The sequence below is a fragment of the Oncorhynchus keta genome, chromosome 4 (genome assembly GCF_023373465.1).
Source record: "Oncorhynchus keta strain PuntledgeMale-10-30-2019 chromosome 4, Oket_V2, whole genome shotgun sequence".
NCBI lineage: Eukaryota > Metazoa > Chordata > Actinopteri > Salmoniformes > Salmonidae > Oncorhynchus > Oncorhynchus keta.
Genome location: NC_068424.1, coordinates 45981587 through 46125765, shown reverse-complemented (window position 1 = coordinate 46125765; position 144179 = coordinate 45981587). Strand labels below are relative to the sequence as shown.

The following is a 144179-nucleotide window of genomic DNA, read 5'->3' as shown; positions in this document are numbered from 1 at the left end:
AGTGTTTCCTGGGACCACTATGACCCGCCCAGGGAGAGCTGCACAGGCTTATTCCCCTCTTCCTGCTCCTCCTCCCCGGCCACGCTGAGTTCCTGTCGGCCCCTGCAGCAGCGCCGCTTCTCTCTGTCCCCTGTGCACATCCTTCCCCCCCAGCCCTCTCCAGCTCTAGCCAGTCGCTACATTGGGATGGAGGTCCCGGCCCCCTCCCCCACACCCTCCTCGGCCTGTAGTACCCCATCGTCCTCAAGGCGTGTCCTGCCCCTCCGTCTCCCACGCTGCCACTCTCAGCCCTGTGATCTACGTAAGCCCGGCCTGAAGCGACGCCATGACCCAGACACGCTCCCCAACTACACCAGGCCCGGCCTTGACTTCAGCAAGATGACTCAGGTGCGCTGGATGGGATGTACATCAGTTTTTAGGCCTATTAAATAAGATAAATGCAATATATTGAGCCAAAAATGCATAGCATGCACCATTTTAGTAGAAACTGCTCATAGTTCTCCTTTAGTCAGAGCAAACTTCATTTGCCTGTGAGTGGCTGGAGGCCTAAAGCGGCCCCCCCAGCTCTCCTCACCTCTCCCCATAGACCAGAGTGTTTATGTTGGGATCATTAGCGAGGAGAAATGGGCCTCTGGCTCTCTGGTTCTCTGAATCGCTCTCCCCTCATGAGACAGAACTACCGCTCTCACATTCCTGTCCCAGCCAGACCAGTCTGGATTTGGGTTCAGGGAGTGGTGTTGGGACTGTGCTGCCTGGCTATGTAGCCTCACTGCCCTGACCCGGCGTGTATGTGTGTTTTTGGGCTGACCCTTGCATTCCTGTGTCCGTTCGTTGATGCATGCCCAGGACCAATTGCTTGCCCCTATGGACATTCACCACCACCCAGCCATCTATATTTAACCACTGGATTTGAGCAACACTACTGACTTCCTGTTCTGAGGAGTGATGTCATCACTTCTCCTTTCTCTTTTGCGATTTTCTCTCACCCCCAGTTCATTTTTATGGCCTTCTGGGCATTGGACCTGGGGGTGTGACTGAAGCTGCTGCTGGGTTTTGCAGCTGGCTCTGTGTGTCCTTGTCATGTTTTAAGATGGTGGGTGGTGGTTTATGAAATGGCTGCCTTTCTGGTGTAAAAACATAAAGGGACTGCACAAAGTTACCTCTGGCTGGGGTCTCTGTGCAGGATGAGGAAATAGCCAGAACATTTGTCCAGACAGTCTGATACATTTGCATATGATTTTCATAGACCGTCCTTAGGTGGACATTGAGGTTCTCACACATGGTATTTTGAATAACCATGGAAAATACTAAAAGCTGTTGCAGTTGTATGCCTATTAGTTTCATATAAAGCTGATTTAAAATAAATATATATATTAAAAAATAAATAAAATTGCACTATGAAGATGCTGTATTTATTGTTTTCTTCCATGTCTTGTGTTTTAGATTCGTAGTGGGGAGCCCCTGGTGTGTGGAGCGGCCGTCTGCATTGGTCTGGAACCTGTTTTAGGGGACTTCAGAGGAACCTTTTCACCTGCAGACCTCCTGGGAAGAACCAGCATTGGACCGCTGAGTGAAAGTGAGGAGGAGGAAGAGAAAATGCATATGGGTGTGCTAGAGGCTGGACAGCAGAGTGTGTTTGAAAGAGACTGCACAGAACTGGACTTGAACCTCATTGAGGAGAACTGAAAGAGGTCCCTGGTGCTCTCTGTGTGATTGATATTCATAATCATATCCACAACACACACACAAACACACACACACACTTTATGTAAATGTTTTCAATGAAGGTAAAATAAACAAATGCACACCCCTGGCTGAGCCCTCAGGAACCTGCTGCCTTCCTAGGGTCCACACCAGGGACCCTTCATATCACTGGCTGACTGTAGACTAATAAGAATCAATATTACCATTATTGTGATGCTAGAGTAACATTGACAACCTTGTGTTATTCAGCATTTTGGGACAATGTAATTCTGCGTGACCATACTCTATGGGTAAAAGTGTATACCCAGAAACCCAATTGAGATAAAGGCTAAGAAATTATGAATTCTGAAGGTACAAAATAGGCACTTTTTAATAATCTGGATAGTTGGTGTACGACTGATAAATACCATTATAAAAATGATGCAGTTAGGTTTCTGTGGACACTCCTGTCGCCGTTGTACATTTCTGAAAGTATGGTCAGTTGCGTTGCTGATCGAAGGCCTCAAACTGTTACACAAGCCTGTACACACATCTTTTTTCATGGGTTTATTACTACTACTTTCTGATGCTTTTGATTTGGCCCTGTGGAATACCCACACCAGTAAAGGGAAACAAAGAGGGCTTTCCTCAGCTGGCGAATGGATCTTTACTGCTTCCTTTCCCCATACGTCTTGGACAATAATGCATTCATTCGTTCTCCAAACCACTTATCCATCATTGGATGAAATCAACATTGTACATCATGCCTTAAGCTCACTATAAAAATAAGCTGTTGCTGTTTTTTTGTTCATAACATCCAGATGTTTTCGCCTTGGTCGCCCATAGAAATGGAACCTAGATTCTACATTCTATTTCTTTGGTCTCCATTCTCTATTTCCCACTAATGAACAGATCACACTTGCACTGTAATAGGATTTGAATAATTGACTCGATGCTGCAGTTGGATCCTATAGGGCACAATGTAATAATGTACTGTACAGTGGTCAGGTGGAAACCATTTTGTGTGAGAAGAAACCAGTAGCGATGCAAAGGATTGGTGGCCTTTTGGAGAAAATTTGTATTGTATGTTTTCAGATGGAAGTTGTCCTCTTACACAATTTGTGTACAAATAAAGTTTATTAGAGAATAATTTTGCAAGAAACCCCCCCTTGTCCTGTGTTTCTTTCAATGGGAGATTTTTTTTAAAATGAATAGTTCACCCAAATTATAAAATTACATATTGGTTTCATTACCCTCTAAGCAGTCTATGGACAAGGTATGATGGGAATCCATGCTTTGGTTTAGCAAATGATAACGGGCTATTGTGATGCTCCATTAGCCATTACTGGATAGGTACTGTTTGGCGTAGCAGCATAAAGAATTTTCGACCAGCCTTGATTTGGTGATACTATCTTCATTCTCGATTTGGCCATACATGTACCTTCTAAAATGTCTGTGTCCAGTTGCAGGGGGTTTGTTTGAATTTATTAAAATGATTTGTTGTTTCCCCATGAAGTAATCAAACAGTGTCTGCCTACAGATTGTCTGTTTCAAATCTTATCTCATTGATCGAGACAGGGGAGTGTCTTCATGACATGCGGCACTTGGGAGTGAACCCACCTGTCTTAATCAACGATTGAAGATTTGAAATAGAAATGGTCTACTTATTGCCCCCACCCCCACATAAACTACAATATCTTATTTATCCACCATATTTGGTTTAGCTTCCAAATGATATTATTTGAGCATTTCTGGCCATTCTAGTCATAGGACCGATATTAGCTTATTTCACGCATTATGTCCAAATCATCTGAAAGTATCTAAAAATGCATTTTGAAGCTCAAAAAAAGTAACCTATAGATGATTTGAACATAAGCCGTGCTTGACTTGGAATAAGTGCAGGAGCTGTCTTTCCAAGTCGGTCCATTAGACTACGTTCAACAAAATTCACAAATGACATTATGCTATAGCTATAGAGACCTCTGATTATTCACTGCTAATGGTTTAGACACATTTTCCATGACTTTTAACCAACTTTTCATGACTTATAGCCTACATGAATGAACAAGTAAGCATTATCGGCACTGGAAAGCTGCTGTGTCTGATCCCATGCCATTGTGCCCTTGATCAAGGCACTTAGCCCCCCACATAGAACTGCACTGTTTGTCACATGTTGTCAACATGTGGTCAACCTTCCATCTGGAGAGCTTCTGGGTGTGCATGCTTGGCTTTTGATCCAGCCCGGAAACACCCAAGTCTGCTTATCAAGGTCCAGTTGAGGAGCTGATTTTTAGGCTACTATGTGGTTAATACTATGGTCTTAATAAAGTTATTCCATCATTCAATAAATCATGGGTGAAATGGATAAGGTAGGCTACTTCAATGCACTGTATCTAACTAGACGTGTTAATATATAAGGCTCAAGTATGGATTTTTCAGGGGAGATCTATGCACATGCTTAGTTAGCTATAGTTAACGAGCGAGATAACTGCTACAAGTTATGTTTTGAATTGACGATCTAGTTAGTCTGTCATCATTGTATACCTGCTGCTCGGGCAACGGGCCACTCGCACTGGTGCACAAAAGGCAGCTTCACAGACATACACTGAAGGGTCAAAATGATAATGGCTGATATGTAGTTGTTTTTATTGGTTGATCATATTTAAAAGTGTGATTTCATGAATTACATTAAAAACAGGTTTGAAACAAATTCCTATGACTTTCCATGACCATACAAACCCAAATGTGACATTTTGGAACAGTGCATATTCAATCTGCGCAATCTCGAACAGCCTACTGTCACGCACAGATTCACAGACCTGTGGCAAATAAACTTGAACAGAGCGGAATCAAGAGAAGAATGCACACTCCCCATTGATAACCAAAATGTGGATTGCTGTCACACCTTGTCCGTAATGCTTACAGGGTAAGGAAACCAATTTGTACAATGGACAAAAATATAAACGCAACATATAAAGTGTTGATCCCATGTTTCACCTAACATTGCCACAGATGTCTCAAGTTTTGAGGGAGCGTGCAATTGGCATTCTGACTGCAGGAATGTCCACCAAAGCTGTTGCCAGATCATTTAATGTTCATTTGTCTACCATAATACGCCTCCAATGTCGTAGTTTTAAAGAATTTGGCAGTGTGTCCAACCCAGACCATGTGTAACCACGCTGGTCCCCAGGACATCCGCATGTGGCTTCATCACCTGCGGGGTCGTCTGAGACCAGCCACCTAGACAGCTGATGAAAATGAGGAGTATTTATGTCTGTAATAAAGCCCTTTTGTGGGGAAAAACTTGTTCTTACTGGATGGGCCTGGCTCCCCAGTGGGTGGGCCTGGCTCCCCAGTGGGTGAGCCTATGCCCTCCCAGGCCCACCCATGGCTGCGCCCCTGCCCAGTCATGTGAAATGAAATTATTTCAATTGAATGATTTCCTTATATGAACTGTAACTCAGTAAAATCGTTAAAATTGTTGCATGTTGCGTTTATATTTTTGTACAGTATAATTTGGGTGAACTATCCCTTTAAGATGTGTTGGGTTTGCATATTGATAGGAGTCAAATGGGATGACCAAAAAAAGATTGGTGTATATGTTAGAAGATTTCTTTAGGCAACATGTTTGATTGCAAGATTATGTCAACATGAAAACATCCACTCGAGAAAATGTTGCCTTAGTCCTGAGAGGATTGGGGACATTATTGACTATATACTGTCACCTGGCGGTCAACACTGAGCTATCTAAACTTTCTAAAGGTTGGACAAATCATTGAGATATAAAGTTATTTAATTCCTGTAAGATATGTAGGAAGGTAAAACACAGACAATATACCAATGCATTGCTCTATATTCTATAACTTTACAGAGATCAGTGACCCAGTAAAAAATATAGAATTAGCTGCAAAGAACATTGCATGATAAATCGTAATAGTTTCTTCAATATATCATCAACTTGAACACATGATATAGAGAACGTCATTGTGTGCAGTGTTGCTATGTCCGCAGTTTTCCAACAATTAGGCTACTTTGAAAACGATGTCACGGATTGGTCGCGGGTGTCTGTTTTTTGGGCTACTTCTAATATATATTCACTGTGAACTGCTACGGCTGACTATAAGGCAGTGTGCAGACTGTTACTGAGTGAGTGAAAGGTAGAGAGGGTTGAGGGGTGAAGGGGTGTGTGTGCCATTCCGCCGCCATACGAAAGACCAAAAAATGCTGCCCCTCACAAAACTAGAATAGTCCCAGTAAGCAAAATGACATTGAAAAGACGTATAAAATACGTATTTTCCAGAAGTTGACGTTAGGTTCTGAATGGAAGGTGTAAAGGTATTTTCCGTATGTTTAAAATACATATTTTCGAGAACATTGAAAAGGCATATTTTCCGGACCTTGAAAAATAAGTATTTTGCAGATGTTAAAATCAGGTTAATTTTTTTAGCTCCCGAATGGCGCAGTGGTCAAAGCCACTGCATCTCAGTGCTAGAGGCATCACTATAGACCCTGGTTCAATTCCAGGCTGTATCACAACTGGCTGTGATTTGGAGTCCCATAGGGTGGTGTACAAGTTGTCCAGGTTAGGGTTTGGCTGGAGTAGGCCGTCATTGTAAATAAGAATCTGTTCTTAACTGACTTGCCTAGTTAAAAGAAGATTAAATCAAAAATAAATTAGCTGGTGTAACTGAGTCAGGTTTGTAGGCCTCCTTGCTCATGTAACAGGGTTATATTGGTGATTCCCCTTGCCACTTTATTGTTAAGCCAATGGGTTTTTGGTTTGAGTTTGTCTTGCCTTCACCTACTCAACATGGCATCTTATTGGCTGGTTTGCGTAGCTTGCTTACGAGGGGGGATGTTCCAGTTAGAATCGTCCCAGTGAACAAGCACCAAACCAGCGGTAAGTTGTTGGTTGCAAAGCACCGTACGTCAAAAGTGATTTTATGCTCTCAAGTGATTATTTAAATGTACAATTTATATCAAATAGTTTGTAAATGTTATTCAAACGTCACACATAAGATGCAGGGGTTTTTGGAGAATATTTGTTGTGCATTTTGTTGTAGAGAATTCACGCCAGTATTAGCTAGCAACTTACTGTGTCTGGTGGGGGGGGGTTCATATATTTTGTACAGTGCGTGAGTGCAGAGTTGGATGGTGAGACGGGCATTGCATGACGTGCAATCTTGTGTCGTTCTTATCAGGTACATTGTTAAAGATATTATATTGTAATTGTATTATTTTGGTAACTGCCCAGTGAACAAGCACCAAACCAGCGTGCGTGAGTGCAGAGTTGGATGTTGAGACGGGCATTGCATGACGTGCAATCTTGTGTCGTTCTTATCAGAATAAAGCTACATGATTGGTGCTACATATTGGAGTTCCGTGTCGATGACTGATGTACACAACGCCAGAAGAGTACTGTTACAGTGGTGCCGTGACTGTTCTTCTGGATCGGATCATCCTTCGTTGGATTTCCATCCCAGAACTTGACCGTGGTTGCTGTTGAAGAATCAGATAAGACGTTGCTGGTGCAGTTTGGCGATATCGCATTTCGCCACAAGATGGCGCCACTAGAACGTTTTATTATTGCAATTGATAATTTCTCTGTCTGAGGCTCTTCACAGACAAAGGATAACTGGTCTTTTGTGTTACTTGTTTATTTGCAATTCTGATGTATATCTGATATAAGTAGGGTGAGTTTTACCAGTGTACTAGATATAGGTGAGATTTAGGTGATATATTTATACATGTTTTGCTGTTTACATTTTCATTAGGGTGTTGATTTCCCATTGTTAAAATGGAAGGTGTTGGGAGAGGTAGGGGTTTCCTGTCATTTAATCTGTCACCATCTGTGGGTAGGGGTTCAGCCAAAATTCCAGTTGCTTCTACACCTATGCCCAAACTGGAGGGTTTTGATGATAGTTTATCCATGGACACGCCCATGGATGTGTATGAAAGAGGTTTGCCAAATACAGGGAGTGGGGAGGTCTCCATGGATTTCATAGCAGACATAGTACAGCAGATTGGTCATTCCATTGGGGAGAACATTGCCTCCTGTTTGGAGTCAAAGGCAATTGCTGGACATGTTGGGGACAATGTTATGGGGAGTGTATGCAGCTCGAGGGGTATGGATGTGTCAGGCCTGAACCTGGTATTGAAGTCTGATATCAGGGAACCGGTGTATTTTCGGGGGGATGGCTCTGAAAAGTGCACAGTGCATGAGTGGGAGGATATGGTCATGGTTTACATGCGTAAGAGGAGCGTGTCTGTGATGGACCAAGCAGTTGAGGTTATGGGCAGGCTTATGGGAAGGGCCCGCGATGTTGTTAAAGTTGGCATACGCAGCAATCCCTCCATTGATTTATCTAAAGGCCCGAGTCCCATCTTTGACATACTGAAACAACATTTTAGTGACGCTGTTTTTTCAAGCATGCCCCTTGCTGACTTTTATGCCACATTACCTCTGACTGATGAACAACCATTTGAATATTGGCTCAGACTGAACAGGGCTATGGAGGTTGCAGAAGATTGTCTAAAGAGACAGAAAAAAAGTGTTGAAGACCCATCTCGTGAGCTCACAGTCATGTTCATCAGACATTGCCCTAACGCTGAACTGTCCCTTATCTTTAAGTGCAAGCCATTACAGCAATGGACCGCTGCAGATGTTCATGAGAGGCTGGATGAATACAGGAGGGAGCGGAGGTACTCTCACTTATCTAAGGTGACCCCAGGAAGTTGGTGCTGTCATGCCGATCACCATGCCTGCTGTGAGGTCCCACATGGAAGTACCCAATACGTTGCCTTACCCAGCCCAGCCTATTCAGGGCTCAGCTGAGCCCATGGAACGTATCCTTGCCATGCTGGAGCGTGTGCTGGAGCAGAGGCCACAACAGTCTGACCATAAATTCCAAAAAGGGAATAGGAGCAAAGTGAAGTCTAATGGGCCATGTAACGTGTGCGGGGATGCTGGACATGATACTTACTTTCACTGCAGGACCAATCACCTCTGCTTTCTTTGTCATGTAGCTGGCCACGCACGCTCTCAGTGCCCCAAGGCTGCAGCTCTGAGCACAGCTAGTGGAGTCCCTACAGTAATCACTGCTCAGCTTCCGGAAAACTAGTAGGCCTGCATGTAGAAGGGGAGAGTGTTGGGCCTTTTGTAGAGTCCCCATCAGTGAGAGCTGTTGATTTGGAGTCTGTATATAAAAGTGTTTGTGACGAAATGGAGACTGAGAAGACTATCATAATGCAGAACACACAGAGACTTTCCCCATATGATGATTTATTCTATGCCAAGGTGTTAATAGGAGGAGAAGTGGAAGTGAGAGCTATGCTTGACAGTGGGTCCATGGCTTGTACCTTGAGCTCTAGGGTCTTACCTGAACTGTTGCATGCAGGAGTGTTGAAAAGTCCATCATTGAGTCCTACAGAGGTAGTCTTGGTTGGTTGTGGTGGGTTGAAGACGAGGCCTTTGGGAGTATGTGAGCTGGAGATGGAGGTGTACGGATGTAGAGTCGCTGTGCCTACACTGGTGGTTGAAGGCCAGAGTGATGACCTCATCTTGGGCAGCAATCTCCTAAAGCACTTGATTCGCCACCTGAAGACGGATGGAGATCTCTGGAAGAGGGTTTACACTCCTGTGTGTGACGGGGGTGAGGAGAGCAAGCTAATCGAGATGATGGCTAATGTGGAGAGATGGAGACACAGTGAAGTACCTGACAAAGTTGGAACTGTGAGACTAAAAGGGGCTGTGACTCTAGAGCCTATGCAGGAGCACTTAGTCTGGGGCAGACTACGAAACACTCAGAATCTATCAGCTGGCAGTGCTGTTGTCATTGAGCCCAGCAGTTCAAGGTCAACACCAAGGTCAATACTGGTAGGGAGGACAGTAGCTCTATTGCGGGGGGGATGGGTGGCTCCCTGTTAGAGTGATAAACCCTTCTCAGAAGACAGTGACATTGAGACGAAACGCCACTCTAGCCGATGTCTTTCCTTGCATGGCTCTAGAGGACTTTGACTGTTCGGGTGTGAATGATGGTTCATCAGCAGCTTTACAGCAGCAAGTGCAGAGAACGGCTGATATACTCACTGACTGCCAAGATGACTTGACACTGACTGACGGTTCCAGCCAACTTCACGATACTGACGGACCTGACAGTTCAAGCGAGCCTGAGGTCTTACGTGACTTAGGTTTGACTGATATTGATGTCTCCTCCTGTCAAGCGTCTCCTGCTGGTAAGAAGAAACTCACCCAGCTCATAGCTGAGTACCAGTCTATTTTTTCCAGGCACAAGTTGGATTGTGGAAAAGCTTCCGGATGTCTTCACCGCATTCAACTGAGTGATGAGAAACCCTTTCGGATGCCCTACCGACGCCTTTCACCAAATAATTATGAGAAGCTCAAACAAGCATTGAATGAGATGGAAGAACGTGATATCATAAGGAAGTCTAGTAGTGAGTTTGCCTCTCCCCTTGTCCTTGTATGGAAGAAGTCTGGAGACCTGAGACTCTGTACTGATTTTCGTTTGCTCAATGCTCGCACCATCAAAGACGCCCACCCACTCCCTCACCAGGCTGACGCGCTGGCTGCGTTAGGTGGAAATGCCTTTTTCTCGACAATGGACCTTACCTCTGGCTACTACAATGTGGAAGTGCATGAGGATGACCGGAGATTCACAGCTTTTACGTCCCCATTTGGATTGTACGAATACAATCGATTGCCACAGGGGTTATGTAATAGTCCGGCAACCTTTATGAGGATGATGCTAAACATCTTTGGGGATCAGGACTTTCTTAGCCTGCTGTGTTACCGTGACGATGTCTTGGTCTATGCGCCCACTGAAGATCTGGCTATACAGCGCCTGGAAATGGTTTTTGAGCGTCTCAAGGCTCACAACCTGAAGTTGGCGCCAAAAAAGTGTAACTTTCTGCAGAGGTCTGTGAAGTGTCTGGGGCATATCATTAGTGCGGATGGTGTAGCTACAGACCCTGAGAAGGTGAGGGCCATTACAGGAGTAACAGAAGATGATCTGATGAAAGATGGCACTGACATTCCATCTCAGAAGAAATTGAGGTCATTCCTTGGGATGGTGGTGTATTATCAACAGTTCATTGAAGGTTGCTCGACCATTGCAAAGCCTCTCTTTGGATTGACTACTGGACACAAGGTTCCACGCTGGAAAAAGAAGCGAAGCTCACCTGTCAGGAAGTTGACGGCTGCCGACTGGACAACAGAATGCAGACAGGCCTTATTCCAGCTAAAGCAAGCCTTGCTGGACCAGGTTTTGTTGGCCCACCCCAACTTCGAAAACCCTTTCTACTCTCGGTGGATGCATCCAGCAATGGCTTAGGTGCTGTGCTATCTCAGGTGCAAGAACCGGGAGCTACAGCGAGACCTATAGCCTTCGCGAGCAAGTCCCTCAGTTATGCACAGTCAAGGTATCCTGCGCACAGGCTCGAGTTCTTTGCCATGAAATGGGCTATCTGTGACAAGTTCCACCACTGGCTACGGGGACAGCAGTTCACGGTATGGACGGATAATAATCCCTTGACATACATTCTGACCAAAGCAAAGCTTGATGCTTGTGAACAGAGATGGGTCGCCAAGCTGGCACGGTACGAGTTTGACATTAAATACATCCCTGGAAAAATGAATGTTGTTGCAGATGCTTTGAGCAGAGAGCCCTTCGTACGACCCAGTGCACTCCATCGCCTGACAAGGGTCCCGTACGAGACCTTACTAGCTGAAGCCGACGCTGTGCGCACAGACAGAGTGCAAGATGTGTTTCGCTGGTCTAGCCACCCCTTTGACAAAGCCTCTGACTCCAACGAAGTGGTCATTAGCTGTCAGGCTACTGTTGACCCCCCATCTGGTGCTTTATCAAGACATGAAGTTGCAGCTGTTCTTCATTCACATAGGTGCTGGGTGGGTGAAGTGGGCTCACATGCACTGCTGTTGCCACAGCTCCCACAGGCTGTTATGCCATCAGAGCAGACCAATGTCGATGTTCTGCCACACGACCTACTGATGAGTAAGCAGCGTGATGACAACGTGATCAGCAAAGTCATCTTCTTTGTTGAGAGGGGGAGAAGACCATCCCGGAGAGAGCGTGCCCATGAGAGTGTTGAGGTTTTGGGTCTTCTCAGAAGTTGGGACAAGTTGACCATGAAGATGGGTGTACTGTATCGTGTTTCAAAGAATGTGGTTACAAAGAGGAAAATGTATCTGTATGTGGTTCCAGCCTCCATGAAAGCAATGGTGTTGAAGGGTGTCCATGATGAAGCTGGCCACCAGGGCCAACAGAGAACAGTCTACCTGACAAGACAGAGATTCTTCTGGCATGGCCTGGAGAGGGAGGTAAAAGCCTATGTGAAGTGCTGCAGGAGATGCGTTGTGAGCAAGACTCCTGATCCAGAAGCAAGAGCTCCTCTTGAGAGCATAATAACAACTGAGCCTCTTGAACTAGTGTGCATAGACTTCTGGTCTGCAGAAGATTCTTCAAACAAATCCTTGGATGTGCTCGTTGTTACTGACCACTTTACCAAATTAGCTCATGCCTTCTTGTGTCCGAACCAGTCTGCTAAGTCAGTAGCTCATCAGTTGTGGAACAACTATTTATGTGTCTACGGGATGCCTCGCCGTATACACTCAGACCAGGGAGCCAACTTTGAGAGCGCTTTAATAGCCGAACTGTTGAGTGTTGCAGGCGTTCAGAAGTCTCACACCACGCCGTACCATCCGATGGGGAACGGGTCCTGCGAAAGGATGAATAGGACTTTGGGAAACATGATCCGGGCCCTGCCAACGAGAGCTAAGCACAGATGGCCTCAGGCGCTGAAGTCCCTTACGTTTGCATACAATTGTACAATCCACGAGACCACAGGCTTTGCCCCTTTCCTGCTAATGTTTGGGAGGACGCCAAGACTGCCTGTTGACATAGTCTTTGGCTCGGTCATAGAGAACCCAGAAGTTGTCGACTATGACCAGTTTGTTCAGTCTTTGAGGAGAGATCTGAAAGAAGCCATGAATGCAGCACAGGCATCTGCAGCGAAGCAGTTGAAGAGGCATGCTGACCTTTATGACAGATGAGTCAGAGGAGCACCAGTGGAGATTGGGGATTGTGTATTGCTGGCTAACAAGGGGGAGCGGGGAAAGCGGAAGCTCGCTGACCGTTGGGAGGATACTGTCTACCTTGTCACTGGATTGAATGCTGACAGTCACACTTTTAAGATTCAGAACAGCTCCACTGGACGGGAGAAGAGGGTCCATCGCAATCTGATAATGCCAGTCAACTTTCTTCCTCTTCCCCATGCTGCTGTTGAGGAGGGAACAGACATGTCTGGATTAACAGAGTCTGAGGACATGAATGACAGCCTAGTGGTCTCAGCTGCCATGGACACTGCAGTGGATGATGGTGCTGAGTACAGAACCAGAGTGTGGGTGTCAGAGTTGTCTTCTGAAGGAACAGGTGACACAAGCCTGGAGGGTGATGTGCGATCCTTGGATGCTCAGGATATTCCACCTTTGGTTTCCGTGGATGATATACTGCAGCTGGAAGGTCTGCCTCGATCAGAGAGTCTTCAAGAATCTGACCGAGACTGTAACAGTGTAGTGAGTGAGCTAATTGACCAGTCTGCTTACGATATCCGTACTGACCTACCAAACGCGGACCATTCCTTACCTGATCAGTTAAGTACTGACTGTGTTGATGGACACACTATTGCAACAGTGCACAACACTGTTACCCCTTATGCAGTTGAAGGTAGTCAGGGTCATATTAGGTCAAGGGCAGGAAGGCTATTTAAACCAGTGTCAAGACTGATTGAGATTATGAATCAGCAGAAAGTTAGCTCTTGAAGGTAAAATATGTGAATAGAGGGTCAATGGTATTGACATCTTTTATTTGTTTTGCTTTTACATCATTGTGACCATAATTAGAGGTTGCAGGATGGTAATGTGACATATGATAAAGTCTCTTATGGTGGTTTATTTTATTACTTGGATGTTTGAAAGTCACCAAGTGTACTTAACATGTGACAGGGCATGTTTACCTATGAGGGCTAAGGGGTTTGATCAACCGCTTTTCACTCTAATTCTCAAGGAGAATAGTCTAAGGACTGGAATATTTAGTGACTGATTTAAAGCAGGGTCTGCATCCTTGATATACACAGCGTTACCTTTTAGTTCTCTATTAGGTAGTACATTTTTTTTCTCTGGATTATTCTGTACATATGTTGAGTGTCTCTGTATCTGGTATGTTTGCACAGTGCCGTTTTGTATTTTGTTATTTTTCTTTGCAAGTGGAATTCAGTAGGGGGGAGTGTAACAGGGTTATATTGGTGATTCCCCTTGCCACTTTATTGTTAAGCCAATGGGTTTTTGGTTTGAGTTTGTCTTGCCTTCACCTACTCAACATGGCATCTTATTGGCTGGTTTGCGTAGCTTGCTTACGAGGGGGGATGTTCCAGTTAGAATCGTCCCAGTGAACAAGTACCAAACCAGCGGTAAGTTGTTGGCTGCAAAGCACCGTACGTCAAAAGTGATTTTATGCTCTCAAGTGATTATTTAAATGTACAATTTATATCAAATAGTTTGTAAATGTTATTCAAACATCACACATAAGATGCAGGGGTTTTTGGAGAATATTTGTTGTGCATTTTGTTGTAGAGAATTCACACCAGTATTAGCTAGCAACTTACTGTGTCTGGTGGGGGGGGTTCATATATTTTGTACAGTGCGTGAGTGCAGAGTTGGATGGTGAGACGGGCATTGCATGACGTGCAATCTTGTGTCGTTCTTATCAGGTACATTGTTAAAGATATTATATTGTAATTGTATTATTTTGGTAACTGCCCAGTGAACAAGCACCAAACCAGCGTGCGTGAGTGCAGAGTTGGATGGTGAGACGGGCATTGCATGACGTGCAATCTTGTGTCGTTCTTATCAGAATAAAGCTACATGATTGGTGCTACATATTGGAGTTCCGTGTCGATGACTGATGTACACAACGCCAGAAGAGTACTGTTACACTCACACACGCTTTTTCAGTTCTGCCCACATATTTTCTATAGGATTGAGGTCAGGGCTTTGGGATGGCCACTCCAATACTTTGAATTTGTTGTCCTTAAGCCATTTTGCAAGTATGCTTGGGGTCATTGTCTATTTGGAAGACCCATTTGTGACCAAGCTTTATCTTCTTGACTGATGTCTTGAGATGTTGCTTCAATATATCCACATCATTTTCCTACCTCATGATGCCATCTATTTTGTGAAGTGCACCAGTCCTTCCTGCAGCAAAGCACCTCCACAACATGATGCTGCCACCCCCGTGCTTCACAGTTGGGATGGTATTCTTCGGCTTGCTAACCTCCCCCTTTTCCCTCCAAACATAACAATGGTCATTATGGCCAAACAGTTCTATTATTGTTTCATCAGACCAGAGGACATTTCTCCAAAAAGTACGATCTTTCTCCACATGTGCAGTTGCAAACCGTAGTCTGGCATTTTTATGGGAGTTTTGGAGCAGTGGCTTCTTCCTTGCTGAGCGGCCTTTCAGGTTATGTCAATATAGGACTTGTTTTACTGTGGATATAGGTACTTTTGCACCTGTTTCCTCCAGCATCTTCACAAGGTCCTTTGCTGTTGTTCTGTGATTGATTTGCACATTTCAACACAAAGTACGTTCATCTCTAGGAGACAGAACGTGTCTCCTTCCTGAGCGATATGACGGCTGCGTGGTCCCATGGTGTTTATACTTGCGTATTATTGTTTGTACAGATGAACGTGGTACCTACAATTTTCTTTTCATAGGTCTTGGCTGGTTTCTTTTGATTTTCCCATGATGTCAAGCAAAAAGACACTGAGTTTGAAGGTAGGCCTTGAAATACATCCACAGGTACACCTCCAATTGACTCAGATAATGTCAATTAGCCTAACAGAAGCTTTTAAAGTCATTACATAATTTTCTGGAATTTTCCAAGATGTTTAAAGGAACAGTCAACTTAGTGTATGTAAACTTCTGACCCACTGGAATTGGGATACAGTGAGTTATAAGTTAAATAATCTGTCTGTAAACAATTGTTGGAAAAATTACTTGTGTCATGCGCAAAGTAGATGTTTGACTTGCCAAACTTCAGTTTGTTAACAAGAAATTTGTGGAGTGGTTGAAAAACAAGTTTTAATGACTCCAACCCAAGTGTATGTAAACTTCCGACTTCAACTGTATTTTACAGAGGTTGGAAATATGTATTTTCCGGACGTTGAAATCAGGCAGATTTTTGGTTCTGAATGAAAGTTGAAAATAAGTCATTTATAGACATCCATGTTCAAGGTTGGTCCAGACCGGACAAAATCTGAACCAAACATAGACATCTATGATTGGTTCAGATTTGGTCCGTATCGGACCAAAACCAATGTCTGTGCATGTGGAAATGAAGGCCGGTCCGGAACTGCACCAAAAAAATAAGTCCAAAAGGCGTCAGAGTTGGTCCGTGCTTACTGAGGTGTAGCCTACAGTGTTGACAGAAATATGATTTTATGAATGCCAATCTATGTGGTAAACCTACCACTTTAAAAACAGGCCATTGCATTGACTTTAGTAGTCCTGATTCCTGTGACTAATCAATTTGGCTATTTAAGCTATGAATATCAGCTACCCAGTTTTATCAGGAGTTATCGTGATCAGCTTATGATCAGCTTGTTAAAACATTGACGATACAAACTTGAAATCACTGATCAGGACAACCGGATGAAACTCATGGACAACAGTTGTGATTTCCCATTGCATATTGTCCATTTTACTTTGATTTCTTCTTTGCCAATATAATCATTCTACCTGACAGGTGTGGCATATCAATAAGCTAATTAAACAGCATAATCATTACACAGGTGCACCTTGTGCCGGGTACAATAAAATGCCACTCTAAAATCTACAGTTTTGTCACACAACACAATGCCACAGATGTCTCAAGTTTTGAAGGAGCGTGCAATTGGCATGCTGACTGCAGGAATGTTCACCAGAGCTGTTACCAGATAATTTAATATGAATTTATCTACCATATACCGCCTCCTATGTCTTTTTAGAAAATTTGGCAGTATGTCCAACCGGCCTCACAACCGCAGACCACGTGTATGGTGTAGTGTGGGCGAGCGGTATATTGATGTTGGTGGTGGGGTTCTTGTATGGGCAAGCATAAGCTACAGACGACGAACACAATTACATTTTATCGATTGCAATTTGAATGCACAGAGATACCGTGACGAGATTCTGAGGCCCATTGTGATTTATTTCAATTGACGGATTTCCTTATATGACCTGTAACTCAGTAAAATCTTTGAAATTGTTGCATGTTCCGTTCATATTTTCATTCCTTATGGAGACACCCTTTTTCCATAAAACATATTAATGCACTAGAACTGATATAATGGCAACATAGCACTGGAAAATGACTAGGTGCACTGGAGCTCTATAGATGAATTCGCTCAGAGGTGGTTTAATGTAAACTGCATTCTAATGTCGACTTTTCTTATGGATAACAGTATCAAGCGAAGGGTTTTACTCATGCTCAGTTTTAGGATCTGGAGCGCTGCACAAGTGGAAATTTAAAACGTAAGTTAAGGAACTCCCTCGCATGCTTGTGTTGTGGGAAAAAGTCCACAATTAAAATGACATTAAATGTGGAGAATGATAGGCTACATTTGCATCTGTTGGCCATCAAGTAGGCTATTAATTTCTATGCCATTGCAGACTACTGTAGCCTAACATTTGATACAATAAATATATATCGAAAGTGTTTCTTGCACAGATCCTCTGTCCAACTTTCATCACTCAAACTCTCCTGTCGGATTTATCTATAGTTATGCACATGCGCAATTAGGATTTATTTACAATTATAAATTGGGTGATTTGAGCCCTGAATGCTGATTGGTTGAAAGCCATCGTATATCAGACGTGTACCACGGAATGACAAAAACATACTTTTTACTGTCCTAATTACGTTGGTAACCAGTTTATGATTATTCATAGCAGTCAAAACGAGCTAAATTGACATCCATTGATGGAAAATGATCTGGAGAGTTTAATACTGGTGATTTATCTTTTCTCTTGCGACATATTCATAAACTTGCAAGAATTATCATTTTGATGGAAACAGAATTTTGATTCTTAGCCTAGATTGTTAAAAATTACATCAATATTCCTTCTTAATTTGCTCGCTAACATTATGGAAAAAGGATTTATTGGATAATTATAAACAGGGTGGTTCGAGCCCTGAATGCTGATTGGCTGACCATGGGTATGGCAAAACATTTATTTTTACTGCTCTAATTACATTAGTAACCAGTTTATAATATCAATAAGACACCCCGGGGGTTTGTGATATATGGCTAATATACCACAGCTAAGGGCTGTGTCCTAGCACTCTGTGTTGTGTCGTAAGAACAGAAATTACCCGTGGTATATTGGCCATATACCACACCCCCTCAGACCTTATTGCCTGACTATACAATCGGTGGGTCCAATCCTGAATGCTGGTTTGTTAAGACCAAATCCCAGTCGATGTCTATTCCACAAGTTACCACCTGCTAAATATGTGACTTTAAAATGCCCATTTACCCTGTTCCTATCTGACGGTGCAATCCACTGTCTCGTCAGCCCAGCCAGGCACTTTATAAACTTGATCTCCACAATAAAAACAACAGTGGAGATTTGTATAAACCTTGCTGTTTGTCCGACATTTTGCAACATTGTTTCAATATTCAACTTTGATCTCTATCTGTCTCATAGAAATTAATGTGTAGGGAGTCGGGATGAGACAGACAGGCAGGCAGCGTTTTTCAGCTAGTCAACATCATGAATCATCTAGCATAATTTTTATGGATATATACAAATAAATGTCAATTGAAAAACTTCTGTTTGAAGTGGTTGTGTTAGCTGTGTTGGTGGCTAGCTCCTCTGACCAGGCGAAATTGCGCATCATTAGCTCATAATTATGGATATCCAAATGTCTCTAGAAAACAGCTTAAACAAATACAAATATGGCTACTTTGCTGTTATTCTTGCTGCACTCTTTGACCTGACTGTAAATTAGCCGTAGTTGGCTAACTAGCAAGCAAGGGATAAGAACGTTGCCAGCCAGTATGGCAATAGATCATTAAGAACAAGCGACTGAGTCGCGACCACAGAACAACTGATCGACTGGGTCGTGTCTCTGGCAACCGAACGACCAACCAGAGGGCTTGGGTAGCAACCTTAGATTTGTGTCGGGTCAAGATCTTGTGGAAGGATGAAATAGAATGAACAAAAAAATATATATATATAAATCATTTATTTGAATATGTTGGTAATCCATTGTATAAAAGTGATTGATGTCCTCGAAGCAGGGCCAAATGTGTCAACTCCCCTTGCTGCAAAAAAAAAAATTCGTCCACAGTTTTCAGACCTTGTGTCAGGTTTTCAAAGAGGTTTTCAAAGGTCATTGGATATACATTTTAGCTGGACCTGGCAACCCTGCTTTGGGTGCACTGTTTGACCACCGCCGTGGAAGTTGAGGGCGCTCTGCCGTCCCCTCCTACCAATGCCTCGCACTCTGCCTGTCCGTCACACGTTGTGTACACTGGTACGGCGGGAGGCCTGACCCCCCACGAACCGGCGACTTCCTCTTTTTCAGATTTCATGGCGATCGGGAGAGAGGGAAGACCACCGAAGCACGCACACTGTCTCAATCCAACCGAAATACAATTATTTAGGTAAATAATTCGCCGCTCGTGCATTACTCAATTACCGGGGTAGCGAATGATGCACGACTAACGTGCACGTTGGGGATATCCACGTTTCCTCCGTGATCTTTCGTTTCTGAATTTCAGATATTCACATTGTAGCGCAATTCGCTAATAACGAATCGGATGAAATGGGCTCCAACAGTACGCGTCTCCCACACATCGTAACGTTAGGCTAGCAAGCAAGCTAACTTGCGATGCTAACTATCCAACGGTAGTTAGATATGTTTGTTAAAATATAACGTTAAACTAGCCACCGTCAGGTCTAACTTTTCGTGTATTTTTGGGATGCTTAACATGCGTTTTGTTTAATCCAAACATGGTTCCGATAATAAGTAACGATGTGTTTAATCTGGCACGGTTAACTGACCAACTAACCTTAGCTAATGTTAGCTTACTGGCTATCTAGCTAGCCAGAAGCGATAAACGGTCGTTATTAGTAGCCATACAGTTAATTTAATTGCTAATGTTAACTAGCTAGCTATCATGGCCGCTTCTGCAGAGTTTTGAAACTTGTAGCTAGCTGTTCGATAGTGAAATGTACTTTATCAGCCATATGTTGTAATGGGTTGAGCTCGCAAACAACTATTGGATACTTTGTATCAACCTTGCTCTTGTTAAATGATTAACTGCCATTGTTTCCATAACCCAGTCAGTCACTGTTGATTTACATTGTGATGGGTTTCAAGTTTGGAATGCATAACGTTAATCATCGCTACTTTTAGCATTTATACGTTTTGGAACGTTATCCCAACCTCTCAAATTATGTGATTCTTATCTAAGTGTCATAGTTAGAGGTTTGAATGGATATTTTTAATTAGGGAAAGTTAGGCTGGCTAATTCTTCCTCACATTATGCCAGTGGACGTCATCAAATGGTAGCCAACTAGTGTTAACTGTTCTCTCTTTAAGTTGGAGTCCAGTTTGTAAGCATAACTTGTGCACATTATAATATGGCAGACACCCCTGTCCAAAATGTTAGACACTAGTCTTCATCTAACAGTGATCAAGGCCTAACTACTGTTCCACAAGCACTTTTTGTTATAAGGCCTTTTGTCATTCTGCCAAAGTACTCCATGTTTAGCACTCACCTTTTTATATGGGTTTGGCCTAGAAGTGACTGACGTTATTGTTATGAGTGGGCCCTGGGCATGTGAGAGGTGGGTCGGTAGTTATGAGAATACATCGTATATAATCACACACCATTTCTTCTTTATATTGTGTCGTTTGGAGGATGATTTGGGTCACAGTCAACTTCTAATTTGCGTCTTGAGATGAAAAAGTTGAAGAACCCCTGTCAGTTATCTAATCAATGTGCATGTGTTCGTGTGAGAGCGAGTGAAAAAGACCCTCGGATAATAAGACTATATTTTTTTTGCTTGACAGTGAGATCTAAGCAGACAGACACTGAACGGATTCTCCTGCTGGTAAGTCACCCACTCCTCCATATGGTTACTAGTCTTTCCATTTAAAAAAATGGAAAGTGCACCATCTCTGTCCCTCTGGTTTAGGTAATTTATCTCACCCCATTGGATAGGTGAAAGCAAGGGTTATCAACTACATGGCTTTCACCAATCCAGTCAAGTCAGAGTACGTATAATCTTTAGGGAGAGAAGAATGGATGCATTGTCAAAGCACTGAAACAGGCCCTAGGTTTAAATTTACCACAGAGAAAGCAGAAGTCAGAATACACACTCACCAATACCACACTACATGGATAAGTGTTTATTTGGGTGTAAGTTCCGATTTAGTTTGATGCAATATTGTACAATGCAAGTGTAACAACTTGGGTTGCTTATTTTGTACCAGTAAAGTTTGAAAGAATTTGGGAGGGAGAGAGAAGACGCACTTTTGTTTGTGTAAGAACATAGGATTATGATTAGTTTAGTAGACACCTAAACCTTAGTGCCCTTTGTTATTGTAACATCTTAAGGCTGCTAAACTTGAAACCACATTTGCATCAACTAACCTCTGAGGATCCTGCAGCAGTAACGGCACCCTACACTAACTGTGATAGTGTGGTTTTTCCCTCTCTCAAATGGTCAAACTTTATTTGTACGAAATAAGCAATCCATATTGCAGAAGCAGTACAACAGAAATGACTAATAAAACCTTTCACGTTCTACCCGGTCACAACTCTGTCTCTCTTGCGCTCTCTCTCCCTGTCAATTGCTATATCTCTCTCTGTGCAGGTGTTGCTCAGTGGGCAGTAGTGGTTTCTAGTGCTGGTGTTCTTTTGGAAGGGGCTCCTTAGCGCTCTGTGCTGTTGTCTTGCTGTGTCCTGGGTTAGGACTGCCAGCCTATGGCTCTAATGGACAAACACAAAGTAAAGCGACAAAGACTTGACCGCATTTGTGAGGGTAAGGAGCCATGTTTTGCGACACACTCAAACACGCGCACACAGACACTGACCTACAGATAACACGCACACTCACACACTGACCATACACAGACTGCGCATCTTACATCTTGTATTTTTCTATAATAGGCATTTGAATATTAAGATTTCACAATTCATTTTTATCAGGTTAATAGTCATATGGTAATGAGTATTCTCACATGATATTCTCACACCTCCATCACAAATTCATAATACAAAATGGTTTCTACAGGTCTGATTTCCTCTCCTCCAGAGAGGATGTGCAGTTTCCTTCAAATTGATTGAATGTGTGATTATCACATGCCTATGTCTATAATATTTTGCACTTCCAGTGCATTCGGAATGTACCACTTGTCTTTTCACATTTGTTACATTACACCCTTATTCTAAAATTGATGGGGGAAAAATTTCCCCTCATCAATCTACACACAATACCCCATAATGACAACGTGAAAACGGGTTTTTTGAAAATTGTGCAAATGTATTAAAAATGAAAAACAGAAACCTTATTTACTTAAGTATTCAGACCCTTTGCTATGAGCTCAGGTGCACCCTGTTTCAATTGATTATCCTTGAGATGTTTCTATAACTTGATTGGAGTCCACCTGTGGTTAATTAAATTGATTGAACATTATTTGGAAAGACCTGTCTATAAGGTCCCACAGTTGACAATGCACGTCAGAGCAAAAACCACGCCATGAGATTGAACGATTGTGTCGAGGCTCAGATCTGTGGAAGGGTACCAAACAAATTCTGCAGAATTGAACGTCCCCAGGAACAGTTGCCTCCATCATCCTTAAATGGAACAAGTTTGGAACCACCAAGACGCTTCCTGTAGCTGGCCGCCCGGCCAAACTGCGCAGTCGGAGGAGAAGGGCCCTATGGTCACTCTAACAGAGCTCCAGAGTTCCTCTGTGGAGATGTGAGAACCTTCCAGAAGGACAATCATCTCTGCAGCACTCCACCAATCAGGCATTTTTTAAGGGGGTAAAAAGGCACATGGCAGCCCGCTTGGAGTTTGCCAAAAGGCACCTAAAGGACTCTCACACCATGAGAAAAAAGATTCTATGGTCTGAAATCAAGATTGAACTATTTGGCCTGAATGCCAAACGTCACAAAGATGAACGGAGCAAAGTACAGAGAGATCCTTGATGAAAACCTTCTCCAGAGCGCTCAGGACCTCAGACTTGGGCGAAGGTTCACCTTCCAACAGGACAACGACCCTAAGCACACAGTCAAGACAACGCAGGAATGGCTTCGGGACAAGTCTCTGAATAAATGTCCTTGAGTGGCCCAGCCAGAGCCTTACTTGAACCCGGTCGAACATATCTGGAGAGACCTGAAAATAGCTGTGCAGCGATGCTCCCCATCCAACCTGACAGCTTGAGAGGATCTGCAGAGTAGAATGGGAGTAACTCCCCAAATACATGTGCCAGTAGCGTCATACTCAAGAAGACTCAAGGCTGTAATCGCTGCCAAAGGTGCTTCAACAAACTACAAAGTAAAGGGTCTGAATACTTTTGTAAGTATATATATATTTTTTTTGCTTTGCTTTGTCATTATGTGGTACTGTGTGTAGATTGATGGGGGGGGGGAAACGATTCAATCCATTTTAGAATAAGGCTCTTAACGTAACAAAATGTGGAAAAAGTTAAGGGGTCTGAATACTTTCTGAATGCACTGTACATCAGCTGCTGATATGGAATATATTTTATTAATGATCAGCCTATTGGTTTGTGGAGTGGCAGATGGGATATAGGTCTGGGAATTATTACATTGCTTTGGTGGCGATATGATATGTATTGCGACACTCACTGTTATATGTTTTGTGATTCAGTGTTCCAAACATATTGCTCACCATATGTCTGCTGCAGAGAGTGGAGAGAGCATGATTATTAGTTTTCATCAGTCATGGAAATAAAAGTGCTGAAAATAAATTTGTCTCCCTATTTCAAAAGAAGATGCAGAACAAGCTATTAAGGAAAAAATACTGGAGTTTTGGTGCCGGTACAGTCAACTAGCTCAAAAATAATATTGCAATATTGTGAAAATATAGTCCAAAAATAATATCCTGATATGTAACTGTATTGATCCTCCCCCCACCACTAGTAGAATAGTGTAGTGATGGCTTGGGGATAGTCAGAGAGAGCGCAAAATGCCCTTATCTCACTTCCTGTTTCTGTCTGTGGGGATTTCAAGAGGGGTTAGTGGGTGGCCAAGCTGGTGTGCCTGAGCTATGAGCCGTGAGAAAGAATGTCAAGGCAAGGTACAAATGATGAGGATGACTGAGTACATGACAGGCTAGGATAATAGACCAGTTAGATTACAACATGATCAGTGTTCTTATTTTATTTTTTACAATGAAATTAACTGAAAAGGTAGAATGGTATCGCTTTGGCCTAGATTGTAAAACAAATAAATTGGTATTGCCAGTCATGCCAAGCCTCAATTTGTAGTGTATACAAATGTCATAAAAAGGTAATGAAGTCATATAAAATATCTTATTAAATTCTGGACATATAAGACAAAATTCTGGTCTGTGCTACCCCAGTCCAAACTAAATAAATTGGTGTGAAATGCAGCCCTTGGGTGATGTTGAGATAAAATGGAGGGAGTTGTCTGGGAGAGTCAGGTCCCCTGAGATGAGTGAGAGGAGCAGGGTGAGGGGTCGCGGCCGTGGCTACAGGGAAACGGGCCAGCTGTCTCTTTAAAAAACAACAACAGCCAAACCAGACCTAGCCACTGCCTGGCTATGCTAATGAGGTTAGTGCTGGTTGGCTGGCCCTCAATGGAGCCGTCCGTGATTGGAGCCGGACCGTGGGGGAGGGGCTGGGTGTGGATGACAGCAGGGACCTAGCCAGCCGAGAACAGTCTGACAGAACTAGAGAGAGAAAAGAAAGAACGATAGAGGGAGAGAGCGAGGCGAGAGAGAGGAAGACAGGCTGGCAAACTTCATAATGCAAGGTTAGGCGCTCTGTGTGTGTGTGTGTCGTTAAATGTGTTTGTGAATGAGAGCTTGAAGATGGAAGGGGGTGATATGGGCTTGGGTGTGGTGTTGCCGACGAGTGTGTGTGTCGTTTCCTTTTTGCTCAGCGTGTCCTTGTAGCGAATTGAGCAACTGTGTGTGTGTGTGTACGGCGCCTGCGTGTATGTGTGTTATTGTGTGTCTGGCTGGATGTTGGGTGGAGTAGTGCTGCATTATCATCCTACCCTGCCCCTCCCCCTCTCCCTGCTCTCTCTCTCTCACTCCTTAAACCAAGGGAAAGAGAAAGGAGGAGGAGGAAGGGAAAGGAAAGGAGGGAGGGAGAATGAATGAAGCGCTGAATGAATTGCATTGTGTGCGCGGCCATGCTTGTGCTCCATAAGCCTTGTACGCAAGCGTCCTTTACGCTAAATATTTGTGTGTTTGCTCTTCTGAGGCTGCCTTTTGTTAACCAGTAATTGTGAATCCATTGTGATCTCTGGCATGTGGAGATTAAGATAAAGGAAAATGCTTTGTTATTTTTTTTAATGAGATGCAGATTCACTTTCTTAAGCCTTCTCGCCTAGGCCCATTTGGGAAATGCTTTGACGTCACAGGAAGCGTCCACAAATATTTGTCTTCCACCGCCTGCCTGCCACCAGTTCCTATCCTACTCCCACCTCTCTTTCTCCCTCCCCCACACTCCCACTATGACACAGGACATAGTGTTTGTGCATATGGATGTCGGTCTGTGTGTCTGTCCCTGCATGCGTCCTGCCCTCTGTCCATGTGAATGTTCCAGCGAGACACATGCACCCCCCCCCCTTCTTGTCCCTCTCCCCCACCCCAGACCATACACCTGTCACGCAGAGACTGTGTGTGTGTTTCTGGTCTAGGGGCCAGTGGTGTGGTCTGGTGTGTGTTACGTGTGTGTGTGTGTGTGTGTGTGTGTGAGAAGGGCAGTGCGTTCCGATTCAGAAGGCCAGTTCATAATTAGTTCAGTGTGAAGGAGAGGCAGAGCGCTAAGACACACACACGAATATGTCTTATGATGATGGTATCAGTGGTGATGTTAGCTTTTGTTCCAGTTGGCCACATTTCTCTTAGTGACCTTTGGCACAGATGTTAGCCTTGTGCTTTGTCTCGCATTCTGCCACTTGGTGCTCAGTGATGATTGAGGATTTCGATGCAGACGCAGGACCACGGTGGACAAATGTAGCCATGTATCAGTGGGCGTGTGTTTACGGATGTGTGTGTACAGAACGTGTGTGTTTGGGGGGGGCTCCAGAGGAGGGAATTTAGGTCATGACTCAGTCTCTCTCTACCCCCTCCCCCCTTCTTCCCTGCACCCCGCATCTCAACCCCTCTACTGCCCCTCCCCCAACCGTCACACTCGACCTCCCCTGGCACTGCAGCCAGCTACAGTGTAGCTCCACAAGCGTTTTCATCCTCCGCTCTGGCCGGAGTCAGCAATGTGGGTGGTGTGTCATTCAGTGTGTCTTACATGTGTCGTCATAGCATGTGCGTCTGATTTCCGTGGGGTTGCATGTATTGACGTTGTAGGTTCGTGATGGTGTTGGACCCCCCCCCGTCTCTTTGTCATCTCAGATGTGCTCTCTGCAGCAGCAGATCCAGTTACATATTACCATTGCGTAATCATCACACGCAGCCACTGATCCCTCAGGGTGCCAGTGTTGACAAGGCCCTGGCTGTTTTTGGGGACGGAGAAGAGAGCATCGTGGGACTCGCTTTGGTAGTAGTAATCATGTTAGTGGTCACTGGTCAGACTCACTATTCGGGTTGAGCCTGCTCTGGCCCCAGCACTGATGATGCCAGTGGCTATTGTCATGCCTGGTCAAGTTCAGAGGGACTTTAATGGTGTGCACTTGTGTGTTGTAATGGTCAAGGCAATGGTGCGTGTAGAAGGTTTAGGGCAGTGATTCATTTTGCCCTGGTCCAGAGACTCCAGAAACATTGTTGATTCACTAACCTCAGTGAACAGTCCCATCTGGGAAAACATGGTGCGCTGTATGCGGTGTTTTTGACTTTATCACACATCCCCCAAAGGAAGCCATTTTGTCTGGGCGAACGATCAACTCAAAGTGGACTGTAAACGTCAGATGAACACTTATAGTTTGATGGTTATGATGTGGACATTAAATAAATAAAAAATAATCCACAACCATTAGTGTGTCAAGCACCATGCTCCAACCTAGCCAGCCATTGGAACCAAAGCAGCACATACGATTTTAGAATGCAACTAATTTAGTGACCTTTCATAATGCCAAGTCATGTCTTAACTGTCCCCCTCTCCCCTGTGTGCAGGCATCCGCCCCCCCATCCTGAACGGGCCCATGCACCCTCGGCCCCTGGTGGCCCTGCTGGACGGGCGTGACTGCACCATAGAGATGCCCATCCTCAAGGATGTGGCCACTGTGGCCTTCTGTGATGCCCAGTCCACCCAGGAGATACACGAGAAGGTAGAGTGAGACACACACACTTTAGGAACACCTGCTCCTTCCATGACATAGACTGACCAGGTGAATCCAGGTGAAAGCTATGATCCCTTATTGATGTCACCTGTTAAAGACTCTTCAGTCAGTGTAGATGAAGGGGAGGGGACATGTTAAAGAAGGATTTCTAAGCCTTGAGACATGGATTGTGTGTGCCATTCAGAGAGTGTATGGGCAAGACAAAATATCTTTTAAAAAGACTGCCTTTGAACGGGATATGGTAGTAGGTGTCAGGTGCACTGGTTTTAGTCTGTCAAGAACTGTAACGGTGCTGGGTTTTTCACACTCAACAGTTTCCTGTGTATATCGAGAATGGTCCACCGCCCAAAAGACATCCAGCTAACTTGACACAACTGTGGGAAGCATTGGAGTTAACATGGGCCAACATCCCTGTGGAACACCTTCGACAGCTTCTAGAGTCCATGCCCCAATTAATCGAGGCTTTTCTGAGGGCAAAAGAGGGTGCAACTCAATATTAGGGAGATGCTTCTAATGTTTTCGACACTCAGTGTTTATAAGGCCACATACACTGTCTGGTTGTAAGCTTCCTGTTAATTTGGCTATAAGCGGCACTTCCTGATTTCTAAAATATTTAAATGGTTATTCAGGACTACCTCCTGACTGCCAGCCATGTGTTTATTTGAGTATTTATGATACTGTCTAACCAGCAGTATGTGTGTTAACCCTGTAGGTGCTGAACGAGGCTGTATTAATTTGTGTGATGGCCTTGTCTGACGGTGTGTGTTAACCCTGTATTGCCAACTGTATAACGGTGTCTGTGTATTAACCCCGTAGGTGCTGAACGAGGCAGTGGGGGCTCTGCTCTACCACACCATCACCCTCTCCAGAGACGACCTGGATAAGTTCAAAGGCCTCCGAGTCATTGTCAGGATCGGCAGTGGCTTCGACAACGTCGACATCAAAGCTGCAGCTGAGCTGGGTGAGTCATGCCCGAATACACACACGCAGTATGCCGATGAACAGGTACACACACACACACACACACACACACACACTCCTCTCTTTCCTTCATCTCACCATCTCCCTCTCTCCCCACCTCCCCATCTCTCCCCCCCAGGCATCGCAGTGTGTAACGTGCCAGCGTGCTCGGTGGAGGAGACGGCCGACACGTCCATGTGTCTGATCCTGAACCTTTACCGCCGCGTCACCTGGATGCATCAGGCCCTGAGGGAGGGCACCAGGGCCTCCAGCGTGGAGCAGATCAGGGAGGTGGCCGGGGGAGCTGCCCGCATCCGGGGGGAGACTCTGGGCATCATCGGCCTGGGTGAGTGGGGGTCATCTGGGCTAGGGTAGGGAGGTTGATGGAGTTACTGGGTAGTGGAGAAGGGGGCTGATTTAGAGCAGCTGATTTTAAAAATCTTTTATTTACCTTTATTCAACTAGGCAAGTCAGTTAAGAACAAGTTCTTATTTTCAATGACGGCCTAGGAACAGTGAATTCACTGCCTGTTCAGGGGCAGAACGACAGCTTGTCAGCTCGTGGATTTGAACTTGCAACCTTTCGGTTACTAGTCCAACTCTCTAACCACTAGGCTACCCTGACTAGTGACTAGTGGTCACTAGGCTACCCTGACTAGTGGCCCCTAGTCTGGCCTGTTTTCAATTGACAATTGGGGCTGCGAGAGGCCCTGGAATTGCTTTGGGTGCCTATGTGCCCCACCATGGATATACAAACACTAGTTACCCCTGTGCGTTCCTCTCTCTGCAGGTCGTGTGGGCCAGGCGGTGGCCCTGCGGGCCAAGGCGTTTGGTTTCGGGGTGATCTTCTACGACCCCTACCTGCCTGACGGAGTGGAGCGCTCCCTGGGCCTGCAGAGGATGACTACGCTCCAAGACCTGCTCATCCACTCTGACTGTGTCTCTCTACACTGCAGCCTCAACGAACACAACCACCACCTCATCAACGACTTCACCATCAAACAGGTACACGGTGTCATAAACACACATCGTACACACACATTTTATGTATGTTTTAGGGCTGTCAAACGATTTAAATAATCACAATTCATCTAAATGTTTTAATTTGCTGAAGTTTGTCCCTTAAGAAAAAAATAACCCGATTAAAAAGCAGTTTGTTGAGTTACAGGCGTACTATGCTTTTATTGTAAGGGACGGAAACACAATCTGTATAAGAAATAAAATACTCACAATGTTTAAATTAGCTACATGTAATATTTTTGCATTGTAATTTGAGAAAATGTCATTAATGTATCTGAAGTAATAGTGGAATGATAGTGTTTCCCAATATTTTTTTCCTCCATAAAAGTGATTGGGCCCACACAAAACTGCATTCTATTGGTGCAGCCTTCTTATTGGTCAACAGAAGACGGACTGGCTCTTGTTAAATTTCCTGAGCCGCATGCTAACCGAATCTATTAGTGAGCGATACTTTATACAAATCGTTCAGCCCCAGTCAATTTGACAAGAGATTTGCCGGGCCCAAAAATACTACATGTAGCTCTTTTAAATATACTTACTCCCTCTTATTAATGTTCTTGACGTTCTAACGCTTGCGAACACACACACACACACACACACACACACACACACACACACACACACACACACACACACACACACACACACACACACACACACACACACACACACACACACACACACACACACACACACACACACACACACACACAAACAGTTAAAGCTTCAGGCATTCTCAATTAGTGTTCTCCCAATTTCTGATTTGGAGGGTTTAAGTACAGGAAAACAGAACTGACTCTATGGACACAAGGAGCATTTTACACCTGTTGAACAATGATATGAATTCCACAGAAGACAATAGCTCAGCCAGGTCTGAGTTAATGTAATAACAGCTATTAGATGTAGCCTAGGCTACTTCAACATGAGCTAGTCACAAGCTGGTTCTACAAAAATGGAGATTATTTGCTTAAATCTTTTGACCTGAGAAATGCAAGAAAAACAGCACCTAAATGGAATGGATGTTCTGTTCTGGTTTAAAACCATTGTGGGTAGTTAGTTAGGTCAAGAGGCATTCAACCATGACATTGTAAACATTATTTTGGTTAGCTAGCGAACTTTAGTATAAGTTGCTAGCTATTTTTTTGTCCAAAATATGTTTTTGCTGTTATCTAAAGAAACACCTGAGAATGTGTGTTGAGCTTTTTTTCCTTCAAAGTTGTGGCTCAAAGCTGCGCGCAAAAGTGGATGTTTTTACGGGTGTTTTCACATATTAGTCCTCTTTTTAAAAAAAGTGGTGTCAGTCCTGTTTTAAAGTGAACAAAAGAAATCTAAAGAAGTCTGTTCTCTTTGTATTCACACTTGCCTTTGAATGAGGACTCAACTCTTTTGCCAGTTCACTTCGCCTTTTTTGACGTCCGAGTCCTCTTTGCATTCGCATTTCAATTTTTTGTTAGAAAGGAACCAAAGATATTTGTCCAACATTCACTCAATGCACTCTAGTAAAAGTACAGGACAAGCCATTCCATCAGAATGTGCAATCGGGACAGCTAGATATACCTAATTACATTTTGGAAGTTAACAGATTGCATTTTGGTAAAAGGATGAGACATAATAATTGTCATCAGAAGATAATATTAACATGTAAATATTATTGGTAACAGATTAACTACCAGTAAATTAATTGCCGATTTAAATAATGCTGTAGGCTACTGACCCTTCAACAGCTAGAATGGATTTTGTACCCATGTTGTGATTCTCACCAAATATGTTGCCTTTTCACACTATTCAAACCCCACATTCGAATAAACAGTTTATGAACCTCTCTTAGCCTGTAGGTCAACATATTGCAAACAGAGAATCTGAACATCGCGCCAGTACAAAACTCCACACACACATTTTAGAATTTCTCTGCGTCCTTGACAATCGCTAATCAGCACACATTTATTTATGTGAACCGGCACATCCTCTTCTCTCTCCAATGTCAAGGTGTTACTGCAGAGGAAACTGTGTTCCAGTGTGTGGTGCGGTAAAAATTACAAGCAAACCCGGGGAGCTTGTTCCTTTTGGAGTCTTCGCACTCCACTGTGTTCCTTTTGGAGTCTTCGCACTCCACTGTGTTCCTTTTGGAGTCTTCGCACTCCACTCTGTTCCTTTAAGGTCTTCGCACTCCACTCTGTTCCTTTTGGAGTCTTCGCACTCCACTCTGTTCCTTTTGGAGTCTTCGCACTCCACTCTGTTCCTTTTGGAGTCTTTGCACTCCACTCTGTTCCTTTTGGAGTCTTTGCACTCCACTCTGTTCCTTTTGGAGTCTTCGCACTCCACTCTGTTCCTTTTGGAGTCTTCGCACTCCACTCTGTTCCTTTTGGAGTCTTCGTACGCCACAAAAAAATGAGGGGAACCGCACTGAATTCACAACAATTGTCTGAAGGGGACCAAGTGTGAAAACACCCTAAGAGACAGACGGCACCACATAACAGCAGCTGCAACATAGTGCAGGGTCCATGCGGAATAGGGTCTGTGTGGAAACACGTGCGCTTGAAAGGGGTCCGTGCGGTGAAAAATCAATGCCTTTTTAAAAATCTAACACCTTATTAACTCGTTAACAGCCCTAGTGTTTGAATTCACCTTCTTACATGCATGTACAGGTAACTTCCAAAATAATGGAAACAATTGACTAAATGAGGGATACAAAGTATATTAAAAGCAGGTGCTTCCACATAGGTGTGGTTCCTGAGTTAATTATGGGAGTGTGTGTGTGTATAAAGTTAACCCTGTGTTTTGTGTGTAGATGCGCCAGGGAGCGTTCCTGGTGAACTCTGCGCGGGGAGGGCTGGTGGATGAGAAGGCTCTGGCTCAGGCCCTGAAGGAAGGACGGATACGAGGAGCTGCACTAGACGTCCACGAGACAGAGCCATTCAGGTACACACACACACACACACACTGGACGTTCAGTCGTTCACGAGACAGAGCCATTCAGGTACACACACACACACACACACACACACACACACACACACTGGACGTTCAGTCATCCACGAGACAGAGCCATTCAGGTACACACACACACACTGGGACATTCAGTCATTCACGAGAAAGAGCCCTTCAGGTACACACACACACACACACACACACTGGACGTTCAGTCATTCACGAGACAGAGCCATTCAGGTACACACACACACACACACTGGACGTTCAGTCGTTCACGAGACAGAGCCCTTCAGGTACACACACTGGACGTTTTGTCGTTCACGACACAGAGCCCTTCAGGTACACACACACACTGGACATTCAGTCATTCACGAGACAGAGCCCTTCAGGTACACACACACACTGGACGTTCAGTCGTTCACGAGACAGAGCCCTTCAGGTACACACACACACACTGGACGTTTTGTCGTTCACGACACAGAGCCCTTCAGGTACACACACACACACACACACTGGACGTTTTGTCGTTCACGACACAGAGCCCTTCAGGTACACACACACACACTGGACGTTCAGTCATTCACAAGACAGAGCCATTCAAATACACACACACACACACACACACTGGACGTTCAGTCATTCACGAGACAGAGCCCTTCAGGTACACACACACACACTGGACGTTCAGTCATTCACGAGACAGAGCCATTCAGGTACACACACACACACACACACACACACTGGACGTTCAGTCATTCACGAGACAGAGCCCTTCAGGTACACACACACACTGGACATTCAGTCGTTCACGAGACAGAGCCCTTCAGGTACACACACACACATACACTGGACGTTCAGTCGTTCACGAGACAGAGCCCTTCAGGTACACACACACACACACACACACACACTGGACGTTCAGTCATTCACGAGACAGAGCCCTTCAGGTACACACACACACACACACACACACACACTGGACGTTCAGTCGTTCACGAGACAGAGCCCTTCAGGTACACACACACACACACACACTGGACGTTCAGTCATTCACGAGACAGAGCCATTCAGGTACACACACACACACACACACACACACTGGACGTTCAGTCATTCACGAGACAGAGCCCTTCAGGTACACACACACACTGGACATTCAGTCGTTCACGAGACAGAGCCCTTCAGGTACACACACACACATACACTGGACGTTCAGTCGTTCACGAGACAGAGCCCTTCAGGTACACACACACACTGGACGTTCAGTCATTCACGAGACAGAGCCCTTCAGGTACACACACACACACACACACACACTGGACGTTCAGTCGTTCACGAGACAGAGCCCTTCAGGTACACACACACACACACACACTGGACGTTCAGTCATTCACGAGACAGAGCCCTTCAGGTACACACACACACACACACTGGACGTTCAGTCATTCACGAGACAGAGCCCTTCAGGTACACACACACACACACTGGACGTTCAGTCGTTCACGAGACAGAGCCCTTCAGGTACACACACACACTGGACGTTCAGACGTTCACGGGACAGGGCCCTTCAGGTACACACACACACACTGGACATTCAGTCGTTCACGAGACAGAGCCCTTCAGGTACACACACACACTGGACATTCAGTCGTTCACGAGACAGAGCCCTTCAGGTACACACACACACACTGGACGTTCAGACGTTCACGGGACAGGGCCCTTCAGGTACACACACACACTGGACGTTCAGTCGTTCACGAGACAGAGCCATTCAGGTACACACACACACTGGACGTTCAGTCGTTCACGAGACAGAGCCCTTCAGGTACACACACACACTGGACATTCAGTCGTTCACGAGACAGAGCCCTTCAGGTACACACACACACACTGGACGTTCAGACGTTCACGGGACAGGGCCCTTCAGGTACACACACACACTGGACGTTCAGTCGTTCACGAGACAGAGCCATTCAGGTACACACACACACACACACACTGGACGTTCAGTCGTTCACGAGACAGAGCCCTTCAGGGACACACACACTGGACGTTCAGTCGTTCACGAGACAGAGCCCTTCAGGTACACACACACACACACTGGACGTTCAGTCGTTCACGAGACAGAGCCCTTCAGGTACACACACACACACACACTGAACGTTTAGTCGTTCACGAGACAGAGCCCTTCAGGTACACACACACACACACACACTGGACATTCAGTCGTTCACGAGACAGAGCCCTTCAGGTACACACACACACATTGGACGTTTAGTCGTCCACGAGACAGAGCCCTTCTGACACACACAGCCCACTGAAGGATCCTAGCCCGATTTCGAACCCCCACAAGTCTGTTTGACCGTGCAACCCCCCTTTCCCGCTCTAACCCTCTCTCTGTTGTTGCAGTTTCTCCCAGGGCCCTCTGAAGGATGCTCCCAACCTCATCTGTACCCCCCACACGTCCTGGTACAGTGAGCAGGCCTCCATCGAGGCCAGAGAGGAGGCTGCCAGGGAGGTGCGCCGTGCCATCACTGGTAAGACCCCTAACACTCAGCTTCAGCTAGTTAACACCGCCTGGGCTTCCATCGCCATCCTAACTTTGTATTATTACTTATTACCTAGTGATGAATTGATTATTTCAGTGGCTTTATGTAGCTTGAGTATGGCTGTGTCTTTTGAGGTTCTAGAGTGGGCTGGTGTTATATCTTACCGACACTCTTGTTTTTTTTGCACACAAGAAAAATGCTAATCAATATTGTGAGTTTAAAATGGTAAAAAAAATAATAATAAAAAATAGCTGCATGTGCAGGAGACACCCTGAGTGGCTTGTATCCCACCTGTCCCGAAAATGGTATCCTGGTTATTAAAACGGAGATTGGGGGATTTACACGCTAAGCCCTTGTCCCCTGTCTGTCCTCTGTTAGGGCGTATCCCAGACAGTCTGAAGAACTGTGTGAATAAGGAATATCTGATGGCAGCGTCCCAGTGGCCCAGTATGGAGGCTGCAACAGTCCACCCTGAACTCAACGGAGGCGGTGCATACAGGTGAGACCCTCAGCGGTTAAGGTGAGCACAGGAGGACAACCAAGTCAGGAAGTGTATCGTGATTATTGTAATTATATTTCATTTTATGCAAAATACGATATCTGTTCTTCACAGTAGATTTGGTTGTTGATGAATGTGCTGCAATGTTGTTCCCTCCTGAACAAGGTCCTGATACGTTCTCTCGCTCTCTCTACACGTCAGGTTTCCTGTGGGTCTGATCAGCGTAGCAGCAGGGGGTCTGACGGGGGCGGGAGCAGGGGTAGAGGCCCTGGCTCACGCCATCGCCCCTGTGTCCCACCCCCCCCACACCTCATCGCCAGGGCAACCCAGCAAGGCAGAGGCAGACAGAGACATCCCCTCTGACCAATAGCACCCCAACATTCCTCCGTCACCCCTGGAAACCAACAACCCCACCCTCTCCTCCCACCATCGTCATCACCACCAACCCTCCTCTCCGACCTCAGGCAGATTGACACTGGGGTTCCGGTTTGATCCGGTTCGATCTGGATCTGTTCAAGCGCCGGTCCTTCAGAACACAGTACCAGCCCAGGAGTGACCTGCCATCCACAATATCACCCTCCTCCGTAACCCTTCCTCGGACCCACTGAACCCCCCCCCATGGACCCCTATCTCCCGTCTTTCCATATTCCCCCCCACAACAACAAACCTTCAGCAATAACTCTCTTCTCAAGTATTCAATTGGATTGGTATTTTCATTTTAACTTTTTTTTAAATTCTTTTGAGGAAAAACAAAACATTTAGTTATTGTTTTGAGTAGCATTTCTCCAGCAAAGCTGGACCGTGAGTCTGGCTGTTATGATCCGTGAGAGAGGCGTGAAGGGTTGGCCCGGCGTACATTAGTGGCTTTCTGATGTTACTGCAATCCTTTCTCTTACGCCTCTCTCTCTCTCTCTCTCGCTCTCTCTCTCATATTTTAGAAAATGTGTACAAAAGTAAGACCCACAACACATCGGGCTTCTATTGTCCCGATAATTCCTAGCCTGATCCTAGATCTCTATCTAGCTAGCTTTAGCCAAGTCAGCTAAAGCACATACAGATCTGGGTCCAGGCTACCTGATTCCCTGTCTGTTGGCTAGTGTAGGGATGAATAATGTCAGTGAAGAGCTGAAACCTTAGCAAAGCGTGTTACGTCTCCTCTGCCGCTACAGGGCTGTGCTAAACCCTGTGAGTCCTGTCTCTTCTCCTCAAGATGGTGAACCCTCTCCTTTGGCAGGCGACAATTCTCTTTCCTGCTTTTATATCCCCTTTTGGTGGTCTTAACAGCCGAGCTCCTTTTGTTCCAGTGCCAGTCACTTCCTGTTGAAAGGTCAGATGGATGGCGTCCTATGTTGTGCTCTGTGTCGTCACTCAACAGGCCCTTGCCCACGACGTTGTCTTATACTCAGCAACAGTTATGTGAAATGTTTATTCTGTAAAGGCTGTCCCCTGAACCGGTGTGTAGCTTCAAGATCACCTGAGAACAGTTTCATATCAGTAGGATTGTGCCCCCCAAAAAAAAATGTCAAACTATTGTTCAAGGGCCTTTTTGTTTCTCAGAGGCACTTAGCACCAAGTACACCCGGACACACACAGCGAGCTTGCAACATTGTTAGCAGTGGGCAGCACAGGTCAGCTGTGTAGGACTGAGGTTTGGCCAGCAGGGGGTACCACTGCCATCTGAATGCTCAGTCTGCAGGCTGTGCTCAAGAGAGCGGGGCAGTGATTTGGCTGCAGCGCTGAGCTGCGTATAACCAGCCTGACAGCTACCCCTGGGTTTTCTTAACACGTCCACACGAAGCAGTCAGCCGCAGGGAAAGTGAAGTACAACTCTTTTGCCGTGACGTCATTAATTACCTGCTGACTTCCAAAGACAACCAGGACGGGTGACAAGGCAAGGACTCGCTGTCTTTTTCTCTCTCTCTCTTTCTCCCAGACCTCTCCGATATTTTATTGCAGTCCATCCACCCAACCTCTCTCTCACCCCATCCAGCCCTTGAAGAACTCTGCTCTCCACTAGTGCTTTATCAGCAAGTGTGGATCCACCCATCCCTTTAAGAATGGGCAGTGTAGCCAGCGAGTTGATTCAACCATCCCTTTAAGAAGACGGCGATTCACCGTTCCCGTTAAGGCCAAAGGGAGAGTGTGTGTGGAGTCTTTATTCTTACATGATCATAGTGGCTTTTCAAAGGCGACCGTGTTGTCTGCATGTGGACCCCCCCCCCATTGGTTGTATTGACAAGTCGTTGTCTTTCTGAAAGAGTAGTTCTTAACGCCGTCGTCTCTCGTTGTTTCAAGGGAATACCTTTTTATAGTACCTCAGTAACAGATATTGAATGTACGTTCAAACCCTTTTCTTTTTTGTACAGCTTTTGTAGAGACCACTTTGCTATTCCTGACCAGAAGGGTTGTGAAAATTGGTGAAAATTGTAACAATGACGATGATAAATAAGAACCCCACTCAATAACCGAATTGACCAAACAACTTTTTAGGATTTGTCTGCAGTCCCCCCCCCCACTGTCAAAAATCTCAGGCACCGAGACCAGTTACTTATCTCTCATCTTCACCTTAAATGTTATACTTCATTTGTTTCTCTGTGGAAAAAAAATGAGCACAATGCTTTCCCGTGATTCTCCATTTCGACATCAGATTGCAGTTGATCTGACAAGCTTCTTCAACCTCCCGTTCTACAGCACAATGAAACTCGGATTCAAATTCAAAGTGTCAGCATGATCCGTTTTTATTTTCTAGAATGTAGAACTGTATGCCTTTCTACTCTCCCTAATGTCATGCTGCTCTAGCTATTGTGCATGTGAGGTATTTTTGGAGGGCAAACGCTATTGGCCTAAAGATTGTCATCTTGTTGTCCGCCCTTTGCTCCCCAGTGCTTAACCCTTAACCCAAGTTGCCATTTTGTGGTGGTCAGTAACCAGTGATGTACAGTTTTCCCCCCCTTCCTACCAGAGTCTATGAGGACATGGACATGAGGACATTATAGGCTCCTGTGTCATGTGATGAGTATATATTTTTTTAAATATCCCCCATAGTTTGAATTAGGAGCTTAAATAGTGACCTTAAATTGCCATTGATGATATTGATGACATTTTTTTTGGTTGTTTTCAGTTCATCAATGTGTTCAAATCCATATTTTTTTTCTCTTTTGACTCTTCAGTTGTAATCGCGCTCACTTTGTGTTCTACATGTTGTACTGACACATTTCAGGAACAAACGTTTGAGTTGTTGTGTTGTTGTTGTCTTAGCCGCCCTGCTGTATTTAGCCTCTCCCTGTATAGTAGCTGTAGAGTTGCCATGGAAACACTCACTGCCTTAAACACAGTTGACCACAGTAGGTGGGGTAGGGGAGAGACACACAGTCAGACGAAACCCCGCTAACAACTCACACCGTAAGGACGTTATTCAATCAAAAACCGGTGACACGGTTTCCCAGGTATAAGTCAACAATAACATGCTCTCCACAGAGCTAAAAAGGGTATTTGATTTGACATGCAGTTGAGTGTCTGAGTACATCAATCAAAATATGCATTCTCTCAGTCCAGAAAGAACATTTCTGGGTTAACCGGGTGAGCCATTTTGATTGAATTTCCCCATACATGTGGCCGAGTAGGTCACTGTCAGTGCTACAGACTGAAGGAAAGTCCATCTGATATTTCACTCTGGGGTGTGAGAATGTTTCCCCTGCTCCGGCGCTCTGAAAGTCTTTCATGGCCAGCCCCGAGCCCCCCAGCCCCGGGGGCAACAGCGGACACTGATGTGGTCTGTCAGACCAGCTGAAAAGGATAGATACAATTGGTCACTTTTCTCTCTCAGGGTTGAAATGCACACACATCCTCCCGCAGCCTCTTCCTCTCCCTGTCTGTTCTGTGTTCCGTGCTCCTCAGAATGTTGAGCAGTCTCCTGACTTCCAGAAGGCCCTCACCATTCTCTCCCTTCCATATTTACACCGTGAGTTCTTGTTTGGTTTTACCTTCTGTTCTTTGGCACTGACATCTAACCTTCATCTAGCAATGAATGAATAAATGTTTTAAATGAGCTGTGTGTAATGTTGAAATTTGGGAAATGTATTTTTACAACATGTGAACATGAGGTTTTTTTTGGGGGGGGGGGGTGGTGTCTTTCACTCATCCTTTGTCGTGAATTCATTGATTTACTTTCACCAGACTCCTGTAACGTCTCCTGTAACGTCTCCTGTAACTAGGCTCTTAAGCTTTGTTTTTGTTTTGTTTACTTTTTGTATTAGAAACAATCATGTTTGTGATGGTAATTTCCGATGGTAAACTCCACACCGTATTTTAATAAAATCCAAAAAATATACCCTTTGCTTTCTCGCTCTGTGTGAAACGCTCTGTGTGAAACATATGTTCTCGCTCTGTGTGAAACATATGTCTATGTCAAACCTTTAACTCATTTGACTGACCGTTGCTCTTGTGAGTGTGTGTGTGTGCCCAATTTTCATGTGTGCATAGTGCAAGGTTTGCTATATAGCAGTGTTGATCCAGGTGTGCTGCCTGCCGCCTTCTCCTGTTTATAAAGTCCAGCCCTTGGGATATAGGAGCAAGTTTTACAAACTTCTGGCTCCCTAACCAACTCTGTTTACAATCCCTGCTTGTCTGTCTATACGGGCACCGGGGTGATGCAGTGCCAAGTAATCCAGCAGCTTTATAGGCAGGCAGGTGAGATGGGTACAGTCATAGCACCACAGGGATCGGGAGGGGGGAATGCCAACCCCCAAATTGCCACCACATGTACCATCCCTAGCCCCTGATGAGACTATTCTTCGTTAAAAAGCAGTCTAAACCTTTTGGTCCCTCCTCATGGAGGTACTCTGCCCATCTAAGCTGAGCTAAGGCACCCTTAAGACTACGCTATCGTGGGTGCACACTTGCATGGAGGCTACTTTATAGGATGTAATGCCACCTTAGATTAACATGATGCACTTTATGCTGTTTTTAATTGAATTTGCACTCCCTACTCCCTTTTGAAGAAATTTCCCTCCGAGTCCTTTGACCTTGGACCAGCACTTAAGAGTAGAGAGTTTGTTTTCCTACGGTGGTATTGTTTTCCTTCCTCACGAGGAACTGCGTTTTCCATAGACCGGGAGACAAAAACTATTTAGTCAACTCAAGTCAGTTACCGTTAGGCACATGTACAGCCTATTTAAATATACAGCATATTGCAGATTCTAGAAGGGAAAATACTTTCCTCAGCAGAAACCAGCTTTTTACCAGGCTGATTCACTGGTCTCTGTGTTTCACTGTTTCCTACTCTGGGCTGGTTGTTGTGCAACAGGCTGGGCTGCTGTGCTGCATTCCCCTGTCAGACCCCGCACTGGCCCTGGACGGAGATATTTATCGGCCCCTCGTTTGTGTTAGATGGGGAATGGGCATCAATACAACCTGGGAATGCACAGGTGGACCTGAAAAAATTGAGTTTCGAGGGAAGCTTGTTGGTTACTGCCATGGTGGGTTGAGGTCATACGATGGGAAATGATGGGGTATTTTGTTTTGGGGTCATCGCTGAAGACCGGACTAGATCCTGCTGGCTACAAACGTCTGTTTTGTTGACTAAGTTTAACTTGTAAGAAGCTTGCAAGCTTAGTTACTTGCAAAACCCTTAGATAGGTCAGCGTAATAGACTTTTCGGGATTCGCGGGTGTAGTTTGGTGACGGGAGTTTTTCCTGCTCAGGAAAACTCCAGGCCCCGTGGATGAGGTAACTAGGGAAGGTTATATGGTCTAAAGCGGTGTTTCCCCCCAACGGTACACATTTCTGTTGAAGCCCCGGACAAACATACCTGGTTCAACTCATTGAGAGCAAGTTGAATCAGGTGTGCCTGTCCAGGGCGACAATAAAACATTCGCACAATGAAGTTATACTCGAGGACTGGAGTTGGGGAAAAGCTGGTCTTGGCTCGGACACACCAATGGCACTTGCCAGCCGAGAGTACTTAGCACCTCTGAACAGAGTTCTGGCTGTAATTTTCCAACCAAGTGCAAACCGATTTTACATTTAGAATCACTTGAGAATGTTGGCAGTCAGACATCAACCAGGGAGGGCGGTCCCTGAAACCCAGTGCGCCAATCGGCAGACAAGCGGCAGATCAACATTCAGTGTGGTGTGGTCCTTAAGTGGGATTAAAAGTGTTTCTTGTTGACACGACAGAAAACGAGCTCACGTAATCTCTGTGCATGTATATGTGGAATTAATTAACCACGACAAGAGACTCCACAGGCCCTCATGCTCAATCAAAGGATTTTGTTAGCAACCCCAAGACAAGCGAACAAATATTTACCCATGCTCTCATTCCCATCTAAATATTAGTCTTGACAATGAATGGACGGCTTGGAGATTGCATCATAAGGGGTGACTTTGGTAGAGTTCCCTGTTTATTCCCGATAGTCCTGAGTACGGTACGTACTGTCTGTTCACTCTGTGCCGTGTGTGTGTAGCCTATTAGATCAATGGATCAACTTGACACATTACAAGTGGATGGTCAATAAATGTTGTTTACAGTGTCTGAATAGAAATAGAACAGTATTTATTGGGCCGACTTTTTCCATCCCTGGTATCCCTTATGAGGGTGTCTCAATAATGGAGTCCTAAACCCTAAACTCCAGCTGTGGCTAGTATGGCACAAACCCAGCTATCGTGGTTATGGTACCAGCCATTGTTTGTCAATATTATTCTCGCTATTGGCTTTTGCCACTGTTTACTTGGCAAGTGTGAGCGGGTGTTTGACGAAGGGACTGTGTATGCTTATGTATGTGTGGGTTCTACATTGATCATGTGTGGTTGACTCCTATCGACTAGCGCTCTAGTTATCTGCTCTGCAGATGTGTGTACTCTGCAGTGACTCAAATTCAGGGCAGGCCAGTGTGACGTTCCACTCTGCTCGTGGTCTGTATGTCTCAGTATTATGTGTATGTGTCTCAATGTGTAAATCTAAGTGTGTGTGTGTGAGGCGTTTTCCTCTTGGCCAATGTGAGCCAGCCAGTGTTGACGCCCAGCTCTCTGTCATTAATCAGCAGGCAGGGGAAGTCTAGGTTTTCCCTGTAACCTCCCAGCAAACAACAAAAGCTCCCACAACTATAGGGAACACCCCTCCCCCCTAGAGTTGATGTTCACGGCCAAATCTAATTAGCATAATAACACATGCCCATCAACATCTGTCAGTTTAATCTAGAGATATCTGTTTTTTTGCAGGGGTTGCGTCTTGATAAACCGCTACAGCTGTGTTTGTCAGACCAGCAGGCATTCCGAAAATCGGTCGCATTACAAAAACATCTGTAGCGTCTGAATGGTTTGGGCGACAGTAATAATATCAAATCAAATCCAATCAAATCAAATGTTATTTGTCACATACACATGGTTAGCAGATGTTAATGCGAGTGTAGCGAAATGCTTGTGCTTCGAGTTCCGACAATGCAGTAATAACCAACAAGTAATCTAACTAACAATTCCAAAACGACTGTCTTATACACAGTGTAAGGGGATAAAGAATATGTACATAAAGATATATGAATGAGTGATGGTACAGAGCAGCATAGGCAAGATACAGTAGATGGTATCGAGTACAGTATATACATATGAGACAAAGTATAGTTAAACAAAGTGGTATAGTTAAAGTGGCTAGTGATACATGTACATTACCTCTTTAAGGAATAAGGATGCAGATTTAGATGATATAGTTCCACTGGTACAGTATATACGTATGCATATGAGATGAATAATGTAGGGTATGTAAACATTATATTAGGTAGCATTGTTTAAAGTGGCTAGTGATATATTTTACATCATTTCCCATCAATTCCCATTATTAATGTGGCTGGAGTTGAGTCAGTGTCAGTGTGTTGGCAGCAGCCACTCAATGTTAGTGGTGGCTGTTTAACAGTCTGATGGCCTTGAGATAGAAGCTGTTTTTCAGTCTCTCGGTCCCAGCTTTGATGCACCTGTACTGACCTCGCCTTCTGGATGATAGCGGGGTGAACAGGCAGTGGCTCGGGTGGTTGTTGTCCTTGATGATCTTTATGGCCTTCCTGTACCATCGGGTGGTGTAGGTGTCCTGGAGGGCAGGTAGTTTGCCCCCGGTGATGCGTTGTGCAGACCTCACTACCCTCTGGAGAGCCTTACGGTTGTGGGCGGAGCAGTTGCCGTACCAAGCGATGATACAGCCCGCCAGGATGCTCTCGATTGTGCATCTGTAGAAGTTTGTGAGTGCTTTTGGTGACAAGCCGAATTTATTCAGCCTCCTGAGGTTGAAGAGGTGCTGCTGCGCCTTCTTCACGATGCTGTCTGTGTGAGTGGACCAATTCAGTTTGTCTGTGATGTGTATGCCGAGGAACTTAAAACTTACTACCCTCTCCACTACTGTTCCATCGATGTGGATAGGGGGGTGTTCCCTCTGCTGTTTCCTGAAGTCCACAATCATCTCCTTAGTTTTGTTGACGTTGAGTGTGAGGTTATTTTCCTGACACCACACTCCGAGGGCCCTCACCTCCTCCCTGTAGGCCGTCTCGTCGTTGTTGGTAATCAAGCCTACCACTGTTGTGTCATCCGCAAACTTGATGATTGAGTTGGAGGCGTGCGTGGCCATGCAGTCGTGGGTGAACAGGGAGTACAGGAGAGGGCTCAGAATGCACCCTTGTGGGGCCCCAGTGTTGAGGATCAGCGGGGTGGAGATGTTGTTGCCTACCCTCACCACCTGGGGGCGGCCCGTCAGGAAGTCCAGTACCCAGTTGCACAGGGCGGGGTCGAGACCCAGGGTCTCGAGCTTGATGACGAGCTTGGAGGGTACTATGGTGTTGAATGCCGAGCTGTAGTCGATGAACAGCATTATCACATAGATATTCCTCTTGTCCCCTCTATGACCCCTATATGGAAAGATGAGATTCTCACAAACACATTGTATTTTCCGATGGTGTTCTCTGTTTTGCTCTACAACCTCCACAAGTGTCACAGAACTCGTCTGAAGGTAATCCGGTACAGGGCCGAAAAATGAATGGAAGTGAATGGGGCATGTCCATGTCAAAGGTATACGGGTCATTCCACTGTAATTAAAACTTTTTTTTTTTTTTAAATCTGAACTTTCTTAAATCTCTCAGATATAGAACAGACACTTCAAAACATACTTCCTTTTTATGTATTTCCATGTATGAATCTTTTATTCAATGTGTTTCTTTGGGCTAATAGCAGTAAGGCTATATATTGTGGAAGGACCACCAGAGGGCAGGCTGGGCTCATGGATAGTAGCCCAACAAGGCATGGGAGACAAGGTAACCAGAGGCAATTAAGCACAGCTGACGGTACCAATGACATACTCTCCTTCCCCTATAAGAGAGAGAATGGAACCAGAAGAGATGGGGGAAACTATCTCTGGAAGATGGCCACCGAGAGAGAGGAGCTATCCAGGAAGAACCACTAAGACGGTGACAATCCTGTGACTTTTTGTTGTAGCTTAAAGATAATCCTATTGTGTTCTTGTTTCATCTGGAGAAGAAGATGTATGTTTTTTTTCATTGATTATGTTGAAATGTTTTTGTGGACCAAATGCCCTCAATAGAGAACTGTGTTAAATCAAGAAAACCTACTCCTGACTCGTTTATTCCACCTTCCCGCTTTAGAGTGACGCCCAATTACTTGGTCCGCTCACATTGGTGGAGGATGCGGGCATTAGGTGGACGAGTGACACAAGGATAAGTGAGTAAATCAAGATTCTTCCAGTCGACCCGGAGGAACCATTCAAGAACGATGGATAACGCCCTACTACAACAATTGAACACGGCACAGCAGACAACCATAGAACTCCTGCAACAACAGCTGAGCCGACGAGAAGAACCTAGAGTTAAGCCAAGAGCGGCTGCTCACGCCATCTTACCTCATCTCTCCAAGGAGGATGATATTGAGGCCTTCCTCATGACCTTCGAAAGGACGGCCACCTTGGAAGAGTGGCCGCCCACAGAATGGGCGAGCGCATTAGCTCCTCTTTTGACCGGGGTGGCTCAGGAAGCCTATTTTGACCTGGATTCCCGCGAAGCCGCAGACTATGGGCGACTAAAAACCGAGATCCTGTCCCGGTACCAGCTGACTGCCAGAGATAGGGCTGTAAAGTTCCATCAATGGACCTATACAGCTGATCAACCCGTCCGTGCCCAGATCTTCGCATTAATACGACTGACGAAACAGTGGCTAGAACCTGGAAAGGGAGTAGGACATGTGATAGAGACTCTCGTAGTGGACAAGATATTGAGAGAATTACCCAGTGACTTAAAAAGGGTTGTGGGGCAAGACAACCCGTTGTCAGCCGACGAAATAGCCCAGGCGGTGGAAACATATCGGTCTACAGGGGAGTTGTTAAAAAGTGACAAGGAGGAACGGAAGGAGTCTTCCAATCCCGTTCCACGACTCACCCCGGCGCGCCCGCCACCGAAACGTCCAAGCCCCCCCCCGGAGGTGGGAGAAGTCAGCCACCACACAGCAGGGTCGGTGTTATAAATGTCAGTCTCCCAACCATTATGCCCCACAATGTCCTAGCAAGGATGAGCCCATGGTCACGGAGTCACTGCCTACCTCCACACATCCCGTTTTGAGGGGGCAGGATCAACACTGTTGGTTAGCAGAGATAGCCCCAGCCTCAGAGATTCCGGTGCGAGTCGAAGGACAAGATGTGGTAGCTATTCTCGACTCGGGAAGTATGGTTACGTTAGTAGAGGAGCGGATGGTGACCTCCGCAACACTGCTACCAGACAAAGTAGCCATATCCTGTATCCATGGAGACACCCACTATTACCCCACTGTGAATCTGCCTATTCTCACTCCAAAAGGGAGGTGTACAGTCAGGGCAGGGAAAGTGCCGCAGCTGAAGGTGCCATTATTGATCGGGAGAGACTGTCCCCTATATAAGGAGCTTCGGCAGATGACGTTATGCACGGGAAGAAGAGGGACAGCAAAGAAGAGAAAATCCAAGCCCGAGGTAGTAGTCCTACAAGGAGACGTAGCCACGTCCTCGTCCTCTGCAGCAGAGGAAGAAATAGCGACCCAACGTTTACGACAGATATTCCAGGTAACCACCGATGAAGACACATGTGAAGGGCTATACACAACGCAGGAAGGAAGGAGCAACCAGGCGCTAAGGGATATATTTGAAGCTCCATCCGAGGAGGGAACCTGGAAGGGATTCTCCTCGGTCACCCCTGATGGGGATGTGGAACAACCTCCACATCCCTCTACCGAGGTCGACCTGCCCCAGGAATTAAAGGGACAGTTTGGCACCTCGCAGCATAGAGACCCAGACCTAAGGGAGGCCATGAGGAAGGTGAAGGTGATCGACGGGAGGAATGTTGACGGATCAGGTGAGCCCCCTCTTCCTTACTATGCAATCAGGCGGGGTCTCTTATACTGGGTCGTACGACGAAGGGGGGAAAACCAGGAATTACTAATGGTGCCTAGGCCATACAGGGATACAGTTCTACAGTTAGCCCATTCCCACGTCCTAGGAGGACACCTGGCACGAGACAAGACTGTTGACAGAATCATGCAGAGATTCTATTGGCCCCGGGTCACCCGGGATGTGGCCAGGTATTGTAGGACGTGTGATCAATGTCAACGTACAGCCCCACGGCCACACCTACGTAACCCTTTGATTCCTCTCCCCATCATAGAGACTCCCTTTGAACGCATAGCTATGGACCTCGTAGGACCCCTCCCAAAATCCGCCAGAGGACACGAGTACATCCTAGTGGTTATAGATTACGCTACCAAGTTCCCGGAGGCCATACCCATGCGTAACATGCCGTCAAAGGGAATTGCCAAGGAGTTATTCCTGATGTTCTCTCGTGTGGGCCTCCCCAAGACTATCTTAACTGATCAAGGAGCCCCGTTCATGTCCCGGTTGATGAAGGACTTGTGTCGGTTATATCAGGTTCAACAGATACGTACAAGCATATTCCACCCTCAAACAGACGGGTTGTGTGAACGCTTGAACAAAACGATTAAAAGCATGTTGAGAAGAGTGGTGTCCCGAGACGGGAAAAACTGGGACATGCTTCTCCCACACTTAATGTTTGCCCTGCGAGAAGTACCCCAGGCATCCACTGGATTCTCTCCGTTTGAATTGCTCTATGGCAGACCCTGTCGAGGAATCCTCGACTTAGCCAAGGAGACCTGGGAGACCCAACCATGCCGCTTTCGATCCACAATAGAGCACGTTACCCTGATGAGAGACCGCCTGTCAGCAGTGTGGCCCATAGTCAAGGAGCATATGGAGAAGGCCCTAGGACCCAAGGCCAGGCCTATGATAAGTCTGCGACCCCCCGTGAGTTCACCGTGGGAGAGAAAGTGATGGTGCTTGTGCCCACGGCCGAACATCGCTTGCTGGCGCAGTGGAGGGGGCTCTACGAGGTAATGAAAAGGGTCTCACCGGTCAATTACCTCATCAAGCAACCTGACAGGAGGAAGAAGGTCCAACTCTATCACATAAACCTGCTGAAGACGTACCATGGACGAGAGGAGGAGGTGGCTTTGATGGCCCTGGAGGGCAAAAGAAAAGAGGAGGCTCTACCACAGGTGTGCCGTGGCCAAACTCTCCTACCGGAGCAGTCAAGACAGCTAGACAAGCTGATTATGAACTTTGGTCGAATATTCTCTCCATTCCCAGGACAAACAGATGTCCTGTTCCACCATATCCACACTGAATCCGGCAAGAAGGTGCATATCCGCCCTTACAGGATTCCTGAGGCTCGCAGAGTCATCGCTAAGAAAGAGGTGAGGGAGATGTTGAAGATGGGCGTGATCGAGCCCTCGACGAGTGAGTGGTCCAGTCCCATAGTCCTGGTCCCCAAATCCAATGGTAGTATGAGACTCTGCAACGACTTTAGGGCCGTGAATGCCATCTCTACATTCGAGGCATATCCCATGCCCCGCGTGGATGAACTCTTAGGAAGCGCTTAGGAAAGGCCAAGTTCATCACTACCCTGGATTTGACGAAGGGATATTGGCAAGTGCCGGTGGCTCCAGAGGATCGCCCAAAGACTGCCTTCGCCACCCCAGAGGGGCTTTTCCAGTATGCGAGGATGCCCTTCGGACTGCACGGTGCCACTGCAACCTTCCAACGCCTCATGGATGCCATTCTACGGCCCCATCAAGAGTATACAGCGGCGTACATAGACGATGTGGTCATCCACAGCGAGGACTGGGATAGTCACCTCCTGCGATTACGGGCGGTGCTCGTGAGTTTGGAAGCCACAGGGTTGACAGCCAATCCAAATAAATGCTGCCTGGGCTTGTCCGAAGCGGAATACCTGGGGTACACTGTGGGGAATGGGAAAATACGCCCACAGGCAGAGAAGACCAGGGCAATTCGTGACTGGCCTCGACCCCGGACCAAGCGAGACGTTCGGGCCTTCTTAGGGATAACAGGATATTATCGCCGTTTTATCCCGGGATATGCAACCATTGCCAACCCCCTCACAAACCTCATCAGGAAAAACCTGCCAAACCAGGTAGAGTGGAAAGACGAGACGGAAGAGGCCTTTCAATTGCTAAAAGATGGCCTGTGTTCTGATCCCGTTCTACAGGCTCTGGACTTCTCACAAGAGTTCATTGTGCAGGTCGACGCCTCGGATACAGGGCTTGGGGCCGTACTAGCTCAGGGTAAAGGTGAAGCAGAGAAGCCGATTCTCTTCATTATAGTAGGAAGCTCAGCGATCGGGAACAGAGGTATGCGACCGTAGAGAAAGAGGCCTTAGCCATCAAGTGGGCCCTCGATTATCTCCAGTACTACCTACTGGGTCGGAGGTTTGCATTAGTTACTGACCATGCGCCCCTCACGTGGATGGCTGGTAAGAGAAACAATAACAACAGAATAGCCAGATGGTTTTTGTCTTTACAACCGTTCTCTTTCCATGTCATCCACAGGGCCGGATCGAGGAACGGGAATGCAGACGCGCTGTCCCGATGCGACCAAGACGGTGCGTCTGGCGCCCGACCCTCCGGTTCGGTCCTGGGGGGGAAGGTATGTGGAAGGACCACCAGAGGGCAGGCTGGGCTCATGGATAGTAGCCCAACAAGGCATGGGAGACAAGGTAACCAGAGGCAATTAAGCACAGCTGACGGTACTAATGACATACTCTCCTTCCCCTATAAGAGAGAGAATGGAACCAGCAGAGATGGGGGAAACTATCTCTGGAAGATGGCCACCGAGAGAGAGGAGCTATCCAGGAAGAACCACTAAGACGGTGACAATCCCGTGACTTTTTGTTGTAGCTTAAAGATAATCCTATTGTGTTCTTGTTTCATCTGGAGAAGAAGATGTATGTTTTTTTTCCTTGGAAGATTTTCATTGATTATGTTGAAATGTTTTTGTGGACCAAATGCCCTCAATAGAGAACTGTGTTAAATCAAGAAAACCTACTCCTGACTCGTTTATTCCACCTTCCCGCTTTAGAGTGACGCCCAATTACTTGGTCCGCTCACAATATATAGATACATTTTTTTTATACCTACAGGAGTCATACAATTCCAAATCAAATAGCCAAATGATCCTTGCTGTGACCATCTTCAAACAATGCCATATGTTAGCTTAGTAGAAACCCAGCCCCTGCCCCAGACCCCCGTATTCAAACTTTTTCGGCGGGAACCCCAGTTTTCCGCCACAATTTCTGGGGATCCCATTTTTTCATGACAACTTCTCGCTACCCCATCCCACACAAAATCTAATAACACAAAGTTAAAATCGGTACATAAAATATTTTACAACATCATATAACCTTCAATTCACTACATTTTCATCACTTATCAAAATGAAAGGTACCAATAAATACATTTACATCCCCAAGGTTTTTACAAAAAAATATATATATATATGTTTTTTAAACGTTTGTATATTGTACTATACAAAAATCTGCACTCTTAATTTTTTGTTCCTAAAAAATATACTGAACAAAAATATAAACGCAACATGTAAAGTGTTGGTGCCATGTTTCATGAGAAATAAAAGATCCCAGAAATGTTCCATACGCACAAAAAATAGTTTTGCACACATTTGTTTAGATCGCTGGTAGTGGGCATTTCTCCTTTGCCAAGATAATCCATCCATTTGACAGGTGTGGAAATTCAAGAAGCTGATTAAACAGCATGGTCATTACACAGGTGCACTTTGTCCTGGGGATCACTCTAAAATGTGCCGTTTTGTCACACAACACAATGCCACAGATGTCTTAAGTTTTGAGGGAGCGTGCAATTGGCATGCTGACTGCAGGAATGTCCACCAGAGCTGTTGCCAGATAACTGAATGTGCATTTCTCTACCATAAGCCTCCAACGTCATTTTTAGAGAATTTGGCAGTAACTCCAACCGGTCTCACATCCGCAGTCCATGTGTAACCACGCCAGCCCAGGACATCCACTTGCGGCTTCTTCATCTGAGGGATCATCTGAGACCAGCCACCTGGACAGTTGATGGAACTGAGGAGTATTTCTGTCTGTAATAAAGGCCTTTTGTGCGGAAAAACTTATTCTGATTGGCTTGGCCTGGCTCCCCAGGCCCATCCGTGGCTGCGCCCCTGCCCAGTCATGTGAAATCCATAGATTACGACTTAATGAATTTCGTTCAATTGACTGATTTCCTTACATGAACTGTTACTCAGTAAAATTGTTGTGCTGCATTTATATTTTTGTTCATCATATATTTAAAAATATATATACATATATATATTTTTTTGCGACCGCACTGCAGTGCAACCCCGACTTTGAATACCACTGCTCTAGGGGTTAAGAGTCTCATTAGGTCATTACCTTTTTGTTTCCATGTGAATGTTCCAGTGATGTGCAAGAACAGATTCCAAGAGAACATGTCTTGTCAAACCGAACACAGCAAACAATTCTAGGGAGAGAGAGCATTTTTGTAATGTTACCCGTAATGTTTCCGGGATGCTTAAGTGTCCAGTTTCTTATTAGTTAGAATAATATTCCTTGTATGTTAGCAAAAACCTCTTTGTTACTATTTAGCATGTTCTGGCGTTCATTTAGGAGAACATTCTATACATTCTAATATTAATGTGATAGACACGTTTCATGGGAACATTGCAAGAACATTCCTGTGTACGGTTTACGATAATATTCCATCAACATCACACCAAACATACACAGAACATGGTTGCCATGTTCTCAGAATATAAGATATTAATGTTCTAGACACATTTCATGGAAACGCTACTAGAGCGAGACCGGGTGAGAGAGGGCTAGATAAGTGAATGGTGGAAAGAGGGGATAAAGCGAGACAGAGGAAAGGAGGAAGGGAAGGGGAGCGGAAATTGAAATAGAGAGGCAGAGAAACAAGGAGGTAAGGAAGATGAGGAGCAAGAAGCAGTTGGAACGAAGTCACTCATATTTCTTCTTCTTTCTTCAACCTTTCTTCCCTTCCAGTTAGTTATTCATTTATGTTATTTATTTATGCTAACCTTTATTTAGGCAGGGAGTCCCATTGAGACCAGGGTCACTTTTCCAAGGGAGCTCTGCATGACAAGACCAGCAGCAAATGACACAATAAAATGCTACAACAGATACTACAGTCAAGGCAGGAGCACACCCCAAAAAATACATCTGAAAAAACAAGTGCATTCCTCCGTGAAAGAGGTCCTCCACCAACAATCTGAATTGCCTGAAAGGTTTGTAGAGGGTTCACGGTGAGGCCATAGTGGCCAGGTAACCCAGGCTGCTTCTGCATGCTACCTCATTCTTCTTGTCGTCCCTTCACAGAACAGCTTAAGGGAAGGAACGTCCTTAGCTTTGGGATAAGCCTGGTCTGAGACCCTGACCTGTGTGGTAGCCCACACCTATGGTCTGGAGGATGGAGGATCTTATAAATGGACTCCACGGTCTGCTTTGAGAGGAGGATAGCTCAAGGCTTAAATATTTAGAGATTACATGATAGTTCAGAGATGCTTTTGAGTGTGTGTGCTTGTTTGTTTGTGTGTGTGTGTGTGTGTGTGTGTGTGTGTGTGTGTGTGTGTGTGTGTGTGTGTGTGTGTGTGTGTGTGTGTGTGTGTGTGTGTGTGTGTGTGTGTGTGTGTGCGTGTGCGTACCCTAATTTTAACTCGTAAACCTAACCCCTGAGCCTAAAATAGACTAGTTCCTTGCGGGGACCAACGAAATGTCCCCACTTCGTTGTTTTACTATCCTTGTGAGGACCAGAAGTCCTAGTAAAACCAAACACACATACACTCATTCACACTGCTGCCCAACACCTTGATCAATAGCCAGCTCGGTAATGGAGCCCCTCCTAAGTTGCCCATGTGTTTACCAGCTGTGGCTGTGGGGGAATAGTTATGTCAAGACAGACAGACAGACAGACAGACAGACAGACAGACAGACAGAGCTTTAATACACCCTCCTTCCTCCACTTCACTGACCAGAGGAAGTTTCTCCAGTGGAATCATTAGCTGGATTGACCACTAAGGCTTAACCCTGTTCTATTCATTATTGGATGGAAGCACATCCCTTTTCCAGAGCCAGACTGCTGATCTGTCATCATTCAACAACCAGACTTTTGGGATTTCTCCACCCCAAATGTAATAATTAAAATAGTTCGGGGAAAACGTTAACACTGTACAATCGGAATGCACCGACTGCCAAGTAAGATCTATTAAGTTGTGGGCAACATGGTGTTTGATGACCTTGTCAGCAATATGAGGTTAGGGGTTACTGAGTTTTCACAGCAACACGGAGACGGCGGGACAAGTTGTGTGTGTACACACAGAGAGAGAATGAGAAAAAGGGCGGAAGAAAGAGGGAGAGATACTATAGAGGAGAAGGGGGGTGCTGTGCACTGCCTTCCCATACAAGGAGAGGTAAGGGGAGAAAAGAAGGGGAGGGAGAGAGAAAGCTAGAGAGGGGGGGGTAGAAGGGGATACAATGAGGGAGGAGGGTGGAAGAAAGAGAGATTTGGAGAGAGATAGAGTAGAGTGAGGAAGGAAGACTGTGATAAGGCTCCCAGCCTCCCGCAACCAGACGGACTGTGCCAGTGGAGAGAGAGAGAGAGAGAGGCAGAGAAAGAGAAAGAGAGCGAGTGACTGGAGCTGAGTATTCCTTGCTGTCGTGCTGTCTTTCTGTCCTGCTGATATATCCTCTGTCATTTACTGAGTCGTCCTTCCCAGGTAAGAAACTCAATCTTACAACCCTAAAGATTCGATTCAGACACTCTGAGTATGTGCATGAGTGTTAGTGTGCATGAGTGTGTGGTTCTGTCCGACCCGGGTTCAAATAAATGTGTATTTGGTATTTCAAATACTTTTTCTTTGACAGTATATTCAAATACGTATTTCAAATACTATTTTCAAGTACCTGGGTTAAATGCCTGGGAGTGTATTTGAATCAGTGTATTAGAATTGTTCAAATACTTTCTAAGTGTATTTCCAAATACATGAAAATATTCAACTACTTGTCTTTTCAAAAGAATATTATCTAAATAGTTACTTTGAATGTATGTCAAAGTAATTGAGATACTTAAAATAGTATTTCAACCCAGGTCTGGGTTTGGCATGTGTGTATGTGTATGTTTATGTGCTGGTCCCTACTGTACATCTCTATTTGTGCATCCCTTAGTGTGTAAATTTGTTTTTCCATGATGTGTGAGTTGGTATGTATTCGTGTGTATGCTACTGTTACCAAAAAGGCAAATGTGATAGTGCTGTCTGCCTCTCTCTCTTCTCTTCTCTCCCTTCTCTCTACTCTTTCTCTTTCTGCTGAGGGTTTAGAATAAAATATCAAAGCCGGGTATCTGGTGAATTGCTTCAGCATATGTCCCTCTCTCAAACCCTGCATTCATCTGCACGTTTCTCTCCTTCTCTTAACTCCTGCCTACACTGGCATCGCTGTGGTTTGTCTTCAGCTTGCATTTGGAAGAGAGGAATCATCTGACCTCCTTTCATGGCGCGTGTGTGTGTGCGCGTGTGTGTGTGTGTGCGCGTGTGTGTGTGTGTGTGTGTGTGTGTGCAAGTTCTGCACTGCATGAGGTTGGTGTAATTACACAGCGTAGGTCCACATGCAACATGTTTGGCATCACTCCACATCCCCTTGTTTTATTGTGTCTCGTGCACCAGAGAAATCCAGAAAAACTGCTTTGTCTAAGTCTGCTAGTGGGTCGACGGATGAATCGTAACGTGTGCATTTAGCTGTGTGTCTATGTATGAGGCTGCGTCTGGGCTATGTCTGTGTCGACTGATGATACTTAACGTGCTGTGTGTTTCCAGCCTGTGCTGTCTCTACGCTGATGAGAATGAACGTGCCTACAATATGCTGTGCCTGTGTTTCTCTGTGTCTATGTGACTGATGGAGATTGACAGTGAGTAGTCAGTGCCGTGTTAATCTCGGCGTGTCAGTCAGTGGTATTGTTCATCCTCTCCGCTGAGTACTGACTGTACCGACGCACTTCCAGCCCTTACATGTCTAACCTTAGATTAAAAGAGATTCATTATGTTTTTTTATTTAACCAAGCAAGTTAGTTAAGAATACATTCTTATTTACAATTACGGCCTACCATGGAACAGTGGGTTAACTGCCTTGTTTAGGGGCAGAACGGCAGATTTTTTACCTTGTCAGCTCGGTTACTGGCCCAACGCTCTAACCACTAGGCTATCTGCCGCCCCATTCCTTGACATAACGGCTATGTTTACACAGGCAGCCCAATTGTAATGTTTTGTATACTAATTGGTGTTTTGACCAATCACGTCAGGTCTTTCCACGTCAACTCTTTTTCAGAGCTGATCTGATTGGTCAAAAGACCAATTAGTGAAATAAATACCAGAATTGGGCAGCCAAAGATTGTCCAGAGATTAGCACCAAACAGCTTTCCATTGACACTGTTTGTCTAGATTCTAGAGGGAAAGGGGCGAGTGATGTTGAGAGGTTGTTGCATATGATGTTTCTATAGGTTAAGATCCAGTATCTGTGCCCCTATGCAGCCAGCAGGCACATGATGCAGACAGGGCCAGTCGAACACACACACACACACGCATGCACGCACGCACGAACAAAGACACACACACACACACACACACATCACACAACACATTGTCCCTGAAGCCTATTTTCAGTTGTGGATACTGTTACCTCTCCAATATAGGCTGCTCCAAAACTCTACTCAAAGTCTTTTCTCATGGCGTACTGTGTTGTAGTGGAGGGTAAACGCAAGTAAACCCCGATCGGCAATCATACCAATTCTTCTTCTTTTTTTACCACTACATCACTGATGGCATATCACGAGTAGGCTGCAGCGATAGTTTACTGTCTGCAGCTGTATATGTCAGTGTGCATGTTACCCATTTACTTTCTCCTCTACACTTATATTTACAACCGCAAAGTTTAACAGGCATGGTAAAAATACCATGAGTATGGAGGCAGAGAGGAGCCAGCTCTGTCATCTGATCATCTCAGCGGCTGCAGGTCTGCTGTACCCATATTGTAGGAAGAAGGGACGGGTCACACTGGCGACACACACACCTACACACACACCCGCACATTCTGAGGGCAGTCTGAGAATAAGCTGCAAAACCACTGTACCCTCTTCGTCCCTTTTTGGCCCAGGACGTTCAGTGTTCAGACTATAACCGAGAAAAAGAAACGCCAATGCAGTCATAGTCTATTCCCTCTCTGTTCAGAGCGGAAACCATGTTGTCTGCACACACACACCTTAGTGGGGACAGAAGGAATATGCACACACACACACGCATGAACGCATGCAGGCACGCACGTACACGCACACACGCACACACACACACACACACACACACACACACACACACGCACGCACGCACGCACGCACGCACGCACGCACGCACGCACGCACGCACGCACGCACGCACACACACACACACACGCACACGCACACTGAAAATAGCCTTGCCAGGCTGTTGTTCTGTTATTTTAATTCTACCAGCCTCCTAAACAGGGCGGTAAATCAGGATAGGGGGCAGGGGACTGAGGGGCGTGGGACACAGAACAGGCAGCGTGGCTCTGGCAGTACGGCTGATTTACACTCATCTCCGGGAGCATTGTAAATCCCCCTTAAGCCCTGATGTACAGTGGCAGAGTACAGGGAACCGGGGCTCACGCACACACGCTCACACACACGCACGCATGCACACACACACACACACACGCACACACACACGCACACACGCTCACACGCTCACACACACATACGCATGCACACACACACACACGTGTGCGCACACACACACACGCGCACACGCACACACACACACATGTGCGCACACACACGCGCACACGCACACGCATGTGCACCTGCAGATACACAGATGTCTTTATAGACAACCAACATGTGCATATACGGTATGGATGGTCCACTCTCCCATTAGCACATCCAGTGTGACTCAGCAGTGGTCAGGTCAGGGTCATGGATGTTTTGAGGATGGTCAGTCAGTGAGGTCAGTCAGCAGGCTTTATGTCTATCCTTAGAATGTTGGCCATGTTTATTTTGGACCAGAGTCTTATCCAGACAATACAGTGACATTGATGAATGCTAACAGTTCGATGGCCTCTACCCTCTACCCTGCCCTCTGACTGCCCCTGCCCTGACCCAACATACTGGGATGATATAGAGTAGAGTACAAGGTAACTAGTTTAACTAACTGTCACACATCCTGACCTGGACTCTTAGTGTCAGCATCTTGATGAAACTCCATCCTACTCTGTTGCGAACACTTGTAATTGACATTTCTTCTCTTCCCTCTGTGTCCAGTTTAGATGATGTCATCGAAGCTCCTATCCTGCGGTTGGCTGCAGCAGCTGCTGGTGGTGCTTCTGAAGCTCACCCTATCCTTTGCTGGACCGACCAATGGGACAGAGTGTACGGCCAGAGGTCCTGCCTCCTACATCCTGGTATTTACGGGTCACTGGAGCCCCCAGACTTTCCCTAAACAGTACCCACTGTTCCGACCCCCTGCACAGTGGTCCAAACTCATAGGTGAGATGAACCACTAGGTCAGTCCAAAATCAGGCCCTAACCACTACCTCTAGACACTTCATGATACCCCCTTGATGATCAGAATACAGACACAGCGTATACTCCTTATAGTCGTCTCAGTGACCTATAATGGCCTCCTCTCTTTGCCTTTTCCCCTCATGACAACTGGTTGGTGGAATGGAAAGGACACATCACTTTTCACCCATAAAACCCTTTCACATCAGGGCTCACAAGGGAAAAAGGGTGAAGGAGCGAGGCTATTTTAAACAACAGAGACAGAGATATTAATCGATTAAAAAGCGTGCGAGAGAGAGAGAGAGAGTAGACCACCCACAGCTCCATACTCTCTAGAGAAAACCATGTTACAGAGAGAGATGGGGAGAGAGAGATGCTCAAGGAACTCTTGTGGTGAGTTGACAGACCAGGTAAAATACAAAGGCTGCCTTGTACTCAGCAGTCTTAAGAGTGGCATGTCTCTATTTGTGGTCACCTCCCTTCTCTTGCTGACTTCCTCCCTCTTCCTCTCCCCCCTGCGGTCAGGGAGCAGATCAGGGATAGTAGGCCTGACATGGATACTGGCTCCGCCTGCTCCTTTCTTCACCTGATCATGTGCTGGAGGGCTCACAGCTGGCCAGTTAACCTGTTCCGGGCCTCCCCTTCCCCCCATGGCCCGGCCCTGCGCTCCCAGTCCACCTCCACACACACAAGGGGGAGAGAGAGAGAGGGGCTAAATGCTACCAGATGATACAGGGCGGGTACCCCACAGGTTCTCTCTCTTACTTACTCTCTCTCCTTCACTCTAGCTCACTCTCCCTCGCCTTCACCCTCCTCCTCTCAATTTTGGGGCTGCTGGGGTCCTGGAGGCAACTAGAGGCTATGGTGGTTTTTAGAGTGTGGTGGGTTCAGATGTCTTCCCTCACTAAAGGAGGGAGGAAAGTGGCATCAGGTTCTACTTGGCTCTGCCCTGCCTTGCCAGCGTGGATGGATGGCAGAGGTGTGCGTGTGCCAGACTTGATCTCTGCATCACTGTATGCGGCCGCTGTGGGTTTGTCTGGCTTCCAGAACTTCCAGCCATGCCCTGTCAGCCTGCCAGTGGGTGATGGCCTGTTGCTGCATATAGAGACAGTAACGTTGCACATAGGCCCTGGGGACATGGACACGCCTCTGATGACTTAGACTGGAGGGGGCCAGGGACAATGAGCCCAGGGAAGACAGTTGTATAAAAGAGTTATTAGTCACTGAAGAAGAAAAACATGACTCATTTTGGGTCTGGGAGTTGAGGAGGGCGGTCGTTAATTTGCGGCAAGAAATTGAAACGTTACGTGAATCTGAATCTTAATCTGTATTATTGGGTTTCAGGAACTTGACGCTTGTGGGAAACCTGCTAGTATGGAAATTCAATTAAGTGCATAAGTGACGGGGGTTGAGGAGAAACAGGATAGTGTGTGAAGTGTGTTTTTGTGGGTGCGTCGGGAGTGTGCGTGTGTATGCACGTACCTGTGTGTGTGTGTTTGTGTGTGTGCGTGCGTGTGTGTGTGTGTGCGTGCGTGTGTGTGTGTGTGCGTGGATCCTGAGGTTGGCTAAGGCAGTGATGTTATAAAAGAGACTGAGACTGTGTGGTTGTTAGTTTGTCTGACTGACCCTCTGCTAGCCTTATCCTGATCCCGGGCCAAGTGTGGCTTATAATGAGAGTGACAGGACAAAGAACAGACATCTGACTCAGAATCAGTTCTTAATAAGGACAAAGCGAGAACAAAGGCAACAATCCCTAGTAGAGAAAGCAGCGGAAATGTGAGACATCAGAAAGGGGGGAAGGAGGTAAACGGTATGGGGAGTGAAGAAACAGAGACAACAAGAGAAAGAAAATGAATTTGTAGTTTTATATAAATTATTTTTTATTATTTAACCTTTATTTAACTAGGCAAGTCATGTGTGTGTAAAGAGATCATGAATGCAGTGAGATTAACTCAATCTAGATGAGAGTAATGGCATCAAGGCAAGGAGAATGGAAGAAAAGATGCATTTTCAGTGCCTTTCACTGCCTCCCTGTCTTCTCCCAACAGCTATCACTCACAATGGGCAGCATCGGCTGTTTCAGGAGGGGGCGCTGGCGAGTATAGGGGTGCAGAACTTTGCTGAGGTGGGGGTAACTGTGGAGCTGGTGAAGGGGGCGAAGGATGCCAGGAAGAGACGGGAGGTCGGTGCCATGTACAGAACAGCGGGCATCCCCACTGGCATCGGACACAGCTCCACAGAACTGCTGCTGCAACCTCGGAGTCCACTGGTAGGCATCACACACACCCACGCAGGCACGCAATGCATGCACACACAAACACACACACACACTTTGTTGCTTTACATAAACCTCTTCACAACCTTTCCACCATCCGTTCTGCTCTCCACTCCAACCACAAATCCTTACCAACAAACACACTCCTTAACTCAATCCATTGTCAACTCATGACCCGATCCCACCACAGGCAAACCCCTTGACTCACTCCACCCTCCCTGGCCAAACACTTAATCACTCTTCTACAGTGCTCCAATCAGACTAAGTTTAGCATCCAGCCCTACGGCCACAAACGCCCACATCCGTCCTGCCTGGTCTGGACTATGTCTGCTGTCTCCCCCCAGGAGGGGGCTTCATGGGGTTGATGCTGGAGCTGGGAGGGAGGCTGTAACAATAGGCAAGGGCTGGGGCTTTGGCTGGGGGTTGGGGTTGGGGTTGAGCAGGGGCTGGGGTTGGGGTTGGGGTTGGGGTTGGGGTTGGGGGTGGGGGTGGGGCTGGGGCTGGATATGGGAGTGAGGCTGGAACGATAGGCAAGGGCTGGTGCTTAGACTGGGGCTTTGGCAGGGGATTGGGGTTGGGGTTGAGCAGGGGCTGGGACTGGGGTTGGGGTTGAGCAGAGGCTGGGGCTGGGGTTGGGTTTGGGGTTGGGGCTGGATATGGGAGTGAGGCTGGAACGATAGGCTGGGGAAGGAGCTTGTGGCTTAGGCTGGGGCTGGGTTTGGGGCTGAGGCTGGGCAGGAGGCTAGCCATTCTAGGTGGATTCTAGGCTGTCTGGGGCCTGTGTCTGTTTGTTTATCTTTGCCCTCGCACTTAGTTGATGACTGAAGTGGAGAGAGGGGGAGAAAGGGGCAGAGAGAGAGAGAGGGAGGACGGGTAGCTCCTGTGGGTTTGGAAATAGAAGGGCCACAGAGTGGAGCTGGTGATCTACATTTTGTTTATTAGTAATTCCACTGCCTGCCCGCACTTGGAGCCCGTTGTGCAAACAACCCCCACGAAAAGCATCTCTCTCCACTGCTGCCTGCCCCATACTGAAGGCTGGAGTTTGTCTGGCATTCTCTGATCTAAATGTGAGGTATGTGGTGTGTGTGTTTGTGCTGGCCTGGCCAATCTGTTTTTAGATCAGGGGGTAGCAAGTGGGAGAATGGGGGCATGGAGATGTGTGTGTCTTTGTGTGGAACGTGACAATGATGGCTCAAATTGTCCTTCTCTGGAAATACACAAAGAGATACACATGTAGGCTTATACTTATTATGCACGCACACACACACGCACGCACGCACGCACGCACGCACGCACGCACGCACGCACACACACACACACACACACACACACACACACACACACACACACACACACACACACACACACACACACACACACACACACACACACACACACACTCTCTTTTCCACAAAGCAAACACATTTGCAATGCTCCAGACATCCTCACATGATTCTCATCTCCATATTCATAAAACCCCATTCTATTTCTGTCAGGCACATAATTGGAACCAGACAGATAACAAACAATTCACCAACTACCAGAACCAATCGAGTCTACTCTACACTAGGAAACCACCGCACTTCGACAGATTAGTGTGACCAGTTCTGCATATTTCTTTAAGCTTCTGGTACTGCCAGGTTTGGACGGGTTGCGGTTGGGGATTTTTCATTCTCTGGGCCTGGGACTCCTCTGTGGGCCCTGGGGAGAGCATGCCTAAATGGAGTGTGAGTGTGATTATGGGACTATAAGTGGGTATCAGTGTGTGTCAGCGAGTGTCTCTGGCCTTCATGTAAAAACCGCTGCCCCCGCGGTGGACAGATCAAGCCAGAACGTGTTACGATAGATACGCCGCCTTCCCACTCGCTGCACAGGCCAATGAAATGGATATAGCAGGAGGGATTCCTGGAAAAACCACCGTTTGAGAGGTTTAGAAAGATGAGAGGAAGGATGGAGGGAGGGAGCGAGGGAGTGAGGGCGGGAGGGAAGGAAGGAGGGATGTGAGCGAAGGAAGGAGGAGGTCAGTGAAGGATAATTGTCAAAGCGGATGGAATAGTAGAGATGCCCCTGGGCTAGTCGGTAGTCTCTCTAGTCTCTGTTAACTCCTCATCCCTCACTGTGTGTCACAGGATAGAAACACACCACTGATGTCATCCTCATTTACTTGCTGCTTCCCAGAGTCCAAACTCTCCACACCACTCCACCCTAATGCACCTAGTGCACTTTGATGTCTGCCCCATCCCACCCCATACAAGCCTGTCCACTCTACCCCATCCTGTCCCACCTCAGCCCAGATCCACAAATAGCATGCGTCCTGTCCCGAGGGAGGCTGTGCTCCCTTCCTGGTCTTTAATGTGCTGTTTTCTGGGCGCCTGCCACCCCGGAGCCGGTTCCCAGGACGCTTCCTGCATGAGGTCACTGTCTTTCAGGAAACATCCATCACAGAGGAGAGAGGGGAGTAGAGGAGCATGGAGTTGAACCCCACACAGGAAACAGCGGGTGTGCTGGAACGGGTGGACACACACGTCAGGCTATTACACAACCAGGATGTGTAAAGCCAATGACCGATTTTGTCCATGCATGTGTTAGCTTCAGCTATAATCCTGTCTTATTACCACAGCCAATATTACACACACATGATCTGAATACTGTACTGTAACTAAACTCTTCTCGTTTCATTTCTCTACCTCATTTAATTCCTCCCCCCCCCCCCTCTATGGACACAGCTCTCTCTGATGGTGAAGGTGATCCCTAGCCCTGATTGGTTTGTGGGAGTGGACAGTCTTAACCTCTGTGAGGGCGGCCAGTGGAAACAGGAAATGACCCTTGACCTCCAACCCTTGGACTCTGGGACGGACAGCGGCTTCACTTTCTCTTCACCCAACTATCCCACCGTCCCTCAGGAAAACATCACACGGGTGAGACAGACGACTTCTCCCCTCGTTTCACTTTCACCTAAGGGGGAAAGAGGGCCACGGAGGTTGCCCCTTGCTCTATAATGACTATGGTGTAGGCATGCTACTAACATTCCCCTAACAAGGAAGACTTGAAAGTGTAATTGAACTTTTTCCACTAACACAAAGTCACAGTTAAAGCACGCAACTTTGAATTATTAAGAAGTACCGGTAATAATCTGAGATTAGTGTATGTTTTAGTGTGTGTTTTAGTGTATGTTTTAGTGTGTGTTTTAGTGTGTGTCTTAGGGTTTGTTGTTGACCGTTTTCTATATGTTGTTGTCCCCCTCCAGATAACTTCCCAGATGCCCAACCACCCAGCCAACTCCTTCTTCTACCCCCGTCTCACAGAGCTCCCGCCCATAGCCTCCATACGGCTGACCAGACAGAGCCGTTCATCTGCCCGTCAAACTCCCATGTCCAATCACATTCTGCCTCACCCTATCCACCCTCAACGCTTCTCAGGTAGGTTTACATGCACACACCCCCGTCTCTTTCCCTCACTTTCTCTTTCTTTCTCCCTCTCTCTCTGTGATTATATCGATTCACTTCATTTCTGTGTTAATTCATTCACCACATCTCTTTCCCTCTCCCTCCCTATCTCAGAGACACCATTAGACTGTGAGGTGTCTATGTGGTCGTCCTGGGGTCTGTGTTTGGGGCCCTGCTCCAGGGGAGGGGTCCGCCATCGTACCCGCTACATCCTCCTGCGGCCGGCTAACGCCGGAACACCCTGCCCCGAGCTGGAGGAACAGACCGAGTGCACACCACACAACTGTCTGAAGCGCCAGTGACCCCCGACAGAATAGGGTGAAGTTGCCCCAAGACACTGATTTAAAGTCCGTTTTAAGTTTAGGCCAGTAAGGTTAGGATTCGGGACTGTAAGTTGATCATAGATCTGTGCTTAGGGGGAACTTCTAATTGGAGCCACACCCCTGGCAGTCTCCATGGTAACACTGGGACTCAAACATACACAGACCACAATAATGTAAGCAATGGACTCTTTCACTGCAGAACGCACAATCTCTAGACCCAAATAAGTCTTAAGTGGCCGTGACTTGTTGGTGTGGTCTTTATGGAGTACTCTGGCAATCTAAAGACCAACTAGTCCTGACTTGTATTGAGAAACTTTGTTGTTGACTGATTGACAAGTACCCACATGACAAAAGAGCACAATGCCATTACCGGTGGACATGAGAGACAGACAACTATGTAGAGGATCTTCACTGGCACACACACACACACACACACACATGCCCTTGTACACGAATAATACACTTTTACTTTGTGTAAACCGGGACATTGATTTACATGGGAATCCTATACGATGCTCAGCCATCATTCAACATAACCACACAGACAGATTTATAAATACCCATTTCACAAGACACAACCGATGATGGCTCACTGTAGCCCAGTACCCCATGTCAGAAAACCCTAGCCAATATGGAGCGAGGCGGTTTCATAAAAGAAAAAGGGATACAGGTTTAAAAAAACAAAACACTAAACAAGAGCAGTTATATCTGTTGTCTCTCTTAATATGTAGGACATATTTTGTATATACTGTATGTTCTGTTGTATCGTTGTATCTTGTGTAACTCATGAAATAAATATGGAGGTGTTTTCTGTAAATAGAAACTCCTGTGTTATTTGGAGAGCCAAAAGGAGCCAAACAGTCTTAACATGCTAGTCATGTAAAAGCCTTGTCCAAATGTGAAACTGCTGTCACACTGAAGAACACCCTTGAATTATGTCTAATAGGAGTTCCAGTAATCCACAACGACATGAACTTATTTGTGTCTTGTATGCCAGAGTGTAATTTTAACAATATTGAAACCTCTTTATTGGTCTGGCCAAGGCCTTTGGCTACTAAATAAAGACATGGAGTCACTCATAAATATCATTAAACGACATGGACATTGATACCGTGAAGGCTATGTCATATCAACAGAAATACAAGAGGGCAAATCACTACACTCTTAATGTTGAATGAAGAAATAAATGCATTTGTAGCATTATTCAAGTAAGTAGGCCTAAGCCTTGTTCAAGCCAGAATGATGTACAAATACAACCACTGGATATGATGCTAGTCTGTAGCGCTATTCAAAGCTCAATAATTGATCCAAATAGTGCTGGCTGTAAACGTTTGAAAAAGTTTGAAAAACCTTGTACATAATAAACACTCTCCATAGTCCAATAATTAATTCTCAAGCATATATTCCTGAATTATGCAATAATATCTTGTTTTTATTATTTCCATCTTGCTATGCTGTTGTGTGGTGTTTGGACATACAGTGCGTTTTGAAATGCTGTGGCACCACCTTGTGGTTAACATAGGGACACGTGAATTTGCGAGTAGACGACATATCTCATTCTTTTTCAATCAATGTCGTCAAGCTCAATCAATGTAATGCAGGAGCCAAAGTGTGCAAAGTAATCACTGTCAAACAGGAGATGGGAATAAAATATCAAAGGTGAAGGAAGAAAATGTATGCTTTACCAGAGTGCACACAAGAGGTGCTTCACGGCAGAACTAGTTCTATGGTTTGTTCTGGTCTCACAGATTTATGGGGCCCCTAAATTATGACGTCAGCAGACTTGGAGGTCCATTTCAGCTCAGTGAATTAATACAGAGTTTCAAAGTAATATCATCTCCAACCCGGTATGATTCAAATCCAAGACTAAAATGCATGCAGTAGATAGACTGTGAACAATGTGGTTAGATACCGTTTGTGTGAAGGAGAGCATATGGGGAAGAATTGGCTACTGCTAGTAAATGATGTGTGTATCTGCATTGTGCTGAGTATACAGCATATCTGTGGTGTCCGAGCAAATGTCGTTTTTGGCCCAAATGGATTTCCATTTAGGCCAACTGTATTTTTCCCTATCCAGACACTGTTATTTGGCATTCCAGATTGAACGGGTTCTGTGTAGTACACCGATGAGCCAGCATAAGTCGCTGTTGCAATTCACACGCCCGCTAGCTATCTCCGCAGTGGAGCTTTGTAGCTCGTACGAGGAGGAGTGTGTTTGATTTTTGCAATTGCAAGCCTCAATGGCGGATAGAGCGGGATAGCGGTTTTGCGGACAATAACATCTCGGTACTTCTCTATTTGTGGCGTGACTTGGTCCGCCGTATTTTCCCGTGCATCCTACGGAAGAGGGGACTCCGGTGCATGCTGCAAAGTTGCGGTAGTTGAGGTTTAAATCTGTCACTTATTTTAGGCCGATTTAACCTGGCTAACTGGCTGGCTAGCTAACGTTAGCTAAGTGCATCGGAGTTCCCAACAGAAATATATGCGAAGGAAGTTGTTCCTGCAATTCACAGTGGCTAACTAAATATGGGAGACTCTCTTGAACTGATTGGGAAGCGACTTCTGCTGCTCCTCAACGATGGCAGGTCCGCAGCCGGATCCGAAGTGGAACAGGCCGCCTGGACTCGTGACTGGCTCCGGGGGACCGTCCGGGCGGTCAGCGTCATAGGGTTGGCCAGCCCAGGGGTAGAGGTGAGCGGAGGAGAGGCGACAACAACAACAGCAGCAGCTGCGGGGCTGACGGTCAGTGTTTTCATGTGAATAAAAACTACCGTTAGCTAGCTAACAAGCTAAACGCATGATTTAACTAGCTAGCTACGTATTTAACGAAACTGAAAAGAGAAAGCATACAAATAATTAATGGTCCGTTGTTTATGTTTAAGTTATGTGATCCAACTAACACATTGTGAATAGCGAAAGCTAGCCAATCGTGCCGCTGTGTTGCGCTTGCCAGATAGCCACTGTCCCCGTAATTTAGCCCGGGGATTTTGGGCCTTCGAAATATTTTTAACTTAGTTAGCTTGCTAGCCAACTTTAGCGTAGTCTCCAGAATGAAATTCATGTGCAATAGGCATAGCCTCATTAAAATGTGAACTTCGGTGTATTAGATTTGTTAGCCTCAAATGACTGAATGTAGATATGGATGGTGATACAGCTAACGTTAGGCCTACATAGTTAGGTGTAATTTGTTGCGTGCATTATCTTCAACGTCATGATACCAAGTGCATATTTTTCACAAGTCATTTTTCGTAATTGCGTGACCCCTTCCTTGTGAGTCCCTATCATTTCACTGATCAATGTGGATGATGTAGCTAGAAGATTCTGCGGTTGAGAGTATAAATACATCTGAAAAAAGCTGTCTGACTTGATGATGCATCCTATGATTGATTACAAGGCATGCCATCCATAACTAGAATTACAGAGGATAAATGATGTCAGGTGTCTTTTTTGGTTGTTGTACCAGAGCAATGGTCAAATCCAGATTTTTAGAAAGGGACAGGTGTTGATTGTAGTAGTTTATTCAGCCTATCAAGGAAGTCTCCAGGACCATTTTTGGGAAATAGGCTTTTAAACTAGTGCCGACAGTAACTACAGACACCGCTCGGTGCTCTCCACTCCTGTTCTTGTTTCTCTTGGGAGGAGATATGTTACTGTATGTAAATATGTCTGTATGATTTTGCTTTTGCATGGACTATGTGTTGATCATCATAATGTCTATATGCAATGTCTTATGTGCAGATTATCTGGTCTTGGTAGGAGGGCATTCTTCAAATCACAGCACTTGTTTCTCCTCTCACAGAACCATACAGTTCAAATTCACAAGGCTGTCCAAGTTGGGCTTGTATGCTGAGTGAGTCAGCAAGTTTCACATTTAAAATGGACTTCTGCTGACAAATATATCTTGCCCCTGCCTTGAGACCTAGAGCAGAGCATTATAGCCCATATAAATGCAATCCATTGTCACACTGAGTATGTTAACATGCACACTAATACTTTGATATTAAACTGATTATGGCATTAGTCATGTTAACACCTTACTCTGCTTATCATAATTGGTGTACTAAGGTCATAATCGAAGTAAGCATACTCCGATTAAACCACCTGGTGTTCTGCGCAATCTTTAGAATAATTAGGGCATTTAAATGCCTTGATCCAAGTTACCATGGAGTATTTGCTCAGCACGTGCTAGCACAAACAGCGCAAGCTTCCTTCTTTTGCACGAGTGATGTGAGTTCAGATAAACTCAAAGTATTTATCTTAGAAATAGTTTTGACATACAAACTGTTTTTGAACTCAATCAAATAGTCTTCACAAAAATAACATGGTCTGTGGTAGAATGTTTATTTGAGTGGTGATTTTCTGCATTTATCAAAGTCAGATCAAGTAGCCTGATAACCTCTCCCTCAATATCAACAAATTGAAAGAGCTTATTGTGGACTACAGGAGACCGAAGAGGAAGCGTGGCCCCATCCTCATCGACCATGGCTGCAGTGGATCGGTTAAAAAAGCTTCAAGTTCCACATCCCTCAGGACCTGAAATGGTCTTGCCACACCAACATTGTGGTGAAGAAGGTGCAACAGAGTTTCTACAACTTTAAATGGCTGAAATTCAGCATGCTTAGTGAGGGAAATATGAGTCTCCAGCTTCAGAGATTTTTGAAATTCGTTCCTGTCATTGGCAGCAGAGAACTGGAAGGAAAGGCGGCCAAGGTAGGAATTGGCTTTTGGGGTGACCAGTAAAATATACTTGCTTGGAGGGTGCGTGCTGAGATAAGGTGGCGATAAGGTGGCGCTTTACCTAGCGAAGACTTATAGATGACCTGGTGCCAGTGGGTTTGGTGACTAATATGAAGCGAGGGCCAGGCAACTAGAGCATACAGGTCGCAGTGGTGGGTAGTATATGGTGCTACGCCCCTTTCGTCTGGGATTGGTTGACAGTAGGGATTCTTCAATGAGGTGATTGTTCTCATTCAAGAGAGATGACTTGTTTTCATGCATATTTTTTTATTTGAGAAATACTGCACCAAACATCTTAGTTAGGTGTAAAATTGCACGACTACGGTCTCCTCTGGAAAAACATCAAAATTAATGGCAGATTTCTTGCGTTGTCTTAGATTAATTATGACTTTTGAAGAAGTGTATTCTGGCTATATCATCTCAAGTTGGACAAAGTACTATTGCTTCTTTTTTCTAGTTTCTCAATTGAAGGTCTTGCGAGCACACTCGTTCGTTCGGGTTCGCCTAGCCAAGTTCAGCTAGGCACCAGCTGAACCAAAGTATGCTGACGCCTTAAAACCCTCGCAAAGTTCAACAGATGCACCATTGAGAGCATTCTGTTGGGCTGCATCACCGCCAGGTATGGCAACTGCTCTGCCCTCAACCACATGGCTCTGCAGAGGGTGTTGTCGACAAAACATCACCGGGGCCACGCTGCCTGCCCTCCAGGACATTGACTACACCCGGTGTCTAAGGCCAAGAAGATCATCAAGGACCTCAGTCACCCGAGCCCTCGACTGTTCACTCAGCTGCCATCCAACAGACAGAGACAGTACGGGTGCATCAAAGCCAAGACCAAGAGACTAAACACCTTCTATTACCAGGCCATCGGACAGCTGAACAGCCATCACTAGCTGTCCACCAGGCAAAACACACACACACACAACGCACACACCTCATGAACACACACATGCAGCCAACGCTGCTGTCCCATGTTATAGAGACATTGAACCACTGGTCGCTTAACGTTTCACACTGTATTTTAAATGTGTCCCTGACAGTCTATTCTAATATTTCTGTTACTGTACATTTGTATTTTAGTTTCTGTTTATACACACCGGTTATTTAATTATACTGGATTTGTGATATAGCTCACTAATATACAGTGGGGCAAAAAAGTATTTAGTCAGCCACCAATTGTACAAGTTCTCCCACTTGGTGGAAAATAAGTATTTGGTCACCTACAAACAAGCAAGATTTCTGGCTCTCACAGGCCTGTAACTTCTTTTTAAGAGGCTCCTCTGTCCTACACTCGTTACCTGTATTAATGGCACCTGTTTGAACTTGTTATCAGTATAAAAGACACCTGTCCACAACCTCAAACAGTCACACTCCAAACTCCACTATGGCCAAGACCAAAGAGCTGTCAAAGGACACCAGAAACAAAATTGTAGACCTGCACCAGGCTGGGAAGACTGCATCTGCAATAGGTAAGCAGCTTGGTTTGGAGAAATCAACGGTGGGAGCAATTATTAGGAAATGGAAGACGTACAAGACCACTGATAATCTCCCTCGATCTGGGGCTCCACGCAAGATCTCACCCCGTGGGGTCAAAATGATCACAAGAACGGTGAGCAAAAATCCCAGAACCACACGGGGGGACCTAGCGAATGACCTGCAGAGAACTGGGACCAAAGTACCAAAGCCTACCATCAGTAACACACTACGCCTCCAGGGACTGAAAACCTGCAGTGCCAGACGTGTCCCCCTGCTTAAGCCAGTACATGTCCAGGCCTGTCTGAAGTTTGCTAGAGAGCTTTTGGATGATCCAGAAGAAGATTGGGAGAATGTCATATGGTCAGAAGAAACCAAAATATAACTTCTTGGTAAAAACTCAACTCGTCGTGTTTGGAGGACAAAGAATGCTGAGTTGCATCCAAAGAACACCATACCTACTGTGAAGCATGGGGGTGGAAACATCCTACTTTGGGGCTGTTTTTCTGCAAAGGGACCAGGACGACTGATCCGTGTAAAGGAAAGAATGAATGGGGCCATGTATTGTGAGAATTTGAGTGAAAACCTCCTTCCATCAGCAAGGGCATTGAAGATTAAATGTGGCTGGGTCTTTCAGCATAACATTGATCCCAAACACACCGCCTGGGCAAGAGGAGTGGCTTCGTAAGAAGCATTTCAAGGTCCTGGAGTGGCCTAAGCCAGTCTCCAGATCTCAACCCCATAGAAAATCTTTGGAGGGAGTTGAAAGTCCGTCTTGCCCAGCTTCAGCCCCAAAACATCACTACTCTAGAGGAGATCTGCTTTGAGGAATGCGCCAAAATACCAGCAACAGTGTGTGAAAACCTTGTGAAGACTTACAGAAAACGTTTGACCTCTGTCATTTCCAACAAAGGGTATATAACAAAGTATTGAGAAACGTTTGTTATTGACCAAATACTTATTTTCCACCATAATTTACAAATACATTAACTAAAAATCCTAGAATGTGATTTTTTGGATTTTTCCCCCCTCATTTTGTCTGGCATAGTTGAAGTGTACCTATGATGAAAATTACAGGCCTCTGATCTTCAGGGGGAGAACTTGCACAATTGGTGGCTGACTAAATACTTTTTTTGCCCCACTGTATCTACTGGTGTACATATCTTTTTTTAGTTTGTCTTGTGTAAATTCGCCTTGTGTACATACACAGTTCAGTCGGAAAGTATTCAGATCCCTCGACTTTTTTTCACGTTTTGTTAATAAAATGATTTGCTCATCAATCTACACACAATACCCCATAATGACTAAGTGAAAACAGGTTTTTAGAAATAAAATATAAACAGAAATGCCTTATTTGCCTAACTATTCAGACCCTTTGCTATGAGACTTGAATTTGAGCTCAGGTGCATCCTGTTGATCATCCTTGAGATATTTCTACAACTTCATTGGAGTCCTTCTGTGGTAAATTCAATTGATTGGACATGGTTTGGCAAGGCACACACCTGCCTTGCCAAACATGGTTTGGTTTGGCAAGGCACATACCTGCCTATATAACATCACACAGTTGACAGTGCATGTCAGAGCAAAAATCAAGCAATGAGGTTGAAGGAATTGTCCGTAGAGCTCCGAGATAGGATTGTGTCGAGGCACAGTTTTGGAGTCTTAGTGGTTTGGAACCACTAAGACTCTTCCTAGATAGAGCTGGCTGCCCTGCCAAACTGAGCAATCGGGGGAGAAGGGCCTTCCAGAACCTTCCAGATGGACAACCATCTCTGCCGCACTAAGGTGAATGGAGCAAAGTGCAGAGATCCTTGATGAAAACATGCTCCAGAGCGCTCAGGACCTCCGACTGGGGGGCGAAGCGTCACCTTCCAACAGGACAACGACCCTAAGCACATAGCCACTCCTGCGTTGTCTTGGCTTCAGGACAAGTCTCTGAATGTCCTTGAGTGGCCCAGCCAAAGCCCGGACGGGAACCCGATCTAACATCTCTGGAGAGACCTGAAAATAGCTGTGCAGCGACACTCCACATCCAACCTGACAGAGCTTGAGAGCATCTGCAGAGATACAATACCAGTCACAAGTTTGGACACCAACTCATTCCAGGGTTTTTATTTGGACTATTTTCTAAATTTGTACAATACTAGTGAAGACATCAACTATGAAATAACACAAATGGAATCATGTAGTAACCAAAAAAGTGTTACATTTTGATTTGTTTGAGATTCTTCAAAGTAGCCACCCTTTGCCTTGATGACAACTTTGCACACTCTTGGCATTCTCTCAACCTGCTTTGAGGTAGTCACCTGAAATCTCAATTAACAGGTGTGCCTTGTTTAATTTGTGGAAGGTGTCTTTGTGAGATGCAGAGTAGGTGAACGGATGATCTCCGCATGTGTGGTTCCCACCAGGAAGCATGGAAGTGTGATGGTGCTTTGCTGGTGACACTGTTTGGGATTTATTTAGAATTCAAGGCACACTTATATATAAATATATAAAAAAAATATATGCCATTTAGCTGACGCTTTTATCCAAAGCGACTTAGTCATGTGTGCATACATTCTACGTATGGGTGGTCCCGGGAATCAAACCCACTACCCTGGCGTTACAAGCGCCATGCTCTACCAACTGAGCCACAGAAGGACCACAAGGACCACAACCAGCATGGCTACCACAGCATTCTGCAGCGATACAACATCCCATCTGGTTTGGGCTTAGTGGAACTATCATTTGTTTTGAGACAGAACAATGACCCTAAACCAACCTTCAGGGTGTGTATGTCCAGATCTGACCAAGGAGTGATGGATATCTTTATCATATGACCTGGGCTCCACAATCACCTGACCTCAACCCAAGATGGTTTGGGATGAGTTGGACCGCAGAGTGAAGGAAAGCAGCCAACAAGTGCTCAGCATATGTGGGAACTCCTTCAAGAATGTTGGAAAAGCATTCCTCTTGAAGCTGGTTGAGAGAATGCCAGTTGTGTGCAAAGCTGTCATGAAGGCAAAGGGTGGCTATTTTTGAAGAATCTAAAATATATTTTGATTTGTTAACCTTTTTTAGTTGTTGGTTACTACATGATTCCAAATGTGTTATTTCGTGGTGTTGATGTCTTCACTATTCTACACTGTAGAAAATAGTACAAATAAAGAAACTTGCTGACTTGCTGTGTCAAAACGTAATTTTTCTAACTTATTTAAAATACATTTGACCCCCCCAAGTTACTATCTTGTCTCATCGCTACAACTTCCGTATGGCTCGGGAGAGACGAAGGTCGAAGGCCATGCGTTCTCCAAAACTCAACCAACCCGCACTGCTTCTTTAACACAGCGCGCATCCAACCCGGAAGCCAGCCGCACCAATGTTTTTGAGGAAACACCGTGCACCTGGCGACCTGGTTAGTGTGCACTGCGCCCGGCCCACCACAGGAGTTGCTGGTGCGCGATGAGACATGGATATCCCTACTGGCCTAACCCGGACGACGCTAGGCCAATTGTGCATTGCCCCATGGACCTCCCGGTTGTGGCTGGCTGCGACAGAGCCTGGGCTCAAACGCAGAGTCTCTGGTGGCACAGCTAGCACTGCGGTGCAGCGCCGTAGACCACTGCACCACCTGGGAGGCTCTGTGTCAACTTTTGACTGGTTCTGTATAAATTTGCAAAAATGTCTAAACCCCCGTTTTTGCTTTGTCATTATGGGAGTATTGTGTGTAGACGAGGGGGGGGGGGAACAATTTAACCTCTTGCTCCTACCTGGCACGCAGGCGTCCAATCTAGAGATCTGGAAATGCAAATGCGCTACGCTAAATGCTAATAGTATTAGTTAAAACTCAAACGTTCATTAAAATACACATGCAGGGTATTGAATTAAAGCTACACTCGTTGTGATCAGATTTTCCTGCACTTTTCGATGAAACGCACGTTCTGTTATAGTCACAGCCGTGATTTAACCAGTTTTATAAACGTCTGAGTGTTTTCTATCCACACATACTAATCATATGCATATACTATATTCCTGGCCTGAGTAACAGGGCGCTGAAATGTTGCATGATTTTTAACAGAATGTTCGAAAAAGTAGGGGGTAGGAGTAACAGGTTAATCCATTTTTAGAATAAGGCTCTAATGTTACAAAATGTGGAAAGAGTCAGGGTCTGAATACTTTCCAAATGCACTATATAATAATATATAGATTGCATCTTGATACTGCTACAGTGCTATTTGGGTTGTTCATTCTTGATTACTTGCTGTTTTTGTTTTTTACAATATTTTTCTTTACATTTACATTGTTTGACTTGACTGCATTGTCAGGTGCTAGTAACATAAGCATTTCGCTGCACTGCTGTAACGCCGCTATACGCAACCAATACACTTTGATTTGATTTCAGGTGTGTCCATGTAAACAGGATTATTAGAGAATTGTTCTTGCAAAGCATCTAAATGTTTAAATCAAACTATATTAGTCTGACTATTCACATTCGCATTGTGTGAATTTAACCATACTCATCAATAATGTCGCACTAGGCTACTTATTGACAATGAGGCGTAAATGAGAAAGTGAGACCGTTTTTGAATTGTCTTGCCTATTTCTAATAATTGACTGCTCTTCCCGAGAGAGATGGCGCCTTGCCCAGACTTTGAGGAGTAGACGTGCTGTGTTTGAGTCATTAGTGCTGCCCGGGCTCTGCTGACTGTGTATGATCCTAACAAGGCCTGTCCTGCTGACTCTGTCCGTGGCTGCTCTTCTCCCATCAGTCCAATTTTGTCAGTGTTTTGTCTTACCTCTGTTCTTTTGAAAATATACTCCGAACATGACACTGAGCCTAAGTTAATATAGCTAGTTTTACATAAATGGCACCGCTCTTCCATCCCCCTTGTCCTGCAGGTATTTGTGGAGTTTGAGGACTGTGCGTGGCGCAGGCGGTCCTGGGTACAGGTGTACGGGGAGGAGGTGAGAGCTGTACTGGTCGAGTCCTCCATCGTCTGGGCTAACCGCAGCAGCGACCCCAACCAGAACCACCCTGCAGCTGGAGGAGCCCCTGGGACAGCCTGGCCTGCCCTGGTGAGTAGCCACCTCTGGCTTAGGGTTTACCAAATAATGTTTGGACTGTAACACCGAGCCACGCCAGGGGTTTTCAATCCTCTCCTCTCTGACCCTGCAGAAGTTTCACAATTTTGTTGTAGCCCTGAACTACCTCCCCTGATTCATCAATTGAAGGACTTGATGATTTGTTGACAAATGTAATCAGGTGTGCTAGCTCTGGGATAGTTAAAATACATGGAACCACAGCTAAGCAACTAATCTGAACCAGTTGCCAACAGCATGCTGGGAGGTCACCTACAAACACATCTATTGGGGGAGACTATTAGGTCATGGGCTGTAAAATGGGGTCAAAGTCCTGGTAGCAAATAATGGACCATAACAGATATTTATGTTGTTGGTGCTGTATATTAACTAATATACATTGGTTCCGAAGTGGCATTGTTTCCCGAAGTAAGAGCTGATTTGGAGAACCTCAAACCTAACTTTTAGAACAACATAGTATTATAACGATGGATGTTTTCTTGGGGTGCTCTTAAGCTACTATTATATGCGTGTCTGGCATGGAGAAATAGGTACTACACTCTCCTTTTAAGGTTAGTTCAGAGGGTGCATGTATGATGTATGTGACTCTCCTCTCACTCCCTGAGGCACACCTGCATCTTGAAGTGAGGCCAGGCCAAGCTTGTGGAAATGCAATTGTCCCAGCAAGGGATGTCTGGAGGACCTGTTACCGTTACATAAGAAGAACACACGCAGCAACCTGCTGCTCCTCTCAGTAGAAAAACAGCTCAACGGGCTCCCTCATGCTTTGCCAGAGGATAAGATTAGAGGTCATTCTCCAGCCACTCCACCAATTAACAGAGGCGGCAGAGTAGCCTAGTGGTTAGAGCGCTGGACTAGTAAACGAAAGGTTGCACGATCGAATCCCCGAGCCGACAAGGCAACAATCTGTTGTTGTGCCCCTGAACAGTTAACCCGCTGTTCCTAGGGAATAGAGAATTTGTTATTAACTGACTTGCCTAGTTAAATAAAGGTGTGGGGGGGATAATAAAAAAGATAGGAATGCTCGTCTACATAATATCGTTCAGAGTTAGTGGTTCTTTTCCTAACGATATTCCTCTTCGACCCGCTAGGCGTTCCGGTCTCTCGTGGACCGTGTGGGTTTGGGTTCCCTGGTCCCTGTGGAATTCTTCGGGAACCGAACCCTCGACTTCCTCCCTGACGGGAATTCACTCCAGAGATTTGAGGTGGGTTTACTCAAGGTTGTGTGTGTCAACTTTCATTTGAAGTGTGTATGTGTGGTATCACTCTGTGAATTTTGTCTTGCTCTGTAGGTAGAGAAAGACGTGGGACACTCTCTCCTGCTGGAGCAGCCATCTCTGCGGGCTGCGGTGTCCAGCTGGCACAGTGACTTTGAGCTGCAGGAGATCCTCAGGAAGGGTGAGTCTTTGTTAGACTTATCTCTGGAATGAATGGAAACCTATTGTGCTGTGTACTTTTACTTTCCTCCTGCCTTTTCATTGCTCACCCATGTTTTCCTACACTGCAGTTCTCAATACTGGCCTTCTCAAACCTCTTCTCTTACCGTCATCTCTTCTCTCTTACCGTGCGCTACTCCACGGGTCTTTGAGCCCTGTCCTGTTGGTTGTGTTGTCTCTCCAGGCTCCTACACAATCCAGGGCAGGAGGGTTCAGGTTTACCAGTGCGAGTTTGACGAGCTTTGGGCCCTGGGCCTGGTCTCTCGGCACGACCCCAACTCGCACATCATGGAGATTACCATGGACCAGGTACACACACACACACACACACTGCCTGGATGTCCCTTTTGTAGTACCTTTTTAGATGTTAGGTAATATGGCGGAGGTATTGACAGCTGTTAGCTAAGTGTTATTATTGTGTTCTAGGGAGAGGAGACCCAGGTGGTGGATCCTCGGGTAATGCATGTAATACTAGCTGAAGATCACTTTGATGAGGTAAGTTGGATAAAGTATGCACTCCTATTCCTCCCTCCCTTGCTTTTTTCCCCAAAATACTTGTGCTTTTGTTGGTCGACTTGTTTGAGTTTGCATTTTCCTCATCCTTTCTACATGGCTCCTTCCTCTCCGCGGTCAGAATGGGAGGAATGCTCGGCGGAGGAAGGAGAGCGATGGCGTGAAGGGCGAGAGCGGCCGTAGACGGAGGACATCGTCGGAAGGCGAGGAGGACATGACTCTGAAGCGTTTTAAGGGGGCGGGAGAGGGAGCAGTGGAGGGACAGAACGGGAACGGCTCCACCAAGGGGATGGTGACGTGGGGTGAGGAGGTAGCAACCGGAGGAGAAGACAGAGTGGGTGGAGGAGGCAGAGTGAACAGCACTATCAACAATAACAGCAGTTCCTCTGAAGTCACACAAGGTCACGCCACCCCGAACAGCATTTCCTCCCACATGGACCAATCAAAAGCTCTGCCGCGGTACCCCAAGGAAAACGGACGCTCCCTCTCCACACAGGACAGACAGGGGTCTGCTGACTCGACCACTACAGTCACCCCCACCCCACCCCCTCTCAAACCAGCCCCCTCCCCATTCTCCAACACTTCCTTCCCCTCTCTGGGCCAGATGCCCAGCCTGGTCCCTGGAGCTCCGGCCTCCAAGCCTTCCCCAGCAGCCCTGACCCCAGAGAGCGAGGAGCCATCCCAGTCTACCTACCCCAAGACGGCTGCCCTGGTGTCCCCCGGCCCGGTGACCATCTCGTCCCCATCGCAGGGCAGTGCCCCCAGCGTGGCCCTCGCTGCCCCCCTGTGCTTCAGCCCCAAACTAACCGCCTGGACAGGACCACCCAACCAGACGGAGGTGAATTAGTAACACTTAACGTGACTTTACACTTAACGTGACTTTACTCTTGTAGTAACACTGTAATTACTAACTATAATTGTTTTCACTAATATGCTATTTCCTTATCCTGCTTCTTTAGGGCTCTAAGCCCATCCTGGCTGCGGCTGGGTTCCGGCTGCCTCAGTCCAAGCCTGCTGGTGCTTCTGTGTTCGGAGAGGTAAGCTCCCAGACCAACGGTTCCTCCAACACAGCGTCAGTCTCCCAGGACACCCCCGGACCCTTCGGCTTTTCCTTCAGAGGCGCCAAGAACAACGAAGCCCAACCGCAGCAGCAAGACCAGAACTTATTCTTCCAGTGTATGAGTCAGAAGACTGGCCAGAACCCTGGTGGTTCTAATCAGAACCAGACTTCAGGCCTGGGTCAGAGCCAGGCTAAAGACACCAACTACTTCACAGCAGTGTCAGAGAGCTTGAGTAAGGAGCCTCCTAGCCTGTTCAAGCCCTCCGCCTCCACAGAGGGACTCAAAAAGACTGTTCTAGCCCCCGCTTCAACTGGCCTGTTTGGCTCAGCTACAGCTCATCTCAAAGAGCAGTCCAAAGTGCCTGAGACCCAGCCGGCAGGCAACGGAGTGCTCAACAAGCCTTTCGGAGGGGACAAGCTCTCGTCTTCCTTCAGCGGCGGCTCTGGGGGGATGAGGAGCTCTGTTCTGGGAATGGCTGCGATCGGCACCCCCCTGGCTCCGGCTTCTGGATCTCTGGGTGGTGCTAACAGGAGTGGCACTAACGGTGGTGCGGTGGGTGGCTTCAGCACCAAGACAGACAGCCACCAGAACCTGTTCCTCCAGGGCTCCAAGGAGCCTTCCAACCCCTTCCTGGCCTATGGTGAGAAGCTCTCCCACAGCCCCTTTAGCGGCAAACCATCCCCCCTGGAGCCTGAGACCCTGGGCCCTGCCACCGCCTCGGAGAGCAAACCCAACCTATTTACAATGTCCGAGCCGCCCAAGGGCATCCTGTCTTCCCCCTTCGCCTCCCTCTCAGGTGCCGCTGCCTCCAGTTCTTCCTCCCCAGCCCCAGGACCTGCCTTCATACAGAGGCCCCAGTCTGATGCCCCCTCCAAGCCCAGGGAGGGCGCCTCCACAGGGGAACAGGGCTCCTCAGCTGAGTGTGGGTCTCTGGATGACCGGCCCAGCTCCACCTCGGGCTACCCCATGTTTGGGAGCGCTGTCCCTGGGGGGAGTGGTGAGGATGCGCCCATGCCATTTGACCAGGGCCAGGCCCAGAAGTTTGCCCTGGAGGAGCGAGGTCAGGTATCTAAACGTGACTCTGACTCCAGCGATAACAGCGACCTGTCAGACCTGAGTGAGACTGAGGAGGGGCTGGAGAGAGGGCAGGTCCCTGGGGGCCTCCCGGGGCCCGTCAAGGAGGGAGCCATGCTACTGCAGAAGGGTAAAGGCCCCGGGGTAGCCAAGAGCCGGCCACGCAACAAGCCCTTCAAAGGTAAGACCTGGAGCCTCGGGATAGGGCTCTGATAATAAAGTATTCCTACAGTACGTCAATGCGTTTCCCAATCATTCGTAACATTTTATTCGTCAATGTTGAGGCAAGTTAGATTGTGGTCAGGGTCATGAAACATTAGCAAGATTGATGGTAAAGAAAAGTTGCTGACCAACTCTTCCCTAATGATTCCATTATCCTTTCCTACACTCTTTGATGAATAGGTTGTCATTGCGTTGTTTTGTATCGCTTCATATCCTAATTATAACTCTTCGGTCTTTCCTTTTTCTCCAGTGGGCCAGTCAGTGCTGAAGGACGTGACTAAGGTGCGTCGTCTGAAGCAATCAGGAGAGTCGTTCCTGCAGGATGGCTCCTGTATCAACGTGGCGCCCCACCTCCATAAGTGTCGCGAGTGTCGCATGGAGCGCTACAGGAAGTACCGGGAGCAGGAGCCTGATGACGACGACCCCAACGTGGCCTGCCGCTTCTTCCACTTTCGCAGGTACCGTCTGTGTGCTTGTCTGTGTACCAAAGACTGTGTGTTTTCCCGCGTGTGTTCGTGTCCAAGCACTGTGTGTGTGCGAGAAATGGCGATGGTGTGTATCCTCTTACAAGGAATGCCAAGACGAATATTGGTAATTTCATCAACCTCAATTAGAATCCAACATGTTCTACTCTTATACGCGTCCTCCACTACTCTGTCCTCCAACCTCTGACCTTTGCCTCCTAACCAGGCTGGCGTTCACGCGTAAGGGCATCCTGCGTGTGGAGGGCTTCCTGAGCCCCCAGCAGAGCGATGCCATGGCCATGGGGCTGTGGCTTCCCTCGCCGTCCGTACAGGAGGGCTTGGACCTGGATACCTCAAAGTACATCCTGGCCAACGTGGGAGACCAGTTCTGTCAGCTCGTCATGTCTGAGAAGGAGGCCATGATGATGGTCGAGCCTCACCGTGAGTGCTCTTAGTCTGCGTCCAAAATGGCAACCTGTTCCCTTAATAGTGCAGTATTTTTGACCCGGGCCCAATCTGTCTGTGTCTTACAGAGAAAGTGGCGTGGAAGCGGGCGGTGCGCGGCGTCAGGGAGATGTGTGATGTGTGTGAGACCACTCTCTTCAACATCCACTGGGTCTGCAGGAAGTGTGGCTTCGGGGTGTGTCTGGACTGCTACCGGCAACGGAGGAACCGCCCTCTGGAGGGTGAGAGTCATAGAATCCAGAGAACATACAGAATGTGTGAGATTCAACTAGGGTGGAAAAATTCCGGTCACTTTCCCGAATTCTCCGGTTTTCCAGATATGCTGGATGGAAGATTCCTGGAATTCCAAGGGAATAAGCAGCAAATCTGAGAATAGTCCAACTAGGATTTCTGAAATACTGGGGAACGTTGGGGGAAGTTACCGGAATTTTGCCACCATAGACTCAACCCACAGGGACGGGCTGGGGCAACATTGAGTGGTCTTTCAGTGATGTTTGTTTTGGTTTTGAAGTAGTAAAGATATAGCTGCTGCTAAATTGTTAAGAAAGAATCGGTATAAGATGTACTTTATTGTCCATTAACTTACAGGGAATGGACATTTTTGTATTTATGAACAACCCAACCCCCACTGTATACCCAGAGTGGCTGGAAGCAATGGGTCAGCTGCAGTGCAGAGCCCCTTATAAATGACCCTTCCTGTTTTTGTCTCTCAGAGGTGGACGAGGGGCCTGATGACGAGGTGTTCTCCTGGTTGAAGTGTGTCAAAGGCCAGAGACACGAGCCCCAGAGCCTCATGCCCACACAGATCATACCTGGAACAGGTAACATGGAGCAGGATACCTGTAGAAGCCTAGGGCCCAAATGGACCCCTAAGCACTTGTGGATGTCAGAGAGGATTTGACAGTTGTAAGCAATATGGTAACAGCTCCACCTTGCCCTCTGATAGGCTAAGTAGAAGTTTCACCACATTCCTTATACCAATCAAATCCTCATATAGGATTGGGCCTAGAACTGGGGCCTGGAGTCTTTCCTGCTCATGTCACATGGTCTGTACAAACTCCCAGCCCTAACTATACCATCCAATTATTATGTTGTGTATTTCCATAAGAGTTGTCCCATATTGACATTTCAGTCTCTCTCCCTCAGCTCTCTATAACATAGGGGATATGGTGCACTCAGCCCGGGGCAAATGGGGCATCAAGGCAAACTGCCCCTGCACCAGCCGGCACCACAGGCCCCTAGTGCGCCATAGTGCCCCCAACGGCATCTCACAGGTACTGCACCACCCCTTTTTTAATGTCAAACCAAGATCAATATTTTACATTTCTATCATCCACATATGGTTTTCACTTGTTTTACATATTGTTTGTCAAGGGCTTCATTAGAATGCAGTAAAATGTTCCCTATTGTTGTCCCAGCAGTCTGCAGTGTCCTCCAGCATAGGGAGCAGTGGTAGTGGACCAATCACGGGTGGTGGGGGGCCAGCGGGTTCAACCACTCCTAAACCCGAGGGGGGGGAGACAACAGTGGTCAAAACACAGCCTACATCCAGCACAACGTCATCTGAGGCGGCAGGAGGAGGGGTTGATACTAACTCCACCAACAGTACCAGTGCCCCCCCTAACTCTGCCCAGACCACCACCTCCAAGGACCCCCGCCCTTCCACAGGTGAGGGCAACTCCACCGCCCTGCACTGGTTGGCAGACCTGGCCACTCAGAAAGCCAAGGTGGAGGATACTAAAGGTGAGGACTAAAGGTCTCTTTCACGTCATCTTGTCTCAATCCTAACTCATATTCCCAATGATACTCTCTAAATGTATCGTACATGTGTTTAGATTTGACCATCTCTAACCATCGTCTCCTATCCACACCTCTAGACTCTGGGTTGCTGCGCTCGGCGATGGGCCGGGACACGCGTTCTCCCTTCGGACTTGACTCGTTCAGCGCCCTGTCCAAGCCTTCGTCCTCCTCCTCTTCCTCCTCCAGTCCTAAACTGTTCAACAGCCTGCTGCTGGGCTCCAGCAACACCCAGCCCAAACCAGAGGGCTCTAGCCTCCGAGACCTGCTCAACTCTGGCCCCGGGAGGCTCCCCCAGGCCCCCGGAGACACTGGAATACCCTTCCCCTCAGTCTTCTCTACCTCAGCCGCTGTGAGTGTCTTTCAGCTTTCCTCAGTTAGCTAGGAGAATTCAGATAATTTCAGAATGCTCAAATGTAGAATGTCAGAGTGCCCAGATATGGATCCTTCCATAATGCCTATATATGTCATTATGTCATTACATTACAGGGGACCATTCCAGAATTCTTACATTCTACACAGTTCTAGGTTGTGTCCCAAATGACACCGTTCCCTATATAGTGCACTGCTTTTGATCAGAGCCCTAGACTGCAGGTCTAACCCCTCCTCCCTCTCTCAGGGGGACAAGATGAAGGGCAGCCTGCCTAACTTCCTGGACCATATCATCGCCTCGGTGGTGGAGACCAAGAAGGCGGAAGGCCGTCGTACGGGCGAGGGGGGCAGCGAGCTGGGCGGGGTGGGCCGCAGGGACGGGGTGATGGGGCTCAGCGTGCTGGACCCCCACACCTCCCACTCCTGGCTCTGTGACGGACGCCTGCTCTGCCTGCAGGATCCCTCCAACACCAACAACTGGAAGATCTTCAGAGAGTGCTGGAAACAGGGCCAGGTGAGAGAGACCTCTCTGTGGGGTAGAAAGGCTATAAATACTTTTTTTAAAATACAGATTTTTTATAAAAAAATATGTGCTCACCAAGAGTAGTTCTAAGGCGGTGTGAGTAAAATGGTGGTGTGGAAGATGGAAATGGACAGAGAGTATTTGGGGATGAAGTTTGGAAGAGGGAGATGTGTAATGTGAGAGATGAAGTGATGATGATTCTGTTTGAACTCTTTCCTTCCTCTCTCCAGCCGGTGCTGGTGTCTGGTATCCATAAGCGTCTGAAGGGGGGTCTGTGGCGACCTGAGGCCTTCAGTGAGGAGTTTGGGGACCAGGATGTTGACCTGGTTAACTGTCGGAACTGTGCCATCATTTCTGACGTCAAGGTCCGTGACTTCTGGGACGGCTTCCAGGTCATCTCCAGTAAGTAACGGGATCGTTCATTCAGCCGTTCGTTCATTCGTTCATTCATCCATTTATTTGTTCTTTCATTCGTTCATCTCGCCTTATCTCTCTCTCCCCAGAGCGTCTGAAGGGTAGTGATGGTCAGCCCATGGTTTTGAAGCTGAAGGACTGGCCTCCCGGAGAAGACTTCAGAGACATGATGCCTACACGCTTTGATGATCTGATGGAGAACCTGCCTCTCCCAGAGTACACGAAGCGAGACGGCCGTCTGAACCTGGCCTCCCGCCTGCCCAACTTCTTTGTCAGGCCAGACCTGGGGCCTAAGATGTACAATGCCTACGGTGAGAGAGACGGAGAATATGCAAGATTAGTAATGAGCCCATTTACTCTTTTAAAGGGATCTCAGTCTCTGATCTCTGTTTCTATTTCCTCGTTTTATATTCTCTTTTTACACCTCTTCCCTCTTGATACTTTCCATGCTTCCTTCTATTACACCTTTTTCACCCCCCCTTTCTCTCACACCTTCCATCTCTCTCTCCGTCCCTCCCACTCTCAGGTCTGATCGAGACCGAAGACCGGAGTGTTGGCACTACCAACCTGCATCTGGACGTGTCTGATGCCGTCAACGTCATGGTGTACGTGGGCATTCCCGAGGGAGAGGGGGAACACGTCAAGGGTGAGTAGGACCGACACACACTCTCGCACAGTGAAGCAGAACTTAATACACACACACACACACTCACAGCAACACTGACTCGCACAGCTGACTCATTCCAGCGTTGATGTACATCCCACTCAACCACGTGTCAAACGTGACACATTTCAATCCGGCACGCACAATGATTTGGGTTTTTAATTCATTTTGGCCCGTTTCCCTTCCGTCCGCGCTGCACTACAAGTCTCTGCAAGCACGGCTATTGGCAGTGCATTGCCACACACATCCACCCACGAGCCAGCCAGTGCGCTGTATCATATTACATTTGCAGCAGCCCAACTGTTTTCCTTAATGGCAATGACCGAAAATCAAAAAATGTTGGAGGCTAAATGTTGATACCAAGTTTCGGTTCCAACGGGTCATTGCTGTACTACAGAAAATGTATTTTTTGTTGTCAAAATTATAAGGTAAAGGATTAACATGCTAATATAAATTTGTACTGAAGGACACAAGGCCTATAAATTAATCAACAGTTGAGTCATCTACTTTATGAAATTACACAGTCTGACTTGCACTCATCGGTGTGTTCAACGTCAATCGCGCTGCTTTAATGTCTCATTTATAGCGTGTAGGGGAGGGAAAGTACACAGACACATACATGCCAAAAGTCCCAGGCTACTAAAATGTAGCCCGGCTTTTTTTTTTTTTTTTTTTTTTAAAGCTTGACAATGAATAACCAACAAACTTGCAACAAAACATCATGCAAAGTGGAAACATGTAGGCCTATTACAGCAACATTTGAGCAGTAGCCTGCAATACATTTCATGTGCAATATACAGCGATGCCGCTATCAACCGCACTGGTGATCCATGCAGCGCGAAACATTTAAAACGTGTTTTAAGTGTAAATGTTACAACAACCTAGTGAACCGACCTTTTGTTATTTGCAGTTAAAAAAAAAACGTTTTGGTTAGGGTCGCAAGCATAGCAGCAAAGGTTAGACAAATATTATTTATTTAGTTTTATTTGTTAAAATGTTATACAGCATCCTATGTAAGTTAAGTGGTCATTATAAAAGGGTATATTTAAAAAATAACAATAAAACAATTGCCAGTTTGGGTCGCAGTTGTATGCAGTTGATGGTCTGGGCCCGTGAATTCCTTGACTTTTTTTCAATATGGCCTGTGCGGTAATTGAGTTTGGCACCCCTGCACTAAACAATGTAACCTTCAGCACGGCTAGCAATTAGCACAAGTGTGTATTGGCAAGGTAGCAATTACAAGTGTCCATTTTAGCACTGAGTGGTATGTTTCAGTAATGCACTACGCACACTGACATTACCACTTTCCTCCAGCAACACTCATAAAAGATTCATAGTTTTTTTGTGAGGTAAATAAAAGATGGTCCTTGGATCTTTGTCCTTGAACAGACATGTTTTCAATTCCATTGACTGCTGCACGGTATTTTCCAGTAGTTTTATTATGACCGGTTAAAACACCTTACATCTAAAGCAGCATTTCCCAAACTCTGACCTCGGGACCCCAAGGGGTGCATGTTTTATGTTTTTGCCCTAACACTACACAGCGGATTTAAATTAACAAAGCTTGATGATTAGTTGATTATTTGAATTGGCTGTGCCGTGCTAGGGCAAAAACCAAAACATGCACCTCTTTGGGTGCCGAGGACAGAAGGAGGAGGACCCTGGTCTAAAGAGTATATATATATAATTTTTTTTTTAAACATTGCAAAATCTTTCAAAAAATATGTTAACTGTTAACCACATGGGCTCTCCGAAATGACCCGCTCATGTACAATTGGATTTGAAAGGCGCTCCAAAGTTTCCTATAGGAAAGTCTATAGGTTCACACAAAGATCAAACGCCCACTACTGTCCCATTCAGCATTTCCAGTTTCTGGAAACTAAGGACAGGAAGCCATTCCTCAGCATTGAGACAGAATAATGCTGTAAATGTTACATTTAAGCCTGTCTTCAGTCACTCCTATAGACTTTCCTAGGTTTCCCACTTCATTCATCCCAACTTGGGACATTGTTATTTCAACACTAGCATCATTAATGATTAGAAGGACTAGATGAGGAACAACGACATACACATCATACATGCATATTAAGGCACCTGCACCTTAGTAGAGACCCATTAAATTTTTTTTGAAAAAAGGTAAGAAATGCTGTTTTCTGTCCTACTCTGGTGAAACAAGCCCAACGAGGCTAACCCAGCCCCCCTCCCCATGCATCAATGGACAGGACCCTGGTAAGGCCCTTTAATGGGTCTCACGTGTTGATTGTGGTCAAATTTCTCATTCACAGAGACGGATATCGCTGGATGTAAAGGTCTGTGCATTTTTATAACATCACCTCCTTAGCATGCCTTTTTTTCTTGACTAACTTCTCCCTTCTCTCTTTCTCCCACTCCCCCATCCTCATGTCCTCTCCCTGTGCGGTTGGGGCCAGAACACTACTGTGGCTCATCTCTGTTTGTGGTTTATTTGTGGTCTGAGTGGAGTCTGCCTGTGGTCTTCCCTCCAGTGTAGAGCTGACCTTCAGTAATGCTCTGATAGTCAGTCAGCCAAATTCTGTTTTTTAAAACCTTTTAACACAACTTTTATGCTGTTTTTATTTTCATGCTGTTAATGTTAGTAAGTCTTTCCTTGCATTACATCTTCTGTTATCTGGGACAACTGGTGTTCTGGCCTTGACTGTTGGGGAAGGCCAGATGTATGAAGGTGTAGGTACTGTCTGTATCCTTGCACAGGTTCACTGACTCAAGGAGAGAAAAGAGCAGCAACTTGCTTGCTGCCCATCTTTTGGAGTCACATTCCCCCCTGACTGATATCTCTTCCTAGAGGAGAGATGCGGGGGGAGAGATTATAAAATAAACACACATCACCATGACAAGCATATGTAGCTGTACCGGACTCTATGCCTAACCGAGATCAAAGTCAGAGCAATTGAACACACTCACACACTCTCTCTTCCACGCAGGCAACTTGATCTATGGCAATCTGGATAATTTGTCCAATTGACTGGAATTTGATTAAAACATGTAGCTCCGTTAGTGTTTAGTCCTGTTTATCATTAGCCACCTAAATGTTTGCTTGATTAGTAAATGATGGGCAACTCTGATTGCATCCCAAATGGTACCCATTTTGACAAAAGTAGTGTATTGCAGACGGAATAGGGTGCCATTTGGAACCTCTGTGTTGTGGTTGAACCCAGAGCTGCCACTGGTCAACAATGATGTCATAACAGGGAGATTCCATTTCCTCCTGCCGAGCGCCCCTCTGATTGTGGATGACTGATGATGAATCAGCACTTCACCTAGGCGTGTGTCTCAAATGACACCCTATTTCTCCTGTTCCTCCTGTAGTGTGCTAATTTTGACTAGGGGCCACAAGGTTATGGTCAGAAGATGGTGTACTGCATAGGGGAATAGGTAAAGGGTGTCGTTTGATATGGCGCCTCGTGATTCCGACGTAGTGAATGAGCACTTGTATAGATTAGAAGGATTGTAGTGTTTTCCCTCCTGTGTCTACAACTGTAGGATGTGAAGGTGTGCGGTACTTCTGTGCTTTGTGATGTTTAGTGTTGCACTTCTTCTTTCCTACATCATTCCCTTTGAACATGGACTCTGTCAGTGACTGACCGATGCTGGAGTTTGCTCATCCCTGTCTCTCTCTTGTGTGTGGTCCCGCAGAGGTGATGAGCACCATCGAGGAGGGTGACGTAGACGAGATGACCAAGAGGAGGGTGTACGAGGCCAAGGAGAAGCCCGGGGCACTGTGGCACATCTACGCCGCCAAGGATGCAGAGAAGATCCGGGAGCTGCTCCGCAAGGTCAGGGTTCACCATCACCACATTCCTTGAAATGTCAATATGCACATTCATTTTCTTTCAATGCATTATTTCAGGAAAGAATCTAAAATGGTGGCTGGACTTCTTTAGTTCTACTCTTCCCATGATAAAATCAGTCTCAAATGGCACCCTATTACCTATACAGGTGTGCTACGTTTGGGCCAATAGGGCTCTGATGAAAAGTAATGCACTATATAGGTATTAGGGTGCCATTTTGTATGTAGACATTGTCTCTCTGATATACCATACCATGTTACTATGATTTACCATATCTTCTTATCCTTTGACTGTGGTAGGTGGGTGAGGAGCAGGGCCAGGAGAACCCTCCGGACCACGACCCTATCCATGACCAGAGCTGGTACCTGGACGGGGTGCTGCGCAGGAGGCTGTACGAGGAGTACGGCGTGCAGGGCTGGGCCATCGTACAGTTCCTGGGAGATGCTGTCTTCATCCCCGCTGGGGCTCCCCACCAGGTACTAGGGGAAACACTGGACGTACCAGTCGAGGTTTAGAATGAGACTTTTTGTGTTGTTTAATGGTTACATAGGGGCATAGCGTACCCTTATGTTATCCCTTTTTAGCTATATGATGTCTATACTCTTACTTTTCTTTTCATTCACACATTCTCTGTCTCGCCAACTCGCACTCTCAAACAGACAAATCACACACTCGCCTCTTTCTCCTCTCTCATGTGCCCCCAAGGTGCATAACCTGTACAGCTGTATCAAGGTGGCAGAGGACTTTGTGTCCCCTGAGCATGTGAAGCACTGTTTCAGACTGACCCAGGAGTTCAGACACCTATCCACCACACACTCCAACCACGAGGACAAGCTGCAGGTACATTTCGGTCGCCTCCCAAATGGCACCCTATTCACTATGTAGTGCACTAGTTTTGACTCTGGTCAAAAGTAGAACACTTATAACTGACTCCACTATAGTATAGGCCAATTATTTGTGAGAACGAATGAAGGATTGAGTCGATTGACCAATCAGCTAAAACAATCGGTAACATAATATATATAATAATAATATATGCCATTTAGCAGACGCTTTTATCCAAAGCGACTTACAGTCATGTGTGCATACATTCTACGTATGGGTGGTCCCGGGAATCGAACCCACTACCCTGGCGTTACAAGCGCCATGCTCTACCAACTGAGCTACAGATTTTGTGGTACAATTGCAATTCTGACGGGAATTTTGATCTCTGTTCTCTAGGTGAAGAACATCATCTACCATGCTGTAAAGGACGCTGTGGGAACACTGAGGGCCCACGAACCCAAGCTAGCACGCTCTTAGTGCCCGCTAAACACACACACACACAAGCTGCAGTTATAGAGTAGAGGTCTCAGTGTGCAGAGAGAGGCACGGTGATGTGCTCACAACTCTCTTATTTTGTGTGTGTGTGTGGGGGGGGTCTATAGCCAGCGCTTGGATGAAGGCAGTACTACATCATCGCTGTTACACGACATGCTCTACACGTCTTAGTTGTTTTCCAATTCACTTCTGATTAACTCTGTATTTAAGGTCAGTGTGTCCTGTTTGTGTGTGTGGAAGAGGAGAGCATGTGATGTGAGGCGGTTCAGCATCTGTGTAGCGTCTGACTAGATGTGAGCACTGGGCTATGTTTCCTTTTGTGACAACCAGTGATATTATTATTCTTCCTTAGAAGAGAGGGTTCACTTGTTTTTAGATATTTTTGTTGTTGAAGTTTTAATCTTTAGTGGTGGAATTGAGACTTGTGCAAGTAACAAGCATCGAAGTGAACTAGACCAAAGTTTTATTTTATTTTCAGTTGTCTTATTTTTAATTAAAAGCAAGGACTTCTTTAAACATGTTTTCTTTTATACACCGGAGGATAATTCAGAGTATTGGCTTTTTGAATGCTTGACAGAGAGTGGCTTAGAGAAATGTCTCCATTTATTTGGTCATCTTTGTTGTCCCAAGGTTTGCATGGATGAACTGCAGACTTCAAAACGTTGTAAAAGAATCACGATTCCAACTGAACAGAAACTACTGGCCGTTAACAGTGTATCAATATATATGTTGATGATCTTAGCAGTCTGTTTGATTTTTCAAAATAAAGTTCACAACAAATAAAATGTACTGGTCATTTCAGGTGATTTATACAACTTTATTGTGTGTCATTTGACTCAATTGTTGAACAACTGTTACATGTCTTCACATTGTAACGTGTATGTATCAGGTGATAAAGATTATGTAAACAATATGTCCATATAACGCACCAGCATGATTTAGCTCATGAAAAAAACGTTTTTGCCGTTCCACTCCACATGTTTTGGATGGATTTTTACGCATGCTGCAGCAGTGGCTTAGATCGCTAGACCACCCTAGGCCACTACCCAGTGTTCTTATGCCTCCTGACTCACCTGCATGAGTCTACATTTGAAAGTGATAACATCAATAAGGCAGGCAGTCTCTTATATCCTTCCAATGAAGTCTACAGAACCAGCCACTAAATGGCAAATCTTGTGTATTCACATGCTAGTTATTGGTTGTGGTACTAATTCAATTACCAAACCCCAAACGGCTGCTGTATTACATAATGCCATAGAACTATCTTGTGCAAAGATTATTGCACACAATACCCTGCCATATTTTTTACGAGGGAATGAATGAAGACAGATTTGTGGCAGTTGCCTCGTGCCTACAGCAGGCCAACCCTGTTCCTGGAGAGCTACCCACCCCTGTAGGTTTTTGCTCCAACCCCAGTCATAACTAATCTAAATCAGTTTATCAACCAGCTAATTATTAGGATCAGATGTGCTAGATTAGGATGGAGTGAAAACATACAGGACTATAGCTCTCCAGGAACAGGGTTTGAGAGCCCTGGCCTAGAGATGGTCTGGGACATCAGTGCATCTGACGTTTCACTGTAGAGCTTTTTGGTATTGTCTATCTAGCTAGGCCTACATAATTCAGCTAATGGGGTCAGTGGCAGCCTTCATAGGACCTATTTCATTGTGGCAGTAACCAGTTGTTTTTGCCTTCTCTACGGACAAGACAAAACAGTGTGGACCTGCCCCTTTAAGAGGAGTTCCAGCGATTTGAATGCTGCAGATTCAGAATCCACAGTAGCCTACCTGCCAGTAAAATAGAGCATTCAAGAGCAGGAGCAGCAGGCAACTAACTGCACTTGCATCACAATCACACGGTCGTGGACGGAGGAATGGGGGGGTGTACAGCTAGTTAGATTTCCCGATAAGAAGGAAAAGCTCACTACAATCAATTAAGATGGTGTCGTGGATTATCTCCAGGATGGTAGTGTGAGTATGCATTCTGCAGCGTCTGTTTGTTATCGCGTTCTATAACTACATACGCTAGTTCGCGCTGTCATCTCTGTTCGCTGCCATGGCTTGTGCCCAGAGCACACGCGAACAGTTATCTTGATAGCCAGATTGCTAGCGAGCAAGCAAATTTCTAACAATTAAATTGTCGTTCGTTTATATGTAGCCCATGGTGTCTAAATTTGCATTTTGACCACTGGTGTTTCATAAAGCCAGGATGGTAGGCAAATTGCAACACCGTTACAGCAACACCGTTAGCCAGTGCAAAATTGGCAAGGTAACGTTAGCTAGCTAATGTGGTTAGTTGAAATGACAACGCTGCTAGCCAACTGAAGTGAAGGTGGAATACATTAAATGGCTAACAAGCTTGCTAATGCCATCTACTGAAGCTAATTTACGAATTCATATATTGGTTGTGTAACTAAATTAGTAATGCAAAAATACCTTAGTCTTGGCTATCGCTAATCGTGCACAATCTTGAATAATGCAGGCCCGGCTGCTATGATCAACAAAACATGGCAGCAACTGTACTGCTAGCATGACGCTGACAGCCAAATAATTTAGCATCATGAATGATTTGTCTGGCTGTCGTGTGTCATGTTAGCAGTGCAGTTCCGGTCATATGTTTTGATGATTTATAGAAGCCAGGCCTGCACTATTCAGGATTATGCACTATTCCAATGTTATCTCAACCAAGATCAAGTCAATATTTTACATGAGCTTTGTCATTCATGAGTTGTCTTAAATGTGCAAAATGCAGAAATAGCTCGTAATTTCCTGGTTGCTAAAATTCGAATAGTTCTCCTAATTTTAGTTTTTGACCAAACAAGCATTGTGTAGAGAATCCATGTACCATGTAAATCGCTGTTACATATCTTTTCAATAGCTATACATATTGTATTTTCAGCTTTTTGAAGCTGGTATACAAAACCGAAACTTAACAGGAAGCATTGCACATTATTTCATAGTTTAAATCTACCGCTTAGACTTGCTTTCGATGAGAACGACATATCTAGAACTTATTTCTGTGATTTTGGTCCGTCGCTCAAAGAAGTTACACATTGAAGCTTTAACGCCTCATGTCCACCAGATCCTTCACTCTTTGCATTCCGGCGGAAGTCATTCATTGTCAATGTAGCAGTCCACAACACTAGGTTGTGGCGCGTTGTGTGCGTTCAATATTTTCAACTCGTGCGGTGTTACAAACCGAAGTACACAGACTCCAACCAGCTCGCTTTTAGGTAGTTGAAAAGCGAAGCACATGCGTCAAGTGCCGCAGAATGTCGGCTACACATTACATTTTTAACAATGCTTTATTTCTAATAAAATGTAGCTCATTGCATCCGCGGTGGAGCCCAGTTTCATAATATTACCAGATACCCCCCAGCTGCCTGCCGTAGTTTAAGTAATCACGAAAACAAACAGGCCTTATTTAAGGGAATTTTTCACCCTGCCAGCTCCTATTAGTTCTATTGAGCACTGTGGCACTAACTCGCCTTCCGAACTTTCTAATCCCATTTTGTTGTATAGTCACGATGGTAGTTTCGCTATAGTTGGCAATGGAGACCTGCTTGCGTTAAAATGCAAACAAACAATTACTCGTTACTCAGAAGTCGTCCAGTTGTTTACTATATGGACATATAGGTATGTATGTCTATTTTGCCAAATATATCGCAATGTGTATAAGATTTAAAAAATAAAAAATGGACCCCATTTTAATCATGAGAATCGCCTCTTTCTAATTGCGTAAGGCTGGGTAGTGTATCGTTATCAAACGCTAACCCCGAAATACTTTTTGCCCTTGGAACGCTGAGCTCCCCCCATTGTTTTCCAATGGAGAAGCATGCTGGTATATTTCGCCAAATATCTCGTAATGTGTATCTCGTTGTCGTCAAACGCGAGACCAGAAATAGTCAGAAGTTGCCATTTCACCCCTACTTCCTCGTTATGCAGACATAGGCACACTTGGCACCATTGAGGTGCGGATGTTTACTTTCTACACGAGTTGTTTTTCAGTTTCGTCCTAAGAACATATTGTAGTGGTAAAATTAAAAGGGATACATTATTAAGCTTCACTCCAGTCAAAACTGCGAACGTTTGATTCCATTCATTTGCTATTGGCTCGCGCTAGTGTTCCAGTTTAGCCAACGTTCTAAAGCCGTTTTTCAGCCTTGGGTGAATTTTGACTCGTTCTATTGTCCAGCCTAACATCAGCCAAAACAAAAAGCACTTGCATCGTTTGTAATGTGTTATCATGGAGCTGTCACTGTGGCAGTGGTGCTGTTTCATAAGGGGTGAGACCAATTATGTTTTGGTGAGATGAAGACTGAAGGCGAACCATGAAAAACAGCCCCAGACCGTTATTCCTCCTCCAACCAACTTTACAGTTGGCATTATGCATTGGGGCCGGTAGCATTCTCTTGGCATCTGCCAAACCTAGTCATACTGCCAGATGGTGAAGGATGTTTCATCAATTCAGCTTTACGCCACTCCAGCCGACGTTTGGCATTGCGTATGGTGAGCTTTTGTGCGGCTGCTCGGCCATGGAAAGCCATTTCATGAAGCTCCCGACGAACAGTTATTGTGATGACGTTGCTTCCAGAGGCAGTTTGGAACTCGGTAGTGTGTGTTGCAACCGAAGACGGATTACTTTTAAGGTGCTTCAGCACTCAGCAGAACCATTCTGTGAGCTTGTGTGGCCTACCACTTCGTGGCTGAGACGTTGTTGCTCCTAGAAGTTTCCACTTCCCAGTAACAACACTTAGTTGACCAGGGCAACTGACTTGTTGGAAAGGTGGACTCCTATGACTGTGTCACGTTGAAAGTCACTGAGCTCTTCAGTAAGGCCATTCTACTACCACTGTTGGTCTATGGACACTGCATAGCTGTCTACTCGATTCTCTACACCTGGCAGCAATGGGTGTGGCTAAAATAGCCAAATCCACAAATGTGTTTTGAGAAAAATCCCCTTCGAATCGTCCTCTGGAATAACAGATATTCTGGGTTAATAATTACGTAACCAACAATCTGTAGTAATACTAGTCCCATGCAAATAGGGCTATTGATGTAGCCTACTGTCTGACTTTGCATTGTATTACATAACCAATAATAACATCTAAGGCAACTATTACCTTTAGTGTGTAGAGTGATTAATGCCATATGTCCACCAGCTGCACATGCATTTTACCATATGTTGTTTTTGCCAGATATCTAGCCTGCATTTTCCATACTTGATGCGCATGTGCTTTGTTTAACACTCTTTTGGGGGTTACTACATGATTCCATGTGTTATTTCATCGTTTTGATGTCTTCACTATGTTTCTACAATGTAGAAAATAGTACAAATAAAGACAAACTGAGTAGGTGTGACCAAACTTGTGACTGGTACTGCACATACGCAACATGGCCAAGAAAGAAATGACTTCCTAGCGAAGGTGTTGTCACTAGAGGGTCATATTGAATAATGGGGTGCTGTGGAAAACAAAAAGCCAGAAAAGAACTCCGAAGGGAACGAGTAGAAAGAGTGTTTTCGGTAAGAAAGAGAAGCTTAAACTCCATCGGAATTACTTTTCAATTCAACATCCTTTCTCTGAATTAAAACTCAAGATGGGTTGCAGCATGGAGACCATTTTCGCCCCGTTCGACTAAAGCTAATAATTAGAACGGATGAAAGTTATTCTTCTATTGGCAGAGGTCATTCAAAAAGTACATTTAATGCCCTGACGACACGTTTCCCGGGTGGGAGGCACCTCCCCCCACTCACTCTGGTTTACTACTTTTTTGGTTTGATCTATATTTTTAGGAGAATTTATTTAACCATGATGTATCTAGCACAGTTAAGAGTTTTACATCAGGTTAAATGGTTAGAAAGGTAACTATTTTTAAAGGTTGGGATAGGAGGTGTAACTGGTGTCTTCGGCCCAGCTGTGGTGGTTGAGGCAGCACTAGTAGTCTCATCTGAAAACAAGCAGATATGTTAGCAAGCAATTTTTTGTTCAGGCATGTTGTATAAATTCTCATGGGATATCTTATGCAGTAATATAATCTTCCATTATAAAAATACAACTAATTCCACAAAAAGGGTGGGTGAAATATCCATTGTTTACAAACTGCTTCTCTGAGCTTTCCCCATAGCAAACAACGTCATGGAGCAACATGGCAATGTTAGACCCTTTTACCGATCTGTAGCAAATCAAATTTATTTGTCACATACACATGGTTAGCGGATGTTAATGCGAGTGTAGCGAAATGCTTGTGCTTCTAGTTCCGACAATGCAGTAATAACTGAGTAATCTAACGTAACAATTGCAAAACTACTACCTTATACACACAAGTGTAAAGGGATAAAGAATATGTATATGAATGAGTGACGGTACAGAACGGCATAGGCAAGCTGCAGTAGATGGTATCGAGTACAGTATATACATATGAGATTAATAATGTAGGGTATGTAAACATTATATTAAGTAGCATTGTTTAAAGTGGCTAGTGATATATATTTTCCATCAATTCCCATAATTAAAGTGGCTGGAGTTGAGTCAGTGTGTTGGCAGCAGCCACTCAATGTTAGTGGTGGCTGTTTAACAGTCTGATGGCCTTGCGATAGAAGCTGTTTTTCAGTCTCTCGGTCCCTGCTTTGATGCACCTGTACTGACCTCGCCTTCTGGATGATAGCGGGGTGAACAGGCAGTGGCTCGGGTGGTTGTTGTCCTTGATGATCTTTATTGCCTTCCTGTGACATCGGTTGGTGTAGGTGTCCTGGAGGGCAGGTAGTTTGCCCCAGGTGATGCGTTGTGTAGACCTCACTACCCTCTGGAGAGCCTTACGGTTGTGGGCGGAGCAGTTGCCGTACCAGGCAGTGATACAGCCCAACAGGATGCTCTCGATTGTGCATCTGTAGAAGTTTGTGAGTGCTTTTGGTGACAAGCCAAATTTCTTCAGCCTCCTGAGGTTGAAGAGGCGCTGCTGAGCCTTCTTCACGATGCGGTCTGTGTGGGTGGACCAATTCAGTTTGTCTGTGATGTGTACACCGAGGAACTTAACTTACTACACTCTCCACTACTGAACCATCGATGTGGATAGGGGGGTGCTCCCTCTGCTGTTTCCTGAAGTCCACAATCATCTCCTTAGTTTTGTTGATGTTGAGTGTGAGGTTATTTTCCTGACACCACACTCCGAGGGCCCTCACCTCCTCCCTGTAGGCCGTCTCGTCGTTGTTGGTAATCAAGCCTACCACTGTAGTGTCGTCCGCAAACTTGATGATTGAGTTGGAGCTGTGCATGGCCACGCAGTCGTGGGTGAACAGAGAGTACATTACATTTACATTTAAGTCATTTAGCAGACGCTCTTATCCAGAGCGACTTACAAATTGGTGCATTCACCTTATGACATCCAGTAGAACAGTCACTTTACAATAGTGCATCTAAATCTTAAAGGGGGGTGAGAAGGATTACTTATCCTATCCTAGGTATTCCTTAAAGAGGTGGGGTTTCAGGTGTCTCCGGAAGGTGGTGATTGACTCCGCTGTCCTGGCGTCGTGAGGAGTTTGTTCCACCATTGGGGGCCAGAGCAGCGAACAGTTTTGACTGGGCTGAGCGGGAACTGTACTTCCTCAGTGGTAGGGAGGCGAGCAGGCCAGAGGTGGATGAACGCAGTGCCCTTGTTTGGGTGTAGGGCCTGATCAGAGCCTGGAGGTACTGAGGTGCCGTTCCCCTCACAGCTCCGTAGGCAAGCACCATGGTCTTGTAGCGGATGCGAGCTTCAACTGGAAGCCAGTGGAGAGAGCGGAGGAGCGGGGTGACGGTTAAGTCAGGAGTACAGGAGAGGGCTCAGAGGGCTCAGAACGCACCCTTGTGGAGCCCCAGTGTTGAGGATCAGCAGGGTGGAGATGTTACTACCTACCCTCACCACCTGGGGGCGGCCCGTCCAGTACCTAGTTGCACAGGGCGGGGTCGAGACCCTTGATGACGAGTTTGGAGGGTACTATGGTGTTAAATGCTGAGCTGTAGTCAATGAACAGCATTCTCACATAGGTATTCCTCTTGTCCAGATGGGTTAGGGCAGTGTGCAGTATGGTTGAGATTGCATCGTCTGTGGACCTATTTGGGCAGTAAGCAAATTGGGGTGGGTGTCAGGTAGGGTGGAGGTGATATGGTCCTTGACTAGTCTCTCAAAGCATTTCATGATGACGGAAGTGAGTGCTACGGGGCGGTAGTCGTTTAGCTCCGTTACCTTAGCTTTCTTGGGAACAGGAACAATGGTGGCCCTCTTGAAGCATGTGGGAACAGCAGACTGGGATAAGGATTGATTGAATATGTCTGTAAACACCAGCCAGCCAGCTGGTCTACGCATGCTCTGGGGGCGCGGCTGGGGATGCCGCCTGGGCCTGCAGCCTTGCGGGGGTTAACACGTTTTAATGTTTTACTCGCGTCAGCTGCAGTGAAGGAGAGTCCGCATGTTTTGGTGGCGCGCTGTGGCACTGTATTGTCCTCAAAGCGGGCAAAAAAGTGATTTAGTCTGCCTGGGAGCAAGACATCCTGGTCCGTGACAGGGCTGGTTTTCTTTTTGTAATCTGTGATTGACTTGTAGACCCTGCCACGTACCTCTTGTGTCTGAGCTGTTGAATTGCGACTCTACTTTTTCTCTATACTGACGCTTAGCTTGTTTGATTGCCTTGCTTCCGGTCACCTTGCCCAGGTTAAAAGCAGCACTTTGACGACACACTAAATCCCTTCGCCAGCTTGCAAATAGACTATCTCAGAAATGTAATGGATGTCCGCGCCGAAAGATGGCTCATTGTTTCAAGAGAAATCATTGCACAAGGTCGATTTCTCCTACAACAAATCCATTCTGGGCATGTTAAAACCCGATCGTCTTAACTAAATATATTTATTGATGTGAGAATTAGCATATAGACAGTAAGTCCCAAGACTTTAAACATGTTGAACTGTCTTTGATGTTGCCGGGAAATGGGGAAAAAGCTACGTCACAGTTGTAACTGTGTAGGTAACTACTCAAGATTTAGTACAGATCAGGCCTGACACAAAATGTTGAAATAGTAGCCTATTTTGACAACTATTCAGTGAATGCAACAAGTATTAGATACAAAAATATTTGTAGGACAAATTTGATATTTCACACCATCACTTTAGTGTTTGCATTTAGCCTACAACATGTCATGGAACGTCTGGAAGCACGGCCCCATCCTGCAAAGTGACACAGAACACGTAGAGCACACAAAGGATGTTTCTACACATCTCCCACTCTTTGCCCTACTCTGTCCACTCCGGATGCACACCACACACCTTTTGTGCCATTCAAACTTCACCTGCTTTCAAACGAGTTACAACTCTGGCCACACGCCATGGTGCCACATTGTCTCCCCTCTTCCTGCCACTGTAGCCATATCACAAAGTGAATGCACAAGCTGCATTTCAATGCCTTCAGAGAAGAGATTTCTGGGAAGAAGCCTTTGCAGGGTCCCCCACACAATGTACGCAATTGAGGGCTATGTTGAGCATCTCCCCCAAAACACATACTTCTGCCATTTTGTGCCTGTGCATCCAACATTGTAATAGCTCCTCAGTTGTTCAAGATGGTCAACCCCACCCATTTTCTTGTTGTAATCCATTACAAGCTCTGGAACAGATAAGTTCCTACCATGTTTAAAGGAAAAACAATTCCAAAACCCCTACCACTGTCACTTTAGCCCCGTGGTTTGTGGTTTAAGGGTGAATGGTGAGACTTAGGGCAGACACACGCCATGGACACGTAGCCCCCCGCGGGTGTCCTCTCTCCTTTCGCTCCGCATCTCTATCCCCTCCAATCATTTCTAACCTGTTTTCCTCCCTGCCTTTTTCTGCTGAGCCTTGACTCTCCATATCACTTTTTTCACTGACCGAGAGTAACAAAGAGAGGAGCAACAAAACAAATAGGATACAATTGTAGTCTGGACCATAGTCTCTCTTCCTTCCTCTATTTCTCAACCATACACATACTCTACCTAATAAGGTGTTTCCATAATGAGTTGTGATAGTTACATGCTTCTCATTTCTCACTCACTTGCCAATGTTAGCTGATTTGAGTTACGAAGCTGGAACAGTTTCCAAATTAATTGCATCGGTAGAAACGGGACAAAAAAGCAACTTGTTAGCTGGCAATGTAAACAAATAGCCAACTACTCATATGCGCTCCACTGCGCAGGCATCTTCTACTCTAATGCGACAACCAAGCAGTCAAATAATAGACAAACGAGGCAATGTATAGCCTATGAATATCTGCACCTAGCAAACATGACAAACCACAACCTAAGCCCAACAGATAAACAACACCAATTAATCCAGCCTTTGTTTTGGTGGCTAGTAAACTGGTTTTCTGTATGGCTAGCTAATAAAAGTGATAGCTGAGGTTGACGCTTCGTGAGCGCTGCCCAAATGTATCACTACACACAGCTTTTATTGCCTGACAGCCTAGCTAGCTAGCTATAGAAAGCAGCTTGGGCCGTTTTCATATAAATGACATCGGTAGAAACGAGACAAAACAACGAACTAGTTAGCTGGCTAAACACTGCGACTATTTCCATGAGAGAGCACGCAATCATGAAAATGTGATGACAGCCACACGAATACGACAACAGGTGGTTAGCAAGTTAATTTAGCGATATTGACACAGATATTTTTGATAGATAAACAAGGTCGTTCGCGGCCGCAATAGTAATTTAAATAAAGGCCGTCGATGGCCACTGGTTTCTAATACATTTTTGCCAATGGGACTGGGCATCAGACTCCAGAGTTCTTTATTGCAGAGTTGTGTCAATGAGGTGGTTGTTTTGACCCAACTGTAGTTTGTGACTACTATAATGTCCCATTGTAGCCAGTACAGTAGACCATAGTACAGTAAAGTAGATATGTACATTATAGTGTTCTCTACAGTGCTGTCCAAACTTGTGACACATGGGTGTCCTCTGGCCTGCCCTGCCCTGCCCAACGTCTCCTCTTACTGCAATGTAAAGCTAACAACACAGTGCAGCCCTGGCCCAACATGTATGACTGGGCAAATCACTCAGACCTAGACAGATGCATGGACTCAGTGTACACGACATACACCAATGGAACAAGAAAATCCCATAGCAGGAAGAGTTCCACAAGACAGCCTAAGAGAGAGTTTGGAATACACAAAGTATCACTCTGACCGAAGGGTGGTACACCTTATCACAGTTTAACCTACAGTGGTAGAAATGCACATAATGTACATACACTGGTAGCAGACAGCCTCTGATGGCTGTGTGTGTGGCAGACAGACAGTAAGGCGTGGTCCTCCTAGATCTCCCCTCGCTCAGCATTCAGTTCCTGTCACATCAGCAGTAATTGCCGGGCCGACGGGACAGAGTATTGTGTGTGTGTGTGTGTGTGTGTGTGACTGGATTTATTTTTCCTTTTGTTTGTGTTGCAGGTAGGTTCACATACGGTGGGTGACCTGTCGTTAGCCCTTTTTGTGTTTTGTCCCTCTATCAGTACAGTAGCAGAAAAGCACGCCATGGTTTTCCAATCTTCTGTTTCCTGGAGAGAGAATTTGTTCCAACAAACTGCCCTTTTTTTAATGTCTAAATGTCACCATGTATTATTGCAATACAGCTGGTACCCTAAGTAGGCTAACGGTGTTTTTTATTTTTATGAGTGCACATTTTTAGAGCCTGTTCAGAATATGGCCTACTTTCTTTGAACGCAACCCATTTATGTTAACACTGAGATCATGGGTTTTAGACTCGAGTCATGTGTTAAGCAACATTTGACTAGATAAATATTGAAACAGAGGGGGCATTTTTGTTCAGTGTTGGCATCTTGAGGTAATGTTGCCCGGGTGATGTTGTTTACTGTACCTTAACCTCTGACCCATGTCTCCTCCTCATCCTTCAGCCTGGCCTTCGGGACCCTCTACCCGGCCTACTCCTCATACAAGGCTGTCAAGACGAAGAATGTGAAGGAATATGTGAGTACTGTACCTATTCATTTTTAAAATTATTTTTCCAGTATATTAGTGTAGGATAAACATTTTAAAGTCTCTTTTTGTAGCCAGCTCATATTCTTATTGGAAAAGGTGATGACTTTTTAATTTTTTAAAAATGGGGTGTGGGATTATACTCTCTCCAATGGAATGCTGCAAGTTTCCATTGTCTCTGAGGATGCAAGAGCAGTTCAACTGTATCCGTTTAAAAGGGGGACCTCCCAGCTTACCTCATCCCTGTCAGCGAGCAGAGGGATGAGAAAGAGAAGGAAGAGGGGTCCTCTGCCAAGCGCTCTCCTTAGTCTCCTCCCTCTGGTTGCTATAGAAACCCCACTCTCAATATCTGAGCGGGGGCACATGCAGACTGACAGAGGGAGTGGGAGGGAGATACAGAGGAGGATGCCATTTTTAGCCTTGTTGTTTTTATACCCCCCCCCCCCAAATGTGACTCAACTTCTCAGGCTATTCACTGCATTCCCTAGCTGGGTTGAGTACTTTGAATTGTTTATGTGCATTCGTAAAGTATTCAGACACCTTGACTTTTTCAACATTTTGTTTACTTTACAGCCTTATTCTAAAATGGATTCAATTGCCCCCCCCAAATCTACACACAATAACCCATAATGACAGAACTGGTTTTTAGACATTTTTGTGAATGTAAATGTGATTTATTTTATCCTTAAGGATTCAGACCCTTTACTCTGAAGCAGCTTTTGGCTGCGACTTTAAAGCCTCAAGTCTTCTTGGGTATGATGCTACAAGCTTAGCACATCTGCTTTTGGGGAGTTTCTCCCATTCTTCTCTGCAGATCCTCTCAAGCTCTCAGGTTGGATGGGGAGCTTCGTTTCACAGCTATTTTCAGGTCTCTCCAGAGATGTTAGATCGGATTCAAGTCCGTGCTCTGGCTGTGCCGCTCAAGGACATTCAGAGACTTGTCCCAAAGGCACTCCTGCATTAGGGTCGTTGTGCTGTTGGAAGGTGAACCTCCCCATCTGAGGTCCTGAGTGCCCTGGAGCTGATTTTCGTCAAGGATCTCTCTGTACTTTGCTCCGTTTATCTTTCCCTCAACCCTCCCAGTCCCTGCCGTTTTAAAACGCCCCCACAGCATGTTGCTGCCACCACCATGCTTCATCGTAGGGATGGTGCAGGCAGGGACAAACTGAGAACGAAATATGTACCTGGACTTTTTGTCTCAGACCGGCCCACCAGAAATCCCCCCAGCAATACACCACAACCCACGCCACACTTAATGTAAACAATATTACTGAACAATATAACAAATGGGGATAAAGTATTTGCTTTGTTCTTGAAGGGCTGTCTGTGGAAAGCCACTGGCACTGAATGTTAGCTGACTAAAGCTTTTAGGGTATATAAGAGCAATGTCCGCATACAAAGTGCCATTACTCAGCAGCCATCGGCGATTTCTATCTATAACTGTATCCAGAATTTGATTATGGACCCCACTCTTGTATTCACTCTCTACCCCAGTAAAAGTCTCATCTTGTGCCATCTCTGCAGGCATGGTTTTCTTCTTTCGAGCCCTTTTCGTTGGCCGAGTGGTCTCTAACTCCAGCTCTGTTTCCTCATCCAGTTCCTGTAACTTCCTGTTAGCCCATTGAACAAATGTGCCTACAGCTGCCTTGACCTTTTCTAAATCTCTTGCCATTCCTTTCAGCTGCTCCTCTGTTGACAGATTACGATGCACGGACAGAATGTCCATTCGTTTTTGAAGATATTTTGAGACTGGTGAGGTGACCTGGAATATCTGCGTTTTAAAAAAAGTATTGTTTCATACTTCAGCAACCCCCTCAATGTATCCTTGTGCCTTGACCCATGCAGTAGTGATGGTTTTCTGATCTTGTATGGTTGACAGAGTGAGAAGGACATCAACATACAGACTCTCATCTGGATTTCCAAAAGCTCCTAAGACCTTCTTTAAGGCACTGTCTTTAGCCCACCAGCCTGTCTCTCCGATTGGAGCAAGACGTCTGTCTTGGGTTCTTGCTCTCCTTCTCCAAAATGTTAATGCTCTAGTAGGATTCACTGAAGAACACAGCTATGTTGTTATTGAGAGAGAAAAAAGTGACCCACTTGCCAAGACACACTCTGTGTCTGCCAAAACAAGGTTCAATGTCTGTACATAGCACCACCCATGCACTTGATTGGTGGACTTTGCAGAGAGCAGGGCAGAGAAGTCTTTATACTGGCCTTGCATACTGGAGGCTCCATTAGTGGAATTGCCAATGCGCTTGCTGATGTCAGGCGTCATGTCTTCCAGTACTTCACTCTGTACCTGGACAAAGTATTGTCCAGTGGATGCCTCGCATTTCACCACAGCCACAAGCCTCTCATGACGTTTGTCACACATTTGACTATGACAGAGCATTGATCTTGTGTTGTAGTGTCAATCTGGACTGAAAACATACAAGCTTCCTGGATTTCACTTGTTATGGTGGCCTGCGCCGTATGGTGGTAATGACGTTATTGGTGGTGGTCTTTGATAAGAGTGGTTAGAGAGCTTCTGCCCCCTCTTGACCCCGGTTCAGAGTAATAAAAAAAAAAAAGAAATCTATGTATTTTTTTGTTTTGCTTTTCCCTATGCAGGCAGTGAGATGCTCTTTCATACATTCATAAGTCTTTGCTAGGTAAAGCCCCGCCTTATCTCTCAGCTCACTGATCACCATAGCAACACACGCTCCAGCAGGTATATTTCACTGGTCATCCCCCAAAGCCAACACCTCCCTTTGGCCGCCTATCCTTCCAGTTCTCTGCTGCCAATGACTGGAACGAATTGGCTGTCATGTGCAGTTTTACTGAAGAGTGGCTTCTGTCTGTCCACTCTACCATAAAGGCCTGATTGGTAGAGTGCTGCAGAGATGGTTGTCCTTCTGGAAGGTTCTCCCATCTCCATAGAGGAACTCTGTCAGAGTTACCATTGGGTTCTTGGTCACCTCTCTGACCAAGGCCCTTCTCCTCTGATTGTTCATTTTGGCTGGGCTGCCAGCTCTACGAAGAGTCTTGGTGGTTCCAAACTTCTCCCATTTAAGAATGATGGAGGCCACTGTGTTCTTGGGGACCTTCAATGCTGCAGAAATGTTTTGGTACCCTTCCCCAGATCTGTGCCTCGACACAATCCTGGCTCTGATCTCTATGGACAATTACTTTGACCTCATGGCTTGATTTCTGCTCTGACATGCACTGTCATCTGTGGGACCTTATATAGACATGTGTTTGTGCCTTTCCAAGTCATGTCCAATCAATTGAATTTACCACAAATGGACTCCAAGTGCAAATGTCTCAAGGATGATAAATGGAAACAGGATGCGCCCGAGCTCAATTTGGAGTCTTATAACAAAGGGTCTGAATATTTATGTATGTCTTTTATTTTTAATACATTTGCAAACCATTTCAAAACCTGTTTTTCACTTTGTCATTATGGAGTATTGTGTGTAGATTGAGGGAAAATCATTAATTGTAATCTGTATTTGGAGTAAGGCTGTAACGTATCAAAATGTGGAAGAGGGGAAGGGGTCTGAATACGTTCTGAAGGGCACTGTATTAACTTGTTTGCACTCTGTCAGTGTGTCTTAGGATTCATCCATACCATCTTGCTATTTATATTGCAATAATTGATGGTACACTCTCCACCCACTGACTGGATTTATTTCCATGCCCATCCTTTGGCAGTGATAGACCATGCATACTGATTCGGTCTATAAGGGCTGTTACGTGCATGCTTGTGTGTGCGGGAGACAGTGAATGCTCTACGTGTGTCTTGTCACATTCTTACGGCAGCTTACTGTAGGCTATGCTATCATGTGCTATATTTGTGACGCTCTCTCCGTCGTTTGTGTGTCCAGGTGAAATGGATGATGTACTGGATAGTGTTTGCGTTATTCACCACAGTGGAGACCCTCACTGACTTGTTCATGTCCTGGTGAGTCCTGGTGGGTCATCTCTGACCACTGCCCTACAGCCACTATACAACACTAGTCCCTAGGATCAAAATACTTTGACAATACGTATTCATGGTTGAAAACATGTGCTCACTAGGATTGCTATATTTAAATCAACTTTGGTTTGTTTACATTTGTCATGGTGTAGGTAGGCTATTGCCTTCTGAAAAGTACCAAGATATCAGAGCAAATGTTTGGTACACCCTTTGGTCTCTGAACGAGGCCTAGCTCATTCTCCTTTCCAGTCTGTTAAGTATCTGGTGTGGTGGTCCATGCAGGTTTCCTTTCTACTTTGAGTTGAAGATAGCCTTTGTGATCTGGCTCCTGTCTCCGTACACTAAGGGCTCCAGCGTGCTCTACCGCAAGTTCGTCCACCCCACCTTGTCCAACAAGGAGAAGGTAAATGTGTAACTCTTAACCGTGAACTCTAACCCTGTCCGACAAGGAGAGGGTTAGAGGTCACAATAAGATCCAGCTCTGTCTGCCTGTCAATTCTCTACTGGTTGACTCTACCGCTGACTCATCTTGTCTCCTCTTAGTTTTGCGTGACTGTCACCCGCTTTTGCTTTCCATTTCTGTTTCATTTTTATTTTTCCCTCATCTCTTCTGTCCTGTAGGAAATAGACGAGTACATCACCCAGGCCAAAGACCGTAGTTATGAGACTATGATGAGGTTTGGAAAGAGGGGGCTAAACTTGGCTGCTACAGCCGCCGTCACCGCAGCTAGCAAGGTAAGCAAGGCGCCGGGCCCCGACCGGGGGGGCGTGTCTGTGTGCACATGGTGTTTCCGTGTGCGAGAGAGGACGACACTTACAATGTGCATATGCCATCCTGTGTGTTTGTCACCCCAAGGCGTTTTGAGGTGTGTGCTCTTACTGTATGCTCACTTCATGTGCCTTAAGCACTGGAATGCTGTAGGGCGTCTGCAGTGTTTGAGCTATGTGTGTGCTGTGCAGGGCCAGGGTGTGCTGTCGGAGAAGCTGCGTAGTTTCAGCATGCAGGACCTGACTCTGATCAACGATGGGGAGGAGCTGGGCCTGCGTTCCTCTGACCCGCGCATGAGAAGAGACGCCATGGACGACACAGTTACTGGAAGTAGCACGCTATCTAACACACTGCCCCGCGCCAAAGCCACACGCCAGAGTGGGTAACACACACACTCTCACACATGCTGGCTTGCGCCATCAAATGTATTTATATAGCCCTTCTTAGATCAGCTGATATCTCAAAGTGCTGTACAGAAACTCAGCCTAAAACCCCAAACAGCAAGCAATGCAGGTGTAGCAGCGCACGGTGGCTAGGAAAAACTCCCTAGAAAGGCCAAAGCCTAGGAAGAAACCTAGCGAGGAACCAGGCTATTTGAGGTGGCCAGTCCTCTTCCTTCTTCCATACGGCAGAGTATATAATGCATGCGTACAGATCACTGTGAATATTGGGGTATGTGGAACTGATCACCCCTGTCAGATCAGTGGTCAAAAAGTTTGTTGAGAAAGGACAGCCATTTTAGTCATAGTAGTACGTTGTCTGTCTGTGCCTGTTGTCGAACAGCTCTTATCGGTACAGGGAGGGAGGTGGTGAAGTCATGTGATTTAAAAAAAAAAAAAAAAAAAAATCACACACAAAAAAACCTGCAGGATGCCAGGGAGGAAATACTCCAGAAAGGGAGGGGGGGGGAGCATGTGATGTCAGTGGGGCGCCTTTGTGTCTGACTGCACAGCTCTGTCTGTGGGGCTGGCAGTTTGTGAATACAGGGGGAAACACTGAGGGAGAAAAGGAGAGTGAGGATGGAGAAAGGGAATAAATCTAGTTCATGGCCAGTATGGCATGAAAGCCAGGAAAGAAGAGAACTAGTGTAGCGACGAGACGGACCATGTAAAAGAGACAGAACAGAAAACGGTAACATCAAAAAAAATATAATCACATTTTATTGGTCACATACACATTTAGCAGATGTTATTGTGGGTGTGGCGCAATGCTTGTGTTCCAAGCTCCAACAGTGCAGTAATGTCTAACAATACACACATCTAAAAGTAAAACAATGGAAATATTAGGACGAGCAATATCGAAGTGACATTGAATAGAATACAGTGGGAAGAAAAATTATGAACCTTTTAGAATTGCCTGGATTTCTGAATAAATTGGTCATAAAATGTTATCTGATCTTCATCCAAGTCACAATAGACACACACACACCATCTGCTTAAACTAATAACACACAATTATAATTGTTCATGTCTTTATTGAGCACACTGTGTAAACATTCACACTGGAGGGTGGTGAAAGTATGTGAACCCTTGGATTTAATAACAGGTTGACCCTCCTTTGGCAGCAATAACCTCAACCAAACATTTTCTGTAGTTACGGATCAGACCTGCACAACTGTCAGGAGGAATTTTGGACCAGTCCTCTTTACAAAACTGTTGAAGTCCACAATATTCTTCGGATATCTGGTGTGAACCGCTGTCTTGAGGTCATGCCACAGCAGCTCAATTGGGTTGAGGTCAGGACTAACTGGGCCACTCCAGAAGGTGTATTTTCTTCTGTTCAAGCCATTCTGTTTTACTTCTGTCTTTTGGGTCGTTGTCCTGTTGCATCACCATACTTCTGTTGAGCTCCGATTGCCGGACAGATAGCCTTACATTCTCCTGGAAAATATTTGGAAGTTAAAGCCTGGGAATTTGGGGAATTTTGCTTAAATTCATCAAAAAAGTTTACTTATAACAGTGGCATTTTTTGTGGGATACACAAGGCAATTCTAGGTCTTGTGGCATATTTTGGTTAAGCTATCCACAATTCAATGGAATTGCAACCCTCTGCATGCACAGTGCAATCTTCTATCACATGTACAGCTGATTCTCAAGATCTTACACACTAATAAGATGCTATTGAGCCCACACTACTACACTGTCTGAGCCAAGGAATACATGCTTTCTGGTAAGTTTTGATTACAATACTGGGTGGGGTGAAAATATTTTGAGAATTTAAAAAAAAAAAACAAGTAAATAGTAGCCTACAGCAAAGTGTTAAAATAATTTCCGCTAGTTAGTTTTTGCTACCATGTGGGTTTTAGCTCGCTTGAGCCTGCTAACTGAGGAGTGTTAATTCACCTGTTTCCATATATTTAATTTAAAAACATTTATTTTACAAAATAGTTTTTTAATCTGTACATGAAATTGTATTTATTTTTTTTTACTCATTTTTTTCCTAATCTTTACTGGAAAATGCCACGGGCACTATCTGATTTGTGGAGAAATGTCACTGCAGTTAATGTAGAAGGACAAGCTATGTACATTTGCAAATACTGTGCCAAATCCTATGTGAAGAATGCAACAAAGATGCAGAATAATCTGGCCAAGTGCATAAAGTTCCCTCCATGCTTACAACAAGCAACCTCTGACAAAAGTCCTTCTACTTCTATTCGAGGTGAAAATGATGAATCCGACACGTCATCGATTGCAACAGCTCATGGTCCTCCTGGAATCAGTTTTTTTTAACTCAATGGAGGAACGTAGTCAGGGAAATGCTGATGAATGTCTTGCTCGAGCTGTGTATACAACCGGTTCACGTGACCTTGGCCCACAGGAGGTATTTGCAATGGTGACAGACAATACTGCGAAAATGAAGGCTGCTTGGTCTAAAGTGGAGGAGTCCTTCCCTCACACCACACCCATTGGCTGTGCTGCATTGAATCTGCTCCTCAAGACATCATCGCACTGAAAACAATGGATACATTCTACAACAGAATCAAGGAATTGGTTAGGTATGTGAAGGGTCCTCAAGTTATAGCAGCAATCTACCTCACCAAGCAAAATAAGAAGAATAGGAGCACAACAACAAATCAAATCTAATTTTATTAGTCACATGCACCTAATACAACCGGTGTAGACCTTACAGGGAAATGCTTACTTGTAAGCCCCCAACCAACAATTCAGTAAAAAAGAAAATGCAGACAAGAAGTCATTAAAGAGCAGCAGTAAAAATATTTACGAGACCATATAGAGGGGGCTACTGGTACAGAGTCAATGTGCAGGGGCACTGGTTAGTTGAGGTTAGTTATGTACATGTAGGTAGAGTTATTGAAGGGGGGAGGCACAATGCAAAGATTCTGGGTAGCCATTTGATGTTCAGGAGTCTTAAGGCTTGGGGGTAGAAGCTGTTGAGAAGCCTCTTGGACCTAGACTTGGCGCACACCGGTACCGCTTGCCGTGCGGTAGCAGAGAGAACAGTCTATGACTAGGGTGGTTGGAGTCTTTGACAATTCTTAGGGCCTTCATCTGTCACCGCCTGGTATAAAGGTCCTAGGTGGCAGGAAGCTTGGCCCCGTTTAATTCAAGAGTACTGGGTACATACACATTTTACCACAGGTTATAAACTGAAAATGACGTCAGCGTTTTCTAAATGTTCTATCTCTTCATGACACTGGTAGAGAGGCCCTATATTTCTCGAGCCTTCCCTCCTCGCCTGAAGCCAAGGTCAGTCAGTGTAGATAGCATTCTAGACAGTCTGGAGATAGTTCATTCATTTGTACCAAGGCACTGTTCTAAACTCCTGACTATATTATATACAATTGGGAATGGGAGCAAGAGAGAACATTCATATGTACAGTACATAATAGCATTTGGACTAGTCAGTCTTAATTGAAATGTATACATAATTAGTCATCATTGATAAAAATTCCCTTAACAATAGTTTTTAGTGTCCTGTTGGTAGTTTAATTAATCTTCCAGGTAGCTCGCCGATTTTATTCTCCAAATATTGCACATTTGCTTGCAGAATGGAGGGAAGTGGGAGTTTATTCGATTGCCTACGAATTCTCAGAAGGCAGCCTGCCTTTTGGCCCCTTTTTCTCCACCTCTACACGCAAATCGTGGGATTCTGGGCCTGTTCCCGAGAAAGCAGTTTATCCTTCACGTCGGGCTCGTCAGAGTCGTGAAAGGGGAAAAAAAGGATTCTGCTAGCCCATGGTGAGTAATTGCAGACCTGATGTCTAGAAGTTCGGTAGAGGCAACATTATGTATAAAATAACAACAACAAAAAACAAAAAAAAGTTACAAACAATGCAAATAAACGAACAAAAAAAACACTAGGTTGGACACGTAAAATGTCGGCCTTCCTCTCAACACCACCTTTGGGGTTGTCATGTTTGACAGTCTCCTGGAGGGGAAGGAGTTGCTCCAAGAAATGGCCATATCATGGACAGCCCCATCAAGAGGATCCTTCTGGATGATGTATTTAGGGAGAGGGTGGGAAGCAGCCTGAAACTCATGCTACTTACCTATAGCAGTAGCCATTGCACGGATTGAGGGAGAGAATGCCATCCTGTCTGATATTCAGAGACAGATTGCAGATGTAAGAGAATAAATCCGTACTGCCCTGCCCACTTCACTGTTGCTCCAAGCAGAGGAAACTGCAGTTCTGAAATGCATCAAAAAGCATGAAGACTTCTGCCTAATGCCCATACACACCTCAGCGTACATGTTGGACCCTAAGTATACTGGCACGAGTATCCTGTCTGGTGTAGAGATCAACAAGGCCTATGATGTCATCACTACGGTCTTGCGCCACCTTGGCCTGCATGAGGGCAAGGTTCTTGGCAGTCTAGGGAAGTACACTTCCAAGCAAGGGCTTTGGGATGGAGATGCAATATATCTCATCATCCACTTGGTTAAAGGGACTTTGTGGATCTGAGGCTCGTTCCCCTGTTGCCTCCATCATCCTCCAAATCCCACCAACATCAGCTACCTTGTTTGGGAACACACACCAAACCACGCAACAGGCTGACCAATACAAGGGTTGAAAAATTGATGGCCATCTGGGCAAATTTGAGGCTTTTTGAGCCTGACAACGAGCCATCATCAAGGTTGGAAAGGGACATTGAAGATGAAGCCTCAGTCGGATGTTCAAGAGGTGGACAATGAGGTCCAGGGAGAAGACATGAATACCTGAGCTTTAGTTTCTAGATCATTTTACAGATGTATGTTAAATGTTTTTGGGAGATCATTCAATATTAATTTTGTTCAGTGAAATCATCCCATGTGAATAGTCAACTCATTTAATTAAAGCTAAATTCGTAACTAAACTTTTTTCTATTGGAAGGATTTAATCACTTGCAATTGTCTACTTATGATAAGGTAAGGTTCTTTTCTGTCTCCATATGGGAAATATATATATATTTTAAATGGTGTTAATGTGAATTCCCACGGAAAGTTTACCCCTAAATATTCCCCAAAAATGTGAAACCTTACAAACAGGACTTTTGTTTAATTTGTCCATAGAATATTTTGCCAGTAGCGCTGTGGAACAACCAGGTGCACTTTTGCAAATTTCAGATGTGCAGCAATGTTGTTTTTTTGGACAGCAATGGCTTCTTCCGTGGTGTACGTTTTGTAGACTTGTCAACAGGGATGTTAGCATCTTCCAGAGATTTCTGACACTTGGATTCTTCTTAATCCCATTGAGCATTCTGTGCTGTGCTCTTAGTCATCTTTGTAGGACGGCCTCTCCCAGGGAGAGTAGCAACAGTACTTAAATGTCTGTTTTATAGACCATTTTGTCTTACCGTGGACTGACTTTTAGAGATACTTTTGTCACCCTTTCCAGCTTTATGCAAGGCAACAATTAATATTCTGAGATCTCTTTTGTTTGAGGCATGGTTCATATCATTCAATGCTTCTTGTGAATAGCAAACTCAAATTGAGGTTTTTTTAATGGGACAGGGCAGCTCTAAACAAATCTCCAATCTCGTCTCAGTGATTAGACTCCAGGTTTGTTAACTCCTGACTCCAATTAGCTTTTGGAGAAGTCTTTAGCCTAGGGGTTCACATACTTTTTCCAATCTACACTGTGGTTGTTTAAATGAGGTATTCAAAATATACAAGAAATACTGTGGGTTTATTAGTTTAAGTACACTGTCTATTGTTGTGACTTAGATGAAGATCAAATTTATGTAGAAATCCAGGTAATTCCTAAGGGTTCACAATTTTACTTGCGACTATACATATGAAATGAGTAAAGCAGTATGTACACATTAATGAAGTGGCTAGTGTACCATTTATTAAAGTGACCAGTGAATTTATGTCTATGTATATAGGGCAGCAGGCTCTAAGGTGCAGGATTGAGTAACCGGGTGGTAGCTGGCTCGTGATGGCTATTTAACAGTCTGATGGCCTTTTCAGTCTCTTGGTCCCAGCTTTGATGCACCTGTACTGACCTTGCCTTCTTGATGGAAACAGGGTGAACAGGCCGTGGCCCGGGTGGTTGATGTCCTTGAGGATCTTTTTGGCCTTCCTATGACATCGGGTTCTGTAGGTGTCCTGGAGGGCAGGTAGTTTGCCCCCGGTGATGCGTTGTGCAGATCTCACCACCCTCTGCAGAGCCCTGCGGTTGCAGGCGGTGCAGTTGCCGTACCAGGATGCGCTCAATTGTGTATCTGTAAAAGTTTGAGGGTCTTAGGGCCAAGCTGAATTTCTCCAGCCTACTGAGGTGGCGACGCCTTCCACACACACACATGTCTGTGTGGGTGGACCATTTTCAAATTGTCAGTGATGTGTACGCCGTGGAACTTGAAGCTTTTCACCTTCTCCACTGTGGTCCCGTTGACATAGATAGGGGCATGCTCTGCTGTTTCCTGAAGTCCACGATCAGCTCCTTCGTTTTGGTGATGTTGAGCGTTATTATTCTGGCACCACCCCTCTAGGGTCCTCACCTCATCCCTGTAGGCTCTTGTCATTGTTGGTAAACAGGCCTACTACTGTTGTCGTCTGCAAACTTGATTGAGTTGGAGGCGTGCATGGCCACACATTCATGGGTGAACAGGGAGTACAGGAGGGGGCTGAGCATGCACTCTTGTGGGGCCCCTGTGTTGAGGGTCAGTGAAGTGGTGTTGTTTCCTACCAGTCAGGAAGTCCAGGACCCAGTTGCACAGGGCGGGGTTCAGACCCAGGGTCCTGAGCTTAATGATCCACTTGGAGGGTACAATGGTGTTGAATGCTGAGCTGTAGTCAATGAACAGCATTCTTACATAGGTACTCTTCTTGTCCAGATGATGGGATAGGGCAGCATACAGTGCGATGGTCTGTGGATCTATTGGCACGGTATGCAAATTGAAGTGGTTCTAGGCTGTCAGGTAAGGTAGAGGTGATATGATCTTTAACTAGCCTCTCAAAGCACTTCATGATGACAGAAGTGAGTGCTACGGTGCCATAGTCATTTAGTTCAGTAACCTTTGCTTTATTGGGTTGGATCAATGGTGGACATCTTGACGCAAGTGGGGACAGCAGACTGGGATAGGGAGAGATTGAATATGTCCGTAACCAAAACTGGAGGGTTTAACGCGTGAGCTCCTGTTAGTGGCTATAGGCATGTACTCTCGTCTCATTCACCAACCACATGTCTGATAGAGCCTAGAAACCTGCCATGTATTCTCCATGAAGTAAACAGCATGAAACTGGGAGGGACCTACCTGAACTTGTTTTCATTGCAAAACCTTTTCTGTTTGGTGTATACTGTTTCTGTTGCACGCAGTAGCAAAATGTTTTGCAACTAATGAATACACCCCTGGCACACTAGTGGGAATGTGACGATGATTTTCACTCATGACAGTCCACAATCCCTCTGTCCAATCCCACAGCTCGTTCCTCCATGGTTCCTCATCTTGACGAATCATCGCAGCACAGCTCGGACCAATCAGACACCAGGAGCATCACCACGGAGCATTCTGACGAGGACGTCGTGGAGAAGGCCCCCGTGAAACGCACGGCCAGTGTCAGGGCAACCAAAAAACCTGCCGCTGCCAAGACAGAGGTAGGGGATCACACACAGTGGATTGGGGCTAATGCATTATTTCTGACAGAGTGACTGCTTCTTCTGCACTGAGGTGAGTCAGAAAAGTGATGGTTTTAAGTGCACTGGCTGTGCGTGCCTGTATTGTGAGTGTAAATGTGGAAATCAAAAAGGAAAATTGCACATACCACTGTTTTTAAGGAGTCACAGCGCAACCCTCAGTGAAGGATGAAGCCAATTCAGTCTCGCCCCGCTCTTAACCCCTAATATGTTTAAGTGTGTGCAAGTCACAGGGTCACCCACAGTATAACTGTATAATCCTCCAATAGAAATACTCTCATATATTTTCATGTATGAATATCAGCTCTCACCTTCTCCAGCAGCTGTGTAGAAGCTGCCCTAGACACAGTTCTACGATCAGCTGAGTCTTTAATCTTAGTGGAGGGAAATGCCAAACTTGCCTTAGATCAGTGTGTAAGGGGAAACCTCATCCTACTCTACTCTTAAATAAAAAAATATATATGTATATTATTCACCTCCACGATTTACGATGGCGTTTAGCAGCGACTAACGTGGACATACTGGAGCGTCGACGTTACACAAAGTATAGTTTCAAAAACGACAGATTTCATTACACACGACATTACACACGACATTGTTCTGTGTCATTTCGAGCTATTCTTTGGGTGCTGAAATAAATGTGATGTCGCTGTCCAACAATAATCCCCAACCAAATTTACTGAGCATGAGCAAAGTTGGTAAAAATGTTATGAAAATGATTCACAGCTGTAAATTGCAAGGTGCTTCCACCAAGTATTAACTCCAGGGGGGTGGATTTGGCTAATCTTTCACTTTGAAAATGTGGAGTTAGACGGCTCTTGTGCCCTTGTCCAAGTTCTCTGAATACCTACTTTTTTTTGAGCTCTGTCATTTCTTTGTTCTAATTTTCTCTTGGGTAAACTCCTTGCCTCTCTTCCCTCCTGTCAGACGACTACTACTACTAAGACGGTGAAAAAGATGCCAAAGAAGAAGACTGCCACTACAGCTATAGCCAGCAACAACGGCGAGTCACAATGATACCTGAATCTACTGTCCCGATCTACACCCTACTGTACGCTACTATACACACACACACACAGACACAGCCAAGGACCTCTGGACAGTCACTCTTGCCAGTTAAGCGCAACTCACAGGTTTCGTTCTACTATATATGCCCAGCTTCATTTCAACTCACAGGTTTCATTCTACTATATGTATGGCCAGCTTCATTTCAACTCATAGGTTTCGTTCTACTATATGTATGGCCAGCTTCATGTCAACAGCACTTTTTATTTAACCTGCTGCTTACATTTGAGGTTGTATAGTCATTGACATCAGTGTATGTAAGTGCATGTTTTGTTTGAGGTAATGGCAGTGATGGCCTGTTAACTGAACTGAAAATGTGTTGCTTCCTTCCTCCTGTACCGTTTACAGCCTTCTCTGTGTTGTCTATCCAAGGCCTCACACTGGATTGACTTGACTTAATCCTCTTGGTCCCTTTAGGAGCATAGGGCATCCACCCTGGCTCTTCAACTCACTCACTGCGAGAGCTTTTGCGTCTTGCCAGGAGATTCCTGCTGGATTATTGGAGACGCATTCTTTCTCAGGATCAGCTTAAGCTGCCTGAGTCCTTATGTTATCCAATGCTAAACTGGCCTTAGATCAGTGTTAACATGCTGATTGGAATGCTGCCCTTATCTACTCTTTATTGGAGGGTAGTTTGAGGCTGCCATGTAGGGGAAGGTACTATAGCGGACTAGGCATGTCTGGAGGAGAGAGCAGGGAGGCCAGGGAAGAGAGGGAGAGAGTGAGGGGTGCAAAAGAGTTGTGGACCGGACAGACTAGCTCTGCTCAACATGTCCCTACTACGGAGATCAGTCTCACCGCTGTCTGTGGAAGTGTATAGGGCCATGCCCCTATCCCCTCTGGGAAGTCTGTCTGTACATGGAGGCGGTCTTGTCGTCTCTGGAAAGCGGAGGACATTCTGGGAGCACTTAGATCTCTAACTGTGTTATGCTCATGCCAAGGTTTCTCATATCATTCACTCTGCTGTTGTGGAGCAGTGGTGCCCATCGAGACTGATAAACACTTGGTCACGCGCTGGCAGAGCGATGAACAGAGTGGTGTGTGTGTGTGTTCTCCCTCTGAACAACTCCACCCATCCTCATTCGGTGCAGAACAGAAAGTCCAGCAGAAAGACCCACAGATTCAGGCGTCATTACCTTTTGTGTGTGTGTTGTCTCTGCATTGGTGTATGCGTGTTTATATTTTTGTAACGTGACCACACTTCTGTTCCCCCCCTCCTCTCTGTTGACCCAACTGCATAGAGACAGAATGACATTTAGCATTCTATGACCACTTATAATCACAAACATTTATTTGATTCATTTAAAACTAAGTACAACCACATGTTGATAATACGTTTAAAATCATTGAGGATGAACGTTAATGGTCCTATTTAAATGACTCAAATGTACAGACAGTACATAGTAGGCCTCTGCTACACAGTAGGCCTAGCATACTTGGGTTAAAGAGTTTATTTTTATTTTTTACTTGTATAGCGCTTTTCAAAGCGCGCACAAAGTGAAACATTGAAATGATGGCGATTGAAAATCTGCTGTTTTTGGGATGAAGTTGAGGCAATTTGAGCTGGAAAGTCATTGTAGGTTCAGAGAGGGCATCGACGGGACAGCCAAGGAGAAACGAAGAGAGTCTGACAAAAAAACTGGCCCAGAGCTCTACAACAGTGCACCACCTGCTTTTCTGAATGGTCAGTCACTCGATTGGAGTCAGGAATGTAGCGCCCACCTGGGTGAGGCCACAGCTGCTGAAAAGCCACTACATCTTGACAGTAGTTAGGATCATTCCCTGAACGGTCCCTGAATTTCCTCTGCTACCTCTGGCTACAGAATACAGTTCTTGCTGTAGTCCTTCCAAACGGATTAAACAAAAAAAAAAACGGATTATTTTGAATCCAGACAAACCGCTAGCTATCAAGCCAAAAGATGGACTTTTCATCACAATCCTGCAACTCTGAGAGTCAAGACCACAGGATATAGAGCAGTCAAAACCCACAAAAAAAATACACACATTTAGAGCTCTTTGCCTAGGCTATGTTATGATGCCATGGCAACCACAGAACCAATAAGCATAATCATCATAATATTATAACCATCAATAACATCAATGTCTTACACTGCAGCGCTTCGCCTAGCTATACTGTACTCTCCTGTGTCTGACAACCAAACATTTTAATTTAATTGTGTTAGACTTGTGCTTTAGGGTTATTTTTGGTTACTCAAAATTGGGCGGACACACAGGACGTGTGGACATTTAGCGTGAGCGGCGTCAGGGTGGTGCTGTGCCCTATTAGGAAGACCTTCAGGCTGTCTGGCTCTTACCTGGGTGAGCACCCCAGTCTGACTGGTGAAATATCTGAGGGATCAACTACTATCATCGTCCTAAATTGTCACACTAGGTGTTGTCAACTAATTGTAGCCTATATGACTAATGTCACACTACTTATATTCCCGAATAGGTTAGTTATGCATGACATATCTCTACTTCTGGGCCTGTATCCACGAAGCGTCTCCAATTAGGAGTGCTGATCTAGGATCGGGACCCTACCTGTCCGTATAATCATATCAAGGAATCAAATCTGAAGGGCCTAGATCAGCACTCCCACGCTGAGGCGCTTTAAGGACACGGTGCCCAGATGTCTGTCAATCCAGGGTCTCGACCATATCGTTTTTTTCTCTGAAAGGGCAACTAAACTAGCATATCCTCGTCATCTGACAGTAGCCACCTCAAACATGGTGGAAACTGGCTTACCCTGTTAGATAGATGTAAGGATACTGTGGATAAATGATCTTCCAATAGTGTCTAAAACTCTGACACCTCTTGTCAATCTCCCCTAGATACTGTGGTAGAGTGCAAAGGATTGCATGGGATTAGCTATAACATAAAAAAAACCTGTGACAAGAGCACCACCTAGCTTCCTTGTAGATTAGGTTGAGTTTCCACCATGTTGTGCTTTGTCTACACCGATCTGATCCTCTCATATCCAGGACTGTGTTGGGTTAATTCGAACGTAAGGAGTTGATTTTTATGGACTGGGTGTGCTTTATGGGTTCCTTTTAGCTTTGGGCAGGTTTTATTTGGAGTTCCCTTTTTAATGAGTCTAAATTGAAAGCATGAGACTCTACTGCACTTGTGTGTTGCTGCTGTATGCAGTGTGACACTGCTTTGAACCAGTAGTGGGAGACATACTCCAACCGTTTTAGAGATACTGAAGTGTTTGAAGTTACTTCCATGTACACACGATGTAAAAGTAATTTTCTGATTGTATAAAATAGTTTGCTTGCCTTACTCTTCATGAATACATAGTTAAAAAAAAAAAAATTAAGACTTGATTTGTATTCTTTTTGGGTTTTAAAATTAAGTCATATTGGATTTCCTTAAGAGGAGGCACCACAACCCCTCTGTAAAGTCTTATGCTGTGAAGAGTGCTACTTGTGTTTTTTTTAAATCTCTTCTCGATTTTTCTGTCTCAAGAAGAGACATTTTTAATTGGTCAGTGAACGACCAATAACAGTTGCTTTCCTTGTCCCAGTCCTGTAGGAATTTGCTCAGAGAATGGGAATTTCTCAGTCTGGTATTCTGAAAATGTTGTGTTTTGAAGTCATGTAGCCCGAAGCGGTCTTTTACAGTGTCTGCTCCCCTTTTCTATCAGGCTGGCTGCATATTCCACGAAGGCAATTCGATTGGTTACTTTTTTTCTATTCTGTTTTAATTTGCTACAGTTTTGCACTGAAGAGAAGATGGCCTATTGGATGCTTTCTAGTTGTCATTACAACATTACTTGACATTTTAATGTTCATTTCATTTCATTTTTTGGATATTTATTTTTGGAATCAGTAATCAATAATCAGTATTATTGTGTACAGGAAGTCTCATTGTGAGAATATTCTGGATATTAATATTGTTTGTGCCAATTATCAACGCTCCACTGTAATTAAGGATGACAGTCATGTACCAATAACTGCTACTAATAAAGAAAACATATTACACTCCTTATCTATCTATTATTTTACCTTATTGCCAATAACTTGTAACTGATAATTTAAAAAAGTGATTCTATTTAAAAAGGTATTCTATTTAAAAAGGTATGTAACCTTTTGGGTAACTACCAAATTCATGAATGAGTTACAGATCTGTCACTCATTGAAAGCAAGTCTACGAAGCGGTAGATCGGTTCTATGGGTGCTTTTTCTATGCTTCCCATTAAGTTTTACTTTCAGTTTTGTACACCAGCTGACTATATTTTTGGTTATAATTCGCAGCGGTTTAGATGGTACAATGATTCTCTACAATGTCACAAACTGAAATATTAAGTTAATGGGGCAAAACAGTATTTAGTCAGCCACCAATTGTGCAAGTTCTCCCACTTACAAAGATGAGATGCCTGTAATTTATCATAGGTACACTTCAACTATGACAGACAAAATGAGAAGAGAAAAAAATCCAGAAAATCTCTTTTTTTTTTTTTTAAATGAATTTATTTGCAAATTATGGTGGAAAATAAGTATTTGGTCACCTACAAACAAGCAAGATTTCTGGCTCTCAGATATGTAACTTCTTTAAGAGGCTCCTCTGTCCTCCACTTGTCCTCCACTTGTTACCTGTATTAATGGCACCTGTTTGAACTTGTTATCAGTATAAAAGACACCTGTCCACAACCTCAAACAGTCACACTCCAAACTCCACTATGGCCAAGACCAAAGAGCTGTCAAAGGACCCCAGAAACAAAATTGTCGACCTGCACCAGGCTGGGAAGACTGACTCTGCAATAGGTAAGCAGCTTGGTTTGAAGAAATCAACTGTGGGAGCAATTATTAGGAAATGGAAGACATACAACACCACTGATAATCTCCCTCGATCTGGGGCTCCACGCAAAATCTCACCCCGTGGGGTCAAAATGTTCACAAGAATGGTGAGCAAAAATCCCAGAACCACATGGGGGGGACCTAGTGAATGACCTGCAGAGAGCTGGGACCAAAGTAACAAAGCCTACCATCAGTAGCACACTACGCCGCCAGGGACTCAAATCCTGCAGTGCCAGACGTGTCCCACTGCTTAAGCCAGTACATGTCCAGGCCCGTCTGAAGTTTGATAGAGAGCATTTGGATGATCCAGAAGAAGATTGGGAGAATGTCATATGGTCAGACGAAACCAAAATATAACTTTTTGGTAAAAACTCAACTCGTCGTGTTTGGAGGACAAAGAATGCTGAGTTGCATCCAAAGAACACCATACCTACTGTGAAGCATGGAGATGGAAACATCATGCTTTGGGGCTGTTTTTCTGCAAAGGGACCAGGATGACTGATCTGTGTAAAGGAAAGAATGAATGGGGCCATGTATCGTGATATTTTGAGTGAAAACCTCCTTCCATCAGCAAGGGCATTGAAGATGAAACGTGGCTGGGTCTTTCAGCATGACAATGATATCCCAAACACACTGGCCTAGCCAGTCTCCAGATCTCAACCCCATAGAAAATCTTTGGAGGGAGTCGAAAGTCTGTGTTGCCCAGCAACAGCCCCAAAACATCACTGCTCTAGAGGAGATCTGCATGGAGGAATGGGCCAAAATACCAGCAACAGTTGTATGAAAACCTTGTGAAGACTTACAGAATACGTTTGACCTCTGTCATTGCCAACAAAGGGTATATAACAAAGTATTGAGAAACTTGTTATTGACCAAATACTTATTTTCCACCATAATTTGCAAATAAATTCATAAAAAAATCCTACAATGTGATTTTCTGGATATTCTCTACCCTCATTTTGTCTGTCATAGTTGAAGTGTACCTATGATAAATTACAGGCCTCATCTTTTTAAGTGGGAGAACTTGCACAATTGGTGGCTGACTAAATACTTTTTGCCCCACTAACTATTTTACCAACCAGGAAATGGAGATTTCTGCATATTGCACCTTGTTTAATGTTACTTTCATCCCTCTTTAAAGATTACCTCGTCATGCATTCCAAGATTAAAGGTGAACTGCACTCACGAATCCGTGTTTGTTTCTTCCGGTGCTGATTAATAACAAATCGAGAGACCTTTAATGTGGGTGTTTCTTGGGTGCGTCTTTGCCATTCAATCACCAACAAACAAGGATAGTAGTGAGTAACTTAGCGACAGTGAGAAACTAAGCTAGTTTTGCTATGGAGAGAAGGTTTAAAGCGCAGGACGCCTCTCCTCCTGACTGACTAGCCATCTCAAGATCTGCTTCCATTCTAATATAGTATCAGTCAAAAGTTTGGTCACAACTACTCTAGTTTTTACATTGTAAAATAATAGTGAAGATATCAATTATAAATAACACATGAAATCATGTAGCAACCAAAATTATTAGAAGTAGCCACCCTTTGCCTTGACAGCTTTGCACACTTGTTATTCTTTAACCAGCTTCACCTGTAATGTTTTTCCAACAGTCTTGAGGGAGTTCCCACATATGCTGAGCACTTGTTGGCTGCTTTTCCTTCACTCTGCAGTCCAATTCCTCTCAAACCATCTCAATTGGGTTGAGGTCAGGTGATTGTGGAGGCCAGGTCATCTGATGCAGCACTCATCACACTCCTCCTCCTTGGTCAAATAGCCTTTATACACCCTGGAGGTGTGTTGGGTCAATGTCCTGCTGAAAAACAAATGATACTCCCTCTAAGCTAAATCATGATGGGATGTCATATCGCTGCAGAATGCTGTGGTAGCCATGCTGGTTAAGTGTGCCTTGAATTCTAAATAAATTACTGACCGTGTCACCAGCAAAGCACCATCACACCTCTTCCTCCATGCTTCACGGTGGGAACCACACATGCAGCGATCGTCCGTCCCCCTACTCTGCATCTCACAAGGACACTGCGGTTGGACTCATCAGACCAAAGGACCTATTTCCACCGGTCTAATGTCCATTACTCGTGTTTCTTGGCCCAAGCAAGTCTCTTCTTCTAATTGGTATCCTTTTAGTAGTGGTTTCTTTGCGGTAATTTGACCATGACGGCCTGATTCAAGCAGTCTCTGATAGAGTTCAGTGTGTCATATCGGAGGGCCTGTTTTCCGGGCCTCTGGCAGTCTCTATGGGGGTGCCTCAGGGTTCAATTCTTAGACCGACTCTCTTCTCTGAATACGTCAATGACGTCGCTCTTGCTGCTGGTGAGTCTCTGATCCACCTCTATGCAGACGACATCATTCGGTATACTTCTGGCCCTTCTTTGTGTAACAGTATAACTGTAGACCGTCCCCTCGCGCGAACCAGGGACCCTCTGCACACATCAACAACTGACACCCACGAAGCATTGTTACCCATCGCTCCACAGAGCAAGGGGAACCACTACTTCAAGGTCTCAGAGCAAGTGACGTCACTGATTGAAATGCTATTTAGCGCGAACCACCGCTAACTAAGCTAGCCGTTTCACATCCGTTACATTTGGACACTGTTAATAACCCTCCAGACGAGCTTCAATGCCATACAACTCTCCTTCCGTGGCCTCCAATTGCTCTTAAATACAAGTAAAACTAAATGCATGCTCTTCAACCGATCGCTGCCTGCACCTGCCCGCCAGTCCAACATCACTACTCTGGACGGTTCTGACTTAGAATATGTGGTCAACTACAAATACCTAGGTGTCTGGTTAGACTGTAAACTCTCCTTCCAGACTCACATCAAACATCTCCAATCCAAAGTTAAATCTAGAATTGGCTTCCTATTTTGCAACAAAGCATCCTTCACTCATGCTGCCAAACATACCCTTGTAAAACTGACCATCCTACCGATCCTCGACTTCGGTAATGTCATTTACAAAATAGCCTCCATATACCCTACTCAATAAATTGGATGCAGTCTATCACAGTGCCATCCGTTTTGTCACCAAAGCCCCATATACTACCCACCATTGCGACCTGTACGCTCTCGTACGCTCTCGTTGGCTGGCCCTCGCATCAAACCCACTGGCTCCAGGTCATCTACAAGACCCTGCTAGGTAAAGTCCCCCCTTATCTCAGCTCGCTGGTCACCATAGCAGCACCCACCTGTAGCACGCGCTCCAGCAGGTATATCTCTCTGGTCACCCTCAAAACCAATTCTTACTTTGTCCGCCTCTCCTTCCAGTTCTCTGCTGCCAATGACTGGAACGAACTACAAAAATCTCTGAAACTGGAAACACTTATCTCCCTCACTAGCTTTAAGCACCAGCTGTCAGAGCAGCTCACAGATCACTGCACCTGTACATAGCCCATCTGTAAATAACCCATCCAACTACCTCATCCCCATACTTTATTTATTTATCTTGCTCCTTTGCACCCCAGTATCTCTACTTGCACATTCATCTTCTGCACATCTACCATTCCAGAGTTTAATTGCTATACTGTAATTACTTCGCCACCATGGCCTATTTATTGCCTTACCTCCCTTATCTTACCTCATTTGCACACAATGTATATAGACTTTTTTTCCGACTGTATGTTTGTTTACCCCTACCTTTTTTTGCTGGTTACCTAATCTCAGTCTAATTCGCTAGTCTTAGATATGTTGCATTACTTCTTAGTCTTTGCTTGCCCTTGAACTGTCTAGGTATTTAGAAAAGTTGATTCTTGTTGGCTTGCCGATATGTCCTTTCAACTTGCCGTAAACCAGCTGGGGAGACAACCCTACCAAAAAAAGCAGCCTTTGGTGATATTTTGCGCCTGCTTGGTGGAATCTCCAGGTTTGCGTAATATACAAATGCATAAGAATATCATAGTCGTTATTTGGACAGATACAGCTCACTAGTTCGTACTACAAGCTAACTAGCTAGCTTTATCAATACGCATAGCTAGTTAAATACAAATAAGTGTTAGCGACTTACCGGTGATAAAGTGCTTCGAACACATATAAATTAATTGTGTAACTGGAACTCACTGCTTTCCATCATCATTAATAGCCTGAAACCATGAAGTTTGTCTAACAAAATGATACACAACTTTTCTGCGTCTTAAAATCAGGGTTAACTAGCTGGTTGAAGAAAGTCTGTTGGAATCATCTCGTTGGCTGATAATCATGACGTACATTCCATGCGACAGTCTCTGTTCATGCCAACATTTTTACGTTTAGACAAAGTGTTTTTAGGTATGATGTAGTTTGTTGATTTAAGACATCGTGGAAGTATGGTAAAAATGACGAATCAAAAAGTTTATAAGATAATTTAAAAAATAATAGTCATTTTCGGGTTATGAGCAAAGTAGGCAATTTAACATAGTAGTAACGGGAGTATCCTTTGGCCATACCCTCCTCGGGTTACGTTAAGCCATGCCTCGCCGTGTGTATCTATTGTGGTCTGTGTTTAATCAAAATCTTTGGTATCATAGTTAGCTCACTGGCTAGCTTGCTACTCACCACACACCGGACACAGCAATCATGTCGTGCGTTTGTTGTATGTTGTCCATTCCTTGCCATCTTGCTCAATATTGTTCAATGCATTAGAAGTTTGCACCAACTTTATGAAAGCCCATTTGAGTGCGTTGCAGACTTGACAAAATGTCCACAACACATGGCAGCTGGGCACAGACTGCAATTTATTGTCTCTAGGCAATTGGACATAATTAGCAAAAGTGGGTATGTAAATAATGCACACCCAACCCATACATACTCAAATCTTGTTTTGGACAAGGCTGAATTCATGGAACAAATTATCGTATTTACACTTTGAAGTAATGTTGACATTATCATTTATGTTTCGGACTCATATCGATGCTACATAGGGCGTTTATAACCAGAGAAGTTGTTTCTATGAAGCAGTTCCCTTTTAAAATGTATCTTTAGCTTTCAACCTTAATAAATGAATATGCAGCATGAATGCACATTTTAATAATCCAATAGGTCGTGGAAAGTATTTAGTTCATTTTTTATTTGAATTTTATTAGGATCCGCATTAGCTGTTGCGTTAGCATGAAACATGACATAATAGAGAACATTCTTTCCCTTTTAATGTGTTTGAGCCAATCCTTGTGACAAGGTAGTGGGGTATACAGAAGATAGCCTCATTTGGTAAAAGACCAAGTCCATATTATGGCAAGAGCAGCTCAAATAAGCAAAGAGAAACAACAGTTTATCATTACTTTAAGACATGAAGGTCAGTCAATCTGGAAAATATAAAGAACTTTCAAAGTTTATTCAAGTTCAGTCGCAAAAACCATCAATTGCTAAAATGAATCTGGCTCTCATGAGGACCGCCACAGGAAAGGAAGACCCCTGAGTTACCTCTGCTGCAGAGGATACGTTCATTAGAGTTAACTGCACCTCAGATAGCAGCCCAAATAAATGCTTCACAGAGTTCAAGTAACAGACAAATCTCAACATCAACTGTTCAGAGGAGACTGTGTGAAGCAGGCCTTTATGGTCACATTTCTGCATAGAAACCACTACTAAAGGACACCAGTAAGAAGAAGAGACTTGCTTGGGCCAAGAAACATGAGCAATGGACATTAGACTGGTGGAAATCTGTCTGATGAGTCCAAATTTGAGATTTTTGGTTCCAACCGCTGTGTCCTTGTGAGACGCACAGAAGGTGAACGGATGATCTCTGCACGTGTGGTTCTCACCGTGAAGCATGGAGGAGGAGGTCTGATGGTTTGGGGTGCTGTACTGGTGACACTGTCAGTGATTTATTTAGAATTCAAGGCACACTTAACCAGCATGGCTACCACAGCATTCTGCAGTGATACACCATCCCATCTGGGTTGCGCTTTGTGGGACTATCATTTGTTTTTCAACAGGACAATGACCCAAAAACACACTTCCAGGCTGTGTAAGGGCTATTTGACCAAGTAGAGTGATGGAGTTCTGCATCAGATGACCTGGCCTCCACAATCACCCGACTCCAAACCCAATTTGAAATGGTTTGGGATGAGTTAGACCGCAGAGTGAAGGAAAAGCAGCCAACAAGTGCTCAGCATATGTGGAAACTCCCTCAAGAGAATGCCAAAAGTGTGCAAAGCTGTCATCAAGGCAAAGGGTGACTACCTTGAATCTAAAATAAATTTTGATTTGTTTAACACTGTTTTGGTTACTATTTTATTCCATATGTGTTATTTCATAGTTTTGATGTCTTCACTATTATTGTACTATGTAGAAAATAGTAAAATTAAAGAAAAACCCTTGAACCAGTAGGTGTGTCCAAACTTTTGACTGGTACTTTATTTACATACATGGATTATCCACGGGGGTAAGAAACTATTGGAAAAAGCAACTATATAATAGTAAAATATCAACCGAGTTCTTATCAAAACATCATTTAACATTTATATAATGTTATCAAAAAAATTCAGAGTGTATCTGAGTTCTGTATTGCAGTTCTATCATTGGCAGACGTTTTATACCATTGGCAGATTGTACAAAAATAAGGTAATTTTGGTTTTGTACAGTCATACAATATATGGTATAGAAAATCTTAGGTGAGTAAATCGGGAGCTATATATGTGCAGATGATCTGTCTATCTGGTCAAAATCACTGATGGTATGTATAGCTTGTTATTATGTCTCCAGAAACCTAGATTCAGGTAAAGGTCCTATCTATTAAATGGCCCCAAAGGTCTTGAATTTGGTTAAAGTCTTTATTGGTACAGAAACATTAAACAGTGATTTAGGTTAAGAACTAGTTGGCAAAGTCATGAACATATTTAAGAATTGTATATACCACCTTTGAGCTGTGATCAAAAATATACATCTGGGGTCAAAATAACCCCCAGTCAATAGTATGTGGATTATTAAACCTACCTTTTGGAATGACTTCGATAACAACAGTGAATCTATTTAGTTTTTAAGCAGAGGTCTCACATCTATCGTTCTCATGATAGAACATTGGTAATAGTCAGTGACAAATATCATTGCTAAGCAGGGTGGTCCTTCTGTAGCTCAGTTGGTAGAGCATGGCGCTTGTAACGCCAGGGTAGTGGGTTCGATTCCCGGGACCACCCATACGTAGAATGTATGCACACATGACTGTAAGTCGCTTTGGATAAAAGCGTCTGCTAAATGGCATATATTATTATTATTATTAAAACTCTGTATGAGAGACCATAGGGTAGCTGTAGATGGATGAGTTCTCCAGTAGGAGTTGCTGCCCAGCCTATATTAATATAATTTAATAGTGGATATAACGTTGAAGATCTGACATTGTTTTAAAGGTACAAATTCAACATATTTTATACAAGGTTTATCTATGTTGATGTTGGTTACTATGATGACTGAATCACGTGGTTGAAAACAACAGATTACGTTGATTACTTTTTTCAAATCTAATGTGTTTCCCACGTAGATTCCAAGGTAAAATACATTGACAAATAACGCTTACACGATTTAACCAGTTTGTGTCCAGTGAGCTATTTGTGTGAGTATGTTTGAAAGAGAACTACAGTTGAAGTCAGAAGTTTACATACACTTAGGCTAGAGTCATTAAAACTCATTTTTCAACCACTCCACAAATTTCTTGTTAATAACAAACTATAGTTTTGGCATGTCTGTTAGGGCATCTACTTTGTGCATGACACAAGTCATTTTTCCAACAATTGTTTACAGACAGATTATTTCACTTATAATTCACTGTATCACAATTCCAGTGGGTCAGAAGTTTACATACACTAAGTTGACTGGTCCTTTCCAGAAAATGATCTCATGGCTTTAGAAGCTTCTGATAGGCTAATTGACATAATTTCAGTCAATTGGAGGTGTACCAGTGGATGTATTTCAAGGCCTACCTTCAAACTTAGTGCCTTTTTGCTTGACATCATGAGAAAATCAAAAGAAATCAGCCAAGACCTCAGAAAAAAGTCTGGTTCATCCTTGGGAGCAATTTCCAAATGCCTGAAAGTACCACGTTCATCTGTACAAACAATAGTACGCAAGTATAAACACCATGGGACCACGCAGATGTCATATTGCTCAGGAAGGAGACGTGTTCTGTCTCCTAGAGATGAACGTACTTTGGTTTGAAAAGTGCAAATCAATCCCAGAACAACAGCAAAGAACCTTGTGAAGATGCTGGAGGAAACAGGTACAAAAGTATCTATATCCACAGTAAAATGAGTCCTATATCTGCATAACCTGAAAGGCTGCTCAGCAAGGAAGAAGCCACTGCTCCAAAACCGCCATAAAAAAAGTCTGACTACGGTTTGCAACTGCAAATGGGGAGAAAGATCGTACTTTTTTGAGAAATGCCCTCTGGTCTGATGAAACAAAAAAATAACTGTTTGGCCATAATGACCATCGTTATGTTTGGAGGAAAAAGGGGGAGGCTTTGAAGCTGAAGAACACCATCCCAACCGTGAAGCACGGGGGTGGCAGCATCATGTTGTGGGGGTGCCTCGCTGCAGGAGGGACTGGTGCACTTCACAAAATAGATGGCATCATGAGACTGGAAAATTATGTGAATATATTGAAGCAACATCTCAAGACATCAGTCAGGACGTTAAAGCTTGGTTGCAAATGGATCTTCCAAATGGACAATGGACAAAGCTGAAATAAATCATTCTCTCTACTATTATTCAGACATTTCACATTCTTACAATAAAGTGGTGGTCCTAACTGACCTAAAACAGGGAATTTTTACTTGGATTAAATGTCAGGATTTGTGAAAAACTGAGTTCAAATGTAGTCAGCTAAGGTGCATGCAAACTTCCGACTTCAACTGTACATATCAGCTCTACGGTACAGTGGTTTTGCTCAAAATCCTCTCATAATCTAGGACCATTGGTAGTAGTGCAAACTCCATTGGTAGTCCATTATTACTCATGCAAACTCTTATAATAACATAAAGGAGTGAATGAGCAAAAATACAGTTTTGTACTGACTGAATCACCCAAGCCTCAGTTCTGGGGCACATCACTCAGTTTGTGGAGTGAACTCTGGGTGGCGTACTTTGCTAATGGGAGAGAAAATGGAGACGAGTTGGAAGGGAAGTGATGTCGACTCTAGGTGGCGGTATATACCCTGGCATGTGCGATCCCCAAATCCAGTATGTTGGACAAAGTCCCTAACAAGTGTCTGCTCTGGAATGCTGAAACGAGTCCCCTCAAACAGTTTACTCTCTGTATTACCAGGAAGTTTGGCTCAAAACAGGGTAAATGGGAACTTTATGTTGCACCATCTTTTGTTTTTTAATCTAACTAAAAATTTACCTAAAAGATTTCTACCCCCAAATCATTGTCCACAACCTACCAACTAAGATCTAAGCCATGTTTTGTGTTTCTTATACCTTAAAAATACCCCACAAGCATCACATGGCAAAGCCATGTTAAGTAGGCCATAGACTTCCTAGAACTGCACCTCAATGCCTCTTCAGTGCGGTGTGGTGTTACCATTACACTACGGATTGGAGAGAGATGCTCAGTGACGGCTTATGCAACGTGTCAAGCTCCATACCGCGTGTGTTCACTAGTGTTTAAGGGTGTTGGCAATGGGCTAAGGAGATGGGTCAGAGTGTCAAGAGCTATTTGTCTAAAGTTCAGAGGTGTTTGCGTGTGTATATGTGCGTTGGGTGTTAGTAGTGATGTTTGCAGGGTAAGGTCAATATGCCAGGGTGTATCTGGTTGAATAGTTTTGTTTCTGGAAACTTCGAGACAAGTCCTTCTGGTTGCTCTTGGCATCATGTAGTGGAGTTACGGTAGTGTAGTCTGCTCTGTCCTATCCCATCAACCACTGGGCTCTGCTGTGGAGGGCCACGCAACACCTACTGCCAACTAACATCAGTCAGTGTGTCAGAGAAAGAGAGAGAGGGCTGTGAGAGAAAAGGGACAGAGAAAAAAAGGGATAATGAAAAGTGTTTAAAGGTTCTGATTTGGCAAACAAGAGTTCTCTTTGGGGTTTGATTTCATGTGGGTGTTTCTTGGGTGTGTCTTTGCCATTGAATCACAACAAACAAGTGCAGTAGTGAGTATAGCGAGGTAAGCTGAGCTATCTTTTCTATGGAGAGAACAAAGTTTTGATGTTGAGGACTTGACATCTCAAGATGGTCAGCTAATTCAGTTCTATGTGTAGGCTAAAGTAAGGTGACCAGATTTCTGAAATTAAAACCGGGGACATTTCCAGTTCGGCGGTAAATATATCATTAAAATATCCAATGTTATTATCTATAAAATAATAAAGGGGGGCAATTCCGGTTTCATGTATTTAGTCTAACAGGCACACTGTGATAGAGAAAACAACTATATTACAGAAACACTACAGACGAGACAGAACTGTCCAATCTGAACAGCCATTCAGTGGTTCTGGTAGTCTGGGTAGAACTGATCTGAACAGCCATTCAGTGGTCCTGGTAGTCTGGGTAGAATAAGAGCAGAAGAGAACATGAGCAAAACTGAAAAACAGACAATAGTATATGTGAAATACTTAACAACATAATACAGAAATAAGACGATGATGTGATTGGTAACTACATAATATACTAATACAAATCTAATCGGTATATTTCTCAGAAGAATGTATCTTCTTCAGGATTGCTCTCCATGAACTCCTGGCAGGGGAGGTTGAAGTTTGTCTTCACAATAAGCATGGCCTTGATGGTAGGAACAGTGAACCCATTTCTTGCTGCTGTCCATATATCATTCATTTGGGAGAACACTCTCTCGACTGGTGCATTACTTCCAGGTAAGCACATGACAACAGATGCTAATCTAGCCAGGTTAGTGTGTAGGATATCGTTCTCTTTGAAGTGGGTAACCACCATGCTCCATCTCTGACTACTGTCTCAGATGTTTTCCATTCTTCAAGCGATCCCCCCTTTAGGAACTCTTGCAGGCCAGTAACCTCGTCAAACAATGCAACCTTATTGATGGTCACATTGGGGCATTTTGTCCTGCAGTGTGCCTGCTGCCTTCTGGATCTCTTCACACAGAGGTTGCCTTTTTAAAAGGAGACCATGTAAATATTTTAGATTATCTGTGTGCTTTCCCCATGCTTGCAAGTAGTTCACAGCCGTAGTGAAGAATGATTGGGATGTTTTGGGAAAGCTCTCTTTAGACATTGCTCCATTTCCCTCTAGCTCTCTCAGAAGTCCTCTGACCAAAACTGGAATGAAGTTGGCATCACATCTTGCAGTCAATTTTGCCTCAATGTTTCGCAGAATTGCAGCTGACTCCACAGCACAGCGGTCCTGGCATTCAAGCATCTTGATCATGTCACTGAATATGGTCAAGTTTCCATGGACAAAGGCCAGCCTAAGTTCAGTCAGTGGATCTTCGAACATTGCTCACAGGACAACAGGGCATTTTTCTTCAGAAAGAAAAAAGGATTTCAATGGCACATACATTTTCAGCACTCTTTCTAGAGCAGGGAGCATGGACAGGCAGTAAACATTGCTGTGTCCTAAAATGTTATGGTACTCCTGGCCAACAAACTCACAAAAGCTCTACAGTCTTTCTACTCTGACGGTGTAGAGTATCAGATCCAAAGCTGTTCTGGCCGTGTTATGAATGATGGGTGCAGGACAACCTAAGACAATCACCTCCCGCTGCAGAACATTTTTAACTTTGGTATGGTCATTGACCCTCCCCAGCCTATTCAGTCCACCAATTGGTATTTGTGTTGTCGGCAGAGAATGCCACGACTTTGTTTTGCAGGTTACATTTTTGGATGACCACCAGGACCTCAGCTGCAATCTCCTCTGCTGTTTCTCCTTTCAATTCAACAAAATCATGCAGTTTTGTTTCCACAGATGTGCTGCCATCATATATTTTACAATATCTGACTACTATTGGCAGCAGCTTTACATGTCGCTTTTACGTGGTCCTTCTGTAGCTCAGTTGGTAGAGCATGGCGCTTGTAACGCCAGGGTAGTGGGTTCGATTCCCGGGACCACCCATACGTAGAATGTATGCACACATGACTGTAAGTCGCTTTGGATAAAAGCGTCTGCTAAATGGCATATATTATTATGTCCATCATTGGACGCATCAATGGACAGGGACACAAATTCAACCTGGTCTAGGTCCTCTGTTACCAAAGTAGTTGCCCATGGTGCTAACACATTACTCACTATGGCTTCACATTTTGTCCTAGCACATGTAAACTTCGGCTCATAAACTTTCGTGTCAGTTGTGCTGTGCAGTCCATAGATCAGTAACTATGATTGTGTCGCATAGTGTGGTATGCAAAGACACCCTCCTGCAAAGCTAAATCATATTCTTCTTGGGAAGGCTCTACCTTCTTGAAGAATGTGGTGGCAGAGGGCATACCAACACGGGCAATCAGAGAGGCTTTATGCTTTTTCTTCTGTTGATGTTCTACCGCTGCCATTTGAAAAAGAGGAATTACAGTTAACCATTCTATCGTCTCGACCTGGATGGAAATTCTCTCATCATGTTGTCATCAAAATGGCATTTCCGTTTCTTGGAAAGAGCCATTGTACCTCCTCTGTCTGTTCTTTTTCACTCTCCTTGTGTCACTCTTCTTACTCTTTTAACTTTTTCTTCTCCTCTTTTCTTCACTCGTCTTCCTCTTTCTTCCTTTCCTTCTCTTTGCCTTTCCACCTCACTCTTCTACACTATCCTCGCTTCACTCTTTTTACTCCCTTAAATTTCCCTTCTTCTTCTCCAATCTTTAATAATAAATAGTACACTATTAGATAAAATACTTTGGTGAACAGATTCCCATTGCTGGCCTCTGTTGTATTTTATAAAAAAAAAAAAATGGTTTGCAATAATAAATTGGCAGGCTCTGTAATCACCTGTCCTCCTCTATCTCTTTCACTCTTCTTCCTACCCAGTCTTCCTCCTCTCCACTCTCCAACAGAAAACATTATGCTAATGTTATCTATGAAAATGTCAAAACATATTTTCACACTACTTATAATGCCAAACCATTAAAATTGCAATCTACAAATAAATATTCTCATAATTAATTGTGCATTAATTTAATATAATCATATTTTCAAAATAGCCCGTCCACTGCATGTTTACATGTGAACGTTTTTTTAAATTAGCTACCATGACAATATCTGGCTAACCTAGCTAGATAACTTAGTCGACATAGCTAATGTTAGCTAGCATGACCTATTTAAAACCTTATAGAGCAGATCATCTATATAATACATTGTGACATTATAACATAATTAGGTAGTATCTCAAACGAGTGTAACTTTGTTTGTTTGTGACGATGTTGTGGATTCACTTGACACTTGCTAGCTTCTGGCCGAGTTTTCCACAGCAGTTTTCTCTAAAACTAGCGTGAGCAAGTAGTTAGTAGAGGAAGAGTGAGTGAAGCTGCTGTAGCGAGCAGCCCCCTCTGCTGGACGAAACAAGCACAACGCGACTGAGACGTTAACCGGTAGGCTCTGCTGCCCGGTCTTGCCACGTATAATACATATTATTTCACTTTGCAGTCTGTTTTTAACGCACAGTTAAAAACGGGGACATTTCCGGGGACAGGCCACCAAAAACGGGGACTGTCCCCGGAAAACGGAGACGTCTGGTCACCCTAGCCGCGTTAAAGCCTTTGCTTACCTTGTGTTTTGCCAAGCTCACAGCAGTTAGCTAGCATAGCTTGGTGATAGCTGAAGCTGGCTATCCAATCTATCTGATATTTCTCTGTCAAATCATTTATGGCAAGTTAGCAAGAGCCAGTATCTGGAATGTGTTTCGTAAGACTCTCGGTCTTACAACACCTTGCTATGAAAGTAGCTTGCAAATTAGTTTAAACGTTTCACATCATGTTGCAAGTTGAATGCCCATGGTCTTCAGTCAGCTCAGCTGTTCTACAACGCAATATTCTATAACTGGCTAGTCTTGTCTCGCCTTTTGTCCGCTGTTAGATCTTTCCCGGGAGACAAATCTCAGAACGAATATACCTATTGGTGTAAGCTACATGTGTACATTGAACAAACATCGCCCAGCTTGAGTGTAGACACATCAGCAAAAGAAAATCGCTGGATGGGTTCGTGTTGCAAAGACAAAACAATTTTGCTGTAAATATATTGATTTGCTTATAAAGACAGTGTGCCTACAGGTTTACCTAACAAATCAACATCAGTTGTGTGTAGAGTACAACTTCAGCTGTCTAACCAGAACTAGACTGGCATTTCGATGGTCAATTTGCCCAAATCTAAGGAGTTGGCTGTCTAACACACTGACACGAACAGCCTTCTGGGTGAAGTTCTGTCTTCAAGTTTCCAGTGGGTAATGTTTTACAGGGCATGGACACCTGCAGTCAGGTGGCAGGAGGAGGGGTGGACACTCCATCCTGCATATGACAGAGTTTGTCTCATGGATCCAGCAGGCAGGGTACAATAACTTCAGGCAGATATGAGAGGCAGGAGGATGGCACTCTTCTCATTTCTGTGTTCTCATAGAGTAGCCTACAGAGTAATATGAGAAGAATGCAATTGCTGAACTAACGTAGATCTTCTAAACAAGTGTTTTGATCACTTTCAAGTGTAACAGTTCCATGTAGAATAAACCGTCCTTCACAGGATACTGTAGAAGCAGTGTTCTGCTTAATATAACAATGTGAAAATATGGCACTTGACTTTCAACTTTTGTCATTCACAGTCGATACAGATACTGTACCATTCAACCATTGATAGTAACATTTGATTCAATAATAACAAAACACGATCAAAAATAATAGATGTGCCTTGTATAATTGTTGAGCGCAAAGGTCTCTCTCCATTCAGAGCCATCAGCAACAAGCCCGTTTGTCAGTCTGGACTCCATCATGTCATCTCGAAAGTCTCCCAAGTGCTGGTTCCATACAGGTGTCTGTGAACACATACACACACAGTCTCTGTTAGGTGACATCTGGCACAAAAACAGATACTATGTTGAAGATTGAACAGGTCAGAGTAAACCGGCCAAATTCTGTTCTCCCCATCAACGACAGTTTGTGAGCAGGCAAGAGGTGAAGTCTTTGTCAGAGCTCCATAGCAGCGTTGATCAGATTCTGTCCCTTCATCAAAGATACTGGTCAGTCAGTCAGATACACACACACACACACACACACACACACACACACACACGCATACACACAGCGCACTGATTACATTATCAATGGTGGTTATGACCAGCCTGGCTGAACCAACCTGATCGATGCGTTCTCCTTTTTTTTTCACTTTCACTTCAGATATAAAATGTGAAGTGAAATAGAATGGTGAACACAGTGACCAGTTTGGTTCCACCTGGCTACGTTATGCCCGGTACATTATACAGATGTCGGATCTTAATTTGACTCCTTTTCGCTCAGGAGGATTCGAATATCTGAAGAAATATTTTGAATCGACGCCAGGGGCAGCTTGAAGCGGTATTTGTATACAATGCAGTACAGTACCTACATTGTAGGCTACCTTATGTAAGCTACGTGCAGGCTACAGCGCTTCTTGTGTGAATTCTGTGAATTACAATAAATTGACATATTTGTAGATGGTAGATGTATTTTTTGAAAATCTGTTAATTGTTTTCTTTTATGTTGAAGGCAAGCAATAGGCAGAATACATTATTTTGGTTTGCCTCAGTACCTGTGTGGTCTTGCGCTTACAGCCACTGACCCCAGCACACATATGCTGGCATGGGTTGAATTCGGCCCACTGCCCTTTGACTCATGGATGAATGTCTATTAATTCCTTGTGGTTACAAGCTTAAGACAGAAACAACTCAAAGGTTAACAGCTTAGGCATTCATTCCGAGTGCTTAAGGGTAGAGATATGGTTTGGGGAAGTCTTTTTTAAAACGATGTATCATAGTATTTTTAGTGCTCGCAGTGGTCTAAGCAGTGCGCTCCGGCTGGGTGATCTAGTGACCAGTCTAAACCTACATTAGGCCCAATGGTTAATTGCGTTTATTTAAACGCTTTCAAGAAGTGAAAAGAATAGACTGATCATTTACATATCAAAGAAGTGTCTTAGCTCAACGAAATCATCTTTGGATAGGCTCAAATGCATAAACATCTTGACAGCTTTATGAAGTAAAATATTAAAGTCACACAATACACACTTTCAAGTGAGACTAAAGACCATAACTATATTGACAAAGTATACATAGCTTTAACTATAAAACCCTTGGCGAGCATCTACACTGGAGGAGAGTTGATCGTTCTTCAGTAGGCCTACATATGTCAATCTGATGGGCCAAATCAGCTCATCAACTCAGCCAGGGAAACACAAACAGTGACAATGGATAAGGCTAACGGATTGGAATCTAATCAAATAACAAACAAGAAGCCTATTGCAAACATCGATGGCACTTGATTATCTCCAGCTGGTCTTGTTAAACCATCAATACATGCTAAATTCACCCGCACAGCTGATCTCAATAGCAACCATTATTGGTCACCTCATTACCATTCCCTAAAATATGATCTTGGTGTTCCCTTAAATTTAGTCCTGCTTGCAACCAAAGTCTTTCAATATATGTTCGCTGTCTGGTTGGTATCGTAATTGGAACAAACAAATCAAGTCAAAGTGTATTTGTCACGTGCGCCAAATACAACAGGTGTAGTCAACCTTACAGTGAAATGCTTACTTTCAGGACCTTAACCAACAGTGCAGTTTTTTGTAAAAAAGAAGGGAAAAAAAGGTATTAGGTAAACAATAGATAAGTAAAGGAATAGACATTTTAAAAAATGTTTAAAAAAAATAACAGTAGCGAGGCTATATACAGGTGGTACAGAGTCAATGTGCGGGTGCACCGGTTAGTCGGGCTATTTCAGGTAATATGTACATGTAGGATTAGTTAAAGTGACTTTGCATAGATGATCAAACAGAGAGTAGCAGCAGCGTAAAAGAGGGGTTGGGGGGATTGTCCTTTTTGAACAGACTAAGGGGGATTTATCTATTTGACAATCAGTTCGTGCAATATAAATAAAGTATACTGTGGCATCTTACCTGACAATTTATATGCATTTTATTAATTTACTATTTATGCTATCTAAAAGTGTCTGGTATGGTCATTTCTTATCAAGATCAGGGGTAAAATATCACTGGACTGTCAACATGAGAAAAATTTGTAATTAATCTAGTCAATCGGGGGGATTGAGTTATTTGTGCCAGAAGGGCGTGGGGCGTAATCAAACTCACGTCAACATGTTAGGCCGATATGTTAATACTGAATATAGTGGCCCTAACTGCTAGACGACCCCAGGCCACAATTGAACTCAATGTTGACCTTCAGGCAGATATGAGAGGCAGGAGGATGGCACTCTTCTCATTTCTGTGTTATCATAGAGTAGCCTACAGAGTAATATGAGAAGAATGCAATTGCTGAACTAACACTTGTATGTCATAGCCTAGTGGAAACCAATATCTATCTTGTATTATTAAACTTCACTACATAACCAAAAGTATGTGGACACCTGCTTGTCAAACATCTGGGCTTTAATAGGAAGTTGGTCCCCCCCTTTACTGCTATAACAGCCTCCACTCTTCTGGGAAGGCTTTCATTAGATGTTGGAAGATTTCTGCGAGGACTTGCTTCCATTCAGCCAAAAGAGCATTAGTGAGGTCAGGCACTGATGTTGGGCGATTAGAAGGCCTGGCTAGCAGTCGGCGGTCCAATTCAACCCAAAGGTATTCGATGGGGTTGAGGTTAGGGCTCTGTGCAGGCCAGTCAAGTTCTTCCACACCGTTCTCGACAAACCGTTTCTGTTTGGTCCTCTCTTTGTGCATGGGGGCAAAAGGGCCTTCCCCAAACTGTTGCCACAAAGTTGGAAACACAGAATCGTCTAGAATGTCATTGTATCCTGTAGTGTTAAGATTTCCCTTCACTGTGAAAAACAGCCCCAGACCATTAATCCTCCTCCACTAAACTTTACAGTTTGCGCTATGCATTGGGGCAGGTAGCGCTCTCCAGGCATCCACCAAAACCAGATTCGTCTGCCAGGTAGTGAAGCGTGATTTTTTTAAACTCCAGAGAACCCATTTCCCGTGCTTCAGAGTAAAATGGTGGCGAGCTTTACACTACTTAGACCGACGCTTGGCATTGCGTGATCTTAGGCTTGTGTGCAGCTGCTCGGCCTTGGAAACCCATATCATGAAACTCCAGACGAACAGTTATTGTGCTGGTGTTGCAACATGTGTCAGCAACGGGTGCGGCTGAAAGAGCTGAATCCACTAATTTCAAGGGGTGTCCGCATATTTTTGTATATACAGTATAGTGTATATAAAACAACGGTTGTTGATTTGTATGGCTGTATTTCAGATATATTTTTGTACATTTGAATGTTGCTGTAGTAGGACCTAGAATATTATTTTTAATAGCAAGCTCTGATCCCAATGACTCTACTGCCCCCATAGGTACAGAAAGAGAACTGCTAATTTTCAGCCACTCACAAGGCTCATTTGAATTTTCTAATGCAGCAGAGAAATTCTCTGCGACAATGAAGGGATCAAGTTAAGATCCGACATCTGTATGCATCAAAAAAGTAGGAAAAATAAATAAATGTCAGTTTACATAACTTAATGGGTTACCTTCTGTATTTGGGGTGGCCTTCTGTATTTGGGGTGGCAGGTAGCGTAGTGGTTAGAGCGTTGAGCCAGTAACCGAAAGGTTACTGCATCGAATCCCTGAGCTGACAAGGTAAAAATCTGTCTTTCTGCCCCTGAACGAGGCAGTTAGCTCGCTGTTCCCTGGTAGGCCATCATTGTAAATAAGAATTTGTTCTTAACTGACTTGCCTAGTTAAATAAAAGTTAAATAAAAAAAAATGTGTACAAGTTATGAGCCTGTGAAAGCTGTTGCTGCTGTCACGTGAAGGTTGCTGGCTGGATTACTTGCAAGCATGTGGCTGACTGTTCCGTTCATAGGAATGCTCACAGCAAGGGCATGTCTGGATGATGCTGATGAGGGCCCTCTTGCTGGTATTCTCTATGCTGCATGTTGGGCTGCAAACGGGACATCTCTCGAACAACTGCAGCAGACAATCTTATAAGGTGGTGTTGACAGAGAGGGTGGTAAAATTGCATTTTGTTCTAAAGAAAGGACCAAGATTTTTGCTAATGCACTTCACAACCAAAATGACTCTACTAGTCGTATCTGCTTGGCTAGGTAATTAGCTTACTAGTTTATCAAGTTTTAAAAAAAATATATATAAAACTTTCCACATTTGACATAGCATATATTACCTGTTGTTGTTGATGAAGCTGTCTGTGTCAACCGGGCAGTAACTCGGGTCACTATCAGAGGCCTCATGATGGTGGGTCCTTTTCATAGGAGTCGAGTGGCGCTTGGTAAAAGGGGGCATGAATTGTTGACGTATTTGTAATCCGAACCCAACCTTCAATTAGCTCATTGTGACACACTCAGGTTCCAATCTCTGTTTGAGATGAGCACGACTTTATGACCAAAATTATCCCATTTACACTTTCTAATCAATTTTGACACTAGAATACATGTTTCTGACTCATATCGATGCCTCATTGGCCGTTTACAAAGGGATTAGATGCTTTTCAGAGGCAGCCACTCTTGAATTGTGTGCGTGTGTTCTTTACAGTACATTTCATGGAGTTATCGTGTCCACACTTTCTCTTTCTTCTCATGCACGTAAATGCAAATTGTATTTATGGATTACAGTTACAAGCTGTTACAGCATACTGTTTTCATGTCTGATGGTTAGTTCACCGTGTTTTCTCCTAACCTTAGAGATGTTGTTTTTGGAGAGAGATTTTAAGTTTGTCTTCTGAAGTGTCTGACACTATGTCCAAAGACACACCACGCTGCTAATGTAGGCTTATGTTGGTTGTTTCCATCGCACTCGCCTTTGTACGCTCTGGTTTTGCTTTCCTCTCTCCTCTCATCTCTTTATCTTCTCCCCTCTCTCTCTCGCTTTCTGTCTTCCAGTGCCAACGCAGAGTGGATTGCAGGTATCCATAGCAACATGTGTGTGAGCTGCGAGTATGTGTGTGCGTGCATGTTCGCGTGCGTGTCTGTGACCTCTTGTCCGAGACACAATTCTGTAATTACTAGACCTTACCTCCATGCTAGTTAACCGTCACCGTGGTAATTGGACGGGTCAAGTGAGCGAGACGATTGGCTCCCCTCCTCTCCGCCCCCGCCTCCACCCTCTCGCCAGTTCCTCTCTCCCTCCTCATCCCTGCGGCCTATAACTCCACCTCTGCCCCTTACCCCACCCCCTATCCCCTATCCATCTCTTACACCCTTCTTCAGCCCTATACTTTCTCTATACTTATATGAATCCCTGACGGTAAGAGAGAACACAACGTGGCCCATCCACCCACCTGTTTGGCCAGATAGACAGCTGGCTGCCACCCAGTGGTGGAGCTTTGACCTTGACAGTCTCTAGGTGTTCTCAGCAGCATCTGGTCAGATGGATGGAAAGATAATCCTGACATAGAGACCCAGTCTTAGAATGCACTGTATCCGTGTGCACTGTGTCCTTATCTACTGTGTCCTTACCTTCACATAACTGTAGAGAATAGTGCAGGCATGCAACTTTCATTGGGGACAATTCCCCCCCACATTCTGAAATTGCATTTTTGTCCCCCCCAGTTTTATCATTGGAATATGATACAAAACGAGGCAACGGTGTGCTTTAGGACCAAGCGGACACCTCTGAATGGCTGGGTAGGCTGTTTGGAGTGTTTATCTGACTGGATAAAAAAATTAAATTACAATTATGCCCCCACTTCTAATACCAAAGTTGCGCCTCTGGAATAGTGTACCTGTAAATCCATTAATCTCGCTATATATTTGTCTGTCAATCCATTTCTCAATCTGTCAATTCGTCTGTTGTCTATGTCTATCTGGCTCCTTTATTACCTCATCTCTGCATCCGTCTCTTCATCTTTCCCATCCCTCCACTATCTCTCCTCCTAACTCTGTCTCAGATTCTCTCTCCCTCTATCTCTCTGCTCTCCCCTCTCTCTCTGGTCTCATGAAAAGAGATCTATTTGCCCTTTAGGAAGGAGAGGTGAAACAATACTGCAGAGAGAGGGGTGGATGGATAGAAGACCAGGGGAAAGGAAAGGGAGGTGATGGAGAGAGACTGGTATTTCAGGAAAGGACAGAGTTGAGAGAAAAATGTAAGAACGTTTAGTAGAGAAGAGGATGGAGAGAGTGATGGAGGGCTACCGTTCATTATATGGATGAAGAGAAAAGGGAAAAGAGTAATGAGGAAGTGGGATGGAAAGATCAAGGGAGAGCATGATGGAGGATGAGAGAGAAGGGAGGCATGAGAGGGTGGAGAAAATGGATGGAGAGATTGTGAGGAAAAGTTCTCTGAAGGAGAGGATAGAGGATAGATCAAGTGAATGATGGAAGAGGGGATGGAAAGATAGAGGGAGAGGCAGATAGGATGGAGAGAGTGTTTAGAGGAGATAAGGTCAGCTGTGGGTTTGACATCCTTACCATCATCAGCCGCTGTGTTGACCGTTCTCACCATGTTGACTGTGGAACGCATACTAAGAGGACACCTGGCGTACTGCCATCACACGCGCGCAGCGCACACGCACTTGTAAGCTTCCAGTTGGGCCGTGCTGTGCGGCTGCACTGTACCCTCTCTCACCCCTTACACTGACGCTCTCCAGGGTGCTGAAGTGGCCTCCTCTGCTTTCCATATGTGATGGAGGGGGAAGCAACCAGAGTTCGAAGGGGGTGAAATCTATTTTTAACAGCTCTTCATTGTTTATTAATGAGCGGTTGTTTAGTCAGACCCGGGGTGCTGTTTAATGTATGATGACAACGTTCGTCTCCAGGGACCATTCCCATACTCCTCACCGCTGCTTTTTACATAACTGACACAGATAAACAGGGATGGGTGGGAGGAGGAGTGTGTGTGTGTGTGTGTGTGTGTGCACACTAGGGGAGGTTGGGAATGAGGGCAGACCTAGGTTTCCCCCATGTTGTGGCTAGGAGCTGAGCACTATGGGAACACGTGCAGGAGAAAGGAAAAGCCTGGAAAGGGTAAAGGTTTCCACTTGATCCTCTAACAATAATTACACAGGTTAAATCAAACTACAAACCTATACGATGTCAATAGCTGGTAGTAAAAAATAACTTTTGAGCATCACATAAAGAGGGTAGATATAAGGTGTTGCAGAGAGAGGAAATCTGGAGGCTACTGTAGACTTTAACCTACTGTTCTGACTGGACACAGCCTCACAGATCTGGTCCTCACTTATTTACTGAGAATGTAGGTGGGATTCCCAAATGTATCACCTTTTCCTTAAACTCTCCTCTCCTCCTCCCCATCCCTCTCTTCCTCTCTCTGTAGGTCGTGTCAGACGTTCCTCATTGCCAGCTGTGGTCTGGGGGATTAATAGTCCAGCATACCTCTCTCTCTCAAACACACACACACGAGGGATGCTTGCTTAAGGGTGTGTGAGTGACACAGCTGCGTTCTGACAGCTGCTTTCGAAAATCTCACAGGGTACGGAGCGGAGGAGTGAAATCAAACCAATTTTGTTTCCTCATTCCAGAGCAATGAACACACGTTGATCTTTACCCCCCCACATACACACACACACTGGTGCACAGTGTTTTACCAGGACTAGAGGAACCAGGGGCTGCAGTGTTCATCAATAATAAAGGAGAGCAAAGTTGGAGGAAGAGAGAACAAACTGAGAATGCCACCCTCAGCTGGAGGGCCCATAGAGACACAGCAAGCAAGCACTGCTATTAACCCTGTGTGTGTGTGTGTGTGATGTATTTTTACCAGTTTCTACATTGTAGAATAATAGTGAAGACATCAAAACTATGAAATGACACATATGGAATCATGTAGTAACCAAAAAAGTGTTGATCAAATCAACATATATTTGAGATTCTTCAAAGTAGCCACCCTTTACCTTGATGACAGCTTTGCACACGCATTCTCTCAGCCAATATATTTTGATTTGTATAACACTTTTTTGTTACTAGATGATTCCATGTGTTATTTCATAGTTTTGATGTCTTCACTTTTATTCTACAATGTAAAAAATGAAGAAAAACCTTTGAATGAGTAGGTGTGTCCAAACTTTTGACTGGTACTGTACATAAGTTACTGTATGCCTGTTTTGTGTTTATATAACGGTTCTCTATGTGGGTGTGCTTTAGATTCATCTTTTATTATTTAGGTGTGTGTGTGTGCGTGTGTGTGTGTGTGTAGGGGTGTGTATGAACGAGTGTGATTGAGTATGTGTGTCTGTTTGTCAGTGTGTAGGTGTGTGAAACCCTAGTTTATGTAACGCTAGCACATTGTCAGTCGGGGAAGCCCTTCTCAACCCACCCCCAGCTCTACAGGAATCTATTATCACCAGAAGTGATTTTCTTCGCCCTCATCCGCCCTTGCCCTTTCCCTCCTCCATGTATCCCCCCTGCCCCCTTCCACCTGTAACTAATGTAACAAGAATCTCTTGAAAAGACTTCATAAATAGTCCATGACCTTAATGACCCCACCCCCTCTGTTATCCAGCCTGGTGCTCCTATCCTCTTCTACTCCTCCTCATCTTCGCCTCTCCATGACCACAAGCACAAAAACATAGAGGTCTGCTATTGAGGTGTTTCTTCTGATACCTTTGCGTGATAGCAGGCGCCCCCAGCTGTTACTGCTGGGGGAAGCCCTTTGTGTGTGTGTGTGTGTGTGTGTGTGTGTGTGTGTGTGTGTGTGTGTGTGTGTGTGTGTGTGTGTGTGTGTGTGTGTGTGTGTGTGTGTGTGTGTGTGTGTGTGTGTGTGTGTCTGTGTGTGTGTGTGTCTGTGTGTGTGTGCATGTCTGTGTGTGTGTGTGTGTGTGTGTGCATGTGTGTGTGTGTGTGTGTGTGTGTGTGTGTGTGTGTGTGTGTGTGTGTGTGTGTGTGTGTGTGTGTGCGTGTCTGTGTGTGTCTGTGTGTGTGTTTGTCCTCACTAGCACACTTCAGACGTAAGATCTGTTGATGTCTCTCTGTCTTTTCCCAGTCAAGATCAGTTTTATGTTTCCTTATCTTCCTCTCTCTATGTATTGTGATCTTTAATCCAAGGGCAAAGATAACACTTTGGAGTCTGTTGTCTGGCTACAGCGAGGTAATGTAACTCTGTTATGGCAGAAAGCCCAATTCACCAGTACACAATGATGATAAACACTGAACTTTAGCTGTCTATGAGTTAGAGGGTATGTCTATGGGTTAAAAAAGGAGCATGCATCGTTGTGAAAAGTACAGTACTTGTGCTATACTTGTCCCACCTTAAAACAAATGCCTGTGTGAAGGAACCGTTATCTAATGTGGGTTAGTGTAGAAAGCAGAAAGTGTACTGTTTTGAAACTGTGTCTGTTGGGTTGAGATGCACAATTGAAGGCATCCTGTCAGGCTGTATCACCACCTGGTACGGCAACTGCACCGCCCGCAACCGCAGAGGGTGGTGCGGTCTGCCCAACGCACCACCGGGGGCAAACTTCCCACCCTCCAGGACACCTACAACACCCAATGTCACAGGAAGGCCAGAAAGATCATCAAGGACATTACATTTACATTTACATTTAAGTCATTTAGCAGACGCTCTTATCCAGAGCGACTTACAAATTGGTGCATTCACCTTATGACATCCAGTGGAACAGCCACTTTACAATAGTGCATCTAAATCTTTTAAGGGGGGTGAGAAGGATTACTTTATCCTATCCTAGGTATTCCTTAAAGAGGTGGGGTTTCAGGTGTCTCCGGAAGGTGGTGATTGACTCCGCT

General features: G+C 44.9%; 6 protein-coding genes across 13 annotated transcripts in view; all 6 read left to right on the top strand.

Annotated features, from left to right (window-relative positions):
- The window catches only part of LOC118375797 (protein FAM53C-like), a 6354-nt gene extending 3509 nt beyond the window's left edge, over positions 1 to 2845 (top strand). For both annotated transcript variants that reach the window (XM_035762406.2, XM_035762411.2), the window contains exons 4-5: positions 1 to 387; positions 1444 to 2845. The exon at positions 1 to 387 is cut by the window's left edge and continues 395 nt beyond it. In XM_035762406.2, coding sequence (XP_035618299.1) covers positions 1 to 387; positions 1444 to 1686 — 630 coding nt within the window. In that variant the 3' untranslated portion in view covers positions 1687 to 2845. The remainder of the gene's footprint in view (positions 388 to 1443) is intronic.
- Positions 2846 to 6406: 3561 nt separating this feature from the next.
- On the top strand, positions 6407 to 39580 carry LOC118375712 (C-terminal-binding protein 2-like). 5 transcript variants are annotated; one of them, XM_052507490.1, is made up of 11 exons: positions 6407 to 6583; positions 20845 to 20885; positions 21651 to 21818; positions 27126 to 27280; positions 28109 to 28253; positions 28392 to 28598; positions 29042 to 29256; positions 32060 to 32190; positions 34612 to 34739; positions 35130 to 35250; positions 35452 to 39580. In XM_052507490.1, the coding sequence occupies exons 3-11, from the start codon at positions 21761 to 21763 to the stop codon at positions 35618 to 35620; spliced, it is 1329 nt and encodes a 442-aa protein (XP_052363450.1). In that variant the 5' UTR covers positions 6407 to 6583; positions 20845 to 20885; positions 21651 to 21760; the 3' UTR covers positions 35621 to 39580. The 5 variants fall into 5 exon arrangements, with proteins under 5 accessions (XP_052363450.1, XP_052363447.1, XP_052363466.1 ...); XM_052507487.1 differs by lacking the exon at positions 6407 to 6583 and adding an exon at positions 19196 to 19429; XM_052507506.1 differs by lacking the exon at positions 6407 to 6583 and adding an exon at positions 19197 to 19429 and having other exon boundaries at positions 35130 to 35271; positions 35452 to 35600.
- Positions 6590 to 9590, top strand: LOC127923451 (uncharacterized). The gene is made up of 2 exons (XM_052507523.1): positions 6590 to 6884; positions 7028 to 9590. Exon 2 carries the CDS (start codon positions 7481 to 7483, stop codon positions 8516 to 8518), a length of 1038 nt encoding a protein of 345 aa, XP_052363483.1. The 5' UTR covers positions 6590 to 6884; positions 7028 to 7480; the 3' UTR covers positions 8519 to 9590.
- A 13615-nt stretch (positions 39581 to 53195) lies between the features above and the next one.
- LOC118375702 (spondin-2-like) lies at positions 53196 to 64687 on the top strand. The gene is made up of 6 exons (XM_035762298.2): positions 53196 to 53413; positions 57019 to 57243; positions 59307 to 59527; positions 62260 to 62451; positions 62781 to 62952; positions 63094 to 64687. The coding sequence occupies exons 2-6, from the start codon at positions 57024 to 57026 to the stop codon at positions 63279 to 63281; spliced, it is 993 nt and encodes a 330-aa protein (XP_035618191.1). The 5' UTR covers positions 53196 to 53413; positions 57019 to 57023; the 3' UTR covers positions 63282 to 64687.
- A 744-nt stretch (positions 64688 to 65431) lies between these two features.
- On the top strand, positions 65432 to 89531 carry kdm3b (lysine (K)-specific demethylase 3B). Of its 3 annotated transcripts, none has more exons than XM_035762262.2 (24): positions 65433 to 66044; positions 74394 to 74570; positions 75686 to 75799; positions 75887 to 75992; positions 76215 to 76339; positions 76457 to 76525; positions 76665 to 77381; positions 77503 to 78859; positions 79151 to 79358; positions 79591 to 79805; positions 79898 to 80050; positions 80543 to 80650; positions 80976 to 81103; positions 81248 to 81572; positions 81707 to 81978; positions 82246 to 82512; positions 82752 to 82923; positions 83025 to 83246; positions 83462 to 83581; positions 85885 to 85908; positions 87272 to 87411; positions 87726 to 87902; positions 88132 to 88266; positions 88648 to 89531. In XM_035762262.2, the coding sequence occupies exons 1-24, from the start codon at positions 65829 to 65831 to the stop codon at positions 88726 to 88728; spliced, it is 5628 nt and encodes a 1875-aa protein (XP_035618155.1). In that variant the 5' UTR covers positions 65433 to 65828; the 3' UTR covers positions 88729 to 89531. The 3 variants fall into 3 exon arrangements, with proteins under 3 accessions (XP_035618171.1, XP_035618155.1, XP_035618162.1); XM_035762269.2 differs by having other exon boundaries at positions 65434 to 66044; positions 81251 to 81572; XM_035762278.2 differs by lacking the exon at positions 85885 to 85908 and having other exon boundaries at positions 65432 to 66044.
- Positions 89532 to 90454: 923 nt separating this feature from the next.
- Positions 90455 to 118584, top strand: reep2 (receptor accessory protein 2). Its single transcript, XM_035762290.2, has 8 exons — positions 90455 to 90716; positions 100652 to 100724; positions 104600 to 104676; positions 104974 to 105094; positions 105313 to 105426; positions 105652 to 105838; positions 113325 to 113497; positions 114464 to 118584. The coding sequence occupies exons 1-8, from the start codon at positions 90685 to 90687 to the stop codon at positions 114551 to 114553; spliced, it is 867 nt and encodes a 288-aa protein (XP_035618183.1). The 5' UTR covers positions 90455 to 90684; the 3' UTR covers positions 114554 to 118584.
- The last annotated feature ends 25595 nt before the right edge of the window (positions 118585 to 144179 follow it).

Bases quoted from the DNA above. Each gene is read 5' to 3' on its own strand.
- LOC127923451 (XM_052507523.1), top strand. From the start codon at position 7,481: ATGGAAGGTGTTGGGAGAGGTAGGGGTTTCCTGTCATTTAATCTGTCA.
- LOC118375712 (XM_052507490.1), top strand. From the start codon at position 21,761: ATGGCTCTAATGGACAAACACAAAGTAAAGCGACAAAGACTTGACCGC. The intron at 21,819-27,125 runs GTAAGGAGCCAT...CCCTGTGTGCAG, and splicing joins ACTTGACCGCATTTGTGAGG to GCATCCGCCCCCCCATCCTG. The intron at 27,281-28,108 runs GTAGAGTGAGAC...TTAACCCCGTAG, and splicing joins CCCAGGAGATACACGAGAAG to GTGCTGAACGAGGCAGTGGG.
- LOC118375702 (XM_035762298.2), top strand. From the start codon at position 57,024: ATGATGTCATCGAAGCTCCTATCCTGCGGTTGGCTGCAGCAGCTGCTG. The intron at 57,244-59,306 runs GTGAGATGAACC...TTCTCCCAACAG, and splicing joins ACAGTGGTCCAAACTCATAG to CTATCACTCACAATGGGCAG. The intron at 59,528-62,259 runs GTAGGCATCACA...CTATGGACACAG, and splicing joins TGCAACCTCGGAGTCCACTG to CTCTCTCTGATGGTGAAGGT.
- kdm3b (XM_035762262.2), top strand. From the start codon at position 65,829: ATGGGAGACTCTCTTGAACTGATTGGGAAGCGACTTCTGCTGCTCCTC. The intron at 66,045-74,393 runs GTCAGTGTTTTC...CTTGTCCTGCAG, and splicing joins CAGCAGCTGCGGGGCTGACG to GTATTTGTGGAGTTTGAGGA. The intron at 80,651-80,975 runs GTAACATGGAGC...TCTCTCCCTCAG, and splicing joins ACAGATCATACCTGGAACAG to CTCTCTATAACATAGGGGAT.
- reep2 (XM_035762290.2), top strand. From the start codon at position 90,685: ATGGTGTCGTGGATTATCTCCAGGATGGTAGT. The intron at 105,839-113,324 runs GTGGGTAACACA...CCAATCCCACAG, and splicing joins CGCCAAAGCCACACGCCAGA to CTCGTTCCTCCATGGTTCCT. The intron at 113,498-114,463 runs GTAGGGGATCAC...CCCTCCTGTCAG, and splicing joins CTGCCGCTGCCAAGACAGAG to ACGACTACTACTACTAAGAC.